General features: G+C 37.0%; 1 protein-coding gene across 2 annotated transcripts; it reads right to left on the bottom strand.

Moving 5' to 3' along the window:
- Positions 1-42,108: 42,108 nt before the first annotated feature.
- LOC117212435 lies at positions 42,109-127,002 on the bottom strand. 2 transcript variants are annotated; one of them, XM_033457274.1, is made up of 5 exons: positions 126,740-127,002; positions 101,881-101,969; positions 100,940-101,164; positions 63,177-63,644; positions 42,109-43,008 (listed from the first exon to the last, which is right to left on the bottom strand). In XM_033457274.1, exons 2-5 carry the CDS (start codon positions 101,895-101,897, stop codon positions 42,711-42,713), a joined length of 1,008 nt encoding a protein of 335 aa, XP_033313165.1. In that variant the 5' UTR covers positions 101,898-101,969; positions 126,740-127,002; the 3' UTR covers positions 42,109-42,710. The 2 variants fall into 2 exon arrangements, with proteins under 2 accessions (XP_033313165.1, XP_033313164.1); XM_033457273.1 differs by lacking the exons at positions 101,881-101,969; positions 126,740-127,002 and having other exon boundaries at positions 100,940-101,576.
- Between the last annotated feature and the right edge of the window lie 229 nt (positions 127,003-127,231).

Below are 127,231 nucleotides of genomic sequence, written 5' to 3'. Positions count from 1 at the left end.
CGCATGTGGTGGTCGAGTCTCTATTAAGTTAGAAGAGCTCGAGGCCCGGCCCAGCCTGACACACCCGGCCACGAGCATCTGTCCTTGTGTTCCCCCATTGCGAGGAGTGAGCATTAAAGTCTCCCATGACGAGGACGACCTGACGTGAAAGGTATCGTCTCACGCAATCGTCAACCCCGTCCAGGAATGCGTCAAACGCGACCAGGCCACTGTTCGGAGAGACATATACGCCCATCAGCACCATCCCAACCCACTCGATCGCGGCATACCCCTTGCCCTGCTCGTGCAGGATCTCTGCGGCGGGTGTGCCCGGTGCTGACGTCCAACGTCATAACGACAAAGCCGTCCAGGTCCTGTGCCCTTTTCCATCGCCCCAAGTTGGGCTGGAGAAGCCGCATGAATCTACTTTACTAAGTCCATATCCATGGCCTCCCCCCGCCTTTCCTCTTCTTGCGGTAGATCTCTCGCGTTTGTGTAATTAAGACTAAGACTTTATTATTTTAATGCTAACACGTTGACTGCCACGCGTGTTTTCAAGCAAATTTCCGTCAGGCCACGTGTGTGTGACATCAATCCATATCAGAGACCAGGCCACACACCGCGGGCAAGATGGCAGCCAGATGTCCGCTCATCCTTACTGCGCACCCCCAATAGTTTGGAGGTGTAGTTGTTGTCCGTAATACTTGTAGCTGCTGGCTGAAGACATCGCTGCTGGGGTACTGATATTTTTCTTCTAATTTAAATGCGTGGAAGAAAAATAGGACTACGGGCGCCGGGATTCGAACCCGGGTCCCGAATGTTCGTAACCTAAGGCGCTAACCACTGCGCTACCGTCGTCCGGCAAAAGTTAGTGTCGAGTGGCGGTATTTGTTGTCGAGTGCCGCCATAGTCTTAAGGACCCATCATAAACCTCAGGAATTTTCTAGCCAAGGTTTTTTTTCTAAATCGTTTTCTAAAGATTATTGTTTACCACGGCTTGACATGGGAAAGTTAGTTTTTCTCACGTATGATGCTTTCCGCTAGCAACTTCCTATCGAGGGCGGCTAAGACTCTTCCTAGTCCACCAACCTTCGTTTATCGAATCAGAAGCAATGTCTACTGCCCTCACTCTGCTAACCAAAATTGTCATCAACAAATCCGATAGTCCCGTGCGCTAGACACACTCATTGCTAGCTTTCCTCCGACACAGCATCGTCGCTGTACTTTAATTATTCTTCATCGTTAGAATAGTCAACATGTCATCACTGGGTTACTCTCCTTAAATCAATCACTTACTTAACTTATACATACTCATCAGTGTACCTCTTAAGTGTTGGAAATATAAAGTTTATAACCCTCTTAATCGCAGCGTTATACTATCTTAACCACCCCTATTATCTCAACGGAAATCAGGGGATCGATCTTTTCGCGGCGTCGATTATTATAATCGTAACGGGAATTTACGACTCCTGTTGACGTGTTTCCTCGCGACTGCGTCTCCCCGCGAGTTGTCGAATATACAGTAGTCATCATATATTGTCAATTACAGCTCGAGCTTTTATTTTAATCAGTCATATCTGTGGTTTCCACGTAAGTCTTTTATCTAAGGTCATTCTCAAATACGTCACTTCGTTATTAAACGGAAGAGCTTCATTGTTTAACACGATACAAGTTCATATTGGTTGGTTAATTTTAATACCTCTTTCAGCAGCCCATTCCTCGAGCCAAAAAAGAGCTTGTTGCAGTTGTTGAGAACAGTTTTGATTGTTTCCGCTATACATGAAAATGTTGCTTCTTACTTGCGACGATACATTGGCCACATAAGTGGAGAATAAAATAGGACCAAGAATGCGTCCCTGATTGATATCTGTTCATATTTGATGTTTCATTGAGTGCTTGAATAAAGAAAGCTCTGTTATTGAGATAGGTAGTTCTGATTGCTGTTATGTCCTTTGGCAATTTATTTTGGAGATTTTATATTAGTTTATCATGCAGTACTCAAATGCTGTTTCTAGATCAAGGAAAACAACATTGCAGATCTCTTTATCTAAAAATGTTTTTCCCATTTTATTTACAAGCTCGTGCATCTGTTCGATAATACCGTGGTGTTTTCTAAATCCAAATTGGTGGTTTGGAATGATGTTTTGGCATTTGTTATACATTTTTGTACAATCATTTTCTCCAGGATTTTAGGCATGGTTGGAGGAAGGGTCAAATGTCGCTAGTTTGTTAATGATGTTGGTGGCTTTCCTGGTTTTTCTATTAGTGTAATCTTTCCATACACCCATGCAGTTGCAAAATAGTTGAGTCTCAACATGGCGTTGTATAGGATGATTAAATATTTAATTGCTTTGTCCCGTAACTGTTAAAAATTTTGCTAGTTATTAGGTTTATTTCAGGTACTTTCTTAGGATTAGGATTTTTTATTAAGTCTTTGACTTGTTTTGATGCTATTCTTAATGCAGTAAATTTTATTTCGGTTTGATGTTCATTACTTGGAAGCCCACTGTTTGTATAGATTGCTTGTAAGTAAATTTGTGCTTCTTTCATAAACTTAATTGGTTCACTGATTCTTTTGTCATTTTTATCGGTCTACCAAGAAATGTTTGTTTTCAGTCTTTTGAGATTTGAAATCATTTTTAAATTTCTTGATTGTATAATATTCTTGTCCTCTCGGCGATATTAATCTAGAATCCCAATCGCCTATTTGTTTTCACACGTTCGCGGGGAGACACGATCTCGAAGAAGCGCGCCAACGGGAGTCGTAAATTCCCGTTACGATTTGCTAATCAACGCCGCGAATCGTTCGATCCCTTATTTCTTTTGGGATAATAAGGGTAGTTAAATGAAAGATAACGCTGCTGCAACAGGTTATTATATATTTTCACAACCCAACAACTTCGGTGTAACACAGAATGAATATTTGCTATGAGATGACTACGAATGAGCGCGACCTGAGTCTCTAGTCGGATTATCGCGTATAATGATGGATTTGTCGACTCACTGTATTCGAATTGTTGACTGCTTGACGAGATGCTTGATTGAGACTGAGCTTTTCGCCCTTGTGTTTTACCGGAGGAAAGCTTGGTGTGGGTGTGCCCTTAGAATGAAGAACGCGGATTCGTTGCTCACACTTTTCGTTAAGGAGGTGAGGGTAAACATCCGCGATGCCGATCGGTTATGACCCCTGCTAATGAAGAAGGACATGGGGAAGTCTCCCACCAGCGTGGAACGGGGTGACTTCATTCTTGGGGAAAACCAGCCGTTTTTGGTGGCCATGTGTTCGGTTTTCCGTTCGGCGACTACCCGCTTTCTCCGTGAATTTTAAAAGCCTAATAAACTCAAGGACTTCTCCGAAACTCTGACATAACCGAAAATACTTCTAGACAATAGTTTGACTGGCAAACGTGTGGAAACAATGCAGCTAAAAGGTGTCGTTTTATGGTGGGTCCTTGAGTTTATTGAGGGTCTGGAAGGCTGGCGATGGGCCGCTGGCTGCTAGGTAGCGTCGGCTGGAATGCAGATGTTCCATGCGACGCAACACTATTTGGCATTGAAGTCGTCAACAATTACACATTTCCCATGTCGCGGTAAAAGGAATTCAAAGTCTTGTGTGGTAATCTTGTTTGCAGGGGAAATATAACACGAAATGAGTGTTATTAGGATCTTTTTCATTCTGACTGCAATAGACGTTGTTTTGGGTCGTATCAGGTCGTCGTACGCCGCAAATTAGTATGAAACAAGCCTCGTGCTATTCCAGTTGCGGAAGTAGTTACGTCGGGCGATCCTCTACCTGGACCAGGCCATACACCGCGGGCCAGACGGACACCAGATGTCCGCTCATTCTTACGGCGTACCCTCAATAACCTTAAGGGCCAGTCATAAGTCCCAGTAATTTGCTTGCTAAGGTCCTTCAGACCGAACAAATGTCTTTTTCTAAATCACTTTCTAAAGACTATTGTCTACCACGGCTTGACAAGGGAAAGTTGGTTTTTCCCACGTACGATGCTTCCTAATAACAACTTTCTATCGAGGGCAGCTAAGACCCTTTCTAGTCCACCAACCTCCGTTTATCCAATCAGAAGCAATGCATACTGCCCTCACTTTCCTGACCAAAAACGTCATGAACAAATCCGATGGTCCCGTGCGCTAGACACACCCATCGCTAGCTTTCCTCCGACATAGCATCGTCGCTGTACCCTACTTGTCCTACGACATCCAGAGAGTCAAAGCAACTACTTCTCCTACGACTTCAGAAGGGTCAAATCAACCACTTCTACTACGACATCAGACAAGTCAACTACTTATGCTACGGCATCAGTCAAGTCAACTACTTATTTTACGACATCAGAGGAGTCAAGTCAACTACTTCTACTACGATATCCAGAGAGTCAAGTCAACTACTTCTCCTACGACATCGGAAGAGTCAAGTCAGTCTCGATCAAACGTCAGCTCAAGTCAGTCTTCACCAAGGATCCACTCAAGTTAGTCAACAAGTCGAATACAGTCAGTCGACACAACACATCATCATATACGACAACACGAACAGAGTCTCAGGTCGTACTCATTCGTAGTCAGCTTATATCAACCATTCACTTGTATTACACCGATGTTGTTGGATTGTGCAAATATATAATACCTGTTAACAGCAGTGTTATCTTCAAGTTAACTACCCATATTATCCCACAAGAAATAAGGGATCGAACGATTCGTGGCGTCGATTAGTCAATCGTAACGGGAATTTACGACTCCCGTTGGCGCGCTTCTTCGAGATCGCGTCTCCCCACGAACGCGTGAATTTACATGCGGATTGTGTAGAAGGATCTGTCCGTTTCCTGTGTCTCTTGCAGTAAGCATATATCTATTATATATCATGCGTTGTGAGGAAAGTCTTGAGTGGAGACCATTGCAGTTCCATGTTATTATTATGCCTTTATCCATTTCTAATAACCAACCTGATTAATAGTTCCATAACACAGGTTAAGTTGGGATATCATTTGTTCCATGAATGAGAATATTTTGTTAGTTTCTCAATCAACATATTGAAATTGTTATTCATACCCATTGTCTTGTTGAATTGTTGACTTTCTAGCTACCTCCGCTTATGATTTGTTAGGATCTATGGGGAGGGATTTATTATGTAACTATTGTGTGTCGAATTTCTATTGTGTATATATAAATATTTTGTTTGTTTCTAAGAACGGACTGTACGTTTTTGTTTGACTATTTTTGCGATTAACTCTCTCTTTATTTGGTATCCTTTATAAATAATCTGTTTCTGTAGAGACAGTTTTTAGAAAGATGTTGCTTCGCATATTTTATGCATTTGTACTCTATTACTTATGTGAGCGTATATTTGCAGCTCATATAAGTAATAAGAAGTAATAAGTAAGAAACAGCTTCGAAATATTAAAAATTTCTCTGTTAATTGTGACTGGTTGCAGTTCTATTGAAAACATCGATAAAGGTTGAGTAGCTTTTTTGCTTTGAATATTACTTACATGTAACCCTGTATGACCATAGATCTTTGCGTAAATCTTTAAGAATTCCAGTAACTCTGTGATAAGTATCCATAGATGACGTCTGGACTTTTGTCTGCTGATTTATAGTTTTGAGAGTATTACCGACGTATTTCCGATGAATTTATATAGAATCTCTATTAGTGGTTGTATGGCATCGGCTTGGATGAATATTGTAGTATCGTAACTACTTTAACTAGTTTATTAATGATAAGCAGATCGGACAGGTGTTAATTGAACAGAGAATAATGTTTGTTAAACATGAACTAATCGCAGCAAACGTATAATAATTAACACAACATTAATCAACGACTCTCATCAACGCAATCCGCACTCTTTGACATCTTAACTCATACTGTTATTAATTCGTCCTTTATCCTCTAGCAACCCCTTGTTTTCTGTTCTAGCCTCATTACGTACATGCTCAGCAACCGCTCGTTTATAATTCACACGACACCCCCAAGCCTCTCATTCATGATACCACAATATTGTTAGTCGAAGCTGTAATGGTTCTCTCAGTGATCAGGTGTACATTTTGCAAAGCGTCGTATTTATTGGTGAGCGGGATATTGGAGTTAATTAGTTACTTTTTTGGAGACTGATATCTTGGTAAATGCTGTAGATATCAGGTTATAGCTTTTCTTCATTAATCCTTTTTCTATTCCTGATCTTCTACTTCTTTCAGATGCTTCGGATATTATAGATTGTTACGACCGATCGCGGAGAGACGCGGTCGCGAGGAAAACGCGTCAGCGAGAGGCGTAAATTCTCGCTACGATTCGGTGAATCGACGCCGCGAAGTAGTCGTTCCCCTGTTTCGGTTAAGATAACAGAGGTGGTTGAATGAATATGACACAGTATAGTAAGTTATATTTCACCGTTTATTCCACAACTTATAACGAGGATAGTTACACTGGTGCGTATGTACGAGATGAGTGAGTGACTGATCTGCGGGTGTGTATACCCGCTCGAAGGATGTTGACCGTTCGAAGGATGTGAAATCAGTGCCGTTGGGAGACGATGCTGTCTCGGTGGAAGGCTAAGGATCGGTCCCTCCAGCGCACGGGACCATCGGATTTGTTGGAGCCGATGTTATTTAGGAGAGTGAGGGAATAGGCTTCGTTTTTAATTGGTTAAACGAAGGTTGGTGGATTAGGAAGGGTCTTAGCTGCCCTTGATAGAAAGTTGTTATTAGGAAGCATCGTACGTGGAAAAACCCAACTTTCCCTTGCCAAGCCGTAGTAAACAATAGTCTTTAGAAACTGATTTAGAAAAGGACATTTGTTGGGTCTGAAGGACCTTAACGAGCAAATTACTCGGGTTTATGACGGGTACTTAGGCTATTGAGGGTACGCCGTACGGAAGAGCGGACATCTGGTGTCCGTCTGGCCCGCGGTGTGTGACCTGGGCCAGGCAGAGAGTCGCGCGGCGTAACATCCTCCCCCCGTTGAGAGGGTACCGATCAAAATTTCATTAAAGGTGGAGTTAATTGGAGCAGCCGCCCGACTCCTTGTTGATTGCTGATTGTCCTTATTCTGCGTGATCGGGTTGGCTCGTTGGTAGGACGCGCTGCGTGGCACGTCGTTCCAAGATGCTCGTTGCCGTATGACTTGTGGTAGTCTGGATGAGGCCGTTATCGCCAGGGTGACTTCGAAGATACGGTCGAAGGCCCGTTGCCTGGATGGCACGTTGTCCCCTTTGTAGTCTGGATCGCCGTCTTCCTCGCCGATGCCGAGCGATTTCCAGGTGAAATTCACGACCCAAGAAGTGTCGTGAATCTTGCTTCTGGAAGTGTCGTTAAACACCTCGGCCCAGGAGGTATCGTCGAAGGGAACGTCGGTGATGCTTGGTGAAGATTCATCAAGCGCGGTGCGGCGGTTTGAGGTTGCCTGGGAGGCTGGACTCCCCCCGATGACCCGCTCGAATCGCGTTCTCTTAGTAATGATTCTTGGTAGAGGAGAAGCGTTGGGCGTCGTGATTTGGACTTGTTTTGCCATTGGAGAGTGTGGTAGCGTCGTTGCAGCCAAGGGTGACTTCAGGGAGAAGTCCGTGACACGCGACTTGTTCGGTGTGGCGCTCTGTGAACTCAGCAGAGAATCGTTGAGATCAGATAGAATGTTCTGTAAATTACCGATACCATTTGAGTGATTAGTCATGGTATTAATAATGAGGCAATGATTCTGAGTAGGGCCAATTGCAGGCGTAGCACATCTCTGAGGTGGCGAAGGAGGAGTCTTCGCGTTACGTCTCGAAGTGTGACTGTCCGATGCAATGTTTCTAATCTCGGGTGGTGCAGATGACGTGATGTAAGAGAGATGATTGGACGTCGATACGTTGTGTTGGACGTCCATCGTAGAAGTATTGCCCGAAGAAACACTGCCCCTGGATGGTTTGAGCACAGTGGATTTCGAAGCCTTTACAGTAGGTTTCGACTCGACGTTGACCTTGTTGCTATCCTGGATGGGATTCAACCCGTTACTATCTAGGTTGTGGGCTGCGGTTAAAGAGTCATGAACGTTCGATGCTAATGTGGTTGTCGTCGGGCCGCGTTTAGGTGACACGTTGCGAGTGTGATGCGATGAGCTTCGCGTGTCATGCGATGGGATCGGTGGTCTCTGGAACCTGCTAGGAGTTTTGTTGCTGCATTCCGGAGGTTTTGGATTCGCTACTCTCTTGGAGGCATCCGTTGAGGAAGAATTAAGTTCGATGAGAGCGCTCAATCGTACTACCAGATCCACATAGACATCGAGTAAGTCCACAGGTGCGATGTCGTCGAGCTCAAGTAATTGGTCGTTGACAATGTTAAACCGTTTCCAAATGTCGTCCACTTGTTTTCGATAAGTTCTTAAGGTGGCCTTGTAGTGCTGACCAGACTGTTCGTATTCGTCGAGTGATTTCGATACGGCCTGGAATTGGTCGCTTAGGTTGCTTCGCTCCCGATGCAAGGAGGTGATTTTCTCTGCGTTTCCGGTTGCCATTGTTTGTTAGATAAGTGGAATGGTTATAACTTACTTCTGTTGAAGATTGTCCAGTTGCGGCAGGAGGTTGCGTGGTTGCGTTTTAACCACCGAATTTTACCTCTTCAAGGGTGACGATCCTTGACGTTACTGACCTCGCTGGGGGGTAACGCTTCCGCTGCTGGTTATGTTGGATTCACGTGGCACTGTATGCTAGTGGGTGTCACTGGTATGCGCTTTTCACTTGACGCGTGATGCGGCTTTGAGGATCGAATGATTCGACCGGTTACGTGTCCACACTTTTCACTTGTCACTGAATCCGGCTCGAAGGACCATATGTTACGACCGATCGCGGAGAGACGCGGTCGCGAGGAAAACGCGTCAGCGAGAGGCGTAAATTCTCGCTACGATTCGGTGAATCGACGCCGCGAAGTAGTCGTTCCCCTGTTTCGGTTAAGATAACAGAGGTGGTTGAATGAATATGACACAGTATAGTAAGTTATATTTCACCGTTTATTCCACAACTTATAACGAGGATAGTTACACTGGTGCGTATGTACGAGATGAGTGAGTGACTGATCTGCGGGTGTGTATACCCGCTCGAAGGATGTTGACCGTTCGAAGGATGTGAAATCAGTGCCGTTGGGAGACGATGCTGTCTCGGTGGAAGGCTAAGGATCGGTCCCTCCAGCGCACGGGACCATCGGATTTGTTGGAGCCGATGTTATTTAGGAGAGTGAGGGAATAGGCTTCGTTTTTAATTGGTTAAACGAAGGTTGGTGGATTAGGAAGGGTCTTAGCTGCCCTTGATAGAAAGTTGTTATTAGGAAGCATCGTACGTGGAAAAACCCAACTTTCCCTTGCCAAGCCGTAGTAAACAATAGTCTTTAGAAACTGATTTAGAAAAGGACATTTGTTGGGTCTGAAGGACCTTAACGAGCAAATTACTCGGGTTTATGACGGGTACTTAGGCTATTGAGGGTACGCCGTACGGAAGAGCGGACATCTGGTGTCCGTCTGGCCCGCGGTGTGTGACCTGGGCCAGGCAGAGAGTCGCGCGGCGTAACATAGATGTATCTGTATCTGTAGCGACAGATTCATCTAAATCAGTTTGCATTTCGGCATAAGTTTCGGCGAGCTTCTATCTTTTTGAGATATATTTATTTGCTACTTTTTATACTTTTAGCTGCATATTCAGTGGTTGAAGTTTCGATTCAGTATGTGTAAGTAACAGATACACGTATACATACGTATGCACTATACACACTCAGGACGCATAATTATTTCCTATAAACACATCTGATGTCATCGATAGTTTAAATGAAACTTACTTAAATCTTTAAGTATTTCATTTTATAAAAGAGAACTAAAACTAAAGTTGTCCAAAAGTTGGTCCAAAATAAAAAGTGTTGCTAAACTTAGTAATAAAAAACAAAATACAAATCGTACAGAAGATAACTTTAGTGAACGTAGAGATGAAGAAATAACAACATATTTCAAAGAAAATAATATTCCTAGAAATAGATATATTACAAATTGATAAGAAATAAATTGTAAGGGATTCCCCGTATTATCAAAAGCAGCAGAACAATACATGGTCATATCTCTTTTCTTTTGCACGTGGAGAAATTCTCATGGACACTCTGCTGCTGCTAACAATCGGCAACAGCAGAGTAGTGTCGGTCTCTGTTTTGACCACTCGCGGAGAGATGCGATCGCGAGGAAGCACGCCAACGAGAGTCGTAAATTCCCGTTACGATTAGATAATCGACGCCACGAAATGATCGATCCCCTATTTCGATTAGGATAATAGAGGTGGTTAATTGAATATGACACTGATGTAACAAGGTGTGATTGATAGCTTATTTCTACAACTTTGAGAAGAAGATAGTTACGCTGGTGCGTATGTATAAGATAAGTGAGTGACTGATCTTCGGGTGTAAACCCGATCGAAGGATGTTGAATGTTTGAAGGATGTAGAATCAGTGATGTTAAGTGACGATGCTGTGGCGGAAGAAAGCTAAGGATGGGTGTGTCTAGCGCACGGGACCATTGGATTTGTTGGTGACGATTTCGGCTAAGAGAATGAGGGAAATAGGATTCGTTGTTAATTGGTTAAACGAAGGTTGGTGGACTAGGAAGGGTCTTAGCTGCCCTCGATAGAAAGTTACTATTGGGAAGCATCGTACGTGGGAAAACCCAACATTCCCTTGTCAAGCCGTGGTAGACAATAGTTCTTAGAAAGTGATTTAGAAAAAGATATTTGTTCGGTCTGAAGGACCTTAGCAAGCAAATTATTGGGATTTATGACGGGTACTTAAGGCTATTGAGGGTACGCCGTAAGGATGAGCGGGCATCTGGTGTCCTTCTGGCCCGCGGTGTATGGCCTGGTCCAGGTAGAGTGTTGCTCGACGCAACAGTCTCTTACCGACTAAAACTCCATGATGTTCATCCTACGCGTGTGACAGGAGTGCTTCGGGGACCTCTTACGAATTATCTTTCCTTTGTACCCCCCTCCCGCGTTCTTTTGATCGAGCCAGTCCTAGAGATTCCCCTAACTGTTGAGTTTGGTGCTAAGGGAAATGCCCCCCCTCCCTACCGCCATCAACCCTTCTAGTCGCGATACGTTGGGACGACGATGAAGCGGCTCTAGGTTGCCTGACCGCTATCTCCCTCTATCGTGTTATCCTGCAAGGGTGAGAGTTTCTCTTCCTCTCCCTTTCTCGAGGAGGTCTATCTCTCGTCTATGACGTGCCGCAGGGTGTAGCGGGACAGCTCCCACGCCGGACAAAACTCCAGCGTGTGCTGCGCCGTGTCCCTGCCCTCCCCGCATTGGTGAGAGATGTCCGTCGTCTCCAGTCCGATTTTCATCAGGTACTGGCCGAACATATATGATCATATCTGCCACCAAAACAACTAGCAAACAACATTATTATACTGACCAGTGTCACGTCCCGCGCGCCGCACGATCCGTAGCGCGGAAGTAAAATTGGTAATTTCTTTTAAATCAAGGTAATTTAAAACGTTTATTTGAAACCATGTTTACAGTATTTGAAGTAAAAGGCAGTTAAAGCCATAAAAAGCTATATCTTGTGAAAACTTATCTAACTATGTTTTTATATTTACCTAAATATGTTTTTATAGCGATATTAAGACAATTTAAACTGTAAACAAAGTCGGTAGCTTGAACAAACGTTGGGGATCTTTCCAAATATTTTCAAAAGAAAGACCCCGACATTTTTTCATCTCCGACAGATATAAATAAATGTAGCGACTCAGAAAAATCAGTAACAATAACTACCGTTCGTCTATCGAATAATAATTAATTACCGTTCGTCAATCGAATAATTACCATTGTCTATCGAAGAGTTAGTTATCATTTTGTCAATCGAAGGATTACCATTTTGTTAACTGAAGAATTTTATATCCGTCAGTCCGTCAGTCAATTGTCAATATCGAAATCGAGTACGATTTGAATAAATCATTACATATTGTTAATTTACTTTCAAACAACTTTAATCTTCTCCCGTGCCAGTATTCCAGCCATAGCAGGTGAGCCGAAAGTGGAGCTTATTACCAGTTGCATTAAACGTCAGTTAACGCTACTGAACGCGGCAGCTAAATAGAACGTCACAACCGGAACAAGGCTATTGTTTAAAAATGTAGAGAAATTGGTTTTTTCACACGAGAATTCAAAATAAAATATTGTAGTATCGTAGACGAGGGGCCTGGGGGGGGGGGCTGTCGTGCGAATTATAAACAAGCGGTTGCTGAGCATGTGCGTGGTAGGGCTAAGACAAAAGACAAGGGGTTGCTAAGGGACATAAACGATTTAATAGCTGTATGAGTTGAGAAGCCAGAGAGTGGCGGATTGCGTTGTCGAGATAGTGTTGTTAGCGTTGTTGAGAGAGAGTTGAATCTGTGTTGACGAGAGTTGTTAATTAATTATCTAATTGTCTTAATAGACACCACGTCGCTTCTGGAGAAAAGCGGACTCCAACCGACTAAAACCTCCACGATGACCGTCCCGGCTGCGATCGAGAGGGGCCCGGGAACCGGCATGCGTGACACACCGGCCACCCCGCGCGAACAATACGTCCTCTAATGGAGCGATGTGCGGCCATGTCACACCGCGCCTCGTCGCCGGAGCCGCCGTGCCAGGCATTCCGGTTCCCGGACAAACCGGACTGCTTTGCGGCCCCGAGGCGCTGAGCTGCTAGCGTCTAAGATCGAACCCCACCGGTGGGCGCGATGAACCTAGCGCGCCTCGCCGAAGCGAATCCACGGCCTCTGCCGCGCCCTCGCCGATCGATTCTCTCAGGGTGGGAATACCGCACCCATAACCTGCTCATAGAAGGAGGTCACGGCTCTCCTTCTCTCGCTTACCAACAATGCCTCGAGGATCGTCGACGGCGGGAGGTTCCATCCGATTTCCACAATGAGGTCGCTGCGCGGCAGCGCCCACGCCGGGCAGAGCTCCAGCGTGTGTTGCGCCGAGTCCACGCTCGCATCGCAGTGATGGCAACGAGCCGAGCAGTCCCTGGCGCGATGTCCTTCCGTCCTGCACCGGTAGTAGCGCTCCGACCGGTCGGCCTACGATGTGCAGTCCCGGCGCACGTGACCCGTCTCCATGCACCTGAAGCATTGGAGTCGTCGCCGCTGACCAACCTATGTTAATCTTACCTCCTGGCCGGGCGTCTCTTCCTCTGCTGTTTTGCCATACCGACCCGAGGCGCCGAGGAGCGGAGCGTATGACTTCCACGTTGACCTCGTCGGCGTGGCAGCCCCGGCCTTAGCAACGGCGGCTGCCACTTCCTCCGAGGTGACCGAGTCCTCCAGTCCGGTCACTCTTAGCTCGGCCGTCCTTCGCGGCACGGTTACCTTGGCGAGCATATCCTTCAGCGCGGCCGCCATCCGCTCGGCCAGTCGCAATGCTTTGCTCCTAGCGTCCTGACTTGAGATTTCAAACAGCAGCGCCCCCGTGATCACCCTCCTCGATCTTAACTCCGTGATGTCGAGTTCGTAGAGTTTGACTTTCCTCTTCACCACCGACATCGCATACCTGTACATGAAGCCCGAGCCGTCCCTCACAGTGAGCGATACCGCGGCACACCATGGGGGTCGGGGAAGGCCCGGCACTTTCTCGTTGTGCGCGTCCCGCCCACTAGCGTTGCGTCTCTTTCCTGCCACGATAGCTCCGAGTCCATCGCCGCTGCCCGCTCCTCGCATGGATTTCCTTCCCGTGCGAGGGCGCACCGGAGGCCGAGCGGCCACCTTCGCGAAAGTCCTTGCTCTCGTTCCGCCGCATTCGGTCGCCGTTCCGGGCGCCAAGGCTCTTTTTCGCTGTCGACGAAGGAAGGAAGAGACGACGATACCCGTTCCTTGGTTCTTGCGTCCTCGGTCGGCGCATGGACCGTTGGAAGAGGTTGCGCCGTGGGCTTCCTGTTCTTTCGCCCCGCTCTACCTCTTCCTCCTCCTATGACGGTAGTAAATCCTGCCTCGTCGGCCGACGACTCCACGGTCGACCGCGAGGTGTCTCTCGCCCGCCGCAATCGTGCTTGTGCGGTTCTTGCGGCGACGCCAGCGTCCGTAGCCGGGGGGAACGCTCCTCCTGGCATTATTTCTCGCCGACACTCCTCCAACTTGCGGAGGAACAGTATCTTGAGATCCTATAGTGGATCTCGAGGTCCTGGAACGCCGAATCTATCCGTTCTCTTGGTATGTGTATTACTCCCCGACCCGTCGGGACAGCGGAAACGGCGCGACGCTGACCAGGGGTGTGGGAAAAGTGGGGGAGGGGGATCCATAATAGTTCCCGTTGGGGCTTGGGGAGCATTTTCTTAGAGGTGACCTCCACCTCTTGTCCATCGCCGCCGTTGTTACCAACTTTGGCTGCCCTCTCCGTGCATTTCTTGTTCAGTCGTTCCACCTTCTGTTGGAGACAACTGACCTCTCTCTCCAGAGAACGCACCCTCCTTCGCAGGTATGCGACGCCCTCCTCTTCCTGATTGTGGGTCGGTTCCGCGTCCTTCACGGTCGCTTGCTTGTCGACCGGTCCGATCCTCATTTCGTTCCTCCGCATGTCGTCGCCACTGTCGGCACCATCGCGGATGGTAGAGGCGGCGGCGGCGGCCACGGTGGCAGCCTCGGCGTCGGTGTCGGTGTCGGTATCCGTCCCGCGCCTCGCGTCCCTCTTCTTCCTCTTACCGGGAGCCGGCAGTAGCGCGGAGTCCGAATGAACCGCGGGCGCGTCCCCCCGCCGTATGCGACGTCCCGCGCCGCCGCCGCGAGTGTTGGCGGCGGAGGCAGTGCTTTCTGTGGATTCGGTAATCCTGCGGTACGACCGCTTGCCGAGCGTGCCCGGAACGGTCGAATAGGAAGAGCATGACGACATTTCGTCGTCAGAAGCAGTAATAGGATAGACTAAACATCCTGCATGCCACAGCTATCGACGCAACAATCAGATAGTAACGGAATAGCCACCTCTGATATACAACCGACGATAACCCCTCCAGAGGGACTAATACCTCAGTATAAAAACCCTCCCAAATTAGCGCTCGACGCCTTTCTGTTGTAACAATTTGAATCGTCACTCTGTTGGATTCGCATAATAAATTCTATTACTATATATAAAGTTCAATTTCTTCACCTTATTTGTGAAAAGTTCGAACTACGACGCGAGGAGATCACCTGTGATCTATCATTTTCGTGATTTATTGTGTCTCCTACGTGACAAAATTGGCGATTCCTGCCGGGATCCATTCAACGCATTAAGAGGAAACTTGAACGGGAACTCTACAGATTCTATAGCGAAGGACGACGGCCACGTCCTTGATCAAAAGAAGGTACATTCGTACATTATCGAAACAGTAGACCCGAAATACGTTCTGAACATAGTGACTCTTCTGAAAGTATCGTATCTATTAACATGAATACAACTGACAAGAATACGGCAAAGCGAAGGGAACTAATTGCTACTATTCTTGAACAACTTCAAACTCTATCTCACGAGTTTAGAAACGTTAGAGGTAATACTGATCACAACATTAACAATATAAAAGAATTTACGGAAACTAGGGATAGAAACCGGGCCAATGAAATACGTCACCTTGTAAAAACTATGGAAGTAAAATACGACACTGAGACCGACCAGCCACAGATGAGCACCCATTTAGAAATCGGTGGCGATAACGTAACAGATGACGAAACCGACGGACCAGACGCTTTACAAAGACCACGAACTAGTCACGTCAGGATTAGATAAAGAAACGATTGCAGTGAAGAATGAGACCTCCCAGCAGGAGAAGCCATATGACACTACGGAGTCGAGACGACGTAGGTGTTGAAGACGTAGGTTCCTCTCGCTAAACCCCGTAGACTTGGATCACCAAAGTCGTAGAAAAGGAAATCAATCTGACCGGAACCTCCGAAGATTGACCATCAGCGGAACAACGTCGCGATCCCCAAATTTCTGAGATCGTCAATAAATTGCAGAACGAGGAGCTCATGGGAGATATCGCGAATACATGTGAAATACGGTCCGGTACCCTTCATCGTAAAATACAGAGAAAAGGCAGAACTCACTGCTTGTCCATTGTCCCCAGAGGTTTTAGATGGTCCGTTATTAACCATGTGCAACAGTCAATTATGCACTTAGGTTGGGATAAAACGCTTGAGAAATTGTGCGAGTATTACTGGTTCGAAGGAATGGCGAAGTATGTTCGCAAATTCGTAGAGAATTGTCATGCTTGTCAAGTTTCGAAGGCCAGTTCAGGTAAAATACAAGCTGAATTACATCCTATACCTAAGATCAGCATACCTTGGCATACAGTTCACGTGGACATAACGGGCAAACCAAGCGGTAAAAGTGGTCCGAAAGAATATGTCATTGTTTTGGTCGACGTCTTCACTAAATTCGCATATCTGCATCATACCCGTAAAATAGATTCTCTTAGTACCGTTAAAGCACTTAAGTATATTTTTATTCGGCAGTCCTTGCCGGATAATAGCGGATCAAGAGAGATGTCTTACGGGTAATGAATTCCAAGATTTCTGTCACGGTAAACACTAAACTCCACTTAATCTCGACCGGTGCGAGTAGGGCCAACGGACAGGTTGAGCGTATTATGAGTACGTTGAAAATTATGTTCACAATCATAGACACGACCGGGCGATCGTGACTAGACGCGATTGGCAAAATACAGTTGGCTTCGAATTGCACCACCAACCGCGTGACTAAATCGAGTCTATTGGAACTATTAATTGTTAGAACACCAAAGACCTTACGACTCGTTGATACCCGATAATATCGACGAAAGAGAAGTAGATATCTCTGATCTAAGACAGCAGGCAATAGAGAATATAGAAATTAGTGTCAGGTACGATAAAGGTGGATTCGGCAAAACCAAAGCTAAAGTAGTTAGGTTTAATCTCGGTGATTTTGTATTACGCAAAAACGAGGAAGGGAACCAAACGAGGTTAGATCCGAAATTCAGGAGTCCATTCGAGATAGCAGAGATTTAGATGGCAAACGATCATATAAGGACAGACATGACAGACTGAGAAAAATGCCAAAAAGTTGCGTCCCTGCTGAGTTGGACGTCTGCAGTGATGACAACGACGGTGATAATGACGATGCAAGTACACTGACCTCAGAGGATCATTAACACCACGTTGTGGTCGTAGTAATATATCCACTGTGATGTTTCATACGTTTGTAATATACCCACAGTGACGTTTTGCGTATCTGCAATATATCCACTGTGATGTTTCATACATCTGTAATATACCGACAGTGACGTTTTGCGTATCTGCAATATATCCACTGTGATGTTTCATACATCAGTAATATACCCACAGTGACGTTTTGCGTATCCGCAATATATCCACTGTGACCTGACGGGTAACCCACAGAATGCAACTAACATTTTGAATACAAATTATAACGCTAATAATTTTAGTTCTCTTTCATTTCCTTACTTGTCAAACCTCCGAATAGAATTTTGTAGTCAAACTGGACCCTTGACTTATTTGGAACATTTAGTTGAACGGTAAATAATATCAGTTACATCGAGTCTAACGTTGGAAAAACGCAATATTTTAGTTACACACGAGGACATGTGATTGTTAGGATGGCCGTGTCGGAGATGAAAGGACATCGGAGCCTTCCCTTTGGAACTTCGGGAAAATCCCTTAACACCGTAATCTAGATTCTATCATGGGCGTAATTAAACAATTGTCTTCCTTCGACCCGATTGCATTTATTCGAGATTTGTGATAATGAGCTTGGGCTCGAGGCGACAGCCAGTCGCCGAACGTAGCCGCGGTCACGGGATGAACGCTGTTTATTCGACCAATCGCGGGGAGACGTAGTCGCTAGGAGAGACGTCAACGGGAGTCGTAAATTCCCGTTACGATTATAACAATCGACACCACGAATTGATCGATCCCCTGATTTTCGTTGAGATAATAGGGGTGATTGAGTTTGTATAACACTGTGATTCACAGAATTATAAATTATATATTTCCAACACTTAGATTACACTGATGAGCATAGATAAATAGATAATCACTTATCGCACGAAGATAAGATAGATATGTACGTTAGAGCAGGGCTCTTATAATTGGATTTAATGTATTAGTGGACGTAGCACTATAAGATATTTAGGAGAGGAAATGTGTGCTCGACAATACCGAGACCGACTCTGGCGTTATGCTTAGACTGCCCCGATAGGCATTAGCGTTAGATTTAGTAGTTGACTTTTCCAATGATGTAGAAGAAGTGAAGTTGAGTGACGATGCTGTGTCAGAGGAAAGCTAAGGATGGGTGTGTCTAGCGCACGGGACCATCGGATTTGTTCATGCCACTTTAGGTCAGGAAGTGAGGGTAGTATACATTGCCTCGGATTGGACAAACGAAGCTTGGTGGACTAGGAAGGGTCTTAACCGTCCTCGATAGAAAGTTGCTAGTAGGAAGCATCGTACGTGAGAAAAACTAACTTTCCCGTGTCAAGCCGTAGTAAACAATAGTCTTTAGAAACTGATTTAGAAAAAGACATTTGTTGGGTCTGAAGGACCTTAGCAGGCAAGTTATTCGGGTTTATGACGGGTGCTTAAGGCTATTGAGGGTACGCCGTACGGAAGAGCGGACATCTGGTGTCCGTCTGGCCCGCGGTGTGTGACCTGGGCAGAGGGTCGCCCGGCGTAACAAACGCCTTGTCTAACAAAGGCATGGAATAATTCTATAGCTCTCCTTAAGAAGGAAATAGTTGTAACACTCGACAGTAAACATTCCAACGGTCTCTGTCCCGTAGCTCGCCACACGCAGACCCTATTCTTCGAGTAAGATGATTGCCAGATGTCGATACGTTTCCGCAGTACATGTTCAGCTAGCCCGAGGGCCCGTTATAAATCTTAAGATTTAGCCAACTAAAGTTCTTCAAACAGACAAACAGTCTTTGTCCCAACTACGGGAAAATATTGGAGACCTATTTTTCAACGAGCGACGTCTCCCACTAGCAACTTTCTCTCGAGGACGGCTAGCATCTTTTTCTAACCACTGATATGGAGATTGACCAATTAGCAGCAACGCCAATTTCCCTCGCCTTCTGAACGAAGGCTTTTCTCAGCGAATCCGATGATCTCGTGTCCTTAGATACACCGCATTATAGTTTTCCTCTGTGGCATCATCGGGACGGGAAAGTTATTCTCTCGGGATTTTGTGAGCACGTTCATCTATCATCCCGTCCACCGCGGATTCGTTATTGAACCTAGGATCATTGTCATTAGTTTCTCGAGTATCTAACTACCACGGTTACTTGTCCGGTTCTATGATAACCGTATTTGCACTAGTCAATGTCTTCTCTATTGCATAACGACAACGTGTAATCCACACGAAGATTCGTTTCACGCCCCTAACCCTAATTCTAATGTAAACCCGACATATAAATACATAAACTATAAACAAAAGATAGTTAATTTTGGGTCAGTCGTTATTTAAGTCGGCCGCTGTTGCCACGGACGCAAAATTATAGGCAAAATTCATTATGGTGGTAATAACAGCTTTTTGTGGATATCTCAGAAATAGAAGTTTATACGTATAGCAAAAAGTTAGTATCGTGTCGGCGACAACATATTCAAAAACAATCCAAATCGGTATTGTGGCAGATATCGATAATTACGAAATTAGATAATATTTTCCATTTCTCTTTATTACTCAAACGACTATATGTAAGAAATATAAAATATTTATATCTTTGTGACCTAAAAATTACACTTTAGCATAATATATCTTTATTTGTCCTTTATGTATTTAAGATACAGAACATCCCACTAAGATCTATCCTGAAGTCAAATGTTTTTGTGACAAATTGTATATCGCAACAGCCAATCACGTATAAGTCACTCAAATAAAAACTTCGCTCATGCGTACAATGATGTGCATGGAAAATTAGAAACATCACTACAATATTGTTCTCAACAATTAGGAATGATAAATTTTTCCACGTCGATGATAATTATTATCATAAATAAAACTATCACAAAGCTGCTCAATCAAGATGTCAAAAGACAACAAAGATAGAACAATGTGGTAACAAAATGTCGAATCACATAGCCATTTAAGCATACTCATGCAATACTCCTGATTTAATGACTCTAAAATTCATGGTCCACAAACAAATGACTGCCTTATTGAAAGATATCGCAGTGCATCGCTGTGCCTCAGTGTACTAAAGCCTTGTATGTGAAGGTACAATAATGATTGCCTCAAAAACAATCCCCTGCTAGCAGCTTTTGAGGTACTAGACCCTCTAGTAAAAAACGAAAGTAACATGTGCATGGCTTTAATGAAACAGTAGGCGCTAATAACCCTGGCTATTAAATGCAGTTAATCTATAAATAAAAAAACAGAATAAAATTTAATCTAATTATTTATTATTTTAATGTGCGTTCAAAATGTTGATCTCTTTTTATTATACCGGAGATACGCTTGCACAAGAGTTGAAAATACGCATTTTCATGTCTGCACTCAAGTCTGTATATCTCTAGATACATCTTTAATCATGCACCTTAGAACATTGAAATAAAAATACTTCCACTTCAACAATCTACTTGCGAAATATTCGATTTAGGTCATTTTAAGGTCCTAGTATGCGACAAGGTCGAATGCGTTTTAATCTCATTTTTTTAATGGTAAGCATAGAAAGACGCCTTCCCTTTTAAAAAGATATTACTATTACTAAAGTCTCAGAAAATGTGACCTTGAGATGATCTTCACCTGAGTAGCCTAATTTCTTTCTAAAATACAATACCATACTCTTGAAACATCTTTTTATATCATGGCAAATAAGAGAGTAATTACGAGTAGCAATGTTATGAGATGACAACCTCTTTTTTTGTACGTGGAGAAATCCTCATGGACACTCCGCTGTTCTAATAATCGCGTAACAGCAGAGAAGTGTCGGACTCCTACCGACTAAAACTCCAGGATGACCATCGTACGCGTATGATAAGAGTGCTCCAGGAACCTCTTATGAATTAACTTCTGTTGCACCCCCTTCCCGCGTCCTCTTGTTCGAACCAGTCCTAATAATTCCTGACTATTGAATTTGGCGTTAGGAGTGCCATTGCCCCTAGCGCTATCGCCCCTTTTAGTCGTGGTCTGTTGGGACGGCGATGGAGCGGCTCTAGGTCGCTTGACCGCCATCCTCCTCCATCGTCTTATCCTATAAGGGTGAGAGTTTTTCTTCCTCTCCCTTTCCGCTCGCTCCTTCGCGAGCATAACTCGCTCGCAGAAGAGGCGGACGGCCTCGTATTCCTGTGGCCCTCTCAACATCGCCTCTATAATCGCTGGGGGGGTCAATGTTCCTCCTATGACGTGCCGCAGGGAGTATCGGGGCAGCTCCCACGCCGGGCAGAGCTCCAGGTTGTACTGCGCCGTGTCCCTGTCCTCTCCGCAGTGGTGGCAGATGTCTGTCGTCTCCCGTCCGATTCTCTTCAGGAACTCGCCGAACACGCCGTATCCGGTGAGCATCTGGGTCATTCTGAATGTGAGCGGGAGGCCGTGGCGGCTTCTCCATGCCTCCCAGTTTGGGAGGACCGCCTCCGCGCCCCGATGTTCACCTCCCTCGTTGATCAGCTGGGATCGCCACCGGTCCCACGTGTCCTCCTCAGCGGTTCCTATGCCGTTCGGAGCCGCCTTCTCGGTCGGATCTTCTCCCGGATGCCATACTCTCCGGTGGGTGTATCTCTTTTTGAGCGCTAGCGCCCGGAGCTCCCATGGGGGGGGGGGGGCGCGGCTAGGGCGGTCGCCGACGCGTGAGACACCGTCCGGTATCCCCTAATGATTCTGATGGCGGTTACCCTGTGTAGCCTCCTCAGGAGCAGGATGCTGCAGCGGCTCGCCATCAGGTCGTCCGCCCATGCCGGGGCCCCGTACATCACTCGAGGTTTTCATGCCAACCTGGCACCTGTCCCACTATGTGTCGCTGCAAGCGGGTGGCAACAACTCTCCCGAGGAGTTTGCCGGCCTCGTCTAGCAGACATATCGGCCGGTACGCTGACGGCGAAATCGTCGGTCAGCACTCATTACACAGCAAGACCAGCCTCGCCGTCCGCCATGCCCGGGGGTAAACTCCCTCCCTCTCTCAGACTACTTGTGTAGAAGCGTCGAAGTCTGGGGGCCATGACCCCCATCACTTCTCCCCAGACCCGGATCGAGATTCCGTCCGGGTCCGGCGCCACGTCGCGGGAGGCCATTCTTCTGGTCGCCTCCCGCATCTGCTCCTCCGTGACGTCCCAGGCATCTCTCCATTCTATCGGCCCTGTCATTTCCCGCGACTGTTCTGCCGCACAGTCTTTTTGCGGGGAGGAAAGCGTCCCGATGATCTGCAGCAGCAGCGCAGATCATCTTCATTATTCAGCGCAGTTCCATCTCCATTATTCTCCTTCGCGCGAAGTTTTCGCGTCACCGTTCTATATGGCCTTCCCCATTGGTCAGACTCGACTGCTTCCACTGGTTTTCCGGTAGCGTTTGGAGACTTCTTCCTTGTCGCGTCGTCGCCAACGACGGGCCCTCAGGTCCCATTTTCGGGCCCGGACGCATCTCGACTTCAGTTCCGCGATGTCGGGGTTCCACCAGTAGACTGCTCTGCTCCGCACCGTGCTCGGTGTGACTCGTGGCATGGATGCGTCGCAAATTGCTGTCATGGCTAGGCAAAGGTTCTCAGCCTTCTCTTCCACGCCTGTTTCGGTTATCGTCGTCGAGGCCTCCCAGCTCCAAGCTGTTGCTATAACGGCCGCCCGGAGTAGATTTCCGTGCAACTCCTTTACCCTCCATCTTGGCGGTGGGCGCGCACGTCCTCCTCTCAGTGGGCCGCGATCATCGCCCGCAGTCGCCGTTCCAGGTCCAGGTGTGTCCTTCACCTCCATGAATGTAGAGGTGGTCCGAAAGGGAATCGAGCACCTCGGCCACTCTCCAGCGTGAAATCCGCCTGAATGCATCGGGGGAGGCGCATGTAATGTCGACGATGGAGCTCACTCTCCACGCCACGCAGATAGTGGTCGAGCCCCTGTTCACCAACAGGAGTCCAAGCCCCGTGGCCCAGTCTGACAGCGCGCGGTCGCGCGCATTGATCCTGGCCCCCCATTCCGTGGAGTGCGCGTTGAGATCTCCCAGGACGAGCACTTGCCGGGGAAGTCGTCGCCTGACGCAGTCGCCAACTCCGTCCAGGAATTCCTCGCATGAAGTCCATCCGCTATTGGGTCACACGTACACTCCCACCACCACTATCCCTGCCCACTCGACGGCGACGTATCCGTTGCCACGCTCCAGCGGGGCTCCGTGGGCGAACGCCCCCGGCGTTGATTTCCAGGTGACAGCAACCATTTCGTCCGTATTTTCGGTCCATTCCGGAGCATCCAGAACTCTGTATGATTCGGCCACCACCGCTAGGGTGACCGTGCTCTCCCGAATGGTTTGGTAGAGCAGGCCTTGCGCTCGTCTTGACCTTCCCAGGTTTGTCTGGAGGATGCGCATTTTTCAACCACCTAGTGTCGTCACTTCCATGGCTTCCTCCGCGTCAGCTTCCTTGTTCACAGATTTAGGATCGCCTTGCGACGGCGAGCCTTTTTTGTTGCCACTTGTGGCTGTGGATGCGCGGGTGGTGCTCTTACTCGATTCTTCGGGGGGGGGGGGGAAGTCCCTCCATCCTGTGTACAGATGGTGCTCCGAGCGCCTTGCAGAGCAGGCATTTCGGGCTCGCGGCAGTGCATGCTTTAGCTTGGTGTCCTGGTTTGCCGCATCTATAGCACAGCCCCTTGTCCTCCTTGGAGATGCAGGTCTTGCCTACGTGCCCAATCTCCAGGCACCTGTAGCACTGTAAAGATCTTCGCTCGATGGCTTCGACCTTCGCTGTCGACCAACCTGTGGCGATCTTGCCAGCCTGAGCCAGTTTCCTCACTGCACCGGCCGGGCTTCGTATCCACACAGATCCAAGGCCGTTTCGAGCGAGGCGGATTTCTCCCAGTCGGATGTCCTCCGCCTTACAGCCGCTCTCCTTCGCCAGTGTGTTCTTGATTTCCTCCTTAGTGGCCGATATATCTATCTTAGTCACCCCTGCTTCCGCAGCTCGGAAGGGTGTCGCCACGCGGACCTTGTTCGGATCCAAGGCCCGGTCAGCCGTGCTGCGAGCGCTGCGGCCTTTTCCCTCTTCTGGTCCTCGGGGACCTCTAGAACGACGCCTCCGGTAATGGTTTTGCGCATCTTCACCACGTTGGTGCCGACCTCGGCCAGGGAGACGCTGCCCTAGCTGCGGCCAACACCTCCGCGTAGGATTGGCTCGATTTATCCCTCAGTGTGATCGTAACCGCCGATGTTCGTGGTGCATGTGGGGGAGGCAGTTTGTCTCCCCCTTTTCGCGCGTTCTCCGATCCTCCCTCTGGGGCTACCCTCGGGCTCTTCGCCCCTGTCCCAGGAGTTAGCTTCGCCGGTTGTTTCTTCTCTGTCTCCTTTTTCCTTTTATTTTTTCTTTCGAGGTCTGCCATTTCATGGCAGCCGCTTGACCCCTTTGTCGCTGGAGTGTTTGGAACTCCAGGTTCTATCCTTCTCGTGTTCTCGTCGGGGACGACCTCCTTTTCTTTCCTTCTTTCTATATTTTGAAGGCGTTCTTCCATCAACCGGAGCAACGAAGGTCCTAGCTCCTCCATCTTGCGTTCGATTGCGACGAGACGCGTTGTCTCACAGCTCTTTTCTGCGGTGTGGCGCGAGTCCAGCTCCTTTCGGAGTGCCTCGTTATCCGCCTCTAGTGTCGATATGCGTCCTTCCATTATAGCGAGGGCGCCAGAGGCGGGGTCCATTTTTCACACCATCTCTGTTACGCCAGCAGCAATGGTCCTCGCCGTTTCTTTCAGCGTTTTCCCCAGTGTGCCCTGTGGTTGCGAGCTGTCTCGGCAAGCTTGGTCACCTCAGAGGCTCGACGGATCAGTTTCGCTCCTTTGTCCGCCGTAGTAGATGTTCGCATCTCTTCGGCTAGGTCCGTAGGGAGCTCGGGGATCCGCCGGCCTTTCTTTTCTTCGCGTGGGGCGCTTCGCCGGCGGGGGTCTCTTCCTCCGTCGTTTCTTCCGTCCGTAGGTTCCCCGCGCTTAGTGTGGAGTAGGACAACCCCACCTTAGGAGGGACCGCCTTCTTCATGCTTCTGGTGCTGACGTGTGTCGGCTCAGCAGCCAACTCCACTTCACCCCCTCCTCTCACGGTTGTCCCTACCCCCTTATTTTTCCCCGCAGTTGCGTCCTTTTTCCCCATTGGGCGCGCAAAAATGACCACTTGTTCCGCTCTTATCACTTCACCAGTCACTGCCACTTTCGAAAGGCCCGCGCGGCGCGCTTTCGGCGCGCTTGCCAATATGGCTGCGTCCGTGTAGTTCCTCGAGTAGCTCATGTAGCGGCGCTGTTGTCACGCGTCCTAATATGGCAACCTCACCATCATAACCTCACACTCGGATTAATTTCGCCTTTATCGTACTTCCAGACCGTATTTCGTTAGTTCCTACATCCGCTTTTCTTTCACAGGCACTCTGGTTACCTTCCTTGTCCGAATTCTCCAGTTTTAGAAAAAAAATTATATGCTAGATTAAGATTATATGCTAGAATGGATATCAAGAATATCAATCACTTCTATTGAATCGAACAATTAAGTTTATAAACTATGCATAAATTAATCACTGAATTGCTTAACAATTATTGACTTATGATTAAAAACTACAAAAGTTATTCATGATCACTGATTTATTTGAAGAATGATTGGTAATTATGCGGAAAAGAGTGTTTAGGTTGGATTTTTAGATGAATTTAGGGATTCTGTTCCCCCTATCCATCCCATGAAATTTTCCTCTCTTTTACCGCGAAGGAAATCTTCGAAAGATAGCCTTCATAGCCCCTGGAAAGAGGATGCAGAATAGCGTAGAATTCTTTCCCATTAAATCTCTCATGGTAGTCGTCTTCAGGTGCGACGCAGAAGCCCTGGGAACACTGAACTCATAGGATCTAACCTACTAAACTAACCTAAACATACCGTAAAATTGTTAGAATCGCAAACCTACACAAATGTATATGCAACTTTATTTTTAATCTCTTATTTCGAAGTAAATTTAATGTAATAAATACTACTTTCTTTTTGTCATAACTTTTGAACACGATCGTTCCACGGTTCGGCAAAGTGAATGTGGACTCAAGACATTCTCCACAATAACATATATCGAGATCAAGGTTATTGAAGTTGAGGCCCCCTTTCCTACATGGTTAATCAATAATTAATTGAGTAATTATTACAGTTACTATGATTACATTTAATAATCGATTACGGAAGTGGTTATATGACAATCAGTTACTGCTCAATTCTGCTTGAAATCCCTGCTTCAAGTTTGCGCTATGAATATTGATTAATAATATTGAACTTTGATCGCACGTAATCAATATTATTATTAATATCTTTGCTTAGCAATATTGATGCATGGATGTTAAAATATTAAAATTGTCATAAATCTTAATCCTACAATATCGAATGCGTAGGATTAATACTATTGCCAATATGTATTTGAATGTATTGAAAATATTAGCGATCATATGTCGGCTCCTGTAATGTTAACTGACATCAACTTACATTTTACTGTGATAGAACATATAGTAACAAGAATCATTTATAATTCCTCTTCAATACCTTTAGAACAATTTGACGAGCAAAATCGGTGTCACATGTGAAGATAAAAATATTACCTCAGTTTTGTTTGAACGGAACTTATTATTTGCTAGGAGGGATGATCCATTACATTACATGGACCTATTAATAACACAGTCCTCAAACGAATATTTTTGTTCTTTAAAAATTTTGTTATAAATACTACAAAGTTGATATGAAATTGATTCCGAGATATGAAAATGATTATCTAAGCCGTTTTACTTTAAGTAGTATATATCTACATGGTAGAATATTGCCACTAACATGTGTAAATGCTTTTGGATTTATTGAATAACCAATTACAAGAAGGTAGAGCTTATAATCTTCTAAGTCGTAGTATACGCGAAAGTATTGCATTCTTTTCTCCTTTTTCATAAACTGAAGTTTTCTTCTTTAGTTTTGATAGCAAAGTTTTGGACAATTGGTAACAATTGGTACAGACTTATCTCTTTATATCGTCTAACTGCTGCATGGCCGGCAGATAGCTTTTCTATTTGAATGAGTACTTTGGTAAATTCCATATCGATGTTTAAAATTGTTCAGTTATATTTTACTCGTAGTAAATTTTCCATCATTATTAATCATTGTTTTTGTAAAAATGTAAAACTTTTACCTGTAAAATCAGAGCACTGACTGATGCGAGTTCTCAACTAATTGGCGATCAGTCAGATTGCAACCGATCGGTTGATATCGCGAACCGTTTTTCTTTTTTATTATTTAACTTGTACTTTACAATTTGTCCAGCTGGACATTCGGTAAATTTTTTTAGCTTAATTGCTAAATAACATGTAGATGGCTACCCCCAGCAGGATACCATTTTCAAGTTTGATAATTTTATTTCTTTGGTGAGGTCAGTGGGGTGATTTCTTTTTAGTCTTCTTTCTATGACAGTTTTGCTCGCTTCAGCAACTGGTTCAGCAGTTGGTTTGAATGTGTTGCCGTTCTTTCCTTGTATTTTTCTGCGTACATGCTGATTTCTTCTTTGACCGTTGGTATTTTTAAGTCTTTGCGTATATCCTCGTTTCTGACATACCATAGGGCGTTGACTATTGTTCTCAGTATCTTCGATTGTAGCGACTCTAGTTTATTTATGTGGCTCATTGCTGCTGTCCCCCATAGTGGTATCCCGCACGTCTAAACTGACATTATGATCGCCTTGTAAATTTTTGGTTTATTTTCTACGCTGAGTTTAGAATTTCAACTAGTTAACCAGTACATGTGTCTGATTGGATATTTGATGGTTTCCATTTTCGTAGTGTAAATGTAATATGGTTGCATTTACTGAGGTTTGCTTTTATTTGTTTACCTTGTAGCCATTTTCCTATTTTTATGATACGCTCTTGTAATAATGTGACTGCTGTTTCTAGATTAGTGTGCCTGACTAGTACAGACGTGTCGTCCGCGAATGTCAGTATTTTGCTGTTGGTAGTTGTTGGTACGTCGACTGTGTATAGTGCGTGTAATATTGGTCTTATTAAGTTAGAAAAATGTACCAAATGTCCACCTGGACGAATTGTAAAGTACAAATTAAATAATAATAAAAGAAAATATTGGTCCTAAGACGCTTCCTTGCAGTACCCGTCTTCATGTCTTTTACTTCAGAATATACATTCTTTATTTTTACTACAAAGGCTCTGTTGCTTAGGTATGATTTAAGTAAGTGGTCGATTTGCTTCGGGAAATGTTGTTTGATTGTTTGTCAGAGGCTTTCATGGTTCACTTTGTCAAATGCTTTCTCGATGTCCATGAAGAGGGTTGTACAGTATTGTTTCTTTTCTATTGCTAGTAAAATTTCGTGGACGAGCCTATGCATTTGCTTTATCGTGGAGTGTTTATTTCTGAATCTAAATTGGTGATCTGGTATTAATTTTTCTTCCTCTGTTGTTGGTTTTAGGCGATCGCATAATACTTTCTTTAGTATTTTGGAAAACATAAGAAGTAGTGATATTGGTCTGTAAGGTACAGTTTGGTGTGAGTTTTTGCCTGGCTTAGGTAACATTATGATCTGTGTTAGCTTCCATAGATTAGGAAAGTATCAGATTCTTAAAATTGCATTGAATATTATTGTGATTAAACGTATTGCTTCTGGAGAAGGTTTTTTTCTAATTTTGGGGGAATTCTAATTTCTTGTGCTGTTGTATTAGGTATGGTGTAGTGCTTGTCAGTTGGAGTACTAGTATTTTGCGCATTTTCGTCTGAATGACATTTGGTTTTACTGCTGTGAATATTATATGGAATAAATGTATTACAAAGGTAGTTGCAAAGTTTTGCAGCTTGCTCTTCGTTGCTTTTGGCCCATGAGTTGTCTGCTTTTCTGATTGCTAAGATTAGTTTTATTGACTTCTTTATTCTGTTCGTGGCTTTCCATAGAGAGTAGTTGACATTCTCGTACGCAGAGTGTCTCTATGAATTTTGAGAATTCGTTATTATTATGATTTTTTATTTTACTTTTTATTTCCTTTACGAGTTTGTTTAGGTACTTTTTGTTTTCGCGTGTTCTGCTTTCCCCGTGCTCATTTTGCTTTCGCTTTCCTTTTTTCTCTGATTTTGTGAAGGATGTCTGTTGGAATTATTTTTGTTTGCCTGTTGTTTGGTTCATAATTAGTAGTTGCCCATGCTGCTTCTTGTATAATTTATGTCAATGTTGTTATTGCCTGTGTTCGGGTGTTTCTAGTGGAATATTGCAGTTGATTTTGTTTACGATTAGTTCTTTAAATGTTTGCCATTTGGTATTTTTATCGCAAAGCGACTCTAATTTGATATAAAGTATTGGTCTGCTTGTATATTCTATTATTATCGGTGTATGATCAGAGCTAAGCTCAAGACGGGTGTTATTTTTAATTTGTTTGCGTTTAGTCCTTTTATAACTGCAAAATCAAGCAAGTCAGGATTTTTGTTTAGATCTGTCGGCCAGTATGTTGGTCTTCCTGTGGATAGTATGTTGAGAATACTAGCTCCAATATATTGTTCTAATATTGCACCTCGAGGTGTGTTAATTCTTGAGCCCCATAGCGTGTGCTTTGCATTGAAATCTCCTGCTGCGATGTATTTGTCACCTAAGAATTGAAAATACTGTTCCCATTTTTGTAATGTCATTTTGTGTCGCGGTGGTGCATATATTGCTGATATCTAGAAGTAATTGCCATTAGTTTGTATTGTAATGGTGGATGCTTGAACGTGTTCCTGACTAATTTGATTATGTAAGTGGTGTTTGATATCGTTTCTTATTATCACTGCGGCCCCTCCGTGTGCTTTTCCTGAGGGGTGTTGGTATCATAGATTGTGTAATATGGTATTTTCATATAGCTTATTGAAGTGAAATGTGTTTCTGAAACAAGTAATATGTCAATATTATTGTTGTACAGAAATGTTTTAGTTTCGAAGGCCTCTTGTTGAAGGGTATTGCAGTTCCAAGCTGCTATTTTCAGCGTGTCCATTTCTATTTTTTACTTAACATGTTTGTAAGTAGTTGTAGCATGACTGTAATTTGTTGTGTTTGTTGCCTGAGTACTGCATTTTGCTCACTTATCATTTTTCTTATCATTTCAGTGTTTTTGATGGATTGCTTGAGGAGTTCCTTGATTTCTGTAGCGTCGTTATTGTTGTTGTTTTGGTTTTGATTGTTTAAGGGTGGTTTGATTAGTTATTTGTGCATAACTTCGGCTGCCAAAGGTGCTGATGCTTCTATGGCTAGTGTTCGATACGTTCTGTACATTTGGTGTTGGCTCTGGTTCTGCAATTTCTTGTTGTGAGGGATGGTTGCTGTATGTTCTGCTTCGAAGCGATGGAAACAGTTTTCGTTGTAGTTGTTTTCTGACTTCGCATTCTTTATAGCTTGCTGGGTGGTTTCCATTACAGTTATAGCATTTTACTTCGTTTATCTTTCCTGTGTATAGGCACTTTGCTCTTAGGTGCTTTTCTGCACATTTGACACACGCCGGGTTTCTGTTGCAATAGTCTTTTGTGTCTTGTGTGTATTGTTGACACCGTATGCATTGCGGTATGTCCTTCTTATAACGAGATGGCTCAATTGTTACTATTGTGTTTAGGATTTTTTTAATGTCAAAGATTTCATTGCTGTTAGCTTTGGGTTTAAATTCTATTAGAAACAGCGGCAATGGCTATTTCGTATCATACCTGTTTATATTATTTATTGTTCTTGTTGAGTGTCCCATTTTTACTTATTCCTTACATATATTTTTTGTGTTTGTCCTTTGGTGTAGACCTCTAATTACTATTTTGTAGCTTTTTTCTGTTTTGAGCTGGTATGTATGATACCCAACGTTTTTCTCCTTTAATGCTTGCGTCACTTTTCTAAAGATTTCTGGAGTTTTTGTTTGTATTTTTACTTGTTCTAGTTTTAATTGCTTTATACCGTAGTTTTCTTTTCCAGCAGTATTGTTCAATAAATCGATTAGGGGATCTATTATTTGGGCATCTATGTAGATCTGTTATGGTTTAATGATGCGTGTTATGTTTTTTTCTTTTGTTTCCGTATCCGCATCTTCTACCAGTGAGCTGAAAGGGTTTCGGAGTGAAACGTATTGTAGCTTTTGCTTGTATTGTTACTTTTCTGTATATGAAATTTTTGCAGCGCTTGTACCTGGTATTATTTTACGCTTTTTGTGATCTGTTACTATCTTTCAGTTTTCATTAGCAAGTTTTCTTTTATAAGCTAAAGCTGATCTTTCCTGTTCTTTGTTAATTGGTTGTTGCCGGCTTAGTGTATTTGTAGCTTTCGGATGCGACGGAACGGGACCCAGGACTTTCGCGGAGGCCCCCGGTGCACCCTCGTACGGGAAGGGAACCCATGCGAGGAGCGGGTACCGGCGATGGACTCAGAGCCATCGGGGCTGGCAAAAGACGCAATGCTAGTGGGCGGGACAATTTATACATCAATTTATACAATATTATTTTCGGTTCGTGATGATACACTTTCGATACTTGGATTAGTTAAGAATTTGTGTTTATTCGACCAATCGCGGGGAGACGTAATCGCAAGGAGAGACGTCAACGGGGGTCGTAAATCCCCGTTACGATTATAACAATCGACACCACGAATTGATCGATCCCCTGATTTCCGTTGAGATAATAGGGGTGATTGAGGTTGTATAACCCTGGGATTCACAGAATTATAAATTATATATTTCCAGCACTTAGATTACACTGACGTAGAGAAATAAGCAATTAACAACTTGTCGCACGAAGCTAAGATAGATATATGCGTTAGAGCAGGGCTCTTATAATTAGATTTAGTGTATTAGTGGACGTAGCACTATGAGATTTAGGAGAGGAAATGTATGCTCGACAATACCGAGACCGACTCTCGCGTTATGCTTAGACTGCCCCGCTGGGCATTAGCGTATACTTAGTAGTTGACTTTTCCAACGATGTAGAAGAAGTGAAGTTGAGTGACGATGCTGTGTCCGAGGAAAGCTAAGGATGGGTGTGTCTAGCGCACGGGACCATCGGATTTGTTGGTGCCGATGTTATTTAGGAGAGTGAGGGAATAGGCTTCGTTTTTAATTGGTTAAACGAAGGGTCTTAACTGCCCTCGAGAGAAAGTGGTTAGTGGGAGGAAAGTTGCAGCGTGCGTGAGAAAAACCAACTTTCCCTTGTCCAGCCGTGGTAGACAATAGTGTTTAGAAATTCCTCGGAACCAGATGTTTGTTTTGTTTAAAGGACCTTTGCAGGCAAGTGACTCGGGTTTATGACGGATGCTTAAGGCTATTGAGGGTACGCCGTACGGAAGAGCGGACATCTGGTGTCCGTCTGGCCCGCGGTGTGTGACCTGGGCCAGGCAGAGAGTCGCCCGGCGTAACAATTTGTTTAGACTGACCGGATGAGTTTGAAGGGAGCATTTATATTCTTTTATTCGTTGGAGTTGGAGAAGGCTTTGTTTGTACTTATCATATATTTCGGAGAACGGCTGGAGTGACCGAATGCCACCCAGGCGGCTGAGAACGGGTGCTGACTGGACGGTCACACGTGATAAGGCGCTTGGAATTTTGGTTTATCATATGGCTGCTCGAATTTTACCTGTGACATTCCCCCCTTCTTAGATTGAACTTGGTCCCTCAAGTTTTCTTCAGAAGATTTTTGTGGAATCGGACTCGACGTGGCTTGAAAATTACAGCTGATTCCTCCTCTTCATCTAAGTGGTATGTGTTGGTTGGAATATAGATGTTGGGTGTTGAGGCCAGGGTGAGTGGTACTGGTGGGGCTGTCGTATTGTGGCTGTTGATTACGGTTTCATTTCGGCAGCAAAATAGATTGATACATAATTTGTTCGGTATACATTTCCTGGTGCATTTGAATACCGCTATTTTGTTTAATCCATATATACCTAGTATGTCTAATGCTATGTACCCTAATATCTGGAGCGTGGTTAGTCTCCAATACTGTATATTTTTGATTCTATGTTCGAAATTAAGAGTTTCTATCTCGTCGCCTATTTTATCGATCGTTGTTTTATAGCCTTGTAAATTATCTATTATCTTCGGTGCTCGCTCGAGTTTATCTAACATATGAGTGAAACTATCGTTTGTTTTGAGCGCTAGGGTTTTTGTTTTGATTTCGTATTTGACTTCGTTTTCTTGTTTCGCCTATACGCATGTGTTCATCTTTGTACAATATATCGCAAGAAGTGTTGGCTCTTATGATGGAAGGCTTGTCAAGTTTTGTAAGGTATGTTTCATTTGGTAAATTGTGTCTATTTCTATCGGATTTGCTGGTATCGCAATGTAACAGTTGCTAGTTTTGAGCGGTATAAAGCTAATGTCTCTTAAGTACAGTTATTTGACAATGTTCAATGTGTGGTTTGAAATTTATTATTTCGCTGCGACAATCGGTTCTTGAGTTTCTGTCATAGATTGGTAGTGTTTGTTTGCATATAGTGGTTCCGGCTCGATTCTTACAAAGTTTGTTGAAATACTCGATATCAGCGTTTATAAATGAAAGGCCTGAGGTTAAATATATCTGATGTTCGACTATTGGAGCCAAAAATACTCCATTTCTTTTACTCGGGATAGAATATACCTGTAATATGTTCCATTCTGTGGTAGAGACTAAAGGTACTATGATTTTGAAAAATATTTTGTCATCTATTGTGAAGATTTCAAGATCACTGATGTCGAGTATGAATTGAAAATGTTCGGTTTTGGCAGAGATCGCGGTGTTGTACATCTGGCTACCTATTTCCTTGGCGTAATTTTCTATGAATTCATCGGGGTCGAGTATTTGTGGACTAATTATTCCTTGTTTGCCTAATATCATGACGTTAAGTATCTAATTGGAAGTGTAAAGTTTGTATCGCTGTGTCGACTTTCATGATCATCTTAAGATAAATCTATCGATATTTGTCTGCTGTTGTAGTTTTAATATATCACTATATGATTTCTCTAAGTGGTTTAGGTTTTCTGAGTTTACAATTTTTCTAATAAGTGCTGTTTGATTAGCTATTATGGTCTTGATTTTATTATTATCATCGAATAGTTTGTCCATATTCTTGTTTATGAGCGTAAGATCATCATCGTCGAGAGTTCCGAACAGACTTTTCGATACGGAACCTACGATGTTGAGTAAACCTCGTGTGCTTCGGGTATGTGTTAACGCTTTCAAGTGTTTTGCGAGTTGTTTTAGGTTATTGATACGATTTTGTAATCCGCCTAATTCTTCAACGTATGGTTTGCTGATTGCACGTGAGTCTATTGTTAATTTATATGATTCTATTGTGCTTATCTGTTCGTATATGTCGCTAGTGTCTAATCCTACTATTACATTGGCAGTATCGCTGTACAAATATCCTTTTCCTATGTTTTCTACGAATACAGAGTTTCCTTCTAATGGTGTAATATTTATTTACGCGGATACTATTCCGGCAAAGAGGAGCGTTGACCTGGAAAGTAAGGTTTTAAACGATTACCGTGTATCTTTTTGTCTTGAATCAGATAGTATGGAGTACATACTTTATCAATCGTGTATGGTCCTAACCATTCCACATCAAGTTTATGCCTTTTATGATCGTTATGTATTAAAACGGAGTCTCCTTCTTTGAAAACTAATTGAGGTTTTATAATTTTACGTCTCTGATCGCGCTGATGTCGCTGTTTACTTTTGATCAATGTTTCGCGAGCGTGTCGGAGTCTAGAGTCCCATTCCTTTTTGCGGAACGTGACTTCGTCTGTGTATGTGCGTTGGGGATTCTTGGATATTGTGGAGGGAAGATTAGCTTGGTGTCCGAATGTGAGTTCGAATGGCGTGTAACCAGTAGAGTCGTGTATCATTGTGTTATATGCAAGGCATACAAAGTTAAGTTGATCGTCCCATTCTTCATCCGAATTTCGCTGTATCGATTTTAACATGTCTGTTACTACTGCGTGTGTCCGTTCTAAAGATCCGTTACTTTGTGGGTGGAGGGATGTTGTTTTGATATGTTTGATTTTGAACGCGTCTTCGTACTGTTGCATTAAACTAGATATAAAATTCTGTCCGCAGTCAGTTAATATCTTTTTTGGAGCGGAAAAAATGTAAATGATTGAAGAGTGCGTTCCAAATTGTTTCTGTTTGCTGAGTTTTTAGTGGTACGAGTATTAAGTATTTTGTCAGTTCGTCGTGTATGGATAGAATGTACTGATTGCCTTTCTTCGTCTTTTACAGTGGGCCTAATAAGTCCATAGCAATTTTATCGTTTGGTTCGAGGGGTGTGTCGGTGATACAAGGTTCTTCGGTCTGATACGTGTAGATTTAGATGTTTGGCAGGTGTCGCATGATTCTATATGTTGTTTTATGCGTTTCATCAAATCTGGTACTCTGTGCCGTTCACGAATGCGGTCGTATGTCTTTTGTATACCGGGGTGTCCTACTAAATCGTGATTTTCTTTTAATAATTCGTCTATTTCTTCGTCGCTATATGTTTCGATTGGTTCCCATGCAAAATTTAATTCTTTTACGGTGTCGTTCAGGAATAATAAAATTCGTTTGATCGCGTTCTTCTCAGTCTCTGTGAAACTGTCGTCGCCTATACCTCTCTTCTCGTGAATAATTTCGTTTAATTTAGTTAACCATTCGATTCTGTCGTAATTTCCTAGCTCTGTTTTGGACAATTGATAGAAATATTTACGGTTCGGAGTCATTTTGAGAATTTTGGGTAACGCGTCGGTAGATTTTTCCCAATCGTGATATTTTTTATCGAGTTCTATGTTCAAATTTTCGCGTCGTCTGGTCAGAACATGTATTCTAGATAGTGCGTCGGCTGCAGTGCATCTTTTCCTTTCGTATATTCTATGTCGTATTCGTATTCTCCTAGTTTTAATCGCCATCTCATCAAGCGTGATGAGGGGTCTTTGCAATTCTGTAGCCATTTTAGTGCTTGGTGATCGGTTCGGATGAGGAATTTCCGCCCTAACAGATATTGTTGAAGGCGTTTTACGGCCCATACTATTGCTAAAAGTTCTTTTTCTGTAGTGGAATAATTTCGTTCCGGTGGGTTTAGAGTTCGCGAGATATAACAACATGGATGCCCGTCCTGTGATAAGATCGCACCTATACCTTCGTTACTGGCGTCAGTCATTAATGTGAATTGTTTCGCAAAGTCTGGGAATTTTAGTACGGGTGATAAACAGAGTCTGTCTTTTAATGTCTGGAATGCTTCCTGGGTTTTATCCGTCCAATGAAATGGTGTCTCCTTTTTTGTAAGTTTGGTTAATGGTTTCGCGATTTTAGAAAAGTTTCTGATGAACTTGCGGTAATAGCCTGCTAGTCCTAAGAACGATGTGATGTCTGTGGGATTACGTGGCTGTTTGAAATTGCTAACGGCTTCTAATTTTTTGGAATTTGGCTTTATACCTTCGGCGGTTACTATATGTCCGAGATATTCTAATTCTGGTTTGAGAAATTCGCATTTGTCCAGCTGTATTTTGAGTCCGAGTTCGCGTAAGCGTTGCAATACTATCGCGAGGTTGCCATTGTGCTCTTCAATCGACTGTCCGAATATTATAATGTCGTCTAAATATACGAAGCAATGTTTATTTATGAGTCCTCTTAGCGCGGTATCCATCATGCGTTGAAATGTTGCAGGTGCATTCTTTAAACCGAATGGCATTCTATTGTAGTGGTAGTGTCCTTGTGGTGTGGAGAATGCTATGTACTTTTTGGAGTCTGTGTCCATTGGGATTTGGTGGAATCCCGAGGATAAATCGAGGGCTGAGAAGAATTTTGCGTTGCCTAGTTGGGATAGTATGTCGTCTATGTCAGGTAATGGATATGCGTCCTGGTAAGTTAGTTCGTTTATTTTTCTGAAGTCTATTACAATTCGTCATTCCTGTTTCCCTACGGCGTCTGCCTTTTTTGGTACTACCCAGACTGGTGAATTGTAAGGAGAATCAGATGGTTCTATGATGTTCTTTTGTAGCATTTCGTCCATTTGTCGTTTGATTTCTTCTTTGTGGCATTCAGGCGGCCAGTAAGATTTTGTGTTAATGATTTTATTTTCTTTTAACGTTATTGTGTGTTTAGTAAGGTTAGTGCATGGTAATAAGTCGGTCTCTAGATTGAATACGTCGAGGTAAAACAGCAATATCTTTTCGATTGGTTCACGGAGAGTTTTCTCTATATGCGAAAGTCTGACTAAATCTTTAAACGTGGAGACTTGATCGTACATGTTTGAATTTTCGATAAAATTAGTCATTTTGGCTGGGCACTCACTACCATTGATAAAGCATATCGTTGTCGGTTATCCTTCCAGGTAGACTGTTTTTGACACTGCTTGTTTTGGAGGTACGTCGTTTTCCTGTTGCAATAAAAGTATATTATTGTCAAGTTTTAATTGTTGATTTGAGAGTTCAAATTTGAATTTAGATAGGGCTAGTAAACCGAGTATGCCGTCTTCTATAATTGGAAAGTTGTCTTCTACCACAAAGAATTCTAGAGTTTTGCCAAATAGTTTTATCAAGGCGTGTTCGTTAAAAAGTTCGTTTTAAATTTAGAGTGTCCCATCGAGAATTTTCGTTCTTTTGTTATTTTTCGTCGTAATACGCATCTTCGCTTGAGTATGTTAATTCCTGCTCCGCTGTCAATGAGGAATTTATGTCGTTGTCCGTCGGATCGTAAAAGTACTGTGGGTAGTCTTCCTGTTGTGGCGTTAATTCGTAAGTCTGGTGTGTTGGTTTCTCTATTTCTTCCTTGTGTGTCTCGAGATTGTGGACTGCTGGTGGTCTCGGAAATTGGCTGGGTGTTCGAAAATTTCTACGTTGACTGGAGACATGTCCGATCTGATTGCATTTGAAGCATTTTAATTGTGTCCTTTGGGCAAGTGGTATTTGTTCGGTTTGTCGGAAGCTTCTTGGCATTGGATTGGGTGTTGGAGTTGGTTTTCTAATGATTGGATTGGGATTATTGGTTGTTAGTCGTTGCTGCTCAGGAAGTCGTAATCGTTCCATTGGTTTTGATCGTCGATTTCGATCTTCCCTGAAGAATCGCTCGATGTTGGTGGCTTTCTTTTCGGCTTCAAGAATATTGTATAGTGGATTGGCGAGTAGTAATTGTCCTATTTCGCTTTTCAGGCCTCGAATAAAATCGATTACGGAGTCTCTTAAAATCCTGTCGTTCATAGCTCGTCTAGTAATTTCGTCACAGTATTCGTTCGTTATACTGTATTGTAGCTTATTGAGTGCTCTGCGGAACCTGATGATATAACTTTGCACACTTTCGTCGTGACGCTGTCTCGTTTCGCGCAGCTGGTCTTGTTGTTCTCTAACGGAATCTTGAGTGGCTACGTTTCGTCGTAGGGCATCGTACAGGTGTCCGTATTCGTTTATCGGTATATTGCGGATGGCCATTGCGACTTTACCCGTGATTTTCCCGATTTTGATCATTTTTAGTAGTAGCGTGGGTTCGCTACACATGGCTCGTAATTCACGTACTTCGCGTATGAATTCTTCTACTCCGATATCGTCTTCGCCGTTTAATTGCGGAATACATGCTATCGCGTCTTTAGCCCGTAAGCTCGGAGAGGCGAATTGCGGTAGATAGGCTTCATAAGAGGGATGGTTGTCTGCTTTTGTTCGAATTGGAACGCATGGTGGGGAAGTTCTATCTCTCGCGGCAACAGATTCGTCCATAGTAATAAGGGAGCCTAGTTCTGTAGTAGCGTCGCACCGTATGGGGTCACCGGCATGCAAACCGCTTGCCCGTAAGAGGAGGACCGCACAGAAAGCAAAGACCACTCCAGGCAACGGCGGGGACGCGGTGAAGAGGAAGGAAACAATACCGCCGTCAACTGACCCCATGAAGGACAGAAGAGAAGACAGAGAAGTCGGACACAACGATTGTGAGGGGAACTGCCCAGAGGAGGCTATGGAGACGGAGCCTTCCCCGACCTGAGCGGAAGAATAGGAGGAGGACAACTGCTCCTGCAGTGCCAATCTTAACCGCTCCCGCCGGGCTCAGGACTTAATGTTCCAGAGCCTGACGGAGCGGCGGATTGCTCTGGCGGCAGTTGCCGAGCCGCACAGCATTCCCGACGCATCACGAGGCGCTGGGTATCTGATCGGTTCGGTCGCCGTGTTCTGGACCGGGATCACGGGGAGCCCCTCCTGCTCGGTGATCGAGCGGGGACGGTGCTTTGTGGCCGTGAAATGGAGCGACCTGGCAGTGGTGGCCGTCTACGTGTCGCCTAACATCAGCCGCACAGAATACGCCTCCTTCCTGGACGGGCTCGCGGCTTGCGCGTGGCGTTTGGGCGCCTGCCCGTCACTGGTCCTCGGAAGGGGGCGCGATGTACAGGACTGGGCGACCGCACTCGACCTGCGGCTTATGAATCGGGGGTCGTCCAGCACGTGCGTGGCGTGGCGGGGAGAGTCCATAGTGGACCTTACATGGGCAAACCCTGCCGCATCCCGCCGTGTTTCCGGTTGGGAGGGTTCCCCGGAGGAGACCCTCTCGGACACCTCTTGATGGAGGTGGCGGTTGGCGGCGCGATGGGCGGTCGTTCGTTGGGAGGACCTGATGACCAACCGTCGCAGTCTCCTAGCGATCAGGAGGCTGCACAGGACGGTGGCCATCAGGGTAGTGAGAGCCTTCCGCACCATTTCGGCGGCGGCAGCGGCGGTGCTCGCCGGGATTGCCCCGTTCGAATTGCAGGCCCTGAGGTGTCGCGAGATTTACCTCCACACTCGGGGTGTGTCGGGCGGGGTGTGTCGGGCGGGGTGTGTCGGGCGGGGTGTGTCGGGCGGGGTGTGTCGGGCGGGGTGGGCTCGGCGGGCGCCGACGTCAGGGTTCGGGCTTGGCGAGCTTTGCTCTACAGATGGCGCGCCAGCCTCGACACGAGAGCGGGTGCACCGGGGATAAGGGTCCTCGGGGCCGTCCTTCCAAACTGGGACGTTTGGTTGGACGGCGGCGGACCTCCCCTAACCTCCAGGGTGACGCAGGTGCTCACCGGACACAGCTGCTTCGGTGAGTATCTGCACCGAATCGGGAAGGAGGCGACCGCGCGCTGCCACCACTGCGATGCGAGCGTGGATTCGGCGCAGCACACGCTGGAATACTGCCCGGCGTGGGCGCGGCCGCGCCACGACCTCATCGCGGAAATCAGATGGGACCTCTCGTCGCTAACGATTCTCGAGGCATTGTTGGTAAGCGAGAGAAGGAGGAGGGCCGTGACCTCCTTCTGTGAGCAAGTTATTCTTCGAAAAGAGGCCGCGTAGAGGGCGAGGGTGCGGTACTCTCACCCTGAAGGGATGGACCGGCGAGGGCGTGGCAGAGAGCATGGACATGCTTCAGTGAGGCGCTGGCAGCTCAGCGCCCCGGGGCCGCAAAGCAGCCCGGTAGGAGAACCGGGCTGCCTGGCACGGCGGCTCCGGCGACGAGGCGCGGTGTGACAATGGACACACCGCTCCATCAAGCGGTGGTATTAGACGCCCGGGGGGGGGTGTATCGCTCACACCGGTTCGCGGGCCCCTTTCGATCGCAGTCGGGACGGTCATTGTGGAGGTTTTAGTCGGTTGGAGTCCGGCACTACCACGCCGCTTTTCCCCAGAAGCGACCTGGTGTCCGTGCGGATTTCCTCTACGTTAATAAAAAAAAAAGTGTATTTGTAGCTTTATTTATGTAGTATATTCCATCTTTGTTTTGTTATTTTGATTGGCGGTATTCGTTGTTGCATTTTTGGGCTTTTACCATTTTGCAATGTTCGTTGACGTTTTGACCACTTAAATTCACTACTTGTCGCACATTCACTGAAGCACAGTTTCTCACGTCTGTTTAGCTTGGCTGCTCGTGCATTCGTGTAAGTAGATTTGTTAATGTGCAGGGATATTTTGGCCGATTTATAATCGTCAATGACTAAAAAACAAAGCCGGAAACGAACTCCTTTTATTCATGATCTTCGTTTTATTTCGACGTCAAGAATCACTCCTTAAATTGTGGAAAATCTGTAGTCCAGCACTCTGTATAGAATATCTGTATTGTATAGGAAAAGACGAAATTATTGGTTTATTTCTTCTTTAACATTGACATTAATAAAGGACTTTTAAATAATTATTGTCTTCTGTAGTAGAATATAGTATAGTGTAAAACTATTACGTAGCTATATTTCTTATATTTAATTGCGTACTACTAACCAATTAAATTATTAGTCCTTTAATGTGTAAATAGATTATTTTAAAATATGTAATCTTTCTCTAATATCTCTTTTTCAATTTTAAATTTTTATTTTTCGAAAGTCTGATATGATAGAGTATAATAACCATATTGACATTTATCAACCTCAAATTTATAAAAAGATATTTGAAATTTTTTTGGGAGTAAAAAAGATATTTATTTGATTTGATGACTACTTGATCTTTATTTATAAAGTTACATAAAATAAAAATAAAGTATAATCAGAAACGGGATTTCGGTGTGAGAGCGCATTCAAAATGCCATTTTTAACAATATGTAATTTGTCAACATCACACGAAGGAATTTATTTTGATAAATGGAAGTTTGTATATCGCAAACAAAAGGAATTTTTAACTATCGATTATAACCGTGAAGCTTCGCAAAATTATATGTATAGTAACTGAAAAAGTGATGTCAGTCATATGTTTGTCAATGAGAAATCTATAGAATCACAAAAACAACAGTCTTATATGTATGGCTGCTTAACAGACAACAAATACTTAATTTCTTATAGTTCTTTAATGAAACATTCTTGCATATGGAACGTTTTTTATCTATTTGACTTCCTGAACACCGCAACATCAATTTGGCACTACATAATGTTCTGGGATACCCGTAAGTGCGTACAAGTGACGTCACACGCTGAATTCTTTGAAATTTAAATGGTGCACTTCCAAACATAGATTGTAAAATTATACTCAGTATATTAATGTATTATAAAAATAATGCCTTAAATCGTAAAAGAGTAAATAATTGTTCAATGTTATTTGTTGTGAGAAATTTGAATTTTAATATACTTTGATACAAACTTTTATAACATGTATCGTAATTAAATGTTAATGTTAAGCGTAGTGGAAAGGTTAATTATAATCGCCCAAGATTATTATATCAGAAGTCCCATTGAAATCACCGACAACAGCTCACCGACACCAGACTTTACCGAAAATGTTATTTCGCTGTGCTAATACTGTCAATCAGTTAAAGTTGTTGTCATTCAAAATTGTTATAGGTCAAATGTATGTCTGGTGTCGGTGGAAAAAGTGTCAGATTTACATAGAACCCTGTATCAGAGGTTCAAAGATCTACATAATCGATTAGATATTTCTCCATCATTAACTACTTAGCGAAATCTGTGTGTGTCTTAGTTTAGTAAACCATCGACTACACTTATGGGCGGCATCTCTGAATTCTGGATATATTTTCCACCATAACACGTTTTTATCTCCTTCTACACGGCAATGTGTATTCTCTGTTTTTTTATTTAAAATAAAACATTTTCTGGCCCTTGCACTTTTTTAGGGTAGTTTTAATTCTTAACGATCTTAACCGGTTAAATCTTTCGGCCTCTAGCACTGTTAACACAATTTATTCTGTACTGTCAACAATAGCAGTATCGTCAAGAGTATGTAGCCAATTAAAGATCATCATATTTCTTTCATATTTGGATAATTGATTTCCACGTTCTCTTTCAACGTCTTTAATGGTCAAAGCATGGTTTCGTTCCTTTTGTCCCAATAGTGCAGGTCCAGTAGTACCTGTTGTTCCAGGGACCAGCAATGTAGTTCCAGAGGCTGTTTGTGCTGCACTCGCTACAACTTCCAACTGATCTAAATTGAATTCGCTTTGTGAAAGTCGCTCCAAAGCACGATATGTTGTTAACAATCTACAAATTATGAAAATTAGGTATTAATATTCAATTGTTACACACATTTCATATACTTCTTTTTTATTGTCATAATTGCTGAAGGAAACATGTAAAAATAAGTATTGTTAATTTTCATACTTTTACTGCATTATTAATCGTTTTAAAACCCAATATTAAGCTTGTCAAAAAATGATCATATCAATATTAATACTAGAATCTTTAATACTATTCTTGCTTTGTAATATTATTCTTGATTTGTTATATAGGGTGTAAGAATGTTTGTCACAGTTTATGTTAAGGAATTAGAACAATACATGGTATCAAAAACGACATCTATTGGAGCGAAATCAAAACATTTCTTTGTTCTAAATCTTTTGTCTCCTAGCTAAACAGTCGTTAATCGCATTCTGTTCTGCATTTATATATAAAGAGTTTTGTCATAAAAATAAAGAATAAAGCGTGGTTAATACAAACCCTACTTCATTTCCATCGCTTTATCTAGTTTTCTAAGAACTGCTTATAATGATGATTTAACATTCTTAGATTAATAGAGATCTATTAAAAAAGTAAACTGCAGAATTGATTTTGACCTTTAAACTCAAGGTTAAAATGTTTTTTATTGCATTTCATTCTGTTTTTCTCGCATTTCATTTCTGGAATTGTGTTGCAACTCGTCCGTTTATCTCGAAAAACGATAAAGTTTTATAACTTTTTGCACTAACTTTATTTACAATATACTTATACAGTGGGACATTGATGAACTAATGAATTTCTGAAGCAATCGAAGCAATGCTGTTAAGTATATACCGTATTGTCTCATTATGGATAAGGTCGTGATTATAAACAGAGCGGCGATAAGCCGAGCTTGATAATGCGAGCGGCAAGAGTAGCGAGACAAATGAAAAGACAGCGGCAGAAAATAAATTAAACTCATAAATTTATATAAGATAATCTATATAGTAACTACGTAACAGAGCAAAGGCCGATATTTGCCATTGTGTATTCCATTATATTTATTCTTTTAGTAGGCATCTAAGCGGTAAATAGATAGTAACGATAAATATTTTGGATTTTGGTATCGAATCTTTAATCAGGTGTAAGCCGATTTTATGGCAAGATAATCATATGTATTGTAGAAATATACATTTTTTTGCGCGCACGAGGAGGGGAAAATGCTGTTACGCATGTCCAGAGTGGACTATGTGGGACTATGGGAAGAAATAGGGAGCAGCGGCATAATTTTCCCCCTTTTCTGGATGTTTATGCAGAGCTCAATGTTGCCGCCACAAATGTCAATTTTGCCGTTTATCGCTCGCCGCTCTCTGTATAATCACGACCTAACTAATCCCCACTATTTATTTTATTTTAACTTAACGGCAAATACAAAAGACGAAGAACATGTGATAATAAAGAATCATAAATTTTAGTGGTAATATAAAGGCAATGTAAATGCAAAGGAAAGTGAAGCCCTACAATGAATAGATTTAGATGAGTCATTAAGATTAATTTCTTTTTATTTGGCGTAGGTGAATGTAACATTGGTGATTGGAGCAAAACAAAACAAAAATATTAACGTTCTATTGAAGTAATAAATTACAAACTATGCCCGAATAGAAGAATTAAAAACAGCTATTAATGAAGACGTTTATTTATAAAAAGACATTTTGTTTCTGGATTTCATATGAGGGAGATATGACTATCAGTGTACGGGATGTGGAGTGGCCGTTAGTTACATCCCGTGACTCTCTACATAAACCAGATGTCTAATCATCCTTATTGCGGACCTATAAAAAATTTTAGCAATATTATAGTTAAGGTTCTTAAGACCGCACAAGTATCTTTTGAGTTGAAGCATTCCTTAGAGTTATTGTCCATTACGAGAAAACACAGGAAACGGATTTTTCCTATGCAATACCATCCACGAGCGTCTTTTGATTGGGGACGGCTAGCCCCATCCTTACCCATCAGTCTTTTTCTTATCTAATTAGCAGCAATAACCGTTGCTCACACTGTCCTAACTAAAATTGCCAATAACCAACCCACTGGTTCCATACATTAGACACAACCATCACAGAACGACAGTAGTTTTTCAATCTTCAATCGTTCAATATTGTAACTGACTAGTGGTTCTTTCCATGTATACTAAGGGGTGCAAATAAATTAATTAAACATAATACTACACCGCATCTTCAATTTATCTCCACCTTGAGACTTAATCTCATTCACGGATCGCGATCACTTCTGCCTGGGCACGACGTGAGAAACTCTGCTTCAGTGAAAGTGTGCAAAGCAGTGAATTTAGGTGAACGAAAAGGCAACAAACACTGACAAATGGTAAAGTTACAAAATGCAACAGCAAATACTACCAATCAAAATAACGAACAAAGGTGAAATATATTACATAAATAAAGCTACAAAAGAAATGGAAACGATACCAAACCAAGAAGAAAACAGCTACGATGACGAACTATCATATTAAGGTGAACACTGGAAGACACCAAAAGCGCATAAAAAGCGTACAATAATACCAGGCCCAAGCGCCACGAGAACTTCACATACAGAAAAGCAACAATGGCTACAAGATATCTCACTCCGAAATTCATTCGATTTAGTAATAGAAGAAATAGATACAGACCCAAAAGAAAAGGTTACAACTCATATCGTTAAACCATAACAGATCTACATAGATGCCCAAATAATAGATCCCCTAATCGATTTATTGAACAATACTGCTGGAAAAGAAAACTACGGTATAAAGCAATTAAAACTAGAACAAGTAAAAATACAAACAAAAACTCCAGAAATCTTTAGAAAAGTGACGCAAGCATTAAAGGAGAAAAACGTTGGGTATCATACATACCAGCTCAAAACAGAAAAAAGCTACAAAATAGTAATTAGAGGTCTACACCAAAGGACAAACACAAAAAATATATGTGAGGAATAAGTAAAAATGGGACACTCAACAAGAACAATAAATAATATAAACAGGTATGATACGAAATAGCCATTGCCGCTGTTTCTAATAGAATTTAAACCCAAAGCTAACAGCAATGAAATCTTTGACATTAAAAAAATCCTAAACACAATAGTAACAATTGAGCCATCTCGTTATAAGAAGGACATACCGCAATGCATACGGTGTCAACAATACACACAAGACACAAAAGAATATTGCAACAGAAACCCGGCGTGTGTCAAATGTGCAGAAAAGCACCTAAGAGCAAAGTGCCTATACACAGGAAAGATAAACGAAGTAAAATGCTATAACTGTAATGGAAACCACCCAGCAAGCTATAAAGAATGCGAAGTCAGAAAACAACTACAACGAAAACTGTTTCCATCGCTTCGAAGCAGAACATACAGCAACCATCCCTCACAACAAGAAATTGCAGAACCAGAGCCAACACCAAATGTACAGAACGTATCGAACACTAGCCATAGAAGCATCAGCACCTTTGGCAGCCGAAGTTATGCACAAATAACTAATCAAACCACCCTTAAACAATCAAAACCAAAACAACAACAATAACGACGCTACAGAAATCAAGGAACTCCTCAAGCAATCCATCAAAAACACTGAAATGATAAGAAAAATGATAAGTGAGCAAAATGCAGTACTCAGGCAACAAACACAACAAATTACAGTCATGCTACAACTACTTACAAACATGTTAAGTAAAAAATAGAAATGGACACGCTGAAAATAGCAGCTTGGAACTGCAATACCCTTCAACAAGAGGCCTTCGAAACTAAAACATTTCTGTACAACAATAATATTGACATATTACTTGTTTCAGAAACACATTTCACTTCAATAAGCTATATGAAAATACCATATTACACAATCTATGATACCAACACCCCTCAGGAAAAGCACACGGAGGGGCCGCAGTGATAATAAGAAACGATATCAAACACCACTTACATAATCAAATTAGTCAGGAACACGTTCAAGCATCCACCATTACAATACAAACTAATGGCAATTACTTCTAGATATCAGCAATATATGCACCACCGCGACACAAAATGACATTACAAAAATGGGAACAGTATTTTCAATTCTTAGGTGACAAATACATCGCAGCAGGAGATTTCAATGCAAAGCACACGCTATGGGGCTCAAGAATTAACACACCTCGAGGTGCAATATTAGAACAATATATTGGAGCTAGTATTCTCAACATACTATCCACAGGAAGACCAACATACTGGCCGACAGATCTAAACAAAAATCCTGACTTGCTTGATTTTGCAGTTATAAAAGGACTAAACGCAAACAAATTAAAAATAACACCCGTCTTGAGCTTAGCTCTGATCATACACCGATAATAATAGAATATACAAGCAGACCAATACTTTATATCAAATTAGAGTCGCTTTGCGATAAAAATACCAAATGGCAAACATTTAAAGAACTAATCGTAAACAAAATCAACTGCAATATTCCACTAGAAACACCCGAACACAGGCAATAACAACATTGACATAAATTATACAAGAAGCAGCATGGGCAACTACTAATTATGAACCAAACAACAGGCAAACAAAAATAATTCCAACAGACATCCTTCACAAAATCAGAGAAAAAAGGAAAGCGAAAGCAAAATGAGCACGGGGAAAGCAGAACACGCGAAAACAAAAAGTACCTAAACAAACTCGTAAAGGAAATAAAAAGTAAAATAAAAAATCATAATAATAACGAATTCTCAAAATTCATAGAGACACTCTGCGTACGAGAATGTCAACTACTCTCTATGGAAAGCCACGAACAGAATAAAGAAGTCAATAAAACTAATCTTAGCAATCAGAAAAGCAGACAACTCATGGGCCAAAAGCAACGAAGAGCAAGCTGCAAAACTTTGCAACTACCTTTGTAATACATTTATTCCATATAATATTCACAGCAGTAAAACCAAATGTCATTCAGACGAAAATGCGCAAAATACTAGTACTCCAACTGACAAGCACTACACCATACCTAATACAACAGCACAAGAAATTAGAATTCCCCCAAAATTAGAAAAAAACCTTCTCCAGAAGCAATACGTTTAATCACAATAATATTCAATGCAATTTTAAGAATCTGATACTTTCCTAATCTATGGAAGCTAACACAGATCATAATGTTACCTAAGCCAGGCAAAAACTCACACCAAACTGTACCTTACAGACCAATATCACTACTTCTTATGTTTTCCAAAATACTAAAGAAAGTATTATGCGATCGCCTAAAACCAACAACAGAGGAAGAAAAATTAATACCAGATCACCAATTTAGATTCAGAAATAAACACTCCACGATAAAGCAAATGCATAGGCTCGTCCACGAAATTTTACTAGCAATAGAAAAGAAACAATACTGTACAACCCTCTTCATGGACATCGAGAAAGCATTTGACAAAGTGAACCATGAAAGCCTCTGACAAACAATCAAACAACATTTCCCGAAGCAAATCGACCACTTACTTAAATCATACCTAAGCAACAGAGCCTTTGTAGTAAAAATAAAGAATGTATATTCTGAAGTAAAAGACATGAAGACGGGTACTGCAAGGAAGCGTCTTAGGACCAATATTTTCTTTTATTATTATTTAATTTGTACTTTACAATTCGTCCAGGTGGACATTTGGTACATTTTTCTAACTTAATAAGACCAATATTACACGCACTATACACAGTCGACGTACCAACAACTACCAACAGCAAAATACTGACATTCGCGGACGACACGTCTGTACTAGTCAGGCACACTAATCTAGAAACAGCAGTCACATTATTACAAGAGCGTATCATAAAAATAGGAAAATGGCTACAAGGTAAACAAATAAAAGCAAACCTCAGTAAATGCAACCATATTACATTTACACTACGAAAATGGAAACCATCAAATATCCAATCAGACACATGTACTGGTTAACTAGTTGAAATTCTAAACTCAGCGTAGAAAATAAACCAAAAATTTACAAGGCGATCATAATGTCAGTTTAGACGTGCGGGATACCACTATGGGGGACAGCAGCAATGAGCCACATAAATAAACTAGAGTCGCTACAATCGAAGATACTGAGAACAATAGTCAACGCCCTATGGTATGTCAGAAACGAGGATATACGCAAAGACTTAAAAATACCAACGGTCAAAGAAGAAATCAGCATGTACGCAGAAAAATACAAGGAAAGAACGGCAACACATTCAAACCAACTGCTGAACCAGTTGCTGAAGCGAGCAAAACTGTCATAGAAAGAAGACTAAAAAGAAATCACCCCACTGACCTCACCAAAGAAATAAAATTATCAAACTTGAAAATGGTATCCTGCTGGGGGTAGCCATCTACATGTTATTTAGCAATTAAGCTAAAAAAATTTACCGAATGTCCAGCTGGACAAATTGTAAAGTACAAGTTAAATAATAAAAAAGAAAAACGGTTCGCGATATCAACCGATCGGTTGCAATCTGACTGATCGCCAATTAGTTGAGAACTCGCATCAGTCAGTGCTCTGATTTTACAGGTAAAAGTTTTACATTTTTACAAAAACAATGATTAATAATGATGGAAAATTTACTACGAGTAAAATATAACTGAACAATTTTAAACATCGATATGGAATTTACCAAAGTACTCATTCAAATAGAAAAGCTATCTGCCGGCCATGCAGCAGTTAGACGATATAAAGAGATAAGTCTGTACCAATTGTTACCAATTGTCCAAAACTTTGCTATCAAAACTAAAGAAGAAAACTTCAGTTTATGAAAAAGGAGAAAAGAATGCAATACTTTCGCGTATACTACGACTTAGAAGATTATAAGCTCTACCTTCTTGTAATTGGTTATTCAATAAATCCAAAAGCATTTACACATGTTAGTGGCAATATTCTACCATGTAGATATATACTACTTAAAGTAAAACGGCTTAGATAATCATTTTCATATCTCGGAATCAATTTCATATCAACTTTGTAGTATTTATAACAAAATTTTTAAAGAACAAAAATATTCGTTTGAGGACTGTGTTATTAATAGGTCCATGTAATGTAATGGATCATCCCTCCTAGCAAATAATAAGTTCCGTTCAAACAAAACTGAGGTAATATTTTTATCTTCACATGTGACACCGATTTTGCTCGTCAAATTGTTCTAAAGGTATTGAAGAGGAATTATAAATGATTCTTGTTACTATATGTTCTATCACAGTAAAATGTAAGTTGATGTCAGTTAACATTACAGGAGCCGACATATGATCGCTAATATTTTCAATACATTCAAATACATATTGGCAATAGTATTAATCCTACGCATTCGATATTGTAGGATTAAGATTTATGACAATTTTAATATTTTAACATCCATGCATCAATATTGCTAAGCAAAGATATTAATAATAATATTGATTACGTGCGATCAAAGTTCAATATTATTAATCAATATTCATAGCGCAAACTTGAAGCAGGGATTTCAAGCAGAATTGAGCAGTAACTGATTGTCATATAACCACTTCCGTAATCGATTATTAAATGTAATCATAGTAACTGTAATAATTACTCAATTAATTATTGATTAACCATGTAGGAAAGGGGGCCTCAACTTCAATAACCTTGATCTCGATATATGTTATTGTGGAGAATGTCTTGAGTCCACATTCACTTTGCCGAACCGTGGAACGATCGTGTTCAAAAGTTATGACAAAAAGAAAGTAGTATTTATTACATTAAATTTACTTCGAAATAAGAGATTAAAAATAAAGTTGCATATACATTTGTGTAGGTTTGCGATTCTAACAATTTTACGGTATGTTTAGGTTAGTTTAGTAGGTTAGATCCTATGAGTTCAGTGTTCCCAGGGCTTCTGCGTCGCACCTGAAGACGACTACCATGAGAGATTTAATGGGAAAGAATTCTACGCTATTCTGCATCCTCTTTCCAGGGGCTATGAAGGCTATCTTTCGAAGATTTCCTTCGCGGTAAAAGAGAGGAAAATTTCATGGGATGGATAGGGGGAACAGAATCCCTAAATTCATCTAAAAATCCAACCTAAACACTCTTTTCCGCATAATTACCAATCATTCTTCAAATAAATCAGTGATCATGAATAACTTTTGTAGTTTTTAATCATAAGTCAATAATTGTTAAGCAATTCAGTGATTAATTTATGCATAGTTTATAAACTTAATTGTTCGATTCAATAGAAGTGATTGATATTCTTGATATCCATTCTAGCATATAATCATAATGTATAATCTTGTAAACTGCTTGTCAGTCAAGTTCACAACCCAGCAGTACAGTAACACTACAAAGGATATCTACGCTGTGATTTTAATATCTTATAGTAATATATACAATTCTTTCGTGCAGAATGGCGGTATCTACCATTGAGTTTATATAACTTTCATATCATCAGATCAAACTTCCAACTGTAGGTGATACAAAATTTTTTGAATATTTGCCAGAGGAAAGTGCTATAAATTCTGATAAAATCGTATTGTGTATAAAGTACAAATTGCAATGAGCGGTTATGGAAGATAATTCAATTTTATCACGCATGTGAAGCGAAAATACGGGGAAAAACAGTGTAGGAGTACAAGACACATAAAGCTCGTGTAAAATGTGGACGGCCAGAAGTAAGTATTTGAAGAAAATGTATAAAGAAGCTTTGGAATATTTTAACGCAAGACCAATTTGATAGAGATAGTATTAAATACTTAGTAATTATGTATAAAAAAAATTTTCCTACAGATATAACCGCCACACAAGATATTAGCAAGAAACTATTACTACTACTATATTGTATATTGCTTATACGTGTACGCTCATGGTACATATGTATCATCATAGAATAACCGCTTATCTATTGTTTCTATGTCACATCACAGTGACAGATAATCTCCGGCAGATAATCTCTATAACGGCCGAACTTTTCAATATTTATTTCTTTTTTTTTTACTAACTCGGGACTAATTTCAAAATATAAAAAGTCATCTGAACGCAAAAATCTCGCAAGTGTCGTCAGCCGCTTGTCGGCAACCACTATTTAAAATTACACAAACTCAAACCTTACAATCCCAGAAAAATGAAAACACTGATCGATTTGATTATCGTGGGAAGGCTGACTATTACCCGATACGTAATATAATTTTGTATATTAGGGTAGCTGAATTGAAAAAATTAATCTATATCTAATGGGGATAATCAATGTTTTCATTTTACTGCGATAAGATTTGCGTTTGTGTAACAATTGCGAAAGGCAGCCGTTAAACTATGTGAGGTTTGTGTGTTAAAAAAGAGATCTTTTTTTTGTATAATTTTTAAACTATTTCATATTAGACAACCTTGCATTTATAACTTCCGCCATTGTGCTTTATAACATATTTCTACTCTATCCTTTTGAGGTACTTTTTCGACCTGTTTACCTATTATGCACATGTGTTTATAGAAACAGTAGATAAACGGTTACATCATGCAGATGTATACGTTGCCATGGATGTGCATGCAAAAGTCAATAGTCAGTAGTAGTAAGAGTTTTTTGCCAAAATTTCGGAAACTAAAACCGAACGGCGGTTATACACATAGGAAAAAGTTGTTCAGAATGATAAATTTTACAACATATTTAAATTTCATCAAAATCGTGGATGTAGCCCTTTTTATGCACAATGTGGCGGATCGGTATCAACAGGACGCCGACAGGTAGAGGCATCAACGCGGCGCAACACCTCCCGGGCGATCCGTGGGTACCAACCGCCAACACCGGAGGGCTACGACGACAACGAGTCTATCTCGCTAGCGGTCGAATATACGGGCGAACGATACAAATACCGCACCTAGCGAGATTCCCTCTACGTCTAAGGCAGGGACTACCGGGCATAAAATAGGGATCAAAACCATACTCTACGAAGAAAACATAAATGGACAGACCGCAGAGACCAGATGGAGATACAACATGGCCCTCCTCCGGAAAGACACCAAAGACAAACACAGAAAAAACACAAAAAAATATTGGTGGATACAGAATCCATAATAAAATAAGAGAGAACATTAAACCGACAGAACTCAATTCTGACACCGTATAACACAGGTGTAAACTGTAAATACTGTAAATAATTGTAAATAAACCTATTTGACATCCCCCTCCTCCGCCCCCTCCCTCTCATCCCACCCCTTCCCAAAGTTACACAGCACCCAAAAAGCAGACCACCGAAGCGTCCTGTTTTGCGACCAAGTTTTCAGGACAGAAAAAAATAAAAAAAAATTCATAAAAAAGCTCCGCTCCCCAACGGCTTAAAACCCAAAAATTGTATTATACAACGAAAAATGTAAACCGCCGACACATAATACAGCATGGCTACGTCGTACCGCCGCGTATCGGTACCTTTGCCTAACATATCATTACAAAAATCCACCGTTTATTGTGAATATGTATCTAAAACTGTATCTTGGGCTAAATAAACAAATAAAAAAAAAGGGACTACCGGGCATAGCCTTACTGACGAGTCCACCGGTAGTCCCGGGACGAAACGCCAAACTCTCTTTTCATCTGGCAGCGACAACCTCCGCCAAAACAATTATCAAATATTTCTTAGTCTTAATGGTACTACCAAAGCGCGTAGATTTTTTTCTTACTTATATTCAACGATTTAAATATATCGGCATGTAGATTGCATGTTATAAGTCTTCGTTATCTTAGTCAACGGATTGAGAATGAATACACTCCTCCTTAAAAAGATAACCGAGGTGTGTTATCCTTAATTTCTCAATGACCAATGTAAAGTTTTTCGTCGGTAACGCATAATATCAAAAAATTATGAGCTCAGACTATGCGGTCCGTTGAAAATAATTAAAAATATTATGAAGTTTAGTGTGTAACAAAGAAAAACTATTCCATACTAAGGTCGAAATGATAACACTCTGTTAATATGTTTAGAAATTGCTCAGTAGTTCATGATCTACCAACGAGTAAAGATTACAGTACAATATTATATAAATTTGTAAGTATGTGGGACGCGGAAAAAAATTAAACGAGTCTGAAAAAAAGCAAATTCTTGAAATAAAGTAGCAACAGTTATCAGTAGCAAAAGTATCGAAAGTAATAAGATGAAGTCGTAAAGTAATACACAATTTCTTAAAAAATGTTGAAGATTATGGCAAAAAGAAAAGTACTGTTGAAAATCAATAATGGAAAAATCTAGTGTTATTGCCAGTATTTCAAGTGTTCGTCGAGTTCTACTATCCTGCAAAGATATTAAGAGGCTAAAATTGAAAAAGAAACCTTCGTTAACAACGAAATACAAAGTAGAAGGTTTTCACTTTGCAAAAGAAAGAATATATTGGAAAAAGAAATGGAGAAGTACTATTGGAATGGAGGAGTACTATTTTCAGATGAAAAAGATTCAACTTGGATGGTCCTGATGGATTAAAATATTATTTTCATGATATAAGAAAAGAGACAATGTCAAAATTATATCCAGAAACTATATAAATCAATACCAAATCGTATAATAGAAGTAATAGAAAATAAAGGGGGATGTACCGATTATTAAATAAGTATATATTTTTAGTAAGTAGTTACTGTTGTTCTTAAAATAAAACAATTTCTTTTTGTTACACACTAAACCTCATAAGATTTTTAATTATTTTCAACGTACCGCATATCCTGAGCTCATAATGTTTTGATATTAAACGTTACAGACGAAAAACTTTGCACGTGTCATTGAGAAATTAAAGATAACACACCTGGGTTATCTTTTCAACGAGGAGTGTATATACTTATTTTTATGAAGAAATAAAGTATAATTTAGAGTATGTGTAGTCTGTACGCAGAATCGTTGATATATAGACAGGTAGAAAGAGCAGTTTTCTTGGAATTATCGCATACTGGATATGTAATAATTTAGAAAGAATGTCTGTTGCTTTAGCATCCCGGAGTTTTCGTGAAATTTACAGTTCAATTAGAATAAACGTATTGTTTCAAGAAATATGTTTTAATCTAGAAAACGACAATTACAATTTTATTAAAACGTACAAAACGTTTGGAATAAAAGAAAGATATATAAATAATTCTGAACATGTCTTGAATGGAATGGAACATGCTAGTGACAGCTCTTAATCTCATAATGGAAACAAAAATGGAAGAAGGGCACTTGTAAATCAAAGTTCATGTTTATTAATCATTCCATTGCACAGTATCATAACAATATCATTTACGTTGGGAATAATATACATTAAATTTCTGTATTACTGCTGATGCAACTAAGATTTTACAAAAGTCAACAGAATTGTCAATCGTAAATAATAAAACCATCAAGAAATGTAACATTGTATGGAAAATGACAGTTCATCCAAAAACTACTTAAATAAATCAAGAAATTTAGGACATACTCTTAATAAACTAAATGAAACAGCCTGTATGATTTCTTATGCCAAATTTTTAATATTCAAGAAAAAAGTAGCAAATTACACAGAATTCTTGATATAAAAAATCCACTGAATAACCAGGATTTCACTATCTGGAGGAATATTAAAACTATACTAAACTTTCTGTTATGTCACTTACTATATAATCCAAGATGAGCATAGTACTGTGGTATTTTTATACGAAAAAACGATATATTTTAAGTAAATTTTTTGCAAGTTACTTCTAGAAGCAATTTTAAACAGTATGGAAGTAAGATTTAATGTATATTTATTTTTTCCTACTGGAGAAGCTCAGAAAGCTGCAATACCAGCTTTATCACACCCCTGTATTAAGCATATGATTATCTTAATTATAAATGTATCAAAAAGAAAATCTAATTTTTCTAAAAAGCCGTAGTGGAAACCTGCACACATCCGGCCTCTGATATGAATTGACGTTACAGGCGACTGGTTGTCGCCTCGAGCTGATTATCACAAATCTCGAACAATTATAATCGAATTAAGTTATAAAGGCAAAATATTGGGGGTTTTCCGAAGAATTCCAAAGGAAGGTCCCGGTGTCCTTTCATCTCCGACATATACAATGATATAATGACTTTTTTTTCAGATTTCACCTCAGCTAACCAGGCCACTTTTTCCAAAAAAGTTGTCTACTGTTTAAAATTATGTGGTATTATCATCGGAAACAAACGTTCTAAATTTCAGCTTTCTAATTGTTCGGGAAGTGAGTAAAATTTCGCTTACAAAATCCCAGACGAGTTCCAGTCCGAGTGCCGAAGCGTGCACACGTGTGTCTAGTGCCCTGTGAAGTTCACAAAACAACACATGACGCCCATCCGTCGAAATTGAATCGAAACAAACACAATCCAAGTGTTTGCAATCTTATTAGTGAAAAATTCCAACGCTCCTAAGCTCTACTCGAATCATAGCCTCACAGCCTCTCGACTAGTTATTCAACTTGAATTAACTAGTTTGATGATGGCTCAAGAATCGCGACCAGTCTCTCTGGAGCAAACCGCACCGCACCGCGCTACCGCCTCCGTGGCAAAAGAGCAATATATCCCTCTATACTATTGACACCAAAAACATTAAAAAGCGTAAACTAGAATCAGTGAAAACAAACGCAAACGCTAATCAGAACGAACAGTCAAGAAGCTGTGTAACCACATACAATAGATACTCAATACTAGAATCCACAAACGACTCCATGCACGTTACAGATTCACCAAATAACCTACATAAGCAAAAAAATTCCCCTCCCCCACCTATATTTGTTGATGATGTCATCGATATATGAACAATGGTAAAGTCAATTGATAAAGAAATCAACAAAGAGGAATATAAACTAAAAATAAATAATAACCAAGTCAAAATTCCGCCGGCTAACCCAGACTCATATAGAAAGATAACAAAACTATTAAAAACATTGAATGCTACTATCACATCTACCAACATAAACAAGAAAGACCTTATCGAGTGGTACTACGCAACATCCACCACTCGGCTAACTTAGACGAACTGAAGTTCGAACTCCATAAACTTGGTCATGAAGTAATTAACATCAGCAACATAAGACATAAAATCTCAAAAAACCCGCTATTCCTATTCTTCATAGACTTCAAACAAAAACCTAATAACAAACAAATCTATAACATAACTCGACTAATGAATACGGTAGTAAAAATCGAACCTCCTTTAATAAAAAAAGGAGATAGTGCTATGTAAAAGGTGCCAAAGGTACAGTCATACGCAGAAATACTGCAATCATAATTTCCGTTGCGTTAAATGTGCAGGTATACACTCCACTGAGCAGTGCACTAAATCACCAGAAACCCCAGCGAAGTGCATCCACTGTCAAGGAAACCATCCTGCTACTACAAAGATTGCTCAGCTTACAAAACCCTATACATAAAAAAGTATCCTAAACTCAGAGCCAAAGAGACAACCAATCAAATACCCGGTCCTCCAAAATTCACTACTACTTCAATCTCCTATGCCCAAGCAGTACAAGGAAATCAAAATAATCCGAAAACTCATACTGACCATTCTCAAAATAGTGTTCCCAATCCACAAGACACAGACAACTTCTCTAGACTCAGGACAAAATAAATAACTTACTATTATTATTAATGTTGAGAATTGTGGATCTTTGAGGCCGAAATAATGTTATAGGAACACTAAATTTATACTGAGGATTAATATTAAAACAATGATATATTTATTTCATGGACGATTCCTTATATATTCATCGATACACACTTGCACGTGTCTCAGCATTTTCTTCTATACCCGACTGTAAACCGACTCTTCGACGACTCTTAACCGACTCTTCGACGGACCTTAACCAACTCTTCGACGGACCTTAGCCGACTGAAGAGTTTACATTCATTTGTTTCGAGACGCTTCGGACACACATACTTCCACACATTGATATTCACATACAAGTATCTCTACTACGCATTTAACCTAGTCCAGCACTGAAAATTATACATATCTCAACGATTAACACTCATCATGGATAAATTAATACGCCCAGACGCAAAATAAAACTAAGACGCATAGCTCTTTGGAATGCCAACGGTCTAGCTCAACACAAATTCGAACTAGAACTCTTCTTAAAACAACAGCAAATCGACGTAATGCTCGTATCGGAAACCCACTTCACCGACAAAAACTATCTGAAAATAAACGGTTATAACTTCAAACATACCCAACATTCCAGCGGAAAGGCCTACGGTGGCACCGGAATCATAATCAAATCCAACATTAAGCACTACGAACTTTCATCATTCCAGAAAGACTACCTCCAAGCAACAAACGTAGCAATAGAACACTGCCACGGTACAATTACCACTTCAGCAGTATACTGCCCTCCCAGACACTCTATCGCCAAAGAAGACTTTGATAACTTCCTTGACGCTCTGCGCAATAGATTTATAGCTGGAGGAGACTGTAATGCCAAACATACCCAATGGGGCAGCAGACTGGTCACAGTAAAAGGTAAAAATCTCTTAAACAGCATAATAACCAACAATCTTAACTACCTCACCACATACGAACCCACACACTGGCCCACTGACACTAATAAAATACCTGACCTACTTGACTTCTTCATAACTAAAAATATTTCGCCAAGATACGTCCAAATCAACTCCTCGGCTGATCTCTCTTCTGATCATTCCCCCGTGATAGCAACAATCAGATCAACAATTATCGAGAATACACCTAATAGCTTTATTCATAACCAACTCACCAACTGGCAGCTCCTTTGAGAAGTCTTTAATCACTCAACTTCAGCCTTAACTTCACTAAAAACTAATGAAGATATCGAAGCAGCCATGGAATACTTAAACATAATAAACTTAAGGAATACTTAAGCATAATAAACGCTATCCGATCCTCCACACCTACTAAGACTTCTATCAGCAAACATGAATATCCCCATTACATATTTAACAAAATCACAGAAAAACGGGAAAACGTAGACTAAGAAGAGAATGGCAGACACACAGAACACCGGATGTCAAACGCAAACTAAATAATGCAACTAGGAAGTTAACCAAAATCATCAAAAAATATAAAAATGACTGTTTTCAAAAATATCTCGCCAATTTGTCCCCTACAGCTGACTCCAACTACTCACTATGAAAGACTTCCAGGAAACTCACGCGACCCCCGGAAATAATTCCTCCAATTCGCTGTCCGCAAGGAGGATGGGCGCGGAGCCCTAAAGAAAAAGCCAACCTGTTCGCTAAACACCTATCCAACGCATTTAAAACTCATTCCTCCAATATTGCCCCGAAAATAACGGAATACCTGCACTCTCCCTTCCAAATGTCTCCTCTTATTAAACCTTTCACTTCTCTAGAGGTTACAGAATTAATCCGTCGCCTAAATCCCAGGAAAGCATCGGGTCATGACCAAATAAGTAATAAAGCAGTTAAGGAACTTCCCATAAAACGGATTTCACTCATTACATCAATTTTCAATGCAATCTTTCGCCTTGAATATTATCCGAAGCCCTGGAAAATATCAATGATAACTCTCATCCCTAAACCCGGAAAACCAATACAAGAAACTAGCTCCTATCGCACAATTAGCCTTCTACCCACTTTGTCAAAACTATTCGAAAAGATGCTCACGAATCGACTCCTTCCACTCTTAGAGGAATTAAAAACACTGCCGGATCGCCAATTCGGTTTGCGGAAGCAACATTCCACGATGGAACAAATTCATCGTTTAACACACAATATAAGCCAAAACCGAGAAAAGAAAAAATACTGCTCAGCAGTATTCCTAGACATTCAACAGGCATTCGACAAAGTGTGGCATGAAGGACTTTTCTTCAAACTGAAGAAAATCTTACCACACGCATATTACTCCATCCTAAAATCTTACCTAACCAATAGACAATTCATGGTCAAATACTTAGACGCCACAACCGCAACATTTCCAATAGAAGCCGGCATACCCCAAGGCAGTGTACTTGGACTCCCACTGTTCTCGATCTACACTGCCGATTTACCAACCTTAGCAGAGATGACAACAGCGACATTTTCTGACAACACAGCACTACTAGCATCCCACTCAGACCCAATAATGGTATCCCACACTCTTCAGCGAGGTCTTGACTCTATGGAAAAGTGGTTCCACAAATGGGGGTTCAAAATTAACGAAAACAAATCCACACACGTAACCTTCACGTTGCGAAAACAAACCTGCCCTCAGGTGACCATTGACAATATCACAATTCCTAACAAGGATTCAGTCAGATATCTGGGCATGACTCTGGACAGGAGATTGGCATGGAAACAACACATCATAGACAAATCGAAGCAACTTAAGGCTAAACTTAAAAAATCTTACTAGCTCATTGGCCGTCGCTCCAACTTAAGCACTCAGAGCAAAATAATGCTATATAAAGCCATATTAAAACCTGTTTGGACATATGGGATCCAACTACGGGGAACAGTGAGTAACTCCAACATAGAAATCCTACAACGATTTCAATCAAAAACACTAAGATCCTTAATAGATGCACCTTAATATGTCACCAACGAAACAATCCACCGCGACCTCGAGATATCCACAGTCAAAGAAGAAATATACAAGTTCAGAAGCAGATATAACACAAGAGTCAACAACCACCACAACCTATCAATCACCCACCTACTTGACACGACGGACCAGATCCGCAGACTAAGAAGAAAATACCCTTTAAATGGAAGCATTAGATTCAACTAGAATCAACATAATATAAATTATTATAAACCAAGTTATTGAACCATGCCAAATGGAGTTATTTAAAATTTTCAACGAGAACTGATTGTAAATAGTCTACCAAATAAAAACAAGAAAAAAACAAAATTCCAAACAGACAAACAGATAAACAGAAAAGTAAGCTAAATGGAAACCATTAAAAATTAGACGTGAAGAAGGTGCTTCCATATACAGAGTATCTCATTGTGGTTTACCCACTCAATTATCTTTTAAAATATTCAATATTCGAAAAAAAATGGTCCAAATAAAATCTACTTGGACAGGGACATCTTGTGATGGGTACAAATCTTATCTAGGAGGACGCGCTTTTGTGAATTTAAGATAACCTTTATTTTTTAAAATGCCACTATATGTTTTTTTATGCGTCATTTGATTCTCATTCTAATTCTGCAAAAAGTATTAAAGTTCTTGGATCGAATAATGATTAGTTTAAAAGATATTTTAACTTTAATGTTGCAGAAATTATCATATGTAAGATAAGGAAAACACAAACAAAAAAGTATTGCGTTTTCGTTTCTTATCATTTATATGATAAGTTTTACAACATTAAAGCTAAAATGTCTTTTAAACTAAACATTTTTTGACCCAAGTATCTTAATAACTTTTTGAACAGAATTAAAATATACATTGAATGGTGTATAAAGGAATGTATAATTCCATTTAAGAAAAAACAAAGATCACCTTGATATTTCGAAACACACCCATTTAAATAAGATTTGTCATCATCACAAGATATCCCCATTGAAATAAAGTAAATTTTAAACATTTTTTCCGAATAATGAATATTTTAAGAAATAATTGTGTGGATTGATTAAAATGAGACACCTGTAGATACAACTGTCTATGTATATGAATAATAAATAGATGTGTATGTTATGTATTGTGATATGTTAGATATTATGTATATATACAAACAAGCAACTGCATTTCTTATGAAATAACATGCCTATCGTGCATATAAATTTTTAATTTTTCCTTCTAAGGCTATACACGCACTAGCGACAATTTGTTGCGCACGAATTTTTTCACTCTTGCTCACATCAATCAAAAGTTCAATTTTTTCGTTTCTAATAACAAGAAGGTTTGAAAAAGGCAAGTTGTAGTCGCATCGGCAAATGCGCGCAAGATGAATGCTCTTTTCGTATACTACAAAACTGTTGTCGGACATATTGTAGCTAGTGCGCGTATAACTTAAGTCTCGATTATCTAATGCGTTTTGGTTCTTCATGAAACGGTTTAATGGAGGTTCCATTGTGTTTACATTTCAATGTCACATATGACGTAAATAAAGACAACCATTTGGATATTTACTGTGAAGAATGTATAATACCATAATAAAATATAATAGTGGTTAATCAACCTATTATTCATATTTGGAGAGTAAAGTAAATTAAATTTAATATGATCCGATCAGATTATAGTTGACATAGAAATGTTCTCGTACTGCTTCGTGCCATTATTGAAACAACAAAAAATTAATGAATAACGAAACAGTATTATGTCTAGAAAAAATTTCAAGTTATTATAATTTTTAGCGACTCGATCAGTACTTCAGTCAAAAACTTTTAGCACAGTTTCCTGCTGAACATCAAACGTTTCGTTGTCGTACGTGCATATCCATTAATGATGGCTTTGTATAATACAGCTTATCGCTATATTCACTTATAAAAGTGGCTTTTCCAATAGCAACCATTTAAGTCAAAAGAATGCTAATTTGGGCAAATAGAATTTTCAATCCTCCTCCCACGATTCAGAAATTGTAAATTTGTGAGTAGGGATCATTGACAATAATATTGACCTTGTTTATTTACCTGCACAGACTGACAAATTAAAATCAGTTACAATCTCTATGTTTACAACATAACTGCACTAACTGTTATAGTCCACATTTTTCTTGACTAGTTCCAAAATTTTTAATCGATTGAAACTTGTTGTCTTCCATTATTCCATTCTTCCATTACTTTTACATTATTTTTTATTGAATTTGCATATATTTTATCAATAACACGAAGTGAATTTTTACATACCATACTAATAGATGGAATCAATTCCATAATTGATACCATTACCAAAGTATGTTGGTGAAGAATGAAATGATAAAATTACTTATGTATCTACTTAGTCTAACAGCTAATGACACTTTAATATAACTTTCAAGAGAATGGTTAAGTTGCACTATATAATTTCAGTACTATATGCTGAGATTTAATTAAGATATGATTTAGAACTAACTAAGATAGGAATGTAATATATCAAACTAAAACAAGAATTAAAAGTAACTGAGAAACTAACTGAGATTTAATCTTGTAATAAGTAGGATACAGAGCAATAAACAAATACCTTGAGTATGAAGATCAAAATATATTTTGTGATCTATTTTGTGACCGATCTCTATTTATCCAGAGGCCGAATCAGTTTCATAAGCAATATTATCTTTTTTTATTCTGCATATGTACGAAGAAAATATAAAATTGAATAATAATTAATAATTCTTAAACCAACCTTCGGCGTATATAATTTTGGCGAACCTTCTTATTCACAGACCTAACAAAATCAGCTCCTGTGAAAGGTATGGATGGATGTGATGCAGTAGAAGGTTGTTGAGCTGATTGAGAACTGGATGTTTGTTGCTGACATTGTTGTTCTTGCATAGCTCCGCCATGAGGACTAGGAAGTTGCGATGTATTGGCGACTGGTTCACCAACAGCAACCCATGTGCTGCAGGATCTCGAAGCATGATCAAGTCGTGCATGTTCCAAAAGCAAAGTATTTCTTTGGGCAGTGTTAAGGGCCAAAGTAGATACAGCTGATCGCAACCCATTCGGCCTCAATATATCTGGACTTGGCAGTTGAGATACGTCGCTCGTGCTAAAACTTTTGCGAAGTCCAAGTGCCGAAGAAAGTACTCCACAACTACGAATTAATTCATTTTCTTCTTCAAACCAAAGAATTTCTGGTATATCTGCTGGCCTAAGGAAATGAAAGAAAAAATGATGTAGTTGCATCAAGTCCTTAAATATCTTAAATTAATTATATTAGATTTTCCCAAATTTCTACATTTTAACCCGATTAGTTGAAGGAAATACAGAACTAATTCTCCATAACATTGCATTGCATTTTACTGTAACTAAATGTTTTTAATTTTAGTAAATAAATTTTACTGTATAGTTAATATGTTCAATACAAAAGGACTAGTTGTAGGAGCTGTTTTCTTACTATTTTACATGTTAAGAAATTAGCATATTATTATTTGTCGTAAAAGTTTAGATGAAACATAACTACATTATTTTAGTAATAACGCAAGATGACGTATATTAATAGTGAAATAAAAAAAAGAATAATATTAGAAATAAAATGGGATGTCCGCATTCCATATCAAGGATTTGTATCTCTTTCAAGCACTAAAAAGTTGTTCGAACAAAAAAGATTGAATAAGTTTGTTGGCTGTAAAAGGGCCGGTTATTTTTATAGAAAACATAAATCAACAAATTTTTTTAAGAGGATATAACGCAACACATAACATCCGCCCTCTATTTATTTCTTAAGACACAGCACTAAAAATGTATCCCAAAATTTTATTATATTTATATTATGTTTTGTGAATGAAATTATAAAATATTTTGTTTGAATTATGCGAATACGTGGAATGAGGATTAGATTTACATTAGATTATGAAAGCTAGAAACAAATAATTTTTTATTTTAGATAAAATTTTCTTGTCAGGTTATATTCTATCATTTTTCTATATAATTTATAAAATAATCAGTTTATTTCCGTTAATCTTAATTTTTTGTGCTTTTTTCTTACGCAATAATATCGATTTTTTATACTTAGCGTTTCCGCAAAATTATATTCTTTTCTACGTTAAATATAAATTGCGGAGTATAGTTGCGGAGTATAGTTGTGGACATACAATTATCGTATTATCTGTTGACGATGATCGTTATTTTGTTACTACATGTGCATTGTTCACTATTCAATAATAGTACATGCTACTGCGAAAACGGGTGAAAAAAGTCACTCGCTTGCGTTGAGCATTATGGCGCAGCTATGCGTCTTGTCAATGAAAGAAATTAGCCTAGAGATATGCATAAGTCTGTCATCTTTGACACTTTTAAATGCCTTTTATAGCATAGTATGCGTGTGTGTTAATTGATATTATATTGCAAGTTCTTCATGTACGATCTTTACCGCCGTATTGCGTCTGCTTGTTCTACTGGAAAACTGCACGTGTATATGACTATGATTTCTTTAATTATATTATACATTTTTTGTAATTTTTTGTGACTAGGACACTGCCTTCTGTTGCTATGACGAATATTATGAACCATTTGCAGGAGAATTGTTTATCTACGTTTTGTCTTGCATGATGTAGTGCTTATCGTGTATTGCTTCCTTTTCCCATTTATCTTTTTTCTATTTCATAGTGAGTATGTAGGTATTTTCTGACCTTTCTCGTCTTAAGTCGAGTGGTGTGTATATATAATATATATTCATATGTCTAATATCCCTATCTCTCCTTCTTTTCGGTTCAATGTTATTCTGCTATGCATAAATTCGGGTGCGGTTTGCAGTGTTTTGTAAGTTTTTTCTGGTTAAAACTTCGATATACCGGCTATCGACCTTTCAAACTCAAGCACCCTACGGAGATCCTTACTAAGTTCTCGCCCTAGTCATAAATTAAGATAAGGCTAAATAGCGCTAATAGGGCTATCTTTCATAATATCGTTAAGAAAATGCGTTGCCTCTGGGTATGTTAAGGTTGTTAATATAGTGCAAAAGCTTTCTGATTTTAGCATTTGTATGAGTCTATATTTATATTCTCTTTTGAGTTGTTCTTTAATCTGGGTATAATTTACATTCCTGTTTTGTTCCAATCCGAATTATACAAGGTGTCCTGCTACAGGTGTAAAAAGATTTAAGGGGTGATTCATTAAAATTAATATAAAACAAAAATTAAGAAGAAAAAAATTACGTTTCCGGTTTTTTATTTATCAATAATTAAAACTCGATCGAAATATGCCTGTGCATAAGCAAACCTTCTTACACGAACGGAAGTAGATCAGCTCGAGCAGCGAGGTACACAATGATCCTCAAATCGAATGACACATGGGCAGCAGCTTAACAAGTACCAATCGTAGAGAAGCATGACTATGACATTCAGAAACGCATCCTGCACAACGTTTTGTAAGAAAAATCGTAGATTAAATATTAAACACACTTACGCATTGAAATCCATTGCGACATATTGGCAACCGTCCCATGAAAATTTTGAGTAGTGAAAAGTAGTGAAAAGTAGTTAATAAACAAAAGCACATGTAAATAATGTTTATTCGAAGATTACACACGTATCACGATTTTCCTGTCTGTAAATTCCACAGAAGAATTATATACACATTCAGTATTCTTGAAGTACCATTGAATGTGGTCTTGCATGAATCACAAGCAATTTCCACGCAAATTACTGATCACTACATATTATATTATATTATAACAAATAATGAAAAAACCAAAGAAATTAGAAAAAAAATTGCTTAACCTTATTACTCGAAGGATTAATTAAGGTATTATTTTATGAAGTTATGTGTAATAATATAAATTAATATACAACTAAATGGAAAATTGTGTTTATCATTTCAAATAGCTCTTTTAAGTTTTCGTTGTCGAAATGATACTATTCTTGCAAGGCAGTTTTAATCATTTTTAACACTAACCTTACCAGGCTCGATCAAATAGCCGGCTTCAAAATTTAATTTAAAGTTGTACACTCATTATTATTTCTTTTGTTCATCTACTTTATGTAAATTCTTATATTAACAAAAATTGAAAATTGATCAGATAATATTGTTAGTGGAATTATATTCTGTTTGACTATTGATCAAGTGTCTCTTTATTTTCATATTGTCAAGATTTTGGTAGAAATGTTTTTCATATCTATAAAATTATATGTTTTGTGTCTTCCTTTCATTTAATTCTTTGTAGCTTTCCTATTTGTCAAGTCTTTCTATTTGGTTTTACTTTTGTTTCCTCTTTATTTACACTGTTATAATATTTTTTGTTTGTTTCGTATCATAGTTGTTGTGATAACCGCATGGATCAGTAATTGTTGTCATTAAGTGTTGTTACGATAATTTATGTGGTTTTATTATGCATATGTTACTTTTGGTAATTAGAGGGACCTATCCCTACCCATTTAATTATGTTACTTAGTATTTCATTGTCTCTACTTTGCTATGTAATTATGGGTTGTGTTCTCTGTAATAATGATCTTTCTTATGGTTGTGTTGTTATCTATATATGGTTGTGTTGTTATATATATATATATATATGTATACATATGTATATATATATGTATACATATATATATATATATATATATATATATATATATATATATATATATATATATGTAGTATCGTGGAAAGAAGGGCCTGTGGTGGCACTCGATAGTAAATACCACCACTCGACACTAACTAGCGTCGGACGACGGTAGAGCAGTGGTTAGCGCCTTAGGTTACGAACGTGTTCGGGACCCGGGTTCGAATCCCGGCGACCGGGTTTCTTCCACGGTACAAAAAATGAGGAAAAGAGCGGTCGTACCCAGCAGTGACCTCTACAGAGCTAAGCACAGCTCAACGATACTACATATATGTCGGAGATGAAAGAACACCGGAGCCTTTGGAATTTTGGACAATCCCGCAACATTGTAATCTAGAGTCTTACTATAGCTGTAATTAAACAATTGTAGTTATTCAATCCGATTGTAATTGTTCGCGAGTTGTGACAATGAGCTTGGGCTCGAAGCGACAGCCAGTCGCCGAACGTAGCCGCGGTCACGGGATGAACGCTTTGTCTAACAAAGGTATGGAGTAATTCTATAGCTCTCCTTAAAAGACATATTCGTGGCGACACGCGACAGTAAACATTCCAACGGTTTCTGTCCCGTGGCTCGCCACACGCAGACCCTATTCTTCGAGCAAGATGATTGCCAGATGTCGATGCGTCTCCGCAGTACATGTTCAGCTAGCCTGAGGGCCCGTCATAAATCTTAGGATTTAGTTGACTAAAGTCCTTCAAACAAACAGTCTTTGTCCCAGCTACGGGAAAATAGGAGAGACCTATTATTCAACGAACGGCGTCTCCCACTAGCAACTTTCCCTCGAGGGCAACTAGCATCTTTTTCTAACCACGGATATGGAGATTGACCAATTAGCAGCAACGCCAATTTCCCTTACTTTCCAAACGAAGGATTTTCTCGACGAATCCGATGATCTCGCGTCCTTAGACACACCCCGTAATAGTTTTCCTCTGCGGCATCATCTGAAAGGGAAAGGCATTCTCTCTCGCGATCTCATCGACGAAAAGAGTAACCTCTTACGACCCGTGAATATTACGCGTCCGACTTAGATTTTGTGAGCACGTTCATCTATCATCCCGTCGACCGCGGATTCGTTATTGAACCTAAGATCATTGCCATTAGTTTCTCGAGTATCTAATTACCACGGTCACTTGTCCAGTTCTATGATAATCGTATTTGCATTAGTCGAAGTCTTCTCTATTGCATAGCGACACGTGTAATCCAAACGAAGATCCGTTTCACGCCCCTAACCCTGATTCTAATGTAAACCCGACATATATATATATATATTTATTTATCTATTTATTTATTTATTGTATTAATATTTGTATTATAATTATGAAACTTTGGTTTTGTAAATTGTTGTTGTTTTCGTCTATATTTGAGTCTTTAGCAACCTCTTCCCATAATTTTTGCAGTTCATATGCATTGAATCTATTGTTTTCATTAGGACTTTTTTCTACCTGATGAGTCTTTGCTGCGTGATGATGTTTTGTGGTTGCGGGTACTTATATATACCATTTTATGTCGCTCGTGTCCATATTCTATGGTTACAATTTCTAATTGTGTGGCTTTGCAGTAGCACTACACGACAGTTTTATTCATTTTGTATGTCTGCGTCATGCGTTGCCTTGGTTGTCCGGCTTTCGTAATTGTTGCTTGTCCCGTCAAAACACTTATTATATCCCGGTAGAGGTGACCACCTGTGCTACACATTACCCTTATTGGTTTGTATGCTGTTACCTCCCGCGGCAGCTTCAAAAACGCTCTGGCGATTTCCATATTATTCTTATATGGAGGATATGAATTCTATTATTATCATTATTGTAGTCTGTTCCTTTCATTTTCTTTGCATTTTTATGGATATATTTTTGTATTCTTTTCACTGTACTATTTTCTATATTAGAGATATTTTGTGTGGATACTTTGATAAATTGTGTTTCTAAATGGTTGTAATAGTATCTGTTCAACAGGGAAATGTAGATATATGCCATAGATATCTTTCCAATGGCCCAAACTATTCAGTGCATTTATAGAAGACAGATTAACACTAGCCAACCGCGTGCGCCACGCCGAGCTATGTTTCCACCGCGCTTGGCCAAGCCAACCTATAAGTTGTCCTTCGCGTATTTTTCCAAATATCGAGGACTAATATTCACTACTCAAAAACAAAGAAGTCTAAAAATTATTTAAGTGGTTAATTATATTTTAGGGTAATGGTTTTATTTAACGATTTCACATATTATTTATACAAAACATCAAATTAAAAGTATGTATTAAACGTATAAAAAAATACAGGTAAAATTAAAAACATTAAAAATAACTAAAAATAAATAACACCACTTGAACGTGAAATTAAAAATTCATAATGCATTTTAATATTTTTTTACAGCGTGGTATCGTTCGGTTAAAACTTTATTTAGTCATAATAGATAGCGTAACTTTTAAATAATTTTAACACCACTAAATTGGTGTATTTTATTATATACTGTACTTTATAAAAGCAGAAAGAGTGGCGCAATTAATTAGGAACAATTCTAGGTAAACAATAACTGATAATAACGATAAAAAAAAGAAAACGCGTTGTTAAAGTGAGAAAGGGAGATCTCCCCGTCCGGTCACGCAGCGATATTCTTCACAAAAGGGAGATCTCCCTATTCGGTTGGCTAAGTGGGTTGACCATATAGATTATTTGCTAAGATATTTTGATGATGGACTAACGCCTCTTTATATCTTTTAACAATTACTTTCCTGGTTCAATTTCAAGATCTTTTCTTCACGATGTTCGTTTCTAATATACCATAATGCTTTGACCATTATTCGCGGAATAATTATTTGAAGAATTTGTAACGACTTTGAACAATAAGCCTTTGTGTCATATTTTGTAAAATATTTTTTCAAAGCTTAGGAATGTAGCAGAACAGCATAATTTATTTGCGAAACGAGCAATGGTGTTGTTAATAAATTTATGAACTTCTTTGATTGTAGCATATTGATTACAGAAATTGAATTAATGATCTGGTATAAAATTTTTTGCTTTGATGGTTGTTTTCATTTCATTGCTATTCTATCGGTTTGGGAAATATTTTGTTCTTAACGCTGAATTACGAATAATAGTCAGGATTTTAAAGAAAGTTCCTTAATAATTCTATTGTCGATCCGATGACATTCAGATGATCACTTTATTGGAAAATTGGGAAACTGTTTCAAAAAAGTAAAGTTCGTCAACTATATTGAGCTTCGTTCTTTTTCCTTTTTTTTTTCTTTTTTTATTGATTAGAATACTACAATCAATTCTCACAGAAAATCTTTAGTAATTATGTCGTCATGTTTCCATTCCATGCTATGTAAACTTATGGTAAGGCTACTTTTTTTCATACGTATTTTAGTAAATAAAAGTTTCCTTTGCTAGTTAAATCTGTTGTGTCGATGTAGTGTATAATGCCTTTTCAGTCCTCTCCGGCAATCTGCTCTGTTTAGAAAGACCCAGAAGTCACCTGACTAGAGGATTGGAATGCTTACTCAAGCGTGTGTTGTAATGGTTACTGAATTTCAAAATTTCTTCTTTGACTGTTGACATTTTTAAGTCTCTATGAATGATTTCATTGGTTACGTACCAAGAGGCATTACAGACAACTCTTAGAGTTTTCGATTGGAATCGCTGTAGGATCTCACTGTTAGAGTTACTGCCTGCGCCCCACAGTTGTATCCCCTAGGTTCATACAAGTTTTAGAATAACATTTTATAATATAATTTTGCTTAAAAATCATTAATCAAACACTCATTTCTGGACCTTTGTAGAAATTTTTTGAGTTTTCTGTTGTTGAGTTGCGTTGTTCAGTTTCCTTTATCTCCAGGGTGTCTACTATTTTGTCATAACATTCGTAGATTCCTTTTATCTCCGATTTTTTCTTCATAGCGTTTGGACACTCGTGTTGGATTATATACTCCAGCTTTTTCTTTTTTTTTTTATTTATTTGCTGAAATTACAATCAATTCTCGCGTTGAGAATTTTCAGTAATTTTTCTGGCGTGGCGCAGTGACATGGCTGTTTATTTATAATAAGTTAATGCTTATTATAGATAAGTATAATTTATAAGTATTACAAGTAAGTGCATATGCTTAATTGGATAACTAAATGAATCTAGCGTTTAGGTCTAGCGGGTAGTGCCTCTTCAGCCTGCGAATCTGGTCCGTTGTATCAAGTAGCCCAGTGATTAGGGGGTTTCGGTGTTTGTTGACTCTTTTGCTATATCTGTCGCTATATTTTGCTATTTCCTCTTTGACTGTGGGTATCTTGAGGTCGCGATGGATGGTTTCGTTGGTAACATACCAAGATGCGTCTATTAAGGATCTTAGCGTTCTCGATTGGAAGCGTTGGAGTATTTCAATGTTGGAGTTACTTGCTGTTCCCCATAGTTGGATTCCGTAGGTCCAGACAGGTTTTATTACGGTCTTGTAGAGGGTAATTTTATACTGTATGTTTAGTTTGGAGCGTCGGCCCGCGAGCCAATAGAATTTTTTTTAGTTTGTCCTTTAGTTGCTTCGTTTTATCTGAGATGAGTTTCTTCCACGTTAGTCTCCTGTCCAGGGTCATGCCCAGGTATTGGACTGAGTCCCTGCTAAGAACTGTTGCATTATTGATGGTGACCTGGGGGGCAGGTTTGTTTTCGGAGCGTGAAGGTTACGTGTGAGGATTTCTTTTCATTAATTTTGAAGTCCCATTTATGAAATCACTTTTCCATGGAGTCGAGACTTCGCTGGAAAGTGGATGAGGCTATTACCGGGTCTGCGTGGGTGGCTAATAGCGCTGTGTCGTCTGCAAATGTCGCTATTGTTATCTCGTTTGATATAGGTAAGTCGGCAGTGTAGATGGAGTACAGTAGGGGTCCGAGGACACTACCTTGGGGTATGCCGGATTCTATTGGGATTGTTGCGGAAGTGGCGTCTAGGCATTTAACCATGAATTGTCTATTGGTTAGGTAGGATTTTAGGATGGAGTAGTAGGGGTGAGGTAGGATCTTTTTAAGCTTGTATAGTAGCCCTTCATGCCATGCTTTGTCGAATGCATGTTGGATGTCTAGGAAAACCGCTGAGCAATATTTTTTCTTTTCGAGTGTTTGGCTGATCGTATGGGTTATGCGGTGGATTTGCTCTACTGTTGAATGTTGTTTTCGGAAGCCGAATTGGTGATCTGGGAGTGTTTTCAAGTCCTCTAGGAGTGGAAGGAGTCGATTCGTGAGCATCTTCTCGAATAGTTTAGACAGGGTAGCTAAAAGACTGATAGAGCGATAGGAGCTGGTTTCGTATATCGGTTTACCGGGTTTAGGGATGAGGGTAATCAATGAGATTTTCCAGGCCTTAGGATAGTGTTCAAGGCGAAGGATGGCATTAAAAATCGATGTGATGAATGCGATCCCTTTTATGGGAAGTTCCTTGATTGCTTTGTTGCCTATTAGATCGTGCCCTGCTGCTTTCTTGGGGTTTAGGCGACTGATTGTTTCTATAGTCTCTGCAGAAGTGAAGAGTTCGATAGAAGGGGACATTTGGAAGGGGGTGTGCAAGTATTCAGTAACGTCCGCGGCAGCTTTGGAGGAATGGTGTTTGAATACTTTAGACAAGTAATTAGCAAACAGGTCGGCTTTTTCTATAGGGCTTCGCGCCCATCCACCTTGCGGACGGCGGATTGGTGGGATTATTTGTGGGGGGCGTGTGAGTTTCCTGAAGGCCTTCCATAGTGAGTAGTTGGAGTCGGCTGTGGGGGATAAGCTGGCGAGGTATTTTTGGAAACAGTCGTTTTTATAATTTTTTATGGTTTTGGATAGCTTTCTAATTGCGTTGTTTAGTTTGCGTTTGTCATCCGGTGTTCATGGGTCTGCCATACTCTTCTTAGTCTACGTTTTTCTGATTTTTTTTAGTATGTATTGGGGATATTCTTGTTTGCTGATAGACGTCTTTGTCGGTGTGGAGAGGCGGATGGCGTTTATTATGCTCGTGTTTAAGTATTCCGTGGCTGCTTCGATTTCTTCCTTGGTTTTCAGTGGAGTTAAGGCTGAAGTTGAGTGTCTAAAGACTTCTCTAAAGAGCTACCAGTTGGTGTGTTGGTTGTGAATGGAGCCATTAGGTGTATTCTCGATAATTGTTGAACTGACTGTTGCTATCATGGGGGAATGATCAGAGGAGAGATCAGCCGAGGAGTTGATTTGGACGTGTCTTGATGAGATATTTTTAGTTACGAAGAAGTCGAGAAGGTCGGGTATTTTGTTGGTGTCAGTGGGCCAGTATATGGGTTCGTATGTGGTGAGGTAGTTGAGGTTGTTGTTTATTATGCTGTTTAAGTGGTTTTTGCCTCTTGCTGTAACCAGTCTGCTGCCCCATTGGATGTGCTTGGCGTTATAGTCTCCTCCAGCTATGAATCTATTGTCCAGGGTGTCCAGGAAGTTATCAAAGTCTTCTTTGGCGATGGAGTGTCTGGGAGGGCAGTATACTGCTGAAGTGGTGATTGTACCATGACAGTCTCCTATTGCTACGTTTGTTGCTTGGAGGTAGTCTTTCTGGAATGATGGAAGTTCGTAGTGCTTAATAATAGTGCGTAATACTTGTTTTGATTATTATTCCGGTGCCACCGTGGGCCTTTCCGCTGGGGTGTTGGGTATGGTAGAATTTGTAACCATTTATTTTCAGGTAGTTTTTGTCGGCGAAGTGGGTTTCCGATACGAGCATTACGTCGATTTGCTGCTGTTTTAGGAAGAGTTCTAGTTCAAGTTTGTGTTGCGCTAGACCGTTGGCGTTCCAGAGAGCTATGCGCCTTGGTTTTATTTTGCGTCGGGGCGTATTAATTTATCCATGATGAGTGTTAGTAGCGATAGCAAATTATTTATTTGCTCTGATTGTTTCTCTATTAGCTTTCAAAGCCTAGAGAAGTTGTCTGTGTTAGGTGGGTTGGGGACACTATTTTGGGAAAGATCCCTTTGGCTATTCGGGTTATTTTGGATGCCTTGTACTGCTTGGGCATAGGAGGTTGAGGTGGTGATGAATTTGGTAGGACTGGGTGTTTGGTTGGTTGAGGGGATTGGGGTAGTCGTGAATTTCGGCGGGCTGGGTGTTTGGTTGGTTACCTCTTTTGCTCTGAGTTCAGGGTACCTGTTTGTGTATAGAGTTTTATAGGCTGAGCAGCCTTTATAGTTGGCAGGATGGTCACCTTGACAGTGGATGCATTTCGCTGGGGTTTCCGGTGATTTAGCGCACTGGTCAGTGGAGTGAGTTCCTGCACATTTAACGCAGCGGAAAGTATGGTTGTAGTATTTTTGCGTATGACCGTACCTTTGGCACCTTTTGCATTGCACTATTTCTTTTTTCACAAGCGGTGGTTCGAATTTTACTATTGATTTCATTAGGCGACTGATATTATAGATTTCCTTATTGTTAGGCTTTTGTTTTATGCCTATGAAAAATAAGGATAACGGGTCTTTCGAGACTCTATGCCTTATATTACTTACGTTGATGACTTCGTGGCCGAGTTTTGAGAGTTTGTATTTGAGTTCGTCTATGTCTGCTGAGTGGTGGATGTTGCGTAGGACCACTCGGAAAGGTCTTTCTTGTTTGAGTTGGTACGTGTGAAAGTTGGCGTTCAATGTCTTAAGCAGTTTGGTGATTTTTCTGTATGCGTCGGGGGTTGTCGGCAGAATTTTTACTTTGTTGTTGTTGATCTTCAGGTTGTAGTCGTCCTTGGAGATATCTCTCTCTAAGGACTTGATCATTGTTTGTATGTCGATGACGTCATCCACAAATATTGGTGGGGGAGGGGGGATTCTCTGTGATTGTTGGTTTGGCGGCGGGTCTGCGATTTCCATGGCGTCGTTAGTGGATTGCAGTACGGCTAACCTGTTGTGGGTGTTTATTTGTATCGTTGATTGTTCGTTCCGGGTGTCGATCGTGTCTGGTTTTGATGTTTCTATTCTCCGTTTCTTTGTAATATTAGCGTCGTTGGCGCGGAGAGTTCTGCTACACTTCTGCCACGGGGGAGGTAGCATGGGGTAGTTGCGAGTCTGCTTCGGAGAGCCTGGTCGCGATTGCTGGGCCATCATCGAGCTAGTTAATTCAAAGTGAATAACTAGTCGTGAGGCTATGAGGCTAGTATTCGGGTTGGGGTTAGGTGCGTGGGATTTTCTTCTCCCTAAAGGGTAGGAAACACTTGGCTGTGTTCACTTTCGACGGTTGGGCGACACGTGTTGTTTTCGGACTACACTGGGCACTAGAGACACGTCTGCACGCTTCGGCACTCCACAGCGAACTGATATACTCCAGCTTAGCGATAGAGAAGTGAGCCACATTTATTACGTCGTTTGTCAGATATTCAACTGCTGCATTTATATTTTCTTTCGTTTTTAATGGTACTAGTGTTGATGTTGAAATGTTGAAGGATTCCTTAAAGTGAGACCAATTACTTAGTTTGTTATAGATTGAAATAGCAAATTGATTTTCAATAATCATAGAGCTGACTATTGCAATAACTGGTAAGTGATCTGAGGACAATTCTAGAGAAGAATTCACTTGAATATACCTCGGAAAAACATTTTTGGTTATGAAGAAGTCCAGTAAGTCGGATAATTTGTTTGTGTCCGTAGACCAGTACCGTGAGCTCACCTGTACTAATGCAATTTAATTTACTCGACAAAATACTTTTGTATAATGATCTACCTTTTGGAGTGATGTTACTACTAGCCAAGTGAGTGTGTTTAGCATTAAAGTCGCCTCCTGTTATAAACCTGTGACCCAGGATTTCCAAAAACTGATCAACATCCTCTTTTGGTAGGTTGTACCTTGGAGGACAATATAGCAGATATTGCAAACGGACTATGCCAATCTTGAATCATAATGTTAGTTGCTTGGTGATGATCCTTTTTGTATGGATCATCGTATGAATTTTGTATATTATAATAATACCTGATCCGCCATGTGCTCTGCCGCAGGAGTGTTGAATGTGATAAATATTGTAATCGTTGACTTTAAAGCAATTTTTGTCCGTAAAATGAGTTTCGGAAATAAGCATTATATCTATTTTTTGGCAGGTTTAGAAAAATTTTCAGTTCGTTTTTATGCTGAACCAAACCGTGACTGTTTTGAATATAACATTTTGAAAAATTTCACTAGCATACGCTTCTGTCCCACTAATTATATTTCTTATCAAATTTTAACCAGTCTATCACATCAGCTTTGTTACAATTTTGACATCTCAGTATATTATGTAATGTTGCATGCGTTTCATCTATATCTTTTTTATTGCTTTTGATTCTTCCGCACACTTCTTGGCATTGATCCTTCTCCATTTTCATATGTCAGAAGCTATATCCACTTTTCGGTCTTGCATTCTTAAAATTTCCTACCATGTAGCAATCTCTTAAGTTTAATCTTTTAAGCAATTTTATTATTTCCTCACCTATCTTGCAGGCAACATCCTGTAGATAATTTTCAATTGATCGTCCTTCATTTCTTATATCCAAATTAAATTTCTTAATACTTATATATTAATAAATTTCAGCCGATAACATTATCCATTTTTATTTTGACAACCTTTCTACAATTCCATAGTCGTTTCGAATGAAAATACTATACTGAAATATTGTGAATAAATTTTGTTTTGATAGAAGTCTAAGCACGATTTTCATGATTGGAAGATACAGCTTGTTAATAGTTCTTAATACTTTTACAACCAGCGAAGTTGAGAAGTTCAGATTTCTTTTTCTTATATTTTGCTCCAACAAGCAAGCTCTGTTGTTCATATAATATCTATAGATAAGTAATGAATGGCTTGTTGAAGACAATTATGTCTCCGATTAATGACTATGTATCCCCAATAGGGGTTATTGGATTATAGTCACCGCTTATCATGAATGGTACGCCAACAAAGGGAGTACTCCTGTCATATGTAGAATTTTGGTAAATTGTGAATGACTGCCGTGTTAGGCATATTATTATTTATTTTGATTATTACAGTTGTTACTTGAAGATGTGCAAGGTTTAGGCGCTATGCTGGCGATCTATTTACGCCACCGTCACCGTCGCGGCAATTTGTTGCTGCGTTAAAGAACAACATAAATCTCTATGAAGAAATACACTAGACGCGCCTTTGAGTGGTAATTATGCAATAAATCTCTGTCCATTAACACTAGGTTTACGGGACCCGTCAAATTGACGGGTAAACGAAAATAGGCATTTTTCTTTAAAAAATCGATTTATTCAAATTAAGTTTGAAAGGAATAATATTTGGCTTCACATTTAAATAAATTATTAATAAATAAAGTCTTTTTTTTAAATTATCACAAAAAAAATAACAATAACATTAACGGTACAGGGTAATCATATCTATTGAGCACATTTTTTGCAAATGTACTGAATGTTGTTTGTGCATTTTCCGCATCTTTTTGCAATATATAGAATAATTATTACCTCTATTTTTTTGCAATAACCCACTTAGCAACTTTTTCGCATTTCTGACGTTGACGTTTCTGATCTTTGGCAAATGTTCTCCTTGTTTTCTCCAGCTAATTCCTCGGCTAAACAAAATATGAATTCCTTTCTGTATATTTTCGATCTGTTGCACTCTTTACATAATATCCACTCGTTTATTGCTGCTAAATCTAAGATATTGAAAAAAAACTTAAAGGGGCCACGAAAACTCCCTGCTTTCACACTATATTTGCGTGTCATCTGGTCAACGACGTCCACATCAAACTTTGTTTTGTTATAAAAAGCAATGTTTTTTGGAACACGTTTATAATTGTCTTCCACTTGTATACCTGTATGTGTGGTGCTTAGAAGGAGGACTTTTACGTTAGGTTTACTTTTATACACAGTAAGCGTGCAGTTTTCTGATTTATATAAATTTGAGGAAAACAGTCATTTTGTCCTTTTCTCCTTTGAGCATCGAGTTTCATCTTTCTTCATATAAGGGAAACCATTCAAAATATTTTGTTTGGACGGTAACTCCAAACCAAAACTTAATGCCAAATTTATGAGGCTTATATTTATGAGGTTTCATATTTCGGATATCAGCGCAAATTTATCTGTTTGTGATCTTTCGGAGGCTTTCAATGATCTCGCTTCATATGCGCCCCGGGCATATAGAATTCCTAGAAAACTACGTAACTTAGCAACTGTGATTGTCCGTCTTTTTTCAAAACTCGATGCGCCTCGGTTTCAGTGCAATCTTTTATGTGTTCCATTATGTGTCTGTCAATTATCAATTCGAAAGCACTAGTTATACAACCCGGCATAATATTTCTCTTAGCATAGCCAGTAGGCCCTGAGATATCCTTGAATAACATACGAACGGGCGTTCTACCCCTAGATCAGCCTGCCTTCAGTTTTATCCACAGTGTCCCATCAATTGCAATTTCAGTTTCACCCATTACATTTTGGGACGTGCTTGGAATGTTCGCCCTTTCATCGTCGGAGTCAGAACTAGAAAAAATACGCATCCTTTTCTTGTTACGACACACTTTCAAGAAGTTTTCCTCTTCACTATCCGAAGATCCTTCTGTCTCTCCACTTTCAGTGTATTCAGAACTTTCACTCTCAACTTCGCTTTGGTCGATCTTCATTCATATTGATCTTCTACGGAGATATCTTCAGAACAATCTTCATTCATGTTGACAATTTTATTCAATATTTTATTATATCTCCTGAATTTACTCGTGATTGCTAGAAAAGGGGGATTGGTCAAAAAAAAGAAAATACTGTGCCCAAATTCAATTATCCTATTGTAAATACTTACAATAAGCGAGACAATAACAGGAAATGTCTACAATAACTGAAACTTTTGCACACTGTCTTTGAAAAACAGTTTGTTTATGAAATCAGTTAGCCCGTCAATTTGACGGGGTTCATAGAGATAGATATACTACATACAAATTTCAAAAATTAGAAAGCCTAGGAAAAGATAATTTTGTGCATAAATTCTTCAGATGAAATGATTAATTTACGATGCAAAATGGTTAAAATTAATGCTATGGTTTTTGAGATATTTCATTTCGAAGTTCGAATTCCGTCAAATTGGCGGGTCCCGTAAACATAGTGTTAATGTTATTGTTATTTTTTTAGTGATAATTTAAAAAAAAGACTTTTTATTTATTAATAATTTATTTAAATGTAAAGCCTAATATTGCTCCTTTCGGACTTAATTTGAATAAATCTATTTTTTAAAGAAAAATGCGTATTTTCGTTTACCCATCAATTTGACGGGTGCTCGTAGAGATAGGTATATACGAAACGTCCGTAAACCTAGTGTTAAAACCGACCTTCGTACTGCTGGATCGCAAACGGAACGCTGAACATGTCTTGTGAAGCAGTACATTATTTTATACATATAACTCATTTCATAGGAACGGTTTCGATTTTATTGGATGCTACATCAAACTTTCATTAAGTTTTGCACTTAATTCATCAAAAGATTTTACGGCCATACGAAAATAATTAAATAATTTCTCTTAAATCAATAAATATGTAAGTAAATGCTTTCTCCTTTGAAAAAATTGACACCCTTTTTATGGTAAATTGATACAGTATTAAATAATATAATATGGATATAAGGCAAATACATTTTTTATGATTTTGATAATGGGTTACCACATCCATGACTAAACTGGAACTGAGCAAATATACGACATGAAAATGGACACAAAATGCGGCAATAAATTAATGCAAAACATTCGTGTGAGTTGCAAAAAAAAATTGAGGACGTAAACACAGCAGTAAATTGTTCCGTTTGCTGGTGTCACACGCTCAAGAAGACCACTGCTTAGAAATAGTAATACGACAGATTAGACATCCTGCATACAACAGCCATCAAAACAATAACCAAATAGTGACGGAATAGGCGCCTCTGAGATCCAAAGGGACTAAAATCACAGTATAAAAATCCTCCAAATAATAAGCAATAAGCGCTCGAATCAGTCTGTTAAAATATTTTGACTCAGTCTCTTGTAATACTTTCAATCATTCTGTAACACTTTGAACCGCCACTCTGTTGGATTTGGATAATAAACTCTATTATCATATATAAAGTTCAATTTCTTCGCCTTATTCGTGAAACGTTCGAACTGTGACGCGAGGAAATTGTAACATCAATCACATCTCAACCTACATCACAGATAAGACATCGACCCCCGAACTTCGGACTCCTTTGGACACATCACCACCTACACAGAAGCTATGACACACCTTAGTCCACATCACAGATAAGGCATCGACTCCCGACCTTCGGACACTTTTCTACATCATAACCTACATCGAGCCCCTCAACATCCTCAAACCAAAACGTATATAAGCCGAGACTTCACCCAGCTCGGGGAGTTTTTGTTCTAGTTGCTGTTCTTGTACAAGAACTCCGACTCCTTTCTCCTGTTCAGTGTTATTCTGTTATTGTAAGTGCTAAAATTATAATAAAGTTCGATAAAAGAAAATTAATAGTTGGGTTACGACTCAGCTTTCTCTTCTCTTACAATCCAAGTATCAATTTTACGGGACAAGATCTCCGGCGATCTATCGGTTTCGTGATTTATTGTGTCTCCGACGTGACACTGGCGCAAACCGTTCATCTACACCAGGCAACCGACCACTAGGGCAGAGTGGTCTTTCTTTTTCGATTTCTAATATTTATTTGCCTTCCCCTCCTAAATTGTGATACTTGGTAGGAAAATGATATGTGCCTTAATTCCAGAGTGTCTAGACAATGGGAACCCATGCCGCATTTCATTTAAAGTTCTGACATTTTTGTGACTGCACATCATATTAATCAAACAGTACCACGGAAAGATTCAAGATTTTTACAGAAATTTTATAAATGAAGATATTGATAAAATCTAAGTAAAGATACTGATAAAAACATAAATAAAAACATATTAAGATATTGATCAACAATATAAATCATATAGGATTACGGAATAATAGCGTTACTCAGATGCTGTGTTATATGCTAAACTTGATGCTAAATAAAACTTAAATATTATTATTATACATCTATAGTATTTTACCTTTATTGGTTTTATTTCAAAATATTCCTTAATACTTCTCAAATAATGTTTTTTTTTTATCATAGACTACACAAGTTCCCGTTGTCCAATTACTGAAATTTTACACATACCATTTTCTCCAACAATTTAAAGGGATAGGTCTAAAAAGCTCTAAACGAATTTTTGTTTGCTATTACTAAATACCAGCCTAGTGAAGCTAGTTGCGTTATGCAAGTGATGCTTAATATTTTTTATGACCATTGTCGTACCACTGTGTATTTCACCTGTTGGATGTTTCGTATAGCATAGTATAGAGTAATATTAATATAATGCTTTCCAATACAAGTATAATATACACTACAGAAACATGACCAAAGAAAAATTACCAAAGTACTTAGAAGGTAGGATGAAGTGGAAGGACAGAAGAATACTGACAAGATTCAGATGCGGAAACGGGACCAAAGCAAGGGAATACTGGAAAGAAGAGGGGGAAAAAGATGCAGACTATGCAGAAGGAAAGAAAAAGCCCTAGGACATGTAATAGAAGAATGTGAAATAACGGCAGGACCAAAGGGCATAGGAAAAACGCTAAATGAGACTAGAGAATGTTTAACAGAACTGAAAGCAATAATAGAGAAGAGAAGGGCAAACGACAAGAAGGAGACACAGCAAGGAGGCTAAAGCCCAAAGTTGCAATAGATTTTTAGTCACTAGTTGCTAATTTATAGTTCCCAATTTTTAGTTTTTAGAGGTAGAATAAGCAAGGTAGTGCAATAGAATAGAGTGGAAAAGAGGGGAGGTAGACATATAAGAAGAGAAATAGACATAAGAGATGTAAAACCGAAAGTTCGTCCAAAGCCGAAAGGCACGGACTAAGCAATAACAACAACAACAACAACAACAACAACAACAACAATAATAATAATAACAATAATAATAACAATAATAATAATAACAATAACAATAATAACAATAACAATAATAATAATAATAACACACACACACACAATAACAATAATAATAACAATAACAATAATAATAACAATAAGTAAGAAATGCTTTTGAATTTAACATCTAATGAATTAGCCTTTCGCGTTTGTAAGTCTATGGATGAAAATATTTTATGCGGTAATAGTTCTAATAAATCAAACATGTTCGATGCAAATGAAAGTATAAATTCTGATCATGAGCTTCTAGATAACTGTAATGAAATCTTGGATGATAAAAATGAAAATAACATTCTAGTGCCAGTTACTATTTCCTAGTACACCGTAAGTGGAGCACATCATAAAATATTTCCATTTATTGATGTTTTCGACATATCTGCAACAAGTAATATGCGGCAGTCATAGTTCAAACAACCAATAGATATATTTAGTTAGATGGTTAATCGTTAGTAACCATAAATATCATTATATTTATGATTCAATTGTAAACCACACAAATTTTAATGCTGAATATGTGATTCTAAATACAAGAGTAAGTAGATCATCTCGTACGAAAGTTGACAAAAAACTGATCCAACTCATCCTCTCATTAGTTTATATTGGAGCAAAAAGAAATTTTATAAGAACAATTTTATTTCCGAATTATATTACATAATAGATTCCAATTACTATTGAAACCCGCTGGAGCAGATCGATTAGCTAAAATTCGAGACTCGCTTCAAATGCTAGAAAATAATTTTGTAGCAGCAGAGGTTTCTAGAGAAACGATAGTAATTGATGAGAGTACGCTTCCCTGGCATGATCCCCTAATGTTCCGACTATATAATCGTATTAAAAATAAAAAAATATGATGTAAAAATTGTTGGGTAGATGATACATTTACATTGTACATGTGAATGTGTGTGTAAGCGTTAGAGGGCGTCCAGGTCTTAGTAGAAACAAAAGACTGTTGCCAGATGTTAGAAGAATCTGGAAGAGTCGGTTGAGAACAAGCGTGCGTGCAACAAGGTTATCGAGGTCTTCAGAGTGTAATATATATGTATAGCTGTTGTGTGTAAAATAAAGTAAACTATTTGTATTTCCGAATCCTTTCTTTACCTTAACAAAAATTTATAAATTGTGTGATCTGAAAGGTTATACATATACTAATTATGTGTACACTGGAAGGAATGGTTGCCTGCAAGGAATATCAACCGAAGAAATGGCACACAACACACACAAAAAAATAGTATTACATCTGACTGATAAATATTTATATAATAAACGCACTATTACCACAGATAATTTCTATACTTCAGTTTTTCATTGGCAGAGATATTATTTGAAACACAAACACATCTTGTAAGAATATAATGAAAAAATCAAAAAGATAATCCAAAAGAAATAGTACATGCAAAACTGAAGAACTATCTAAATGTTGGCAATAATAGTAAAGAGAATAGATAAATGCCCTATTAAAAGGCTTTCGATTAAACACGATTTGTCATTAGTTGAGACAGAAAAGAAGCACCGAAATAATGAGCAAATAAAAGGCCAGAAATGGTTCTCACATATAATGCTACTAAATAGGGAATTGATATATCTGATCAAACGATAAGCTACCTTTCACCACTGACAAAAACAATAACATAATACCACAAAGTGAGATTTGAATTTAGTTTAAATATAGCGATTATAAATGTACTAATAATTTATAAATAATTTGGAAAGAACGATTACTAAGTTGTTCGTTTCAGACAATCATTATCTGGACTGGATGCAACTGAAACGCAAGATTCCACCGAAGAAAACCATAGACTACAAAAAACTATTAATAGAGACAACAAAAAACCAAAAGAGGATTAAATTATTATATACTTTTCTTCTCGATGAACTAAAATGTTCGTCAAAAAGTTTATTTAAATAATTGTTATAGCACCTTAAAGTTTATTTTTTCTTTTTATAAAACATATTTTTTCTTTAAACCCGCCAAAATTTTTAATTTCACACTATTTTCTGCCTTTTTTTTAGTTCATCGAGAAGAAAAATATATAGGAATTTAATCCTTTTTTGGTTTTTCGTTTCAGTCAAGAATTACGAGGTGGATCTTTCACGCCGATGAAATAGGCTTAGAAATCCGTTATAATTTTTTTTTTACTGGAAAGAAATTTTTTTGGATTCGTTAAATATATGTAAAACCATACCTCAAAATTCAATAATTTCATTTCTCTCTTTCTCTTCTAAAAAAAATCGCAAAAAGACGCTGTTTTAGAACATTCTAATTTAGGACACCTCCTTAATTGAGAAAGCACTTGCCCGGCAAGCGAAATATCCGCATTCGAATCCCGATTCTACAACTCCTGCAATTCGTAGGGTGAAAAATATTCAACCGATCCAGTTGCTAGAACGATTCGAACCCAGATCCTCCGCTTCCCCATTAATTAAAGATGTTATTTCCTTGGCCGTGTTGCCGTACACAGATAAGTCTGAAGCAACTTTGATGTCGACTCACATGGGTGACGTTTATTGCCCGTTTCCCATCTTTGTCAATCACGTTTGACGATCGACAGATTGAGAAGCAGTCTAATCGCAAACGTAATAAGGTCCGACTGTGACGGCCGAATTAGTATTTATTAAATGCTTTTATTTTAAAGATACATCTTCACTCAATAAAAATGATAAAAAGCATGTCCATTTCCTAAAAACAATAGCATTTTTATTCTACAAACGTTTCTATTTAATAAAAATTAATAGTCTTTTTAACAATAATCAATTGTTAGTAAATATTCTAGAAGCAAATATTTTACAAGTATATAAAATGTTCGGCTACAGGTGAAAAAAATTTAAAGGGCGACTTTTGATCCTAAAATAGGATGAGAATCAAAAATAAAAAATTACATTTTGGTCTTTGTTTTTTAGTTATTGACAATTAAAAATCAGCTGAAATATTCCTGTGCGTGAGTATACCTACTTACATGAACGAAAGTAGGTCGGCCTAAGTAGCGAGATGCACTGCCTCATGGAATCTTCGAGTAGAGAGGATTAATATTTCCTCTAATCATTTGCCTCCATAAATAATTAATAAATAAAATTACATGCAGGTACCATTTACACGATTCAATAAACATCATCAATCCAATTACACAATCACAGGCAAAAGATTAGAGGCAATATTTATCCTCTTTATTCGAAAATTTCATGAGGCGATTTTCGTTATGCTGTTATTAATTTCAATGAGTAGGCAGGCTTAGTGTTTAATCTACCATTTTTCTTACAAAACGCCGTGCAGGATGATTTATGTTTTCGAATGTCATAATCTTCAACGTTACCGCTTGTACAAAATAAGCTGCTGCCCGTGTATTGTTCTATTGGAGGATCACTGTACACCCCGCCACTCAGGCTGATGTACTTTCATTCGTGTAAAGAAATTTGCCCACGTACAGGGATATTTCGGCTGATTTTTAATTGTCAATAACTAAAAAATAAAACTAGAAACGCAATCTTTTTGTTCTTGATTTTCATCTGATTTTAGCTAGAAGAATCAATTCTAAATTTTTCTACCACCTCAAACATCCTGTATACTTATTTATTGGGATATTCTAGTTAACTTTCGGAATCCAGTCATAGGATTTTGCACACATTTTTTGAAAAAAAAGGATGCAAAAGGAATCGATTTTTTCAAAGATAAACAGCATGTAATTTCAAATTTTCTACTATTGTCTTCCCTTGTCATAATCTATAATAAATTATGTTTTAAATAAAGTATAATTTTCTGTGAAATATGTTTGTGAAATAATCCTGAAACATTGAATTCATTATCCCACATTTGATTTTATGCATAATATATTTTCATATCGTGGTTATATAAAGCTTAAAACTGAGTTGAATTATTAAAATATCGAACTGAATATTCTTTAAAATCAACGCGTAGTCTCTGGGAGAATTTTTGCTGGAATACGTAGAAACGCGAGTTCCAATCTAAAAATGTATCTGGGTTATCTACGTACGATAATAGATTCTATTTACTCTGCATCTAAATGCACAGCAACACTACATTGTAAACAATATCCAAAAACTAGTGGAATTTTAACGTCATTTTCTAAGAAAGTGGTTACGTTGCGCATGATCATGACAAGAAATCATGATTCCTTTGAGACTTTTCGTTGCCATAATCAGTAGAATATAACATAATACAAAAATATTTAACTGTAACTCTCAAGGATAAGATCTATTTTGCACGGACTTTTTTTTAGAGTGATCCAACGTATTCGCTGTGGTGGTTTTTACGCCTATCTCTTATACACCCCGTACATATTCGGTTACACTACTACATCTGTAATCATACTATGATGCTAGGAAATTATGTCAGACACGCTTAGAGTAATTCGTAATTCATTCCGACAGCGTTCAGAGAAATATAAACAAGTAAACGACAAAAACTCTGAATAAAAATATTACAAGTAAGTGATACGATCACATTCAATTTTGTCTGTTTTTAAGATTCAAGATTAACTCAAGATCGCTTTATTATTAATCGTTAGATTCGTTTTTCATTTACATTCACTTCGAAAAAATCAAGGTCATCTTAATATCTCAGGAAACATAAGATATAAAGAAAATAAAGTCCATCCATTCAATGAATCCCTTCAAATGCAACATCCATTCAAACCTTGAGTTATGAGCTATTTCAAATAATAGTTCTTATTGACTCATACTGTACACTTTATAGTTGAATTCTGAACTTGAAGCTTGAGGATTCATGAACCTTACCGAGTTTCCGCGATCACACGATGGTTTTTTACGTTGGTCGTTAATATATGTTTTGGGCGTGACTAATGAGAAAGGTGGTATTTCGTTAATCTTACAGAATGTTATTTAATGTAACACCCTAAAAACGACGTCAAAATTGTACAAACGCTAAATGAAGTTTCTGAGCTGGTCAGAGATTTATCTACTCCGAATATATCGGATATATAATAAATAACAAATAATTCGAACTTGAAGTTTAGTCCTCTTTGAAATCGACATTTCAATAAAAATCAAATACCTTAATATTCATTAGGATGTTGATGTAAATTGTTTAATTTACATAAAAAATATATTTTTGTTTTTATAAACATTACTATGTTCTTAAAGTTTCTCTTCATATTTCCCTCTTTTAAACATTTTTTATTCTCTTCAAGATCGTTTTTGAAAACGCGGGCTCATTCTTTTTATTTTTTACGCGTGCAAACAAAGAGATTAAAACCGTCTCAACAAAATTTCTATAAACTAACCGAATTTTATTATCTTTTATCATTATTAGTCGTATTGACAGTGTAAGTTCTTCCGTATCCGTAAATAGTCTTAATACTTGTCATTTATAAGTATACGAACGTCGTTTTTGAGACTACATAATAAGACAAAGAAAAAAGTCCGTGCAAAGTTGCTTTTGACTTCGAAAATGAGGGTCAAATTTTCTTGCTTGCATTGTATTCTACTCATCGCAAATACCAACCTTGCAATAGGAAGCACAGGTCGCAATTCAACTATTCCCTTAGAAAATGGTTTTAACATTTCATTACATTTGCATTGACATTATTGTTACGCCATGCGGCCTACCATAGGTCATATTCTTAACTGTCGATCGCGGCACTATAATGTCGCAGACGGATCGTCGCGGCTGCCCGGCAAACAAACATTGTAGTGGCAAGCGCATGGTTCATTAAGCAGGGCGATCTCCAGAAACGTCGACTCGTGGCCGTTATTTTACCTCGCGTAAAAGAATGTGGCGTGATCCGAACGTAGTGGGGGTCGCCTTCCAGAAAAAACGGAAAAAATCGAAAGGCGCGCAGAACTTTCCGAGAAGTCGAATCGTCAACACATCTCATATATCGCGCATTACTTATCAACCAAAAAACGCAGTTACATTTTTTTTTGTTCCATTTATGTCTTCCTAGTTAATAAGTTGTTAAAATAAACGTTAATTTAGTTGTGTTAATTCTGTGGAATTTCATTTAACTACCCTTATTATCATAATCGAAATAAGGGAATCGATCAGTTCGTGGCGTCGATTATTTAATCGTAACGGGAACTTACAACTCTCGTTGACGTGCTATCTCGCGATCGCGTCTCTCCGCGAACGGTCGAAACAATTATTTACGACATATTTATATTTCACAATCAAATAGAAAGTATTAATGGGGATATTAATGGGGAAACAGGAAATTATATCTTAGTTCGTGAATGACCGATCCTAAATAGAGTGATATACCTAACTGCATGATTTTAAAATATTACAAAGTTATTATTACAATACTTCATGAGAGCAATGAGCTAGCGAAAGCGCTAATAAATAGCGTAAAAGAGAATTCGGTGTTATTAGTCTTTGCTTGGGTGGACACGTAGAAGACACATGAAAGCTACAACTACATTTTCTTTAAATAGTATTATATATTTTCGAGTTGGTCGAGATATGCTATTCGTTATTCCATATAAGAAACTATTAAATTGATCATGCCTAAAAAGGAATTGGTCCAGGAGGCATTTTAATAAATTATGCTTTTTTTCTATAACTACCATACATATCAGTAAAAGTAATTTTGTAATATTTTTAAAGCAGGGAGTTAAATGCTTTATTCCATTTGGGATCGTCTATTTTACGTGCAATGAAATAATTTCCTGAATCCTCATTAATATTCCGATATTTATTTTCTATATCTATTCTCTATATCTCTATGGACATATTGTAAAAAATGTCAATGCAATTTTAATATCATTTTCCAAGACAACGGTTAAATTGCAACTTACGATTCCTTTCACGTACTTAGTTCTCGTGATGAGTAGAATACGATGCAAGCAAGAAAATTTGACTTGCTTTTCTAGGTCAGACAATTTTACATGGAATTTTTTAATCAAATACCAACAATATTATACACTATACATATACAAAAATGTTGGATGAGACTTATTTTTCTTGTTTTGCACTATACAGGAATGGTTGTATGCAATCTATCATATACCAGTATGTGCGTTTGGTCGAATGATAATATTAGAATGTTGCTTGCCATGCAATGCTGTATTATGAAAAATATCCAAAACACGCGCTTGCACACACACGATTGACTTTATAAACTGTAATGTAATGTAGCACACATAAAAATGTAACGTATGTTGTTATGAAAAATATTTTAGGATGCTTCTTACTTTTTTATTCAATAAAAGCATACTTTCATATTATCAATTAGCAGAAAAATAGAAATATCATCTATCTTTTTTCCTTTTATGCATCACACATATGTGGTGCATTCCAACAACTGCTGAGATTGTCTACATACCATTTTCTATTATTTTACATATGAAAATATATGCCATATTATGTAACATATTGAAAATTCGAAACTTGACCCGAAATGATTAAATTTGTTTTATATTATTGACAGTTTATAAGAAGAAATGCACGTTATGAGTAATACACATAATACCTAAATATACATGATCACAAGCTTACCAATCGGATACTGATACGATCGCGAATTACGAATGACGGACAACGGCCTCCCATCATCAGTTATACAAAAAGAATAATGGAAGGCGCCACAATCTCTCTACCGGAGTGCTGCCATTACCACAGAGTGTGAAACTCCAAACACAAACATATACACGACATTTTATATCCTAAAAAGAAGAATGCAAAATCTACCAAGTGTAATTTTATTATCAGTATTTCTTGCAATTTTTATAAGTTGCGCTGTACTATACTTAAAATTACTAATACTACGGATTATATATTATATGATACTACAGCTATACTACTATTATAACATTAGTATAACAGCGTCAAAAAGTGTTGAATATAATCAATCATATTTTATGTAAAGAATTTGTAAAGTTATTTTACATAGAAAGCTAACAAAGAATAATGAAACGAATAAAGTGTAGTTAAATATACAATATTATGTCTAACGAAGGAATAAACTTGGAACATCTCTTACTAATTGTTCTGAAAAACATCTCATTTATCATGTTTATTATAAAATTTCTAATATGATAACCAGAAATTTGGGACTCCCAGATTCAATTACAAAAAAATTCTATTCGTAAAAATATCTCAATGTTTCATAAGTACTGCAACTGGTTCTATTAGAAGTTAAATGACACAAAAATACTCACGCATATGCTTTGTAATAACTTATACCAAAACTAATCGAAAAATTATCAAATCAAAAATGTATGAAAATGCGCGTAAATATCTTAGATTTTCTCACCTCGAATCATAGAGTATGTGACAAATAGCGAATATCTGCTATTTAACATAAGTTAAAATTAATGGAGAAAGACCAACTAGCAATTAGATAAAATAGTAATGCTAAAAAGAGGAGAATCACACAAATAGAAACACGTATTGAGAGTTCAGAATACGATAGATACATTAAAGCAAAAGATACCCCATCAAGTACAAAAAGGAAAATCCCAGAAAACAAGAATGAATTAAGATTCATATTAAGATCCAATACGAAAAATGTTGGAACTAAATGGCCTGCAAGATCGGCTCTACAACAAATAAATATCGAACACGAAACAAGCAAAAGAAGGAAAAACGAAATGTGAGTTAATGAAAAAATCATTGACAATAAAACAAATTCATGTTAGAGACATCAATAAACACGGTGTTCGACTACAGGTGTAAAAGATTTAAGGGATGATTCTTAGACGCACAAGGATCCTCAAATCGAACGATACTTGAACAGCAGCTTACCTCGTACAAGTCGCAAAGAAAAAGATTATGACATTTCAAGACGTAAACCATCCTATCCGACATTTTGTAAGAAAAATCGCAAATTAAACATTAAACCTGCTCACTCATTAAAATCCATAACAAAAGCACTGCATGGAATTTTCAAGTAGACAGGATTAGTATTTTCTCTAATATGTTGCCGCCAAAAATAATTAATAAACGAAGGCACGTATAAACAATGTTTATATAAATTTCGGACTTCCTAAGGTGTGGAAATATTTGAAGACATTCGACGTGATCGGACTCACGAAAACATGGATAGAGGAAGACAATTGGGAAAAACTAAAATATAGACTACCCAAAGAATTCGACTGGAAATGCAGAGTAGCAATGAGAGTAAGGAAAAAAGGAAGAGTAAAGGGGGGAATAATAACGGGTATAAATAAGGAACTGAGAGAAATAGAATACAAAGAAATAAGTGATCATATAGTGGAAAGAAAAATAGTATACAATGATAAGACGTATAGAGTAATGGTGGTTTATAATCAAGGCACAAAAGGGACATGGAAAGAAATAGCGGAAAGAGTAGACGAAAGAGAAGAGGAAGTGATAATCATCGGCGGAGACTGGAATGCAAGAACGGGAAAAGAGGGAGGGCCGATAAACGAGGATCTAGGGAAAGAAAAAAACAGGCGATCAGAAGACAAGACAATAAACATGGAAGAAAGAACTCTGCTAAAGTACCTGGAAGAGAGAGGCTGGATGATAATCAATGGAAGAGATAAAGAAGGAGAGGAGTGGACATATATTGGGGAGAGAGGAAACTCAGTAATAGATTATATGATTCGCAATCAGGAGGCGACAGAAGAAATAATTGACATGAAAGTAGGAAAAAGAACAGAGTCGGACCACATGCCGTTAGAAATAGAAATGGGAGGGGGGCAGAATTACGAAAAAATGAGGAAAAGAAAGAAGAAGAGAAGGAGAAAAGGGAATGGACAAACGAATGTGTAGAAAAATATCTGGAGGAATGTAAAGACTGGATCTGCAAGGGAAGAACAGTAGAGGAAATGTGGACTGAAATCAAAAAGAAGATAAACGAAGCAATGCCAAAGAAGAAAGTGAAGATAAGGAAATGGGGCATGGGAGAGAAAGCGTGGCACGACAAGGAGTGAAAAGAGAGATGAGAAACAAGATGACAAAGTTTATGAAAGGAAAATGCAGCAGAGAAGCGTTCATAGAGGGAAAAAGGCATTCAAACAGTGGCGCAAACAAAGAAAGGAAAGACACGAAGAAGAAGAAATGGAGAAAATAAAGAAGATCAAAACAGAACAAGAAGCGTGGAAATATATAAATAAATATAGAAGAAGAAGAGAAGATGAGGATATAAGCGAAGAAGAGTGGAAAAATCACTTTATGGAAATTTTAGAAGGAACAGAGCACAAAGAGGGCAGAAAAATGGGGGAGGGGGCATAGAGAGGAAGAGAAAATAATGGAGGAGAGAGAAGATAATATAGAGAAGGAAGAGGTGATCTACCAGTTAAGAAACTTGAAGAAAAAGAAAGCAATGAGGGAAGACGGTTTAGAAAATGAGGTATAGAAGTATGCACCGAAGGAAGTAGGGGAGGCGTTGAGAGTTGTTAAGGAAAATACGGAACGGGGAGGGGAACTAGAAGATTGGAAAAAAGGAGTAATATGTCTGATATATAAGAGGGGGGACAAGAGTAGTGAAGAGTTACAGAGGAGTAACATTAATGGATACAGCATACAAGATCTATGCAGGGATACTGGACGAACGACTGAAGGCAGAGATTGAAAACAAACTGGAAGAGAGCCAATTTGGATTCAGAAAAGGAAGAGGAGTGACCGACGCGGTATTTGTAATAAACCATATTATAGACAAACAGTTGAGTAAAGAAAAAGGGAAATTATATGCCTGCTTTGCGGACTTAAGAGCGGCGTTCGACAAGCTAAACAGAGAGAAACTGGAGGAGAAAATGAGGAAAATAGAGATTAGCGAAAAACTAACCCGAAGGATTAAAGAGAAATACGCAGAAACAAAGAATGTAGTGAGAGTCAGGAACCACAACACAAGAGAATTTTGGACAGTGAGGGGAGTCAGACAAGGGCGCCCGTTGAGCCCGACGTTATTCAACATCTACGTGGCAGGACTGGAAGAAGAACTAAGGAAAGGACAAGCTTGGGGCATAGTGGTAGGAGTAAGAAAGGTATGGTCACTAACTATGCAGACGATATTGTGCTGGTGGCGGATAGAGAAGAGGAGCTAAAAGAAATATTAAAGAGATTCAAAAAATTTTTAAAGGAAGCCGAATTAGAAGTGAGCACGGAAAAGACCAAAATAGTAGTTTTTGAAAAAAAGAAGGAACAAAAGGAGACAAAGAAAATGGAAATGGGGAGAGTAAGAATTAGAAGAAGTGGACGAGATAAGATACCTAGGGTACATACTATAGAAAAACGGCAGTGATGAGACACATACAAGACAGGAAAAAGAGAGCAACAATAGCAATGAAGGAAACATGGAACGTGGGAGAAAGAATATTCAAACAGGACTACAAGAGGAGAATAAAGATGTTTGGAGCACTCGTAGAGAGCGTGGTGCTGTTTGGAGCAGAGGTATGGGACTGGAACATGGAAGAAAGACTGGATAGAATACAAAGAAGATATACGAAATGGATATTAGGTTTAAATATGACAACACCAAATTGATAGAAGAATGCAAGATAATAGAAATAAAAGAAAAAGCATTAAAAAGGGCAGCAAGGTATGAAGAGAAAGCCCTAGAATCAAAAAAGGAACTAGTAAAGGAGTATATAAAGAAAAGAGAGAATCTGGGGAAATGACCAAGAAGGGAAAAGAGCAAGAAAGAGAAAGAGGGGACTAGAAGAGGTGAGAAAGGGAGGGACGCAGATAGAAGCAAGAGAGGAGCAAGAAAGGACGACAGCAAACCAAATTATAGAAGAAAGAAGAAAGAGAGACGCAGAAGAGAGGAGGAAAAGGATAAGGGAATCCAAATATAATACACGCTACAGAAATATCGCCAAAGAAAAATTACTAAAATACTTAGAAGGGAGGATGAAGTGGAAGAGCAGAAGAATATTGGCAAGATTTAGATGTGGAAACGAGACCAAAGCAAGGGAATACTGGAAAGAAGAGGAGGGGAAAAAGATACAGACTATGTAGAAAGAAAGAAGAAGACCTGAGACATATAATAGAAGAATGTGAAATAACGGCAGGACCAAAGAACATAGGAAAAACGCTAAATGAAACTAGAGAATGTTTGGCAGAACTGAAAGCAATAATAGAGAAGAGAAGGGCAAACGACAGGAAGGAAGCACAGCAAGGAGGCTAAAGCCCAAAATTGCAATAGTTTTTAGTCATTAGTTGTTAATTTGTAGTTTCTAGCTTTAGTTTCTAGAGATAGGATAATTAAGGGAGTGCAATAGAATAGAGTGGTTAAGAGGGAAGGTAGACATATAAGAAGCGAAATAGACATATGAGATGTAAAACTGAAAGTTCGTCCAAAGCCGAAAGGAACGGACTGAGCAATAATAAATAATAAAAAAATAAATACAAATTTCACACACACGCCGCGATCGTAAATAGTAAATTCTTTTTGAGGGCGATCTTTTCTTTATCGCGAATTTATGTACTTGCTTTATGACGTAGTTTATCTTAAGGTCTTTGTGAAAAATACTTCCACTGACATACCTCAGAGCGGTTGTTACTCTTAAAGCTTCATCTTAAAATCTGTGGATAGTGTGCAAGTTGCTTCCTTGGTCAGAGTTGTATACAATGCATCCATATAAGAAAGTAGCTTTATATAACAGAATTTTTTTTGTAATATGAGGGAAGATTTGTATCCCAGGGCCTAATACAGACTTACTTTTAAATATAATTATTTTTTCACTATTTATATATTATTTCTCTCCATAAGTTCTTTTTCTAGATACATTCCAAGATATTTAATTGTGTCTTTTATAAATATTGTATGTAGATATTTATTGTTCAATTTGATTTGTGGTCACGTAACATATTTTAAAATAAAAGGTGGGCTGATTTTTTTGTACGAATTTTAATTTCTTGTCTATTTCTTTGTTCACACAGCTATCTTGTCCAAAGAATTCTGTAGAAGTTTTGATGGTTCAGAGAGATTTTCGTGGAATGGCAATATCATAGCGCCGTTTGAATATGTAACTGTAAACACATTTTCGCTACAGGGTCAAGAGAGGTCTATAAATACATCTGTGTCACTTTTTATACAGCATTATATTACACGATTCACAGTCACATGGTTCTTTTTAACACGTTTTATTCATAATTACACAATTTTTTAACACATTTCATTTACATTTACTCGATGTTTTTTACTTACTTTTACACAGTTCTAAAAAAACACACGTACGAATATTTCAAATCTTACTTTTCTTAAATATAATTTATATTTTCATAAAATAAAATATTTTTAGTGAATGTATTTTTATATTTTAAATTATTTTTTGTATAGTATGTGTTAATTAGTTTGGTACAGGTTTTATACTTTCTTACAAATCAATTTTTACACAGCATTTGCTATACGATTTTGTTTGCATAGTGCGCGTTTACCATATAAGAAGAAAGCCAGGTTTATCTGATATAACATGGAGACTCGAACGCTTTCTTGAGAAACACTGGCTAGTATGGGACTAATCTTGAAGAAACTGCCATTTTGTTTAACGTGAAAATATTTCTCGTTTAAATACAACTTCTGTAGAATATAATAATTGCGTGGCAATTCTTGGTTGAGTTTGTATAATTAGCTTATATGCGATACTCTATCGATTGCTTGACCTGCTTGCTTTCCAGTAATGTTCCCGGAATCCAAATCGATATCGCAGTATCAAACAATTTTCTTTTATTATCTGTTTTACTTATTTTAAAAATAACTTCTCAGATAATTTTGACAGGGTGGCTATAAATAATTGAGCAAGAAATCGATTTATAAGAAAGTAGTGAGATATTTATCTAAGTTTGGAATAAGGATGATTTCAGCAAATTTCCATCGTATTGGAAATTATTGATTTCTAATTATTCGATTATTTATTTGCTTATTGTGATTATGCACTGTTTTTTGGTAATTCTGTTAAAATTTTGTCAGTTATTAAATTATATTCAGATGCTTTTTCCTTCATTTAGTAATTCCATCTCTTTTGTTACTTTGAAACTGAAATGTTGAGCATATTTACTAAGTTACGATGAGGTGTTTGGGTAATCTATAATGGCATTACTCTCGTTACCAGATGTCAAATCGTCATCGGATTAAAAGACTTTAGATAAGTGTATCGTGAAAATTTTAGCTTCATTCTAATCTTCTTTAGCCTACGAATTATTTTCCTCTCTTACAGATAGGATAGTCACTAGTTAGTTTTTGTGGTGTGCAAAAATAAGCGTGTTTTATTTCCTACAATTGATAAAGTTCAATGTTAATATAACATTGTTATATATTAACATTCTAAGACGAATCTAATAAGAGATCAAAGCTGGAATAAAAGTTAATATAATTTAAGGAGACACCCTTTGTAATATAAAAGTCCAAGAAAGTTTCTACTGAATTAGTTGGCCAACAAAGTAGATTTTATCTAGTTGTATCCTCTTGATAACATTGTTTTATGGAGTATATCACCTTTGTAGTTGATGAGTCTTGAACTCCATTGCGGATATTTTGCATTGCAGTTTTCTCCTGCTATAAACCTCTCATTTAACATATTTAAACATGTTCGGTATCGTGGGAGATAATATACCGCAGCTATGAGCAGTGAAGCTCTTGAGTTCTTTATTTTGATGTTCGTGATTCGATTATTTATTTCACGGTGTGACATCTTTCCATTAATCCCTCAAGCGATTATGTAGCATATATACGTCAGTATCAAAGTCGATTCACAGCGGAAATGACGGATATAATCAGATTATGAAAATTATTGTGTATGTCACTGTTTATGTCAGATATGTTAACTTATGAGACTTTGCTGTATTATACTTTGAAATATCTCATCCTACTGGCCTAATTGTTCAAATTTATCTTCTTTTGTTCAATGGTAAATTCAATTCTCAAGATAGTGTACTGGTTACGATGTACATATACGCTAGTAGCGGGAAATTCATGCTAGTATGGAAAACACTTTCAGTGATAAACTATGACGCTCATGGGATTAATAATCGTAGCAGTACCTTAAAATGAGTGGTTCCGTCTGAATGTAGCATGGAATATATTTTGTAGTTGAAGATATTGGAGTAGTTTTTATTTGTAAAATATGTTTTTAGAAATCGAAGCATATCCATTTTCTTTTGCTGTCTTAAATCGTTTGCGTTTCATATGATTATTTCTAAGTCGCAACCCATTGTTATTATTTTTCGGTAACGGTCGTTAACGCATTTATGATTATATTGCTTTGATTCATGAACTGGTTAAACAGTGTTTTCAATTTGTATAAAAATTGGTTCAGAATTGAGTTATTATTAATATAGTTATTATTATCTACTTCTTCTGTGTTAACTTTTCTGGTCTAAACATAATTTTTCTCTTATTTCTTACTTCTGATAATTTTTGTGTCTCTATCTAATTTACCTCGTGGTTTGTAGATTTCTGTATTCGTGTACCCTTTGTAATTTGCGAAATGAGGGCATAATGTACATTTTTCTAAAATGTCTCTTGATGTATTGCATGTGTTGAACCTAGAGGATAATTTTTTGTTCATAGTAGACAATAATATGGTTTTGTACAGTATCTCGTGGTCCATATTTTTGACAACAAACATCTCTCTGTAATATTGCGACAGTAAATATTAGTGAAGAAGATGGGCGTCCTCTTTTTTAACATTTTGACTTAGTTATATCCCGGTATTCGAGTATTATAGTTCGATTTCGCACTTGCGTTCGCTTATTACCGTTATTCGCTCACTTATATTTACACACAAAACGACTATTTGACTATTTGAACTATTTGAACGCGACTTTCTTAAAGAATAATTGGAAAAATTAACTGAAATGAATTCAGGAAGGGATTAGATAGTCAGATAAATTCCAACAGCAGATTTAAAGCAATAGAAAATATTGAGGAGGCAGAAGATAGTTCAAACAGTGACAGTACTTTCTATATCACCAATGAAATGCAGAATGAATAAGAAATGGAGGGAATACCGACATTTAGAACGATATACGACAGATAAGTGAAAAAGTTACTCAAGGATTATAGCAATAACACAATCGAAACATACATAATAAGCCTAGAAACCACCAAAGGTACAAATTATAATCTGTGGAAGATAGTAAAAAAACATTATAAAACTGAAGGAGACTAATGTTCCATAGAGAACGCACAACGCGAAACAGAACTAGCCAAGAATACTTACAATACAAACAATAAAGTAAAACATACAAAGCAAAAACTGAAACCTCTAGAGAAATTCAGAACAAGTTAGAAAAAAATCAAAGTGTTAATAAGAAATCTTAACCTTAAAAAGATTTCAAGGTCTAATTATTTGAAAAATCCTAAAAGACATGATATTAAAATCAATTAAGCACATTACAATATTGTTCAATGCAATCATGAGATTCTAAGACTTTGTATTAGTGTGAAAATATGCAAGAATTGTTCTACTACTTACCAGAGAAACCAGTATAAACATCCACTTTATACAGACCAAGGTTATTACTCTCAAAAGGAGAACTACTAAAATATCAGATAAACATGTTGCGTGGCTACGTAACTAACGGATTCTTTTATATTAAAATAGACAATGAAAATTCAAATACATATAAATAAATATTTTTTACTTCAGATTCTCCTAAAGGACTAAGGAGATTAATGTTAACATTACGTTAACATTATCACGTTAACGTTCACAGACAATACCACAATTTACGATGTCAATAATAATTTCAATTTAACATAAAATCTAACATACAACTATAATATAACCCCCCATTTTTAAGCCGAAAGGTATAAAATAAACTTTGCCATATAACTATCATATTTATAAATGGTACAAAAGACACCGAAACCAATTAAAAAAACTTATTTGTTGGATAGCACAGACAGATATTTAGAAATTATATTACATAAAATAAAATAAACTCCTCCAATAATTCGTATAAGAAGAAACAGCAACAGTTATAAATCTGCTGCATTGATTAAATAAAAGAAAATCAAAATCAAAATTTAGAAACAAAAACAGAATATGCAAAATAAGTCAATAAAACTTTTTATGTAAAATAACTCGTTATCCTTATACCAAAAACTGTTTCAGACAAAATATATTGTATTTGATAAAGTTCATAAACTCAAATGGACATTTTTATAAGAAATTGGATGAGAAATCGAGTGGCTTAGATCCAGTGATCGCTGTGGCGATAACATAGATCGCTACACGAATTCCTTATGGTCATCGCGATCATCGGATCTAACACCATTCGATTTCCTTTTATGAAAATATTTAAAGACAAAATGTATTCTCATCCTGCTAGTAGTGTGCAAGCCACCTAACAACGTATTTTGCTACAATTACCAAAAATTGTAGAGAAAGACATAACTGAAGCGTCAGCTAAAGTAAAGAAAAGTGGGCGTAAAGATGCATAAACTCCAATCCAGGATCGTTCGAACATTTGTTATTGCGTAAATATCACATTTGCAGATATATCGAAATAATTTAGCAAACTCTTAACTACAGTAAGTTTTGAATTAATAGGTCTAGGGTATTAAGTACCTTAGTACGTTTTTTTAAAAATATAAAACTGCATCGACTATGTCAATCAAAGGTATAGAATTCTGTTTAAAAGAAAATGCAATTACATTTTTTAAGCATATCAATGCATAAAAGTGTAATAAATTATTTCCGCATTATGTATCATTAGATACTATTTAATATTGACTCGAAGTATGTTTACCCATTTCTAACCATTTGAAAGATACATCTGTCCAGTTACGTGAGACACGCTATACATGTATTTTAAACCTGTGAGTGTGTGTGTTTGTATCCCAATACTTTTCTAAGCGATGCGATGTTAAAATGAATCACAAAATAACAAGTTTTTTATGCAATAGCTTTATCGACACATTGTGTATATAATAATGGTTGGGCTATTATGGACATATCCTTCAATTCTATAGAATACAACCATCAAAAGCAATCTGAAGAAAATTAAAACAGTATAATCCAAACTACTGAAGATGATACTTACGATACTGCACCATGGTATATAGGTAATAACAACATAGCGAATACTTTATGTGACTTAACAATCGTATAAACTCTTAAAAGTATCAACGAAAGACACTAGATCAGAATAAAACCTTCGCCAAACCCTAACGATAGAAATTGCATGATACACCACCATCTAAAATCACTAAGTGCCTATCCTAGGCTAAAAGTTACACCCATTACAGAACCATCCAAAAACCCCGCTACTGGAATATTCGTGAAAGCGACAATAATACGGATCAATGCATCAATGGAAAAAATGAAATGGAATGAATAATTGAAATAAACAAATGATTGTAAAGTTTAACTTAAACTTATTATAGTTATGTTATATCAATAAAGAAACTCTCTACATTACTGAAACTAATATACATACTAATTATTAAATCTAATGTAATGTAAAACACTTTTAGTATATACAAAGTTTGCGTAACTAAGTTTATTTGAAATAATGAAAACGTATCATTTGTTATAATTAGCGCGCAGTGGTTAAAAAAAGTATTTGCAGATCATTGCATTCATTATAGCATTTACAAATTAATTAATTAAATCTACATGCTTGAAAATAAAACATAGGATTTAATAACAGATGTTTTATTGGAATAAAAATTTGAACAAGATGTGAACATTTTCTGATATGATACAACACAACTCCCGAAAAATGATTTATAAGTTGATCATACAATCCGTGGTTAATTGTGGCTAATGGGCTTGTAGCGCATAAAGCTGGCTAGCAGAATATATATTTCATAAGCAATGTCGTATCTCGTACAAAGATTTTTAATTGATCAACTAGGTAAATATTTTATTCCAAAAGAACACGATTTATGTCTGAAAACCTCAATTTTAATTAATGTGATGATTAGTAAAGATAAAAATTAGCAAAAATCTTGACATGTTTCTAATACCTCGATAGAATCGCCATCTACCAATAAAACTTTTGTTAACGACCAAGTCGATACTTTCGATAGACTGTCCGTATAAATAAATAACACAAACCTGTTGCTTTGAACCTGACGAGAGTCAGGTTTCGGTGATGGGCCACGACCAGAAAGATGTATATCGGTATAAGATTTAAAAGTAACGAGTCTGTTAACCCCTCGCAGTTCGCTTGCTATTGAAGAGACGCTAAATAGAGAGAGGTCAGTCGTAACACTTTCATGACTCGGCGATCGTAACATTCGTGACGTCACTTGAAGTGCTGGACATTGTGTATCTGTTAAACTATTACAGCATTGTATAGTAGTAGCCGGCGGTATTGGTGATGCCGGTTTTGCTTTACTTTCAGACATTTTCGTATCTCTCAACGTTTTCAACTATTAGAGAACTATTATTTTTTCATAAAATATGAAAAATTGTATGTTATTGTATTCATTATTTATCATCATACTTAATTCAATGTAACAGTTTTTCATAATTAATGAATTTTTGCTAATTTTCAGTTAATGTTAACGGAATGAAGTTTTTTATCAACTCGAAGTTCTTAAAATTTCGTCAAAATATATATCTTCATTACTTTCGAAGTAATCAATTATATTCTTAAAATCTGACATTGAATGATAACTTTCAAAGATTTATTAATGTAATTTTAAATAGTTTCACAAAATTATGGCAACTAATATTATATCGTATTAAAACACTAAATAAATTAATTTTATATACATTCGAATACTGCATTTGAACAGCAATCAAATTATTTAAAGTTTATTTAGAAATAACTTGCAGTTTAGCAGTTAAACTGACAGAAATTCAATAAACAAGTATTTTCTATTGCAATTACATTTGTTGTATACCAGATGACAATAACATTCTTACGCCCGCTTTCATATATATTTGTTTTTATTATTTTTCGTTTATATCTCTGTAAAATCAAGAATTTTGTTGCTGTTCCAAATTCATTACTGCGGACACGAGGATAATTGTAATATATACTTCTATACCTTTTAATTGTATTCATTAGAATATGGCAATATTCCCATATTAATTCCGTACTGTAACTTGTCTAGTGTTTTATCGGTCACCAAAAACCCTGAAAAAAAATTATATATGTTATCGCTATATAATTATATTGTCCTTAATATAGTATTATTAGTAGTAATGTATATATATACACACATATGGTAGTAGTTTACTTTTTGTAGTTAGACTATTGTAGTTGCCTAATAAAATCTTTGTCATGCCACAAGATTATTTGTCATGACTTTGGACGGTGATTCTACACCCCCGAATTAATAGAAATTTGTTAAATAAGTAGATCGCAAAATTGCCCTTTAGTATGATTTTCAAGGTCAAAATTTTTTTTATTACATCATATAGTACTATCACGAGGAGCCACGTATCGAAAATGACTCCTCTTGAAAAAAAATATTTAAAGTTCCGTTAATTCTTAAATTGATCTTATTTATTATATTGTGGTAATATATTACAGATAAAAGATAATATGAGCACCAAAATAAATAAACTAAAATTGATATATACTAAAAGTAAATAAATAAACAAAATAAATAATATAATAATATAGTATCATATAACATAATGGGTATGATGATAAACAATAAAGGTTAGAAAGCGTGCCATTGATGAAGCCGGTGGGAACTATCCTTTATTACGTGGTATAATATCAACAATCACCAAGTGTTTCTTCGACCAATCGCGGGGAGACGTAATCGCAAGGAGAGACGTCAACGGGGGTCGTAAATCCCCGTTACGATTATAACAATCGACACCACGAGTTGATCGATCCCCTGATTTCCGTTGAGATAATAGGGGTGATTGAGGTTGTATAACCCTGTGATTCACAGAATTATAAATTATATGTTTCCAGCACTTAGATTACACTGACATAGAGAAATAAGTAATTAACAACTTGTCGCACGAAGCTAAGATAGATGTGCGTTAGAGCAGGGCTCTTATAATTAGATTTAGTGTATTAGTGGACGTAGCACTATGAGATTTAGGAGAGGAAATGTATGCTCGACAATACCGAGACCGACTCTCGCGTTATGCTTAGACTGCCCCGTTGGGCATTAGCGTATACTTAGTAGTTGACTTTTCCAACGATGTAGAAGAAGTGAAGTTGAGTGACGATGCTGTGTCCGAGGAAAGCTAAGGATGGGTGTGTCTAGCGCACGGGACCATCGGATTTGTTGGTGCCGATGTTATTTAGGAGAGTGAGGGAATAGGCTTCGTTTTTAATTGGTTAAACGAAGGGTCTTAACTGCCCTCGACAGAAAGTGGTTAGTGGGAGGAAAGTTGCAGCGTGCGTGAGAAAAACCAACTTTCCCTTGTCCCGCCGTGGTAGACAATAGTCTTTAGAAATGCTTCGGACACAGATGTTTGTTTGTTTTGAAGGACCTTAGCAGGCAAGTGACTCGGGTTTATGACGGGTGCTTAAGGATATTGAGGGTACGCCGTACGGAAAAGCGGACATCTGGTGTCCGTCTGGCCCGCGGTGTGTGACCTGGGCCAGGCAGAGAGGCCCGGCGTAACACCAAGAATTAATAGAACTCTGCAGCATCGAGGAGAAGTTCCAGATCATCGCGATTCCCAAAGAGTTCAATGGTTGACAATTGTTACAGCAATTCTTCATTCCATGGATCTCGTGCTCATTGGCATAAAAAAAGCAAATTTTTACGTGTGTATTCATTGATGTATATGCGAAGAATAGCTCGTCGAATAAGTATTATGCTTTACACGGCGCAGTGAGAAAAATAATATGTGATGAAGATGAACATCTTTACAAGGTTCACCGTGTGCAAGAACTTCATAGAATGAACTGTTATTACATAGGTTTGGGTTTTGATATTTAATTGATTTACACGGATTAGTTTTGTATGCTCTGTATTTCACCACCTTGTATAATCATTACAACACACCGGATACTCAGATGAAAAAAACGTGGCAGACAGGGAAAAACAGAAGAGAACCGCAAGCAGTTGTACCAACTTTGGATATAGAAACTAGTGATCATACTAACATGACATTTATCTCAACATGAACTATATCGCTCAACGAAAATTTTATCGCTGAATGCGATTAATTTAAAAAATATTATACTATTAAAATGATTCGAACGCAACCCATGATGTCTTAAAGATATCCTGTTCGCGGATGAGAGCAGATCTTCCACAGCAACATTCTCAATCATCAGAATGCCAAATTTGGACGTATAGTAATCCTCACATTATGACACAGAGATTTAGTTAGAACCGCTTGATATGTCTGATTTATTCCACATCTGAATCTGCATCTTTTCCATATAAATAAAGACTATTTGAAAGTTAAAGTGATAGATGTTATACGTTCACAAGTAAGTAGATATTAGCATTGACCTTATTTTGTGCTACTTCTGATTTCAAAATGGGAATAAAATCAATTTCAGAATTAATGAATCTTTCAACATTTTTTTCTAAGAAAACCGGTCATTTGTGACCCATGGTTCTTCTGAGATTTTTGTTTCCCGTGATGAATGCTATATGATGCCATAGAAAAAATTTTGAAAAATCTTCTCAAATCAATCATATATATCAATTCAATCAATCATATTTAAGGTCAATTTTGTGGTCCATTTTTTAAACAGATCTCCGCCGATCTGAAGATGTAGAATCACCGTCCAAAACGATAATAAATAATTTTTGAATAGCTTGTACATGTATGATTTTGAACTCCATAGTTAAAACAAAAGAAAACAAAACAGTAGTATCTTATGATATGCTATTAGTAATCGCGTTTAGGATTCCAATAGTTCAATGAGAGAATGAAAGAGAGAGAGAGAGAGAGAGAGAGAGAGAAAGAGGGAGGGAGGGAGAGAGAGAGATTTCATAAAGACTCCAACGCACCCCAAAATATCTTTTACTGCCCCCTTATTCTCCGTTGCTAGAAAGTTGATGTTACTTTTGTTTGGGATAGACTTCAGTCCGAATGTTTCGTATTGCAGCCAGTAAATTAAGACATATTTTACTTCCAATTCGTTAGAAATACACATTAGGTTGCTATTTATTAGAGCAGGGTGTCCGGTTTTAATTTATAAATGCGGTATACCGATAAGCTATCTGCTGTATCAAAAAAAATGTTCAAACAACAATCGAATGATGTCGAGTAGATTCATGCAAAAATTATAATTCCACTTAAAAGAACATATGTCACCTTTATATGATCTCTACGCGTTCATCTACAGAAAAACTAATTACTAACACATTATGATCCCTCAAAACCATTCAATTCCTCTTTGAATGTCTTTTTTATACAGCAGGTAGTTTAGCAATAATTCGTAATTATAAATTACAATCAATTCGTACAAACCAAACCCTCTTGGATTATTTTGTTATCCAACGCAATGTGCCTTCAAACTTAAGTATTCAATTTTCTCTCCTTACGTCAAGTCCGCTATTCTGCTACACAGGGTATTTCATGTGAAATAGGTCACCTAAACTCCTTCGTTACTTGTTATAATACGAGATATGTATTTACGTATTTTACGTAACTTTAATAAACTTGATTTTAAGAGGCAAATCAAACAGAAAAAACTTTTCTTAGCAAATATAATTTTTTAATAGCTTTTTCGAAGTCGTCTATGTTTTTTGAGGATATACACATAATTTCTTCTGTTGTATGTTATAGTCAACATTACTTTACATTCATCGATGTATGATAGTATCAGCTTAAAATGTCCTTGAAGTCACAAATTTTAAGATTAGTGTCGAACATTACATTATATTCAACGAGATTCTAGGTTTCAACCACGACAAAAGTCAATTTAAGATTGAAAATAAACACATTTATTATTGCTCTGCAGATAATCAAAGATTTACTTTCGGTACATCCACAAACGATAATGCATTACTCGAAGGAGGCAAAAATTGAAATCATTTTCATTTATAATAAAACTCAACAATATCTAAGAGAAACTTACAGAGTTACAAAGAAAGATTTCCAATAGGTAATTGTCCATCGCATTCTATATACACAAATATTATTAAAACATTTCGTGAAAATGGTAGTATCGGTGACAAACATGAGGAACGTAAGACTATTACCCATGAAACAAATCATTAAAGTTCATCAAAAACTGCGTGTCAATATAAGCTAACCTCTCCTTTCCGTAAGGAAGGAAAAAAGCACATCGCATACTTATCAGCCCTCGGCCCGTACCCGTCAGTTATGTAGGGCTGGCGAGTTGTCATTTGCCGATTCATTAAAAACCCCTCCTCGTATCCGCTATAAGCGGCATCCATCCACTCTTGGTACGATTGCTATATTTGAAGAGTAGTGTAAGGCGACCTGGAATCTCACTGAAAATAAATTCTATAGTAATTTTAAAATTTTAGAATCACTTCAAGGTTATACTATCACATATGAATAATATGTACAACAGTGTTAGCTGTAACATACAGCAACAAAAATTATATGTATTATTACAGATTAAGAAAATATTTAACTGGCCTATTTTACACAAAATACCCCGTATATGACGCTATAGATCATCGACGCTTTAAGTGAGTATTTTTTAATTTTGTCCATAATTTGATTCTGTTATAAATTAGATATCTACACATATTCTGCCATATTCTGCGAATAACTCTTTCAGGCTCGAGCTCAAGCTTCTTTTTTGGTTCAATCCTTCCACCAAAATGACCAGCAATTGATAGCAAGACTTTGAGAAGTGCTTCCCTTTCACCGAAAAGATTTTAGTAGTTATTGCTCGCTTCACAATTTTCCTTTCTAATCTAGTTTTTCCTACTTTCCTTTGTAGCATGTAGTCTGGAGTGTATCATAAAACACTTAGCAAATTTTCCAGAAAGCTGTTTTGTGTTTCTTCGACTCCCTTTTCCTAATTTGTAGGTCAACATCGCTATAGTTACTGATTCAAGTAACTTATTCTATTCTGGGTTTCCCAATTATTATTTTTAACCGCCACTAGTGGTTTCCACATAAAGATATTTTTGCACTGCTGACAAAATGTTTAGACGCCTCAAAAGTATGTCCAGTGTGAATGGGACTTCCGTATTTTCATTATGTCTATTGTGCCTTTTTTGTACTTGATTTTTCTCCTTTTTTTGTTTTCTTAGTTATTTTACATATCAGCATTTTCGTTTTTATATATACAGGGTGAAAGAAAAGAAAGGACTCATAATTGCTAGAGTAGATAGTGCTCGCCAAATGATGAAAAAAGGTTCCAACAAACATGGACTAAAAAATTAATAGTTTCAAAGTTATAAACAATTTTTTGTTTCGGTTAAAGTGACTGACTTTCTTGCTTCGAGAGTTATCGTACTGTATGGAAACAATGGATTATTTGCCTTAATACTAAATGATAGAGAAATGATTGGAATGTTCGGGGATCAAGAACAAGTCTCTAATACGAAGGTATTAATCGTGTAGTGAAAGGGAGAGAGGGACATGTAGAAACCTCCTGTAATCAGGAAAAGAAGAAAAATAGGGAAGATATCCATTGTTTCTATGCAGTAGGATAGTTCTCGAAGCAATAACATATTCGGTTTTATTGCCCAATCACTCCACACATCGATAAAACCGAATGTCGAAAGCGATCGAATCGGTGATTATTATATACAGGCATATGAAATGTATGCAAGTATGTACTACTAAACAAACAATTGAGGCGCCAAATGAACAATTCATCGTAATGTGAATAAACTGTTTATAGTAACAGTTATTACACACCACACTGAATACCATTAATTCATATGTCTGGAAGTTGATCATGCGTTGAAAATATTGAAATGTATACACGCTGCTTTCAATTACCAATTCGTCAGAAAGCTGCATCGTCTAAACTAGTCATAAGAGTTTTATTTTTTTTTTTTTTTTTTTTATTTAATATTTCACATTCACAATTTGTCCAATTTGGACATTTGGTAGAATTTTTTAGCTGTTTGATTATCACGTGGGTGGCTACCCCCAGTGGGGAACCATCTTCGTGTTTGTTAAGATATATTCTTTGTGAGGTCTGCTGGGTGTTTCCTTTTTAGTCTCCTTTCTATGGTTGTGTTGATCGTTTCCGCTGCCAGCCGGTTCGGGTGCGTTGCTATTCTTTCTCTGTACCTTCTTGCGAATCTGCTAATCTCTTCCTTGACCGTTGGTATTCCAAGGTCTTTCCGTATGTCCTCGTTTCTAATGTACCATGGGGCGTTTACTATTGTTCTAAGAATTTTAGCTTGGATTCTCTCTATTTTGCTTATATGGCTCATTACTGCTGTTCCCCATAGTGCTATTCCGTACGTCCAGATTGGTTTTATGACCATTTTATATATTTTTAGTTTGTTTTCTATGCTTAGTTTGGATTTTCGACTTGTTAACCAATGCATTTGTCTCCTTGCTATCTGTATTTTGTCTATTATTGATTTAATATGCAGTTTTCATGAGAATCGTGTATCTAAGTGGAGTCCTAGGTATTTGACTTGCCTTGTTTGTATTATGTGCGTGCCGTTCAATATAATGTTTGGTGGTATCTGTTTTCGCAGTGTGAATGTAATGTGGTTGCATTTATCGGGGTTTGCTTTAATTTGTTTAACTTGAAGCCACTTTTCTATTTTTGTGTCTTTAACTTCAGAGTATGTGTCTTTAATTTTTACTACGAAGGTTCTGCTGCTTAAGTAAGATTTTATTAAATGGTATATCTGCTCCGGGAATTGTTTTCTGATTGATTGAAGTAGGTTTTCATGGTTTATTTTGTCAAATGCTTTCTCGATGTCCATAAAGAGGGCTGCGCAGTATTGTTTGTTTTCTAATGCTGGTATTATTTCATTAGTAAGTCTGTGCATTTGCTCTATCGTGGAGTGTTTGTTTCTGAATCCAAATTGGTGATCTGGTATTAATTTTTCCTTCTCTATTATTGGTTTTAAGCGGGCGTAAATTATTTTTTCTAGTATTTTGGAAAACACAGGAAGTAGTGATATTGGTCTGTAAGATGCTATTTGGTGTGGGTCTTTGCCTGGTTTAGGTAACATTATGATCTGTGCTAGTTTCCATAGTTTAGGATAGTATTGGATTCTTAATATTGCATTGTAAATTATTGTGATTAGTCGTATCGCTTTTGGAGGAAGGTTTTTCAAGATTTTACCATTGTTCAGGTCGATTCCTGGTGCTTTATTGTTTTTTGTTTTCTCAATTATGTTTCTAATTTCTTGTGCTGTTGTTTTAGGTATGATGTAGTGTTTGTCAGTTGAGGTACTAGTGGTTAACGCATCCTCGTCGGTATGACAATTGTGGTTGCTGTTATTGATATTATGTGGTGTAAATGTGTTGCTTAGGTGGTTGGAAAATTCTTCAGCTTGTTCTTCGTTGCTTCTTGCCCATGTGTTATCTGCTTTTCTGATTGCTGGGACTAGTTTTATTGGCTTCTTTATTTTTTTTATGGCTTTCCAAAGGGAGTAGTTGGAGTTTTCGTGTGCAGATAGTGACTCTATGAATTTTGTGATCTCGTTGTTGTGTTCTTTTATTTTGTTTTTTATTTCCTTTGCGAGTTTATTTAGGTGTTTTCTGTTTTCTTTTGATCTATGTTTTTGCCATTTTGCTTTCGCTTTTCTTTTTTTTTCTAATTTTTTCGAGGATGTCTGGCGGAATTATTTTTGTTTGTCTATTAGTTGATTCAGGTATGGTGGTTGCCCATGCTGCTTCTTGGATAGTTTCTGTGAATGTTGTTACTGCTTGATCAATGTGTTCAGGTGTTTTCAGTGGGATGTTGCAGCTGATTTTGCTCTCTATTATTTCTTTGAATATTTGCCATTTGGTGGTTTTATTGCATAGCTTCTCTGTGTTGCTGTAAAGTATTGGTTTGTTTCTGTATGTAATTATTACGGGCGTATGGTCGGAGGTAAGCTCGAGGCTGGGTGCTATGTTTAGTTTATTTGCGTTTGGTCCCTTTGTAACTGCAAAGTCTAGCAGGTTAGGTATTTTGCTTAGGTCTGTCGGCCAGTATGTCGGTCTTCTTGTGGATAATATATTGAGATTATTGTTTCTAATGTATTTTTCCAAGGTTCTACCTCGAGGTGTAGTGATTCTTGATCCCCATAGTGCGTGCTTTGAATTGTAGTCTCCCGCTGCAATATACTTGTCACCTAAATGTTAAAAGTACTCTTCCCACATTTGTGATGTAATTTTGTGTCGCGGTGGTACATATACTGCTAACAACTGTAAATGGTTGCTGCTAGTTTGTACTGTAAAGGTGGTTGCTTGGATATATTCCTTACTAACTTGGCTGTGTAAATGGTGTTTAATGTCGTTTCTTATTATGCTTTTCCTGGGGGATGCTTGGTATCATATATGATGTAGTATGGTATTTTTATATAACTTTTTATAGTGAAGTGTGTTTCTGAAACAAGTAGTATATCGATATTATTGTTATATAGGAATGTTTTTCTGAAACAAGTATTATATCGATATTATTGTTATATAGGAATGTTTTAGTTTCTAGGGCCCTTTATTGTAGGCCGTTAGAGTTCCAGGCTGCTATTTTAAGCGTGTCCATTTTTATTTTTTGCTTAGCATGTTTGTAAGTAGTTGTAGTATGAGTGTTATTTGTTGCGTTTTCTGTCTAAGGACTGCGTTTTGTTCGCTTATCATTTTTGATGGATTGCTTTAACAGTTCTTTGATTTCTGTAGCGTCGTTGATATTATTGTTCTGGTTTTGATTATCTAATGGTGTTGATTGTTTGGCTACTTGCGCGTAGCTTCGGCTACCAAAGGTGTTGGTATTATTATGGCTGATGTTCATTACATGCTGTACGTTTGTTGATGTCTCAGTTACTGTGCTGTCCTGTTGTGTGTGAGAGTTATTGTATGTCCTGTTACGAAGCGGAGGAAACAGTTTACATTGAAGTTGTTTTCTGACTAAACAGCCTTTGTAGCTAGCTGGGTGGTTTCCACTGCAGTTGTAACATTTTACATCATTTATTTTTCTCGTGTGTGGGCAGTTCATTGTTAGGTGCATTTCTGCGCATTTGACACACGCCGGGTTTCTGTTGCAGCAATTTTTTGTGTGTCCATATTGTTGACACCGCATACATTGCGGTATGTCTTTTTTGTGTCTGGGTGGCTCGACTGTAATTATTGTGTTTAGAACTTTGTTTAATTTCGAAAATTATTTTTAGGTTCAAGTTCTATTAAAAATAGCGGTAATGGTTGTTTAGTATCAAATCTGGTTATGTTATTTATTGTTCTTACCTGATGTCCGATTTTGGCTAATTCCTCGCATATGTTACTTGTATTTGTCTTTGGGTGTAATCCTCTGATTACTGTTTTGTAACTTTTATCAGTTTTGAGTTGGTAAGTATAATACCCAGCGTTTTTTTCTTTTAGTGCTTTTGTCACTTTTCTAAAAATTTCTGGAGTATTAGTTTGTACTTTTACCTCATCCAATTTAAGTTGTTTATATGGTGTAATTTTCTTTTCCTGCCGTGCTGTTTAGCAGTTCAATGAGGAGGTCTATTATTTTAGCATCTATGTAGATTGGGGATGGTTTGGCAATGTGTGTTATTGGTTTTTCAGCTGGGTCTGAATCCTTCTCTTCTGGCAGTGAGCTGAAGGAGTTTTTAAGAGGAATTTCTTGTAGCCATTGTTGCCTTTCTGTTTCTATAGCCCTCCTAACATTTGTGTTTGAAGTTATTTTTCGTTTCTTGCTGGGAATTACAGTCCTCCAGCTTTCGTTCTGATGTGATAGATCATTGTTGATATTATTCTTTTCGTCATTATTTTGTGTAATTTCCATTTCTATTTCATTTATAACTGAGCAATCCTGATCTTCGTTTGTTGGTTTATTTGGATTAGTTTTATCTACAGCTCTGTTTATAGAATATGTTTCACCTTTATTTAGAATTTTTATTGGTGGTATTTTTTGCATGTTTTTCATCATTTAGCGATTGGTTCTATTATGAGTCACTTTGTTTTCCCACTTGTCGCACTTGCAGAAGCACTGATTCACACGTCCGTATAGCTCGACTGCTCGGGCAGAACTCTAGTCATAAGAGTTTGCACAATTCTTTTAGATCATTATAAGTGTCCAGTTCTTGCATTATCATATTTTCTTGATACTCAATTATTTTCTTATTATACCATATCATTGTGTCTTCTATCCAGATTCTGATATCTCTTATCACTTGTTCATTATTTGTTAATCTCAACGATAGTCTTATTGGTAGATATGTTATTAAATGTTCTCCAAATTTGTTATACTTGTTCATATTAAATTTATACAACTTACGCCTCTGCTGTTCCAGCAGATGTACTAACTATTGTCGGACAAGAATGTTTTCTTCAAGTCAAGTTTTTCTTTCTACGTGTTGACATTCACATTGAAGAGGTGAAAACAGTTCCCAAAGTTGAAAATTAGAAACAGATATCATGGAATATCTCCAGAATTTAGGTTATATTAAAATTTTCAGAATTGCTAATATATACTAATTGTAAACAAGACTTGTTTTCTATTTACTGCTACCGCTTTATACATGTATTGAAATGTACTTTATCCAATAGCTGAAATTTTTAGTTTCCTTCTATGAAAAAAATTCATTTTCATATAATTCTGGTTAAACTAACATAACTGTTCTTCATTTTCTTTCAATTTTCTTCAAAGGAATGACTGGTTTTTAAAAAATACGTGATAATAGAATATTTTTATAGTTATTGATTTATTACACTGTTACAGAAGGAATTCTATGCCATGTAGTACATTTTTGGCATTATTAGATGGATTCATCTGGGACTATGATCGACCTAAAGGAGGGTTGACACATTTATAAAATTGTAGAACCAGCCATTTTGACTGCTGTGGCATTTCTAACATTAACATCTAGCGATTTAGCGATCGATCCGGAATTTTCCTGATAACTGATATCATCATATTGATTAATGATACGCAGTAAAAATTTAAAAAACATATGGCAAATTGTAGAAAACGAGGAAACTGGTTAATTGGGGTTAGATAAACAGATTGCAGGACCCTTTTACACTTTGACAAGTACCTTTGACCGGTATTGGTATAAGTAGCCTTGATACAAAATTATTTCGAGTTTGAATACATAAAAAACAAAATAAAATTCATTTTATTATTCTTTTAGTTATCGTTGCGAAAGTCATTACATCATTGCGGAAAAATATAACATGAAGTAGGAATTTTAAAATGAAACTGTAAAGCCAGTCAATTTGACTGGTGTGGTAGTTCTACTATTAATTAGCAGTCATATTTCTTTCAAAGTAAGCATACTGTCGTTCACAAAATCTTGTGAAAATAATATGACATGAAAAATATTTTACAAGATAGGTTATCATATATCAAATATTAATTAAATATATTATATTAATTAAATATATGAAATATATTAAATATTAATATAGTTATCGCACATTATACGTTATTTTCTTGCATAGTTGTGTTAAACATTGCAACATTGATCACTGCTTGTATTTGTTATATAAAGAGCTAATAAAATCAGACTATACAGGATGTTCCGCGATAAGTGCAGAATGATATAACTACTGAAGGTAGGTGATGGGATAAAAATGTACGGAAACTTTTATTGTTTGTTTTTATCAAGAATGTCGATGTCGAAGAAATTTTTCCCTACAACTTTTCAAGGTTATACTAAAGTCCTTTATTCTTTAAAATGGAACTATACATTTTTTAATTTTCTACAAAATAGTATTAAGGTGCTAGGGTTGAAAAATAATTAGTTTAAAAGGTATTTTAATTTCAATCTTCTATAACTTATGGTATTAAATATAAGGAAGAATATAATAACAATATTTTTAAAAGCTCCGTATATCTTAAAACTCAATTTTGTATATAATCTTATGTAGAATATATCTTGTGCAATAAATTATATACTTAGATTAAGAGTTTATTTGTCCTAACATTCCGTTTTCTTCAATGTCATAATTTCGTTAACTACTCGAATTTCAACAAATTCCTTCGCCAGAATATTCAATATATGTACATAAAACTTAAAAATGTTCAAAAATAATTTCCCCGATTTCTTTTTAAATGTATAAGATGATATATGCCTTTAAAAAAGGTAAATGCTGCTTTGAATAGAATAGATTAATTATAACACTTTGACAAGCCATTCGTTTTTAACATAGTATATATAACAGCATGATTATAACATTTATAACAATAATATATCCTATTTTATTTGTAGGGTTGCTAGAGAAAATGCGACAATGGTGTTTAATATTCTTTATTTGATATTGTTTTCATTAAAAGTTTATTTAAATTTGTTTGAAATAACGAGGTTCGTAAAATTTCATTAGAAAGAGATAACGTGTAATGTGAAGTAAAATTGACGTGCCGAGTCAATAATCTTACCATGATTTCTCTGGAATAATTATCTATTGAATATGAATATGAAAACAATGTCGTAATATGATCTCCTATAATATTAAAGTTTGTTCAGATATCTATAGGACTTTTTAAACAAATCTATAACCAGAAGGTTACTGTTACACTTCTGAGGGATAAAAATATTGGATCATACAGCAAATCATTAAATATTCTTCTTCACAGCATGTGGTGTATAAGGTGTAAAGAAATTATATGTTGAAACCATCATAACTGGTTATTAATGTAAGCAAGCTGTCGCAAAATTGGTCTTGATCTTGAAATTCAAGATCAAATTTTTTTGCTTGTGTCGTATTCTATTCATCACGAGGAGTAAACGTATCAAAAGATACATGAAAGGGTCGAAACTCAACCGTTCTCTGAAAAATGGTACCAAAGTTCTATTGACATTTGTGTATATTAACATTATTGCTGATAAATACTGACTTTAGGGGAGGTACCTCCGATGAGCTTGACCATGTCATATATTGTCAAGGACGCTCTCCTGGGCAACTTCCAGAGGACTTTAGTTGTCGCTTGTGTTTCTTAGGAGATTCTTAACAAAAAATTGTCGTCACTACTACATAAATTGTGTCTATACATGTGTGTCCGCGGCGACATATACACTAATATTGGTTGTCAATCGCCGTAAAGCGTCCGGATAAAACAACATCTAACCCAAACCTAATTTTTATCTTTTGTTAGTAATTTAATGTATATAAAAAGAGGTTGAGCGATTCACGATAATGATAACGATAGTTTGTTGTAAATATCTCGAAAAATATCTCGAGCTTAGCGGTTATATATAATAGGAAAAAATTGTCCAACATGTTGATTATCAAAATATATTTAAAAACCATAGAATGCCGTCCGCTTTCTAGATAAAGACCGATATATGTACACGTGTGCATGAATGTGCAAAACAACAAAACTTGTGTTAGATGCTATTTAATTCTTTTCAATGTACGACTTTGGGCAGTATTCACTGTAGTGGTAACGACAATTTTCTGTTAATAACCGTTTAAGGAAGATTAAAGGAAGGAGTGACGGCTAAACCCTCTTGGATGTTACTCAGGAGAGTGTCTTTGATAACAAATGTATATCAGGGTCAAGGTCACCGAAATTATTTCTCGTAAAATTAACATTTATCTTATTTACAATATATTTGTCTTTCCCGGTCATATAAAAAAGTAAATAGCGTGATATTATTGAAGAAACAGAAAATTATTGCTTAGTACGTAAAATATTTTGCCCTAAATAGAATGAGGGATCTAACTTCATGATTTCAAATTATTGCAAAATTACTTACTGTATGAGAAAAATCTTACAAGTAAAAATTAAATAGTGTCGAAGAGGGCACTATTTCATGTTATTAGTTTCCTTGGAAATGGTTACGTAGAGGATCTAAGAAAGTCAACTACATTTTCGTAATAATAAAATCTCATTTCTTAATGTGTTGGACATTCAGTATATAATGATTTACCTGCATTCTATCCATATGATAATATAGCAATAATTATATAAATAACCCACAGATTTATAAAATAATATTTAATTACCATGATGGACAATTTTTTTATTGTCAAAATTTATGCAAATTTGTCTTTTTATGAGAAAATATTATATTAAGTATTATTTATTGATAATTTGAGGAGATATTTTTTTAAATGATTTTGGATTTATCGTTTACCTTACTTACAGTAGGTAGTTACACTTATACTTGTTGACTTAAATACAACCGTTAAAACATTATGATGGACACTGTTACGATACTCTATTACGACACCCTACGACACGTTACGAGACTCTAGATTTGACGCCGGCAAATTACTTCCTATGAAACACAATTAAAAAACAAAATTATTTGTGAATTATTTACGATAGAGACAGCATACATTAAGTTACTTGTTTAAAAGTGCAGTATTATTGCAGAGATAATCGAATGTGCAACCTGTTATCATTAAATAATTATATAACGATTAAATATTTTTAATAATTTGAACTTCTTCACTTCTAGTTCTTTTACTTCTACTAAAAGTAAGCATTCAGTTAGGCATTTAAAACGATCTAGATTTTAATAATTTGTTCTATAAATTGACCATAGTAAAAATTGACTATAAGTGAAATACTACATTTATAAATTTTTAGGTGTATGGTTGATTCCAAAAATATGGGAATTATGTGACTATGACTTCGTGCATATATCTTTTCATTTAATTTATGAATTGTAATAAACTTCAAATATACCAGAAGACATGCTGGTTGTTATAAAAGAAGCCAGATAAATAAATAACTGTATGTGATTTTATCGGTATCTTTTAGAAACTATCAGGAGTACTGAGGAAATATCCAGAGGACTGAGATTTCAATCAAAGTCTCATATAATCAAGTGTATTTAAAGGTTTTTACTTGAAAAAGTCAATAGTTTCACACACTTTTTATCACAAAGAATTAGTTAAGAGATAATTAGTTTTCTGAAAGATTATTTACAAAATTTGAACATCCAACATCGTATATCAATAGTAATTTGCAATCACTTAGATTATAATCGAAATAATTACCAATCTCGATAATTGTCAGTTAAACTTGAAAGTGAAAACAAAAAATTAAATTTAAAAAATAATTAATGCTTTCAAGCTTAAAAACGAAAATCTTTGAATTTTCAAAGTCAATGAATATTTGTTCTTTACATAAACAAACTAGTTCTTCAAATCTTGCGTCTTTTATCGTAAATTAAAATAAATAAATTGTACATTATTTTCTAACAGTCAAGATTGAGGTTACTTTATCTAAACAAGGCAAGCCATTTATTAAGTATCTATGTAGTGTAAATACAATCGAGACACACTTTTATCAAGGCCCTGAATACTTCTCTCAGTTCTCTCTGTCATATTGTTTGACAGAGGCCTGAGACCAGAGAACTGAGAATTTTGAGGTTAAATGATAAAAATTCTCAAGTGAATTACTATTCTAATATTAATTCTAATATGAAAAAAATTAGATGCCAATTTTATATTTGCGTTACATTAAACAAAAGTTAATAAAAATTAAAAACTTGGAATATAATACGACTACAATTTTAACTAATCAAAAATGGCCACTTACACATTACAAAAAGTAAGAAGTACACTAAGTTCACTTGATTACTTTTGACTTGCTTCACGTGATTCCTTTCTCAATGCTATAGATATGGTCTTTTAGAAATAATTTCACAGACAGTAGTGAGATATAAAAGTGATAATAAAGATTCTAGATATTTTTTGTCAATAAAGTGAAGTCGATTAAAGTAAAAATAAATGTGAATGATAAATATGACTATTGTAAAATGTACATATATAAAGGAAAAATTAGTAAATAACTTCAAATTCATCACTGAGCAAGGGTTGCAGAGTAAATTTTGTAGTTGCGGCAGTAGACTGAGAATTTCACGTATAAAAAATAAATTTTGGATATGAATAAATGAAATTTACAAATTATCATAATGTGTGAAGTCACAACTATTATCTTTCTCTGCCATGCAAATATAATACAATTTAACGCTTTAAGAGTATTAAAAAGTTAGAGTTATAAAAGAATCTTCTATAGATTCACTCGTATATATTTATTGCGTAAATCAGGTGTTCTAACGATGTTATGAACAAGTAATTCAGTTTAATAAGTAACATCCAGATCGTGTTCTGTTTGCAATATTTCTGCCACGGTTATACCTTTTTATTAGCTTGGTGATCTACTTCTGCTTAAAAGATCCGTGGTTTCTTTATGCGATTTTTCACCTTTTATGTACTTTAAAAATAACTTCCCGTGCAGCTTTATTTCTTTCCGATTTCTTCTCACTTATGATTCTCAATTGTAGATCAACATTAAATTTTCGTTTCTGTTTGCTCTCAAGCTTTGTTAGAAGCACATTAAAGACCATTTGTCTATATTTAGTCTTTAGATAATTACATGTTTATACATTGCGTACTTTAAAACACAGTGTTCGAATATTTTTATTACGTGTTATTTGTATGTACTTAGTTGTAACAAATATTGAGTAATTCATTTTTATATTTTAAATTTTTCTTTAACTTAACATACATTTAGTGAATGTACATACAGGGGGTTCGGTTACAGGAGTAAACAAATTTAAAGGGAGATTCTTGAAACCAAAATAAGACTCAAATCAAAAATAAAAAGGTTGCGTTTTCGGCTTCATTTTTCAATTATCATCAATTAAAAAATGGCTGAAATATCCTTGAAAGTGGGTCAACACAAGCAGCACAAGCACAGTGATCGTTAAATCCAACGACACACGGTTGGCAGCTTACCTCAGGCAAGCTGTAAAAAAAAAGACTATAACACTGTGAAACATAAACCGTTCTGCGCGACATTTTGTAAGAAAAATCAGAGATTAAACATTAAAGCTGCTTAATCATTGAAATACATAACAACATATTGAAAACCGTCCCATGGGATTTTCGAGTAGACAGGATTAGTGTTTTCTCTAATCCTTGCATTTCATAAATAATTAATAAACAAAAAAACATATAAAGAATGTTTACACGAAGTTTACGCATTGTCCTATCCGTGAATGTTCTCAGAAAAATTACGTACGCATTCAATATTTTTGAGGGGCTAATGAAGGTGATCTTACGCTGATCTCGCATGACCCACACACATTTTCCATACAAATTATAGGTCACTAGATATGATAATATTCACATACATACACGTGGAATAAAAAAACGAAGAAACAATTATAGATAGGATAACTACAAACGAGGAAACAATAAATAGGAAAAGCTACAAAATAATTGTTTGAGCTTATACTCATAGGATTAATTAAAGTATCGTCTTATGATGTGATGTGTAATAACATAGATTAATATACAGCAAAATGTTCGTTGTCGAAATGATACTATCCTTGCAAGGCAGTTCTAAACATTTTAAAACACATCTGGTGAACAGACTGTTCGTTTTCTCGATAGGTATATTCAACCATGCCTTTAAAAGAAACACCTTAGATCCATGACTGCTTCTAACTAATTTCGAATTATATGGTATAAAGAAAACAAAAAAATGGACGAAGAGTATCGTAAATTTTCCTTTTCGAACGAACTCTGTACTACTAACTTGCCATGTAACATGTTTTAACGATTTTGGAAATATGATAAGAGAAGAGAGCAATTATAAAAGAACAAAGTCATATCGACAGCTACAGAGGAACGTTAGGAGAACTGTATAAACATAAAGTTAGAGTTATAATTAGTTTTAGTACAGGTTTAAGTTATTTCGCTGTAAAATTTGTTAGGCCACTTTACTTTTAGTTCATTGAAATCTTCTATTTTTAATTCTTTTATTTTTACTTTTTTTATTTTTTTACTTTTTGTATTGTTTCTGCGTATTGTATGTATCCTTTTAATTTTTTTATTAATTCTAACGCGAGTGATTTTGTTGTACAGTGTGTGTAGTGCGTACAGTGCGTGTTGTACATATTGTGTTCATAGCGTACTTTTTTTGCAAGAAAACAGAGGTTATATTAAATATTCACTGTAATGTAAAACGATTGCTATTTTCGTTACGATTTTTCTGTGAACAGTCTGGATATTCGCGGTGCGTATGCGATCTTTGTGTAAATATACTCTAAAATTCCATAGTATAGTTTTCGATATGCTGATATAAATTTTCCATGGGTTAAGAAGATTAATGTCTTATCTATGATTTTTCTTACAAAACCTAGCGCAGAATGGTTTATGCTTCCACACGTCATAGTCTTCTCTAGGACTTGTATGAGATAAGCTGCAGCCCATGTGTCCTTCGATTTGAGGATCACTATGTATTTACCTCGCTGCTCGATCTGATCTGCTTTCGTTCGTGTAGGTAAATTTGCTCGCGCATAGGAATATTGTCAAAGATGCATGTAAGCCATTATACAATTACGAGAATTATATCCATTTACAATAACAATATCTTTTATTTAAAAAACTTTATTACGTGCTATTTGTTTATGATTATGTACTTAACTATTAATTAAAATTGCCTAATCTGTAACTCAAATGCGACACGGGTTCCCGTTGTTTAATCATTCTATTTTGCATATATTATTTTCTAACCAGGTGTCACCTACTTAACCAATTGTTCCATAAATTCTTTTTCCGTAAACAACCTTACAATGACAGGTACATTTGCTTCATTTTTGCCCAATTGAAGATCACAATAATCATCATCAGAAACTATCCTACACTAGCGTTACCAGCTACCATTATAGTTCGAACACTATTCTATCCCTACCTATAACTGATTTTTATTTATGCTATATAAAAATTTGATCGCCTAATCGATGATGAATTGTAAAAGTAAGCTAAAGATTCCGCGAATATCTTGAAACCTATGACCGAGCGACGGTTGCATTATGTATAGAAAAAATTGTTCAGAATGTTGACCTTGACAACCTATTTCAGGGTCATCGAAATCGGTGGGACCGCCCCTATTCCGAATAATTACCTAATATTTTTCTAAATTGTTTCATTGTGTTACCATCAAATGAATGAATGTTAATTCAAATAATTTCTTAAATGTTTCCTAATCCTTTTAATTCAACATTTTCAATTGCAACAAAAATACGTACATATTTTCTTACAGTTTTTCACACACAATTTTGCTACAATATACATGTTTTTCTGACAAAATGTTTGGAACGAGAACAATTTTGAGAGCAAGTATGGCTATCACAACAGGGTATTATTGAAACAAACTTTTATTAATAATTATTCAAATAAAATTTTTATTTTATTTCTTATTTTCTCCGTTACTTTAAATTAGATGATGTTATTTAAATAACAGTTTATTTAAAAAATCAATAATTTTATTATTTATTAGTTTATTTAAAATTTAGATATTTGTTATTTGACTGTACCAGGAAAATAATTTTATTTCTGTCGTGGGTTGATGGTAGAACCTCTATTTCAAAAACACAAGCTTATGACAATATGTATTATCGCCGGTGTTTCTGTTCTCTATTGTTTATATTCTAATGCCCTATTCTAGTTATATTTATTACGATTCGTACTCTTTATTTTATTCATTATTCATTTTATGTTCAACAGACCTAATTCGATTAACATAATATGTAACATTTCAAATATGTTTCATTTTGTTTACAAGTGCTTACTGCTCTTCCATCATGAGGTCCGGTTGAATGATTATTTTTGTGTTACCATTATTAACAATCGTGCAAATCAACCAGCTGATGAAATGCTTGACTTTCGAGTTGTATCAAGAGCGAATAATTTATAATAATTAGTATGTTAAAAAAAAAATTATCATTTTTTATTTTGCATTATCGTTTGAAACTATCACTTGACAATAATTTATTTTTCAAATAAGATTAGAGTTTATTTGTACTTATACTTATTTTGAAATAAACTTTTGTTATTTTATTTAGAATAATTATTTGTCCTTTGTAAAAGTGCTCAATTCTGGCAATTATATTATAAAAATTCGTGGGCTTCAAGTTTAAGGATTTAATGTAGTTAAATAAAGAAATAATATAATATAACAAATTATTTCATCACAACCTTTTATATTGGATTATTTGTTATTTTATTTGAATGATTTAATGAATACAAATAAGAAGTTATTTGAAAATGGTTTGTTTGGTTTTAACATGAAATAAAATTACTTTTTCAACGTTATTAGTTGAAATAATTCATTATTTCAAATTGTTATATTTCATTTTATTTCAAATAAAATGTATTGCTTCCTACCACGCCATCTGAATACCTTTGTTGTTCACTTTACACGGTATTTCACCTAATTCGACCATCTTAAATATCTCATAGCTTATTTTTTATGATAGGAAAAAATATCAAATGTAAAAGATATCAAATGTGGTGATAGGCAAAAAATATTTCTCGGAGTCACTTTTTCGAAATGTCAAGGACGTCGAAGTATTTTTAAATGGAACTACATATTTTCATGTCAACAATCTTACAACTCATAAAAGAATCATGAAATGTTTGAAATTAATTTCAATACCCGTTCAGAATAAATGAAAGAATCTCAATTTCATTGAAACAGTGTGTTCACAATGATACTCCCACAACACCAGAAAACATGCAAGAAAGGGTTCTACATGGATATACATCAATTACTACAAAAGTACTTAAAAATATAGAAAAATCACCCATTTGCCGTCTCCAAAAGTGTGTTGAGGTTAATGGTGCATATTTTGAACACTTTCTGAAATAAATATTTTGCATTGAAACGTCAATGTCTTATCTTTGCTTTTTCCCTATACAAACATAATCTTCTCTTTTTTTTTTATATAAGCTATAAAACTGTTGTAATGAAAATATGTGGTCCCATTTAAAAATACTTTGATAACCTTGAAATCTCGAAGAAAAAAGTAACCATGAGAAAACTTTTTTGCCTATCACCACATTTTCCCCTTCGAACCGAATATTCTCTCCCTCTGATAGTTTTTCCTATCATAAAAAATAAGTGAGATATTTAAAATGGTCAAGTTAGGTGAAATACCCTATAAATGTATACATACATATGCATAAGTAATAAATGAAGGAATAATGCAGCAATCACAAAATGCTGCCTCTAAAATTGTCGTACTTACAAATATTCTATTTGGTACTATTAAAACACGATTAAAATATAAATCGAAGGAAAAATAACACCACATTCGTCGTTACATTAATTAATATATATTTCATTGATTATTTGAAATTTTGCTCTAAACTGCATTTATCAGAAAATTGTATATCGATAGATACTTGAATCTGATTTAGTAAGATCTTGTTACTCAAACCTAAACAACAATGAATACATTTATTACATAAAGGTGTTGTTAATCCTTCTAAACTGACAGTTCTACAATATTGGCGATGCATATCCTCCTATCATACATCGTAAACCAACTAAAAATAAACAGCTCGAAAACATATTTCATGCGACATCCTGATCTATAATTGTTTCATGTGTTTTCTCTCGTTATTGATTTCAAATCATCTTTGCCAACATTTGAAACATGTGTACATTTGACACTACTCGCAGAGACTCGAATTCCTTTTTTTACCTAATTTTTATTATATCCAACAGCAGTTTTTGCTTATGATGAAACATTGTTAGTTCGTCAAGCTGATCATGAGCACATTGATATCTCTCTTTAGGCAATATCCAGGAATTGTAAATTGTTTAATATTATTTAATGCTAAAATATAGATCATTCATATAATATATGTAAATAAATCATTGTGACTAATTAAATTTCGTTTCGCAGATTATGACCCACTTACTCTTCTTCCGATACTACTTCATCTTCTGGTACTGAGTACCGGAACGGCCTTATAACTTTGTTCCAAGTGAAGTTTTAAGAAAGCTATAGAGGAAAATTTTACATTGCTTAACACGTTCTATCATACTGCTGCGCAATTTTTTGTCCCAAATATATCAATGTAATTGCAAAGTACAATTATATTTCTCTTTAAACGGAACTCTACAATTTTCTCTTCATCTTCACCAAATTTTATATTATTTGTATTACTTATATATAGTTATTCAAGTCACTCAAATTAATTACAACATTATATTAATTTTTAATTAAACAATAATTTGCTACAAACACTGAATAACATAAAATAAATTGTATTATATAAATTTATGTAATATAAGCTTGTATATGTAATACAAGAGAGAAAAATCATGCAGTTAGATATAGAGAAAAATGAAAAATCGAAATAAGATTAAATAGATCTAATATTTTATACATATTTATGAGTGATTCACATTTCAAATCATATTCACCTTCATAATCTTTACAAGTCAGCAACATTTAATTAATAAATCAGTAACATACTTGTCTCTCATCTCAAGAATTGAATGTTGCTTGTCCTGCAGCTCTTTCATTGATTTTTTAACAAAATAACCGTTTAGTAGACGTTGATTATAGAAAATTTTATTTTTTGTTGCCTTAAAAGATGAACTATTAATCTTATCCATAAAATATTTTCATCATTTGATGATTTTTTGGAATTTCAAAAATATTAATATGGTTGTAGAATAAAATAAATAAGTGTGTCAAAGATACCTTTACTCTCATATTACTCATATATATTTTCTACAAAAGTACTTTTTACAATATAAATATATTTATCTTTTTTGTCCTTAATAGTGTTTAGAATATTTCATAACGTATAGCATTGTATTAAAAAATTAATTAAATCAAAAGTTAAAAATAAATATATCTTACACCGTTTGTATTTTCACTATATATACCTAACCTTAATCTAAAAAGGAAAAACTTGTTCATAACATCTCACTCTGAAATTATCACAATGTATATCTACAAGCCAATCAATATCATGTGTGCTATTTGAAGTATTAACGTAATTTTTAAATAATTAGGTACATGGTAAAAATAGATATAACTTTTGATATTTTTGAATGATATTTCGAAAAAATGTCCATCAATAACGAGTTAAATTAATCGAAATAGTTGTTATGTTATTTATGTGCATACGTATACATTATGTGATAATGTACTTCAAATTCACATTATATATACACATGTACATGACATTATATATCAATATAGGTTCAAAAATTTGATTAATCAAGTATAAGTCCAATCAGTAGTTTAGTTTATTATATTACTGCTACTATTTTCTGTAAGTATACAAAATAGTTAAGAATATAATTTGAATTCAATCCTTTGTTACAAAATTAATATAAAATGATAAAACACATAATATAGTAAAATTAAGTAATTAATGCTTTGGTAACAATCTTAGATATAGCGTGAATGTTGCATATGAAGGTTACAGGAGAAAACATGATAAGTACATTTTTCAGTTTTCTGATTTTAATATCACTTTATGATTAAAAAGGAGAATTTTAATATGAAATATTTCAAAATCCAAATAACCTGCTAAGTCCACAGATGTAGGCCTTTTAAAAATAATTAGTAAATTGACGACAATTTGTAGAAGCCCAAGCTATAATTATTTTGAGAAGCAATATTTTAATATCTTCAATATCGTAACATTATGACGAGCAATGCATATTTTTTAAATTTTGGAGAGAATGAAAAAACACATGACTAACTCCGAAACCAAATATAAAGATACTAGTAATACGAAATTGATTGACAATGTAGTGAGTCCTAAAATTACCTTCCTGTAAAAGAAAAAAATGTAACTTATCATGTTCTTTTCCAGTAGTCTTCGTATGGCATCTTCTGGCTAAAATAAAATTGTACGATAATAATTTGTTATTTATAGTAAACTATTCCATGGTACACTCAAGGATATAACTGACATGTATTATACGATACATATGTATGTAATAATAAAATGCAGTCCTGAGTAAAATATGTAGAAAAAATATTTAAAATACTATTTTAAGTAGTCGTCATTTTACAGTTCAAATAAAATAATATTTCAAATAGAAAACAAAATTTCGGAAAATAAAATTATTTTTATTTCCATATTGTATTGCATAAAAGTAAAATATTTAAACTTTGTATTATAAATAGTATCTAAAACATTTAACAATTAAAATTAAAAGTGAAAGTAGATTAAGAATAAAGTCAATGTTGGAATGTAAAAATCCATAATATTTACAAATTAAATTTATTTTCTTTTTAAGGTTGATTATTCACATATAACAAGGTGTATCGTTCAAAGTTTTCATCACTTAGACTACTCCTTTATGAACAAAAAGTCAATCCAGCGTAATTTAATAGTTTCTTAAATGAAGGACATGTCGATATCGACATATTATATTTTCAAAATAAATAAATAAAATTGTTTCTTCTACTTGTACTTTGTGATGCTTTAGATTCGCTTTAGATTCGATGCTTTAAATTTTATCATCCAAATATTGGAATAATTCTAATTCTGTAATATTGTTGTGAGTGTCAGGGATATCACTACTGAGTTTTTCAATAAATGTTAAAAAGTCATGTTTCTATACCTTGTATTCTGCCTTGCGGAAATGAAAAAGACTGAAATCATGTATCTGGAATTGCTATTTCTTTTAAAGCTCTTAAACCGTTTCTCTAATATAATTACGTTTATCTATCATTATATTCTTTAGAAGCTACTGTAATCTTCATATTGGATAGTAAAGAAATATAAACTAAATAAAATATGTCAATATAAGCCTCACTGCTTTCAGTATTCCTCAAATAAAATATTATTCTTTTTCTCACATTTTTTTACTAAAACTTTTTCTCGCAAGTAACCTATTTTATTTTCGAAAGTATACATACGAATTAAAGTAAAACAGGCGGTTTAGAATTTAATACTTGAAATAATATTTTACCCAGCTCTGATGAAATGTTATCCTTTTCATAATGCAAGTATCAAATGATTATGTACGGGCGTGTATTATATATTTGGACACCATTTCACACTTTTATTTATTCTTTAAAATAAGAAAGTCTTCGTTTAAAACAGTGACAGTTTTGTAGTTACCTTGTAACATGTATGTATTGTTTTTCTAAATATTGTTCTGATTGTTGTCAGCGCTTTCACTGTGGTATTTTTAAATACTTCTTGTTCTCTTCTTCCTGTTCTTCTAATTTGATTTTTAGTAGACGAAGATAAACACTATGAATCACGTAAACATGAGAACACCAAGATCGAAATTTATAGTCGTATAAACAGGTTCAAAACGAGAGAGGATCGAACGATGATTGCTTCTCCTGGGCTACGGTCGGCGGTCAAGTCGACGTCGCTCACTGCACAGGCGTCGATCGATAGAAACAAGAAAAGCCACCCTTGCAACTTGCGAACTCTACCCAGGGATACAGGACACACAACATTTTATTATACTGTGTTTTTAAAGTTATATATATAATTTTCCATATAATTCTCTTAATCGCTATTTTGATATACAAATGATCTACGTATGGATTTGTACTTTCGGCACCTTCAAAATTAAAATAATAATGATAAAATCTATTA

The sequence above is a fragment of the Bombus bifarius genome, unplaced genomic scaffold (assembly GCF_011952205.1).
Source record: "Bombus bifarius isolate JDL3187 unplaced genomic scaffold, Bbif_JDL3187 scf7180000008297, whole genome shotgun sequence".
NCBI lineage: Eukaryota > Metazoa > Arthropoda > Insecta > Hymenoptera > Apidae > Bombus > Bombus bifarius.
This window is presented reverse-complemented; position numbering and strand designations above follow the sequence as displayed.

What these genes read in the sequence shown, in the direction of transcription:
- LOC117212435 (XM_033457273.1), bottom strand. Translation starts at nt 101,232, where the DNA reads ATGTCTGAAAGTAAAGCAAAACCGGCATCACCAATACCGCCGGCTACT. An exon ending in CGTCAGGTTCAAAGCAACAG is followed by an intron (nt 63,645 to 100,939) that starts GTTTGTGTTATT and finishes TCATTTCCTTAG; the next exon opens with GCCAGCAGATATACCAGAAA. An exon ending in CAAAATTATATACGCCGAAG is followed by an intron (nt 43,009 to 63,176) that starts GTTGGTTTAAGA and finishes CATAATTTGTAG; the next exon opens with ATTGTTAACAACATATCGTG.